The sequence below is a fragment of the Convolutriloba macropyga genome, chromosome 9 (genome assembly GCF_964194025.1).
Source record: "Convolutriloba macropyga chromosome 9, txConMacr16.3, whole genome shotgun sequence".
In the NCBI taxonomy this organism is placed as follows: Eukaryota; Metazoa; Xenacoelomorpha; order Acoela; family Convolutidae; genus Convolutriloba; species Convolutriloba macropyga.
Window position 1 is genome coordinate 14,714,689 of NC_134476.1, and position 144,179 is coordinate 14,858,867.

At 36.0% G+C, this 144,179-nt stretch overlaps 3 protein-coding genes across 11 annotated transcripts; 1 reads left to right on the forward strand and 2 right to left on the reverse strand.

The window, feature by feature from the left end:
- The first annotated feature begins 29,531 nt into the window (after window positions 1-29,531).
- LOC142345628 (phosphatidylinositol-binding clathrin assembly protein LAP-like) lies at window positions 29,532-92,903 on the forward strand. Of its 8 annotated transcripts, none has more exons than XM_075397777.1 (16): window positions 29,532-29,862; window positions 30,533-30,608; window positions 30,947-31,049; window positions 31,673-31,769; window positions 32,299-32,331; window positions 38,917-39,138; window positions 39,979-39,999; window positions 48,551-48,592; window positions 49,039-49,320; window positions 58,387-58,728; window positions 59,234-59,497; window positions 66,343-66,412; window positions 66,661-66,879; window positions 73,759-73,860; window positions 92,046-92,280; window positions 92,592-92,903. In XM_075397777.1, exons 1-16 carry the CDS (start codon window positions 29,590-29,592, stop codon window positions 92,638-92,640), a joined length of 2,430 nt encoding a protein of 809 aa, XP_075253892.1. In that variant the 5' UTR covers window positions 29,532-29,589; the 3' UTR covers window positions 92,641-92,903. The 8 variants fall into 8 exon arrangements, with proteins under 8 accessions (XP_075253892.1, XP_075253893.1, XP_075253897.1 ...); XM_075397778.1 differs by having other exon boundaries at window positions 66,661-66,867; XM_075397782.1 differs by lacking the exon at window positions 66,661-66,879 and having other exon boundaries at window positions 29,533-29,862.
- An 11,459-nt stretch (window positions 92,904-104,362) lies between these two features.
- Window positions 104,363-139,397, reverse strand: LOC142346064 (Kv channel-interacting protein 4-like). Of its 2 annotated transcripts, none has more exons than XM_075398557.1 (9): window positions 139,182-139,397; window positions 120,206-120,562; window positions 113,064-113,093; window positions 112,385-112,512; window positions 107,783-107,852; window positions 106,787-106,857; window positions 105,987-106,094; window positions 105,399-105,548; window positions 104,363-104,680 (listed from the first exon to the last, which is right to left on the reverse strand). In XM_075398557.1, the coding sequence occupies exons 1-9, from the start codon at window positions 139,222-139,224 to the stop codon at window positions 104,558-104,560; spliced, it is 1,080 nt and encodes a 359-aa protein (XP_075254672.1). In that variant the 5' UTR covers window positions 139,225-139,397; the 3' UTR covers window positions 104,363-104,557. The 2 variants fall into 2 exon arrangements, with proteins under 2 accessions (XP_075254672.1, XP_075254673.1); XM_075398558.1 differs by lacking the exon at window positions 139,182-139,397 and adding an exon at window positions 120,901-121,115 and having other exon boundaries at window positions 104,367-104,680.
- A 2,546-nt stretch (window positions 139,398-141,943) lies between these two features.
- Window positions 141,944-144,051, reverse strand: LOC142345629 (hepatocyte nuclear factor 4-gamma-like). The gene has a single exon (XM_075397785.1). It carries the CDS (start codon window positions 143,741-143,743, stop codon window positions 142,019-142,021), a length of 1,725 nt encoding a protein of 574 aa, XP_075253900.1. The 5' UTR covers window positions 143,744-144,051; the 3' UTR covers window positions 141,944-142,018.
- Between the last annotated feature and the right edge of the window lie 128 nt (window positions 144,052-144,179).

The window sequence follows — 144,179 nt, forward strand, 5'->3', positions numbered from 1 at the left end:
GGTTCATTAAAAAAGAGGAGGCCCGGTCACCAAAGCACCGAAGACTGCGTCATGTATTACTAAACTGCATCATTCAATTCAAGACATTGAGCACACCAATTGTTGAAACCTGGCTCGCAAAAAATTGTCTGTTTAAAAAGGGCGCTGGCTGTTTGTTTCAATGTTTATATTGCAGACATTTCACGAAGATTTTCGAGAAACTATTCAGTGGAAAACCTTTTAGATCCCTGCACTTCAAAATCTATAGGCCGGATTAAATAGAATTTATGCCGAGTTCTCTATGCTTTGTTGTTTTGAGTTTTTTAGCCTTTACAGCTGCTCTGCACCGAATGGTGACCGTTCCACTCTTCAGGCGAGCAGGTGCACGCTTGTCGAATAATGAAATCCCACAAAAGATTCTTACCAGTTTTCCAGGTTACAAACCCATTACGTTTTCGAAAGCATCGTGATCACCCGTGATGAAGACTTCTGAAAAATCAGGCGATGGAGTGTTTATTTTCAGCAGCACTGGGTGCTTTTCCAACAGCTGCTAGTGATTGCTTGTGTTGGTCGTCAGAGCACGCCCAGCGGATGCCGGTTCGTATGCTGACCTCCTCAAAAGTCAATGACATCAATTTCGCAAACTGTTCAATATTTTTAAATTTGTTGTTCGCGTTCAATTTTCTACAACCATACCCGGGGATTATGACCTTGCTAGCTCTTTTCCTCTGAGGTAAGATTGAGCTCAAGCCATCCGTAGCCCTGTCGGGATGGCTCACAAGACAAATAATTGTCGCAAAGAACAAAAACCAGTTCTGAGCAATGTAAAGCTCACTTATTACCTTGTAAATTCTGTTTATGCGATAAATCGCCAATTGAACATGTGCGTCTTTAGAAACCTGCTTAAGAAAACAGGCTTTGGATGATTTAACAATCTTATCGAGGCTGATTCTGTTATTTTAATAATTCTTATAACAAAAAGCTTTACATTTATGAATTTTGGACATATAAACCCTTCACATTTTTAAAGAATTGTTTTGAGTTAGGCCAACGCAAAAAATACGATACCAAAAATTACAACAATCATTTTGTATTCAGTACATGAGTTCTGAAAATTTTGATTAACCTTCTGCGTTAAGTAACATATTATAAATTTTGGGCGCCTAATTGTAAAATGAAATATTGCATTGGTGGAAAGTGTACCAGCGCAGAAAGTGTACCAGCCAGTACATTTAAACCCTTCACATTTTTAAAGAATTGTTTTGAGTTAGGCCAACGCAAAAAATACGATACCAAAAATTACAACAATCATTTTGTATTCAGTACATGAGTCCTGAAAATTTTGATTAACCTTCTGCGTTAAGTAACATATTATAAATTTTGGGCGCCTAATTGTAAAATGAAATATTGCATTGGTGGAAAGTGTACCAGCGCAGAAAGAATTGCATTAGAAATTCAACCTAAAATTCAACCTGGATGATAACTCAGCACAAAATTTCTAATGTGGATATAGAAACAGCAGGGGCAGCCATAATAAATGTAGCAAATTTTATCGAGAAAAGGAAATAAGAGCAATCATAATAAAATAGAGCAGCAGTAAACATTCTTTTCGAGGGCATTTATTAGGTCTCTGAAATGAATTAAGAATATTCCGCTAAAAGAATTTTAAAAAAGCCTCTGTTTTTGATCCAAACATAATTGAGCTCCTGAAGGTAATAACTAAGCGTTTGAGAGAAGAACAGTCTCGAGAAAAAAACAAACTATATTAACAGATTGAGAATTATCAAGATCGATTGATAAAATAGGTGGACTAAAACCATACCGCCTGACAGAAAATAATCGACATTGTTTGAAAATTGGAAGAGAGCAAAAACTATACATTATATAGAGATGTTGACATAAACCAGAGAAGAAAAATACATTTCCGGTTATGTTTGAACCTTTCCTTATTCTGTCGGAAAATTTATCAAGAACAAAATTGAAAACATAAGTGACTATGAAAACAGCGTTCTAATTGAATCTGTAATTTCTTTTTTGATAACAGTAATATTGATTACTAATTGCAAACAGATTTAGGGGGACTTCAATCTGTTAATATAGTTTGTTTTTTTCTTGAGACTGTTCTTTTCTCAAACGCTTAGTTATTACCTTCAGGAGCTCAATTATGTGTAGATCAAAAACAGAGGCTTTTTTAAAATTCTTTTGGCGGAATATTCTTAATTCATTTCAGCGAGTCCCCCTAAATCTGTTTGCAATTAGTAATCAATAGTACTGTTATCAAAAAAGAAATTAGAGATTCAATTAGAATGCTGTTTTCGTAGTCACTTATGTTTTCAGTTTTTTAAATTTTTCTGGCCTCTTTGTCATCGCTTAGAAATTAGCATAGTTTTCGCTTATTAAGCATTATTTTAGCCACTGCTCAAATATTCAATGCTTTCAAACTTTAGATGAATTTGTCCGATTACCAGTGTTATGATTTTAATAATACTTTTAAAACTGTGGCTGTTAGTTCCGATAGATAAAAAATGACTGGAACGCTCCTGTTTGTCTGTTTACGGTTATTTTTTGTGTGCTGAGGAACAAAAATTTGATTAAAAATTTCTAAAACAAGTTTTTGCTGCTTAGATTTTATTTTGAGGACGGCATTTTGTTCAACTTTTGAACGGTTTTTAGGATCTAAATTTTGTTACTCCACTTCGTTTTTTTAACATAGTATAATTTTTTTCTTATTATGTCTCAGTGTCATATACCTGTTTTATGTTTCTTTAACCTTGTTTTTGATATAGGCACAACGGCTGGCAAAACACGTTTTAAAAAATGAAGACCAGTATAGTTGTCAAAATTGTGATGAAAATAACAAATTTTGTTTCCTCAATTAATTTGTCTATTTATGCGTTTCTATTGGATTAACATTTTGACTGAAAAAGACATTAGAAAACTCAAGAGAACTGGAAAAAGGCACTTTCTAATTTTGAAGGAATTTTAGTTACAAATACGAAAAACAGATTACAGTAGCCATTTTATTCAAAACTGAGGTTGATATTTTCAAAGCGACCTACTGCTTAAATATTATAGGTTTCGGTTTCTAGATAAAGTTTTCCCTATTTATTTGAAATCATTTAAGTCACTCGTTTTTTCGTGAAAACTTCTATCAACAAGTTCTACTTACAGCAAAAACCGAATTGCAGTAGATTTGCCATAATATCCCCCCGGAATGCTTACGGTTTTTACCAAATCCCAAGAACAATTTGTCCCTTCTTGTCCTTCAATTTGACCTTCAAAAATATTGAGTCCCCGGTATCAGAGAATCTGTTGTTTTCAATAACGGAGTTCATTAATCCGTCCAACTACTGAGAGAGAGAGAAAGATAGGAAGAGAGAGAGAGAGAGAAAAAGTGAGAGGGAAAAAGAGATCTTCGTTCAATGCCACTGAACCTAGGAGGATTGAATACGTTGCTGCCCGATGAATATCTCCGTGCAACTCCTTGAGCAACTGAAAAGTGTCAGGTTAGTAATGACTTAGGTGCAATGGGAGACAGAACAAAACAGCTATTTCGACCAATCGCAGAAAGGTATCAACTAAACTGCTTGGCCTGGGTTATCGATTTTGTCAAGTTTTCTCCCCAGCATTACTTGTTTTTGTACAATTCCATCCAACTTCTCAGTCTGAAAGAAGAATTTTAGGATTAAGTCCTCATCTTGCTTCATTGCTCTTCTATTGGGAGCTTTGGATCCTCATTGGCTCTAAAGGTAATCACTTTTTTCCGCCTCTGCATTTCTTCCTGTTCTTCTCCTTTTTTTCTTCGTTTTCCTCAAGGGTAATTTCCTTGGGGGGTTTAACCTGAATTTTTCCACATCAGTCCATGTCAATTCACTCGACGTTGTCTCTCTTCCAGTTGGTTCATTAAAAAGAGGAGGTCTGGTCACCAAAGCACCGAAGACTGCGTCATGTACTACTAAACTGCATCATTCAATTCAAGACATTGAGCACACCAGTGTTTTCTAAATCTGTCACATTCCTTTAATTGGGGATTGGGACGAGCAAAAGACGTTTTGCACTGTTCACAGGTCCAACCTTCATCGCTGACTGACTGCAAGTTTTTCCTTTTCTGTCTCAGAATTTTAGAGTTCCCTATCTTTAGGTAGTAAGTTCGATCCGGCCGAGCGCTCTAAAATAATGAAGTCTCGAGGCTAGAATAAACTTTATTACCGACCACTGTTGGCACTTTTGCTTTATTTTGTTGGCTTCTTGTGCCTTTTCCTCGCTTGTTTGCTGCTCTTTTTGGTTCCGGGTCGTTTCCTGTTCAAAGATTTGCAAAATTGATGTCAATTCGTCTAAAGGGTTTTTTCAATTCGCTGTTCTGAGATTACTGTCGGGTGAATTTGGCGGAGTTTTTGATTTTATTGGGGTCTTTCTGAATTCTCTTGGAAATAAGCGTTTCTTTGACCTCATTGATGGTAATTTCAAGTCCTCTCAGCTAAATAAAGATGTCAGCGATACAATTCCTCTGACTAACAGGATAGCAGATAATCAGTGCTGGATTCTCCTAAGAAGCTTGAGCAGCTTCCACATGTGGTTTGAGTTCTTTATGCGTTCAAACGATAGTGTTGTGCCACAAGAAGATTTTTTTCAGGCCTTTCAAGCAGCCCTGGTTGATAAAAGTCCGAAGATTAATTTCTTCTTGTTTTTTGCTCATGGTTCAAGTTTAGCTCAACAAGAAGTAAAGAGTGCTTTTGTGCTTTCTCTATTCAATGTTAACAAATTCTGCCTCATATAGTAGCATGCAGACGATGAAAAACGTAGCATGCCCCAATAAACTTCAAAAAGCCTGTTAGCGAAAAAGATTAGGAGGCCATTAATAGTAGCCTACTCAGTAGTTGACCCTGCCTATAACAATTCGATTTTGTTGTTTCTTTTTATTTTACATGATCTATATTTGAACTAAAAGTAAGCTCATTTTTGTACGAAAAGTAATCGGACTGAAAAAATTCAATTTGTTTTGCATCTCAATTTAGTTAAGAACTTAAGAATTGAAAAAAATTTTCAATGCACAACCAAGTTTTTTGGTCATGCGATCAAGACCAAATTTTGATAGACAGATATATTTGATTTATGTTTTTAAGTTCGATCGGTTCCCTTTCCTTTGAGGATTTTTAAAAAACAAAAAAAAATAAGGGATTAAACACTGGTCCCGAAATTTTTTCATTCTAGCCCACAAAAAAAATTCACCAGTGACTAAAGAGATCAACTCAGACTGGCTGAAATTGACTGGCAATTTGTTTCCAAAAACGCTCCTCGTGTATTTCACACCAATATTTTTTCTGTAAGATACTGATTTGTTTGTCTACAGGATATAGGTTCCAGTCAGAGATCAGGCGAGCAATATTTACAATGATAAGGCAGCAATCTAAGCACTTTTTTAAACAACGATTTATAAGGGATGCAATACGGGTTGATAATTGAAATAATAAAAGTAATTTCCAGGCTTTAGAGTTGTGTAAGAAGACAGTAAAAAGTAGCCAACAAAATCAGGGTTGTCCACGATTGTCCTACTATCATTAACACTGCAAAGGTCACCTCAGTACCAAAATTGAAAAAGCTGCAAAAGACCATCTCGTCAAAAATTGTTTTGTCGTTCACACTACAGAAAACATACGAAATATTTGAAATCTGGCTCGCAAAAAAAGATAGTCTGTTTATGAAGGGCGCTGGCTGTGGGTTCGTTGTCTACATTGCAGAAGATTTTACAAAGATCTTCAGGAAACGATTCAGTGGAGAACCTTTTAGCTCCATGCACTTCAAAATCTCTAGGCTGGAAAAAATAGAATATACCGCGAGTTCTCTGAGATTTGTTTTTTAATTTTTTTAGCCTTTGCAGCTGCTCTGCACGGGATGGCGACCGTTCCACTCTTAAAGAGGTCAGGTGCAAGCTTGTCCAATACTAAAAGCCCACAAAATATTCATACCTGTTTTCCATTTTACAAACTCATTATGTTTTTGAAAGCATCGTGATTGCCAGTGATGAAAACTTCTGAAAAATCAGGCGAGGGAGTATTTATTTTCAGCCGCACTGGAAGCTCTTCCGACAGCTTCCAGTGATTGCCTGTGTTTTATGGGCAAACATGTCGTCAGAGCACGCCCAGAGGATGCTGGTTCGTATGTTGCCCTCCTCAAATGCCAATCACATCAATTTCGCAAACTGTTCAATATTTTTAAATTTGTTGTTTGCGTTACATTTTCTACAACCAAACCCGTGGATTAAGAACTTAATGGCTCTTTTCCTCTGATTTACGATTGAACTCTAGCTATCCGTATAAATCGTATCCCTCTCGGGATGGCTTAGAAGACACATAATTGTCGCAAAGAACAAAAACCAGTTCTGAGCAATGTAAAGCTCACTTAATATCTCGTAAATTTTGTTCATCAGACAGTTCGCTAATTGAAAACGTTCGTCTTTAAGAACGCGCTTGAGAAAACAGGTTTTCTATGATTTAACAATCTCATCGAGGCTGAAGATGTTATTTTAATGATAACCAAAAAGCTTTACATTTATGCATTTTGTCAAGCAAACCCTTCACATTTTTTAAGAAATGTTTTGGGTTAGGCCATCTCAATAAAAATAATACCAGAGTTTAAAATAATCACCTTGTATTCCGTAGGTGAGTCTTGGAGGTTTTGAACAATTTTTTGCGTTCAGTAACGTACTATAGGTATTGGGTGCATAATTGTTAAATTGAAAATTGCATTGGGAGAAGGTGTAACCGCGCAGAAACGGCACGTCGACGAAACCACTAAAAAATTAGAACTGGTGAAAACAAGTTAAATATGAGGAAACACTAAAAAAAACATGAATTAGAGAAACGAGCTAATTGGAAACAAACTGTTGACCCTATGGTCCTGAAGTCTCATTTGCAATCAAATCCTGGGTCGAAACTCAACATTTATCCACATTGTGCAGTAAAACATATGACATCGAATTAATGAGTTTATCCCAACAATAATTCTGAAAACAGATATTCGATTTATTAGAGGTAATATTTTTTGGATAGTTATTGCCCTAAAAACAGCCGCCAGTTACTTATGAAAGTAAAAATAATTTGTGAAGAGTCAGGCTAAATTGAACTTGAATTTGAATCCTTGGCAAAAAAATGCCATAAAGTTTTGAGATCAACAGCGTTGTTTGAAATTATTCTTTTTGTTGAAAGTCTAGACAGATAATTTTAATTGAAACCGCTTTTTTCAGATATAATAAGTCTTCAGTATATATACTTGGGCAACTGCTTCCGGTCCACGCATTGTTTTTCGCAACCATAACCATTTGGAAAAAAATTTTTCGTTTACTAATATGCTGCAACTGTCTACTGAAAACAATTACTTGGAATGAGCAAAGGAAGAAGGAACAAACGAGTGTGAAATTCTATGGTATTATAATTAAAAAATTTTTTCCAAAATAAGATAATTTGAATTTGGCATAACTGCAACCACTTTATTTCTGTATTCTTTCAACCTGGAAGATAACTCAGCACAAAAACGCTAATGTGGATATACAAACAGCAGGTACAACCACAATAAAAGTACCAATATATTTTATCGAGAGAAAAGCAAATAAGAGCAATCGTAATAAAAGAGTGCATCAGTAAACATTCTATTCGAGGATATTTATTAGGTCTCTCAAACAAATAAAAATTTTCCGTTACGTGAAATAAAAGCCTCCATCTTTAATCTACATATAATTGAGCTCCTAAAATTATTAACTAAACGTTTGTGAAAAGAACAGACTCAAGAATAAAAACTAACTATAAAAAGAGATAGAGAATTATCGAGATCGATTGATTATAAGAGGTGGACTAACGCCATACTCTCTGATAGGAAATAATCGATATTGTTTGAAAATTAAAGGCTAGCAAAAACTATACATTATATAGAGATGTTGATAAGAACCAGAGAAGAAAACTGCATTTCCGTTTATGTTTGAACGCTTCCTAACGCTTGCGGAAAATTTCTCATCAACAAAATTGAAAACATAAGTGACTGTGAAACCAGCATTCTAAATAAATTTTTATTTTCTTCTTTAATAACAGTACTATTGATTATCCTTTGCAAACAGTTTTAGGAGGACGCTTTCAAACTTCACATAAGTTTGTCACATTACCAGTGTTTTTATTTTAATAATACTTTTAAGACTGTGGATGTTAGTTCCGATAGATAAAAAAAGGACTCGAACGCTCCTATTGGTCTGTTTACGGTTGTTCTTTTGTGCTGGACGATCAAAAACGTGATAAAAACAAATTTTTAGTGCTGAGATTTTTTCTGAAGAAGGCATTTTGTTCAATTGTTGAACATTTTTTAGGGTCTGAGACTTACACCACTTCGTTTTTGTTTTTTTAAAATAGTATAGTTTTTCTCTTGTTATATCCCAGTGTCATATATCTGTTTGATTTTTTATTAAGCTAGCTTTTCAGATAGGCACATCGGCTGGGAAAACATGATTTAAAACCTGAAGATCAGTGGAGTTGTCAAAATTGTGGTGAAAATAACAAATTATTATTCATGAAGACAATAGAAAGAACAAGTGAATTGAAAATGCAATTCTTAAATGTGAAGCATCTTTAGTTACAAATACGAAAAACAGATTACAGTAGTCATTTTTATTATAACTGAGGTTAATTAATTTCAAAGCGACCTACTGCATAAATAATATAGGTTTCGGTTTCTAGATAAAGGTGTTCCTATATATTTGGAATCATTTAAGCCACTCGTTTTTTTTTGTGAAAACTTCTTTCAGCAATTTTGCTTATAGCAAATACCGACTTGCAGTGTTTGAAATTTACTAGTTTTTAAATGGTGCTGAAGCAGGCAATATAGCCCCTGGAGTCCATTCGGAACGGCACTAAAACACATAAAGACTCATAAACAACTGTCGTTGTCATAATCGTGCTAAAAACGCATTAATTATTATTATTAATTATTTTTTGTTTAACTTTTTTACTATTCATTGTCATTTTATATAAAGTTGATTATCTAAAAAACTTGGATCCTTGCTTGCAAAACACGTTATTTTCAAATTACTAGAAAATCACATCTAAAAAAGACAGCGCTGGAACTCTTCCGCTTAAGAATGAAATAACATATACACGCGTAATAGCTGCACTCATTGAATCACTTGAAGCCAGCTCTGATTATGACCATTAAAAATAGAGACTATACAGAAATAGACCAAATTTGCCATAATATTCTTCCGAAACACTCTTATACACTTTATACTTTCTTTGTCCTTCAAAATATTGAATCCACGATATTAGAGAATTTGTTGCCTTTAATAACGGAGTTCAATAATCCGACTACTGAGAAAGAGATAGGAAGAGAGAGTAAAAGAAAGAGAGAAAGAGAGAGAAAGAGAGGAATTCGGTCAATGCAACTAAACCTAGGAGGTTTGAATATGTTGCTGCACAAAAAATATCTCCGTGGACATCCTTGATCAACTGAAAAGTGTCAGCTTGCTTGAGAATTAATGACTTATGTGCAATGAAAGACAAAACAAAACAGCCCTTTGGACAAATCACAGTAAGGTATCAACTAAACAATCAGAAAGAACCTTTTTCAGGGAAAAACATCACTCCAAAAGTCAACCTTCAATGCTAACAACTGAAAAAATGTCATTTTTTACTGAAGACTGTGCACATGGCAAGCTGTTCACATGGTGCAATGAAAGACAAAACAAAACAGCCATTGAGTCAAATCACAGAAAGGTATCAACTAAACAATTAAAAGTACAACTTTACGGAAAAAACATCACTCCAAAAATCAACTTTCAATGCTAATTAATGAAAAAGTGTCATCTTTTTGGCTGAAAGCTGTCCACATGGCAAAATGTCTTCACAGTCTTTCCAAACAAAACTTTAGAGAACGCCTTGTCTACGATATTGCTGGAACATAAATAAATCAGCAGCAAATGAACCTTTTGCAAAAAAAAGTTTGGTTACGCATTCTCTGATTGTGGAAAAGGTGTTTATAATCATGCGCCAAGACCGCAAAGTGGACATTGTTGCCAAAATTTGTGAAGACTTTCTCCATGGAGATCAAATTAAGCCTCATTTACAGCTAATGGAAATTGAAACCTTGCCAAGTAATGCCACTGCTGCTGATGATAACGCTGGATTGAACATCTAGGCCACACGTCTGTGCAAACAATTTTCGCTTTTTGAGTGTCACACATATAGAAAAAATAGAACTGGAAAAACTTTGGGCTTCAAGGTCAAGGACAATGTTCAAATCTTAATTTTATGAATTCAAAACTGATTGCATAACTACTTATTAAATCAATTTATTTCCTTTTATTTCAAGCACGCTCAACTTAAAACACCATGCTCAGTTCAATAAGTAGCTAATGTAGTGTCCACTGGCCGCTACAATAGGTTCAATAGAGATTAAAAGCAATTAAAAATACATTCCCGCAAAACAATGAGCGTATTCGATTTAAAAGAAAAAAATTTACTGGATGAAATGTGATTTTTGGCTAGTGTCTGACGTCTCAAAAGTAAAACGAGAAACAAACAAACGTAAAATATTTTCAAAATTTGACCAGATAACGCTTGTTTTACGAAAGTTTTCCGAAAACAACTTATCCTTCTTTGCTGATCAAAAAAATTGAATCCACGATCTCAGAGAACCTGTTGCCTTCAATAACGGAGTTCATTAATCCAACTACAGAAGAGAGAGTGATACAAAGTGAGAGAGGGAGAAAGAGAGAGAGAGAGAGAGAGAGAGAGAGAGAGATAGAGAGAGAGATAAGGAGAGTGAGAGAGTGATCTTCGTTCACTGCCACTGGACCTAGGAGGTTTTGAATATTCTGCTGCCCGATTGATGGCTCCCTGAACCTCTTTGGTCCACTGAAAAGTTTCAAGTTGCTTGGTCAGTAATGACATAGGTGTAATGAAAGACAAAAAGTTCAGCTATTCAGACAAATCACAGAAATGTATCAGCAAAACAGTCGAAAGAACCGTTTACTTAAAAAACATCACTCCAAAAGTCAATTTTCAATGCTAGCTACTAAAAAATAGTCATCTTAATGGCTGAAAGCTGTGCATTTGGCAAAAAATCTTCACAGTGTTTCGAAACAAGAATTTGGAGAAGGCCATTGTCTACGATATTGCTGGAACATAAGTACGTCCACAGCAAATGTGCCTGTTGCAAAAGTTTTTGGTTACGCATGCTCTGCGTTGTTTAAAAGTTGCTTACAATCATGCGCCACGACCACATTGTGGACACTGTTGCCACACTTTGTAAAGACTTTCTCCATAAATTCAAATTGAGCCTCATTTACAGCCGCTGGAGATTTAAGCTTTCCCAAGTAATGCTACTACAGCTGATGATAACGTTGGATTTAACATCTAGGCCACACGTCTGTGCGAGAAAAGCTCCACCTTGTGAGTGTCACACATATAAAAAAATAGAACTGAAAAACCTTGGGTTTCAAGGTCAAAGATATGATTCAAATCCTATTTTTATTAATACATGACTAATTGCATAACTACTTATAAAACAATTTTTTTCCTTTTATTTCAACCACGCTAATTTTCAAGCATCATGCTCAATTCAATAAAGGTCTAATATATTGTCCACGAGCAGCTACAATAGTGTCAACCGAGATTAAAAGTTAATAAAATACAACCCCGCATTAATAATGACTATCCAAGAAAAATGTATTTTTTTTCTGGTTGAAAACTAACTTTTGATAGGTGTCTGACGTCTCAGATTAAGACGAAAAAAAATCTACGTCAAATATTTTCAGAATTTGAGCAGAAAGAGTGTATCAAACAAATGTTTAAAGGCAACTCCTTAAAAATTTGAAAAGAAAAAAGTGTGTCGTACATTTTTATTGGAAAATAAACTAGCGTTCAAAATCACCCGGTTTAAGTTTTAAGAAAAATTTTGACATATAAAAAACCTTAGAAAAGCAGTATTTTGTGCTTTTACTAAATAAAAAAAGTCGTTCAGACTAACAAACTCTTGAGTTTAATTATTTTAAAATAGTTCTGTTATCGAACTGATTAGGAGAAGTAATATAAAAAAAGATTTTCCCTTAAAAAAGCGGATAATGCGGCAATTCTTAAATTCGCTGTTGCTTAAAAACTACGGCTGCTTAAACAGTAAAAATTTTGAAAAACTTTATGTTCAATTTGAGTTCTTGTCACAAATGAGGTAACAAAATTCGGCTATGGATTTCAATTGTGTGCTTTTGAGGACAATTGAAAGTGCTATGATTAGACCTTTAAAGCTTTCAAACAACACTGAAAAGAAAACCACAATGTTTTTGGGTGAGATTCGCTTGGAGAATCCAACAGTCTTGTAAAAACATTTTGGGATCTTCTCGCCATTTTTTAATTTTTGGCCTGGACAGCGTACCCTCAAGAGTCTACATAATTAAGAGAAACGCTTATCTTAAGGGGATTCAGTGATTTTACAGATAACAGTCGAGTTGGACTTTACATGAGAAAGTAATTGAAGAAAGCTGATATGAGCTAAGAGAAAGCATTACAAGGATTACTACATATCGAAGCAGTCACGCGAATTTAAGAAGTTGGTCAATGTGCCGCAGATCTTTGCCATGCAGCCAAACACAAACTCCCAATTAGTTATTTCAATTATTGATGAACTGAGAACGGTGCAGACCAGTAAGCTTGTTAACAAGGTAAGTTTTGGTCAGGAAGTGAGGCCAATAAAATATCTGCGCTGTAGAGAGCGGGGCTCAAGAAAACAAATGGAAAAAAAATTATAGCAGCCATTTGGGATACAGCGCTGATAGTAGAAGAAACAATTCCGACAACAGAGCGCAAACGAAAAACACAAAGAGACATAAACAAACGCTAATATTGATCGCCCGAGAGTGTGGCGCAAAGCTATCGAAAGCGGCCATGAACTTTGAGAAAGAAACTGATCGCCGTTGCGGTCTATGATATTCTGCATCTAGACAATGCCGAAAATGTTTTGAATGGGAAAACCCCAAAACGGCAGACTTTCTGTTTAAGCAGGCTCTGTAAATTTTTTTGTGACAGAAACATCACAGCGGAGGCGCTGTTTAAATAAATATTAAAATAGGACGAACTGATAATTACCCCAAGTGACAGTGGAAGTAGTGCTTTTATTATAAATGGATCACTCCATTAGGAAACTGGGAGGGCCAGATCAGAGCGCGCAATAAAAATATAAAAATACAAGAGCAGCCCAAAACAGGAAAAAGCGCTAAAAAAGGTAAAAATCTATTCAAAACTACCTTGAAATATTTACATCTGAGTTACCCGTTGATATTCAAGTTACTAAACATGAGACAACACTTTGTTTGTTGAGCAAGATTTATTTATCGATTTTTGAATGTATTTTTAACCAAAAAAGTTGAAGATAAATTGCGTGAAAAATTAAGAAATTCGACAGTTATTCCCAAGTGTTGGAAGTCTTTTCTTTAATCGCAGCAGAAGTTCTCTTTAATTGCGGCTGAATGACTCATCGTTTATAATTTATCAGTAAATGTAATATTGTACATTAGGAAAAAAACGAAACAAAACAAGACGAAATGAGACTATGGTCAAACCCGGAAAGAAATTTCAAGAAAAATCACATTCAATGGTAGAGAGTGGCATAAATGATTGATGAATTCGTATGGTTTTCAGTCTCTAACAATACATTAGATCAGAGAAAAAACAAAAATGCCAGACACTTATGTGCAGAAAATAATGTAATGAATTCGAAAATTACAGTAAAAAAGGTAGATCAAGAAAAAAAAATCAAAAAAGGAAATCGCTTTCAAGAAAAAGGTACAAGCAATTTAATTGCTTTGTTCTGGGAGCAAAAAAGAGAAACTACAACACAAAGCGCACTTACTGAGATACATATTTTCCTAAATTCAAACAATTTAATGTTTTTGGATCAGATTTATCATAAATTACCAAAAAAAGGTGATGAGTCATTCAGACGGACGTATGACAGCATCGTTGTTGAGAAAAGAAAGCTCTTGAAAAAGATTGTTGAAGAATTGGAACGAGATGATTCAGTTGAAACAACACAATTGGATTGGGCATAACTTCTTATTCCAAAAACGACAGTAACTATCGTTTAAATTGAGACTACTTTCGTCTCAACAACAGATAGAGAATACATGCTAGCCCTTACAACAAAATAAAGATTCATTGACCTGCTGGAGAACTTCTCAAAAAAAGACTTCTTGTCGGGGTTTTGATAAATGGAGCTCGAAAGAGAACGTCACATTTCAGCAGATATAAAAAATCTATAGGCTTGAATTAATGAAAACTATTTCCTAATGGAATAGCATCTGCGCCCAGAGGATTTCAAACTTAAGGCTAATAAATGTAGCGGGCTTCTCTTAAAAAACTGCTCTAATTTTTGTACAAGACGTTATTGTTTTTAGAAAAAATTTCCTAGAATACCTGAAACAATTAGAATAAGATTTTCAATGTTAAGCACGGAGTGGACTTCGAGTCAAAGGTTCAGTATCCAATTTTTTTTTACAAAAGCATGAATTTTCTCAGCACACCTTATATCGTAATGTGGGGTCGAAGTTAGCCTAAAAGAAGCACGAACGGTAGAAACAACGGCAGGACTCTCCTCTCTGAACACTGTCTTATTGTTCCTTGGCCTTGTTAGCTATTATCAAATATAAAAGCCTGATTTCGAAAAAAACAGAGTCTCTTTAGAAACTACTAAACAAATGTAATAGATTCGAACGGGACCCGGAGTGCAATCGTGCTATAACCAAATCAAAGTAGAAGCATTTGAAAGCACTTATTTCAGCATTGCCAACTGATCAGGACACGTATACACTGACTACGGAGGCTTTGTGACAGGCATTGGATCAATTTTTAAACAGAAATAAGGATCCAAAAAGAAATTTTTTGGGTATGATAGCAAAACCCTACTTAAAAGACAAATGAATCACTGAGCACCTAAACGGGATTAATTTGCAATCGTTCATTCTACGCATCAAATTAAAAAACTATTTTTTTGTCAGCACCTCTTTATCATAACAGAAAACAGCTTTTATAGAGATCTACTCCTTTAAAAAACCAGACGGTTTGATAGCAAGATGGATATAAAAACTTGGGCAGTTTGTTTTTAATAGCAGAAAAGAAAGACTCACGCTCCAAATGTCTGTCAGGCATAAACACAGAAGATGAAAAACTTTACAACATTTCTTAAAAACGTTATTGCGATCAACCCAAAGGAAGGATATTTAGATGTTGCGCGTATGAGTTGGTACCTACACATACTACAGTGAGTAAAGCTGCGATGTTCGCAAACAAATGCGTAACTGCTACTGCCCAAAAAGGTATACAGTTGAGTCAAAAAACAAAAAATTACCTGAGCAAAGACAAGTTTAAAATGAGCTGCCGAGCTGCCGAGTAATGGAAATTATGAGTTCAAAATACAAATAAAACAAGTCTCATAAAACAAAACACCAAACAGCATCTGACATTGAACCTGTTTATCTAAAGTAAGTATCATGGGAAAGAATGTACAACGCGCTTGAACGGTTTCTAGACTCTCCTGGTGCAGACCACTTTTCAATAGAACGACTCTGCCAAAAGGGTTTGTGAACAATCTTATTGGCCGTGCATGGAAGAGGACGTAAGAATCTGAATAGAACGCAGTGATGTATGCCTGAAACGAAAAGTACTGAGAGGCACATCATATGCACTCACAAAATAGAAGAAAAATTTCCATTTTAGCAACTAATAGTTGATGTCATCTGTTCATTCCCCGAGTCTCAGACAAAAAAGTACATATTATTTATTGGAGATCATATCAGTAAGTGTTTAGAAGCCGTAGGTTCATCAACTCAAGAACCAAAAACATTGTCGTGGGCGTTTGTTGATCAGTGGATGGTAAGTTTTGTCGTCCAGTAAAATTACGCAGTGGCCAGGTGTCGAACGTCAAGTCCAAAGAACTATTACAGTCTTTATAGTACACAGGAAATACAGCACACAACAACATCAACCTACACACAAAGAATCACATTGATCAAGAGAACAAATCGAACAGAAATGGAAGATCTCTTCAAATTTCTAGGCCGACACAAACATTAGTAGACATATATTAGTTTTCTTTCTTAAGGTATGATGGCAAATCAATACCATGTAACATGATATTAGTTATGAAACAGAAAATACAATAGGAGTTTTAAGTTGACGAGAGAGTGCATTAATGTCAACGCCAGGAGATAAACTATGATCGAGTTAGGTATGCAAAACAGGTAATCAAGTGTTAGAAGTGTTACTTTTCAACACGACAGTAAAAAAGGCCAGACAACAGAGACGATAATAAAGGTATTTTGGATTTGAACCTAGGTAAAAGCTAAAAAAGACGATAAAATTTTTTTTTCCATTGGGACTGATATAAAATTATATAAAACAAGAGAAAAGCATTGTGCAAAACAAGTGACAACAACACTAAAAGAGGAATGAAAGCTCATACGTTATTGAAATAATGAGAAAAAATCCTTCACATAGTAAAAATGGTCTTAAGCCATAGAGCCAGCCAGTAGTTGAGAATGCCAACAATTCAGCAGATGACAGTTCTGAGAACGAAGCTGCTACAGAGTCCAAGCCAAGAATGAATAAGTGAAAGCTGCAAGAAAAAGTCAGAAGGAAAGTAGGAAAACAAACGTTATTGAGAAAAAGAAAAATTGATCTTTGACCACGGTGACAGACTATCCTAAGGCTTCCAGTCAATTACTGAGCACCAAGCCTACCATCTGAGTTAGGCACCCACTTGAATGGTGAAATTAACATTTCCATCTTCTGCATAACTACATATCAATTCAGTGTCTTTCCTTTTTCTTAATAAGTACCACACTCAGTTCATTAGAACAAAAATCTATTTTGCATGGATGGCTACTATTTTGAATGCAGAAAAAGAAACAAAAAGAAAAAACCAACCAAAACTATTAAGCACTGTGCAGAATTGGAAACAAAGAATTTTTTTTGTGGGTTGATAACTGATTTTTTAATTGCGTCCGACTCCTCATTTTTAAAACGAGGAAGACGAAAATTGATCTGGTCTAGATCAACGCTTGCAACTAGAGTCATATCGTTCTTCGATGTTACGATCTTCAAACCACTCTAGGTGTCCTACCAGAGAAGCTTGTCGGATGCATACAAAAAAGCAAATATATCGAAAAAAGACATATAAAGACATAAATTAATCAATCATAATCATTGCAACAGTGCAAATAGACTCATCCCAGAAAACCGGCAAGAAGCTGAGATTGCTAACAATTGCGAATTTGCTACAAATGGCAGTACTGAGAAAAAAACATCTACGGAATTCTAACATAAAACAATTAAAAATTCAGCGAAGGCAAACAAAGATGCTTCGAAAAAAAAGTGAATAGTTTTCGAAGCCTGAGAGGAAGCATTAGCTGAAACGCAATTACCGAAAGAAGCGAGCAAGACGCAAGATGCAATTTGAGAAAAAAGTGATCTGAGGGCACCAATGTTGGCTATCAGGTCAAGCAATCGAATAAAATAGATATCTGAGAAATTGAGTAATAAAACAGTGACTAAACTGAGGATGTTTTTATGTTTTTAAAAAGTAATGGATTCAAAACGGAGTACAGGTTTTGTTCCGTGATATAATTATCTATTTATATTATTAATAATTATAATTATTTCAATACGAATTCAACAATATCATTTCAACAAAGTTATTCTTTGGAGCAGAGTACAAAGTGTGATAACAGAATCCGAGCATCAATATTGAAGGAGCACTGTTATTAAATATATGTTGATGTTAGGTCAGAGGTAGAATTGAAGTTTTCAGGTAAAAACTGATATGTACCGGGACTGCACGTATATGACCAGGTCTTAAATGCCAAAACAGTGTTGCCTCTGTCACAAAAGTGTCAAGATTCCCAAAAAAATATACTTTTTGAATGAGGGAATTTGTGGAAACGTTTGGCAAAATTTGGCATCACAGCATTTTATTACTTCTGCAAAATCAAACGTTTATTACAGCAGAAAGTTTAGAACTGCCAGATGGCATAATTTATATCAAGGAGCAGGACCTAATTTTCTACAAAAAAACTCAAAGACAACTGTAAGTTTGCTGAGCTAATAGAGAAGGTTTTACCTGCAATAGCATAGCTTACTGCAAACGTAGTAGTCAAAGTCACAGAAAAAAATTTACTCTGGAACAATTGGGGCAAAACTGATACGAGGAAACCTATTAAAAATTATATTTGCTCTACATTTTTCAAAAAACGTTTTCAATAAAACTGATTTCACGTCTTAAAGATAAGTTAATAATATTAATTATCGAATTTCAAGGCAATCAAAGTTTTCAATATTTAATAAACACTTTAATATGAATGGTCCTGCAACGGTGTTCGAAAAAAAAAACAATACAAATCCGAACATTTTGGTAAATATAATTGGACAGCAGGTGGAAATATTCAAAGTCCAACGTAATTTGTACTTAAAAAATAGAATTTGGTGTTTTTAAAATTTCCATGAAATTGTTTTTTTCAAGCATTATACTGACGCTATGTATGCTAAGCTAATAAAAAGTGTTTTACCTACAGTAGACTAGCTTCCTGGAAGTTTGTTAATCACAGCAAAACAATTACGTTGGAACAATTAGGGCAAAACTGATAGAGCACCTTAATTTTTAAAGATCCTTAAGATTTATCAAAAAAATGTTTTCATCAAAACTGGTTTCACAATTTAAAGTTGATTTAGTAAGTTAAATTATCGAACATCAAGGCAATCAAAAATGACAAAATATTAAACACTTTACTAAGACTAACCCCGCAAAGTTGCTTGAAAAAAACGAGTGATTTTTTTGCAGGGAAAAATGCTTCCTTTGCTTTTTACTCAAAAAAACGTTCAAAAATAGAATTTGGTAGTTTTAGGGTTAGCGTGGAAATGTTTCATTCAAGTGTTTTTGTCGACTTTAACATCGAACTACTAAAGGGAGTTTTTTCCATGACTCGTAGAAATCTTCAATGTGAGATCCAGCGGTCTAAATGTCAAACATTGATTGAAATATTCAAAACATTGTTTTTAGTTCCGATGTGGTCTTGAAGCCAGGCATTCACGTTGAAGAAATGATCCATTTTATACGCTTGTACGATTGCCAAGATGGTAGCAACAACTATCAAAGTACCTTTTGCACAAATAATCCTTTATTAAAAAAGAATATTAATTTTTTTAAAACTTGTCTTTTAGTAGATATTTAGACCCGCTTACAAAAAATTTAGCTCATGACAACAGAAAACAGCATGTAATTCGCTTCACCCAATATGAAAGCTTTGATAAATTTAGAGAAACTGGGGCAATTCAATCAAGAAATGCACTAAAAGCCGATGAAAACTGACCTATCTTCTAGTGACCAAAAACAACATCGGTTTTTTTATCAACAAATTCCAGAGTAAAATTTCTCGGAAAATTGACAACAATTGAAACGACATTTTATCAGCCTAGAAAAATTCCAAAAATGAGGTAGATAAAGCAGTCATGAAAACTTTAAACCTTTAAACGTTGCAACAGCTGGTTTCAACGAAAAATATATATTGCAGAAGAATTAACGGCTTATACAAACTAAAAGACCGACAGCTTGGTAAAAACAAAGATATTGTTGTATCGGTCCAAACATTCTAACTCATAATTAAATTTTTGAAGGTTTGTTCAAGATTGATCATCTATATAAGATTGGTAGTTAATAATGCATCTTGACAACAACTGCTGCCGATTCTCATCTTCATAGCAAGAATGTTTTATCAATCAATCGAATTAATTAATGATTGTCAATTTCTAACGAAAACGATTAAGGACATGATGTCTTTGGAAGAGTCCGGGGTTTAAAACAATTGGAAGTCAAGACCCGAAAGAAATTAAGAGTTGGCAACTGTTTTTGAGTTCAAGAATAAAAAACAAAAACGTTTCAATTTTAAGACCAAAAAAGGAAAAAAAAACATCTTGGGTTCATGATCACGAAAAAAAGAAGATGGAAAACAAAGGAGGAAGAAATCGTCTTCAGTTCAAGATTAATTAAAAAACGAAAACGTCCTGAGTTTGAGATCAACGAATAAAAGAACGCCTTCATTTTTACGGAGAATTTTACAGAAGCAGATATGATTCTCCTTAACTCATCAAAGGAGGAAGCGACTGCCCAAAAGTTGGCCAATATGTTTATCAGTTCAAGAGTTGTAGAAAATCATTTTCAAGTTCAATAATGCATATCTAGGACTCGGAAAAAGTCCGCAGGAGGACTGATAGATCGATCAAGTCCTCACTGTCAAGCTTTACAAGTTGAACAGGAATAGCAAAGCCAGTGCCTGCGGCTAGAAACAATGAAGAGTGCACACTTTCATCATTTCAAAAAAATTAGTCGAGTTTCAACAAAAACCGGACGACTGTTTCGATCATTTTAAAAGGACAACAAAGGCAGCAAAAGACAAAATTAGCGCCAAGTTTGAGACACAAAAAGACATTGTAAAGATTTGAGCTGCCATAAAAGCCGAAAAAGAAAATTGAATCCTTGAAACTAGAGTTGTCCATTTTTTTAAACTCATTTTCTAATTGCATATAGAAAGAGCAATTTAGCCAAAAACATGAATAAGAGATTGTTCAATTAGGGTCGGAGCCTCTGCACCCAAACGAATTACAGCAATTAATTGACCAACGAATGCCGGAGGAAAAATACTGTTATTGATAGACATCAAAATTCACTAGAAAATTAAAAAGGCCGAAACTAAGGCCACCGAGAAAAGTTAATAAAGTTTTCCAAAGCGATGATATAATGAAAAGGAGCTTTACCCTGACGAAATCTTGTTGGTGAAGAGTTTGGCCTTTAAAGATCAAATCAAATGCATTCTCATAAAACGAAACTATTAACGCAACCTGATGCTGGTGGAGATGCACGGTTTTTCAAAACCATCAATTTTACATACCAGATTTTGATCATTGCTGCAGCATAATAAGTGAACAACATTTTGGGACTAGAAGAAGCAGAAATATTTCTCATTGATTAAAACTAACCTTTAAAGGTTCGTTAACAAGTGCTAATTCTCCATTTACAAAAACGTTCATTTGAAAAGAGTTTTGATCGAATAGTATTTTTGAATTTTGAATGAGTGTTACATTTTATTCTTCGTGAGCATAAAATTAGAACAGATAACTTCGGGATTCATTGCCAAATAAATAGTTGAAACAATAAATTTCACTTTATTTACAACTGACACACGGTTGATAGGTGCCGAGGAAGTGAAAAAATTTGAAATACAAAGACTGGGCTTCGAGCACATTAACTGATCTGACCTTTCGGTATTGAGTTCGTTAATTTACCACGGTGATAGACTATCATAAGGCTTCCAGTCATTTACTGAACACCAACCCTACCATCTGAGTTAGGCACTCACTTGAATCGTGAAACTAACATTTCCATCTTCTGCATTACTACATATCAATTCAGCGTCTTTCCTTTTTCTTAATAAGTAACCCACTCCGTTCATTAGAACAAAAATATATTTTGAATGCATGGCTACTATATTGAATGCAGAAAATAAACGCAGAAAGAAAACCACCCAAAACTATTAAGCGTTGTGCAGAATTGGAAAAAATGAACTTTTTTTGTGGGTTGATAACTGATTTTTTAATTGCGTCCGACACCTCAATTTTAAAACGAAGAAGACGAAAAATGATCTGGTCTAGAACAACGCTTGCTACTATAATCATATCGTTCTTCGATGTTACGATCTTCAAACCACTTTAGGTGTCCTATCAGAAGAGCTCTTCGGATGCATATAAAAAACAAAAATATCGAACAAAGACATACAAAGACGTAAATGAATCAATCAGACTCATTGCAACAGTGCAAATAGACTCAACCCAGAAAACCGGAAGCAGCTGAGATTGCTAACAATCGCGAATTTGCTACAATTGACAGTAATGAGAAAAACGCTTCTACGAAATTCTAACAAAAAACAATTAAAAATTGAGCGAAGGCAAACAAAGATGCATCGAAAAAAAGTGAATCCTTTTCAAGGCTTTATTGGAAACTTAGAAGGAAGCAGCAGCTGAAACACAATTACCGAAACCTGGGTCCAAAACACAAGACGCATTTTGAGAAGAAAAAGTGATCTTAGGGCACCAATGATGGCTATTAGTTCAATCAATCAAATGAAATAGGTATCTGAGAAATTGAGTTATAAAACAGTGACTAAACTGAAGATGTTTGTATGTCAAGAAAGTGCGGGAAAAAATTGGATTCAAAACGAAGTGCAGGTTAATTCCGATGCATCCTTTGGTGCAGTATCAATATTTCATTACGAATTTATCAAAATCATTTCAACAAATTTATTCTTTGGAGCAGAGTAAAAAGTGTGATAACAGAATCCGAGCATCAAAAAAGAAGGAGCAGAGTTATTAAATATATGTTGATGTTAGGCCAGAGATAGAATTGAAGTTTTCAGGTACAAACTGATATGGACACGGACTGCATGTATATGACCAGGTCTTATCTGACAAAACCATAACCTATATGACAGCGTTGCCTACGTAACAAAAGTGTCAAGACTCCCAAAAAACAGAACTCGAGCATCAAAAACGAAGAATGACAGTAGTTGGAAATCAGCCAGAGTTAAAAAAGAATTTTTCATGTACGAACTGATTTATACCCTGTCTGCACGTATATGACAATGTCTTGTATGACATAAGAGCAGCAACTTATATGAGAATGGTGCCTCTGTCACAAAACTCTCAAGATTCCTAAACAAAATGTGCCTTTGAATGACTTGTAGATGCGTTTGTCAAAACAAAAATCTGGCTTAACAGCTGTTTAATACAGCCTTTTAAATCGAAAGTATATTACGGCAGAAAACTTACAATTGGCAGGTGGGACAATTTATATCAATGAGCATACCCTAAGCTTCAAAAAAGATAAAACTAAAAACGCTATGTATGCTGAGCTATTAGAGAACGTTTTACCTACAGTAGACTAGCTAACTGGAATTTTGTCAGTCACAGCAAAAAATTTACGTTGGAACAATTTGGGCAAAACTGAGACGAGGAAATATCTTCATTTCAATGATCCTTCAGATTTGTCACTAAAATGTTTTTATCAAAACTGGTGTCACAATTTCACGTCCAGTTGTTCAGTTATTGAGTTAAATTATCGAACATCAAGGCAATCAAAAATGACAAACTATTGAATACTTTAATAAGACTAACCTTGCAAATGTGTTCAAAGTAACAAGTCAAATTTTTGCGAACCCTTCCGAATTTATTGGTAATTCAATAATTTTCAGCAGGGAAAAATGTATCACTTGCTTTTTACTAAGAAAAAATGGTCAAAAATTTAATTTGTTAGTTTTAAGGTTAGCATGGAATTGTTTCATTTAAGTGTTTTTGTCGACTTTAACTTCCATTTAGTTACCAAGAGTGAGTTTTTTCCGTGACTCTCAGAACGCTTCAATGTGAGATCGAGAGATCAAAAATTCCAAAAATTAGTGAAACATCCAAAAACGTTGTTTCTTGTCCTGAAACCCTCTTCAAGCCAGGTACTCACGTTGAAAGGGCAGGAACCGTTTTATATGTTCAAAATTTTGCCAAGATGGTAGCAACAACTACTAAGCTACCCTATGGCATAATTATTCATTTTTTAGAAAGGGGTCTAATAACATTTTTTAAAAAGTGTCTGCTATCAGATATTTGGGCACTTTTACCAAAAAGTTTTATCATAACTAGACAATTGCAGCATGTTATCCGCTCTCTCCAAAATAAATGCTTACAAAAATTTAGAGAACCTTGAGCAATTCAATCAGGAAATGCACTAAAGGCGATGAACAGTAACTTAATTACTAGCAATCAAAAATAACTATATCATAGTTTTTTCTGAACAACAGACTTCAGAGTCAAATTTCTCGGACAGTAGACAACAATAGTCAAGGAATTATCATTCAAGAAGCATTTCGAGACCTAGATGCAGAAAGCAGTCGTAAGAATTTTTATACATTGCAACAACCCAATTTAACATGAATTTTTTACTGCAAAGTAATTAACAAACTATCCTAATTATAAGACCGACAGCTTTCGTTTTGTCTAAAAGCCTAAAAGCGAAGATATTGCTGTAATGGTGAAAACATTCCATCTCATAATTATTTTTTTGAAAATTTGTGTAAGAGTGATCATCTAAATACTAATAGTAATTAATAGTGTATCCTGGTGACAAGTGTTGCCAATGCGAGAATGTTTTACCAATCACTCAAAATAATAAATGAATATCACGCTCCAAGGAAAACAATTGAGGACAAAAAAAGTCAAGGGTTTCAAACAAAAACTGTCTGGAAATCAAGACCAGAAAGAAATTTTTAGCTTATTAGGTTCGAGTCTCAAATCAAATTTAAGACTGGAACAAAAAAGCAACGCCAGTGCGTGAAGCTAGAGAAATTGAAGAGTGCACACTTTTATCACTTCAAATAAAAGTCGAGCTTAAACAAAAACTAGACGACAGTCCAGTTCCATATTTTTAAAGAGACAAAACAGGAAGTAATAGATAAAATGAGTGCCAAGTTTGTGGCACTAAGAGACATTGTAAATGATTCAGCCGACACAAACGACGAAAAAGTGAATTGATTCATCGAAACAAGAAACTTCCGTTTTTTAAAACTCAATCTATCCTTTCTGGAGCACAAAGAATGTACAAAAGTCTTGGGACTACAAAAAGCAGAAAAGTTTCTCAACAATAAAAATTTAAACTGAAAATTTTTGTTAACCAGTGCAACCTTTTCACTTACAAATACATTCAATCCAAAATAGTAAAGATCGAATAAGTTTTCTAATATTGAGTGAGTGGTGCACTCTCACCTTCATTTGAAAAAATATTAAAAAACCAGCGGCTTCAAGGTTAAATATATAGATCAAATCCTAATATATTATCTGATAGACAACTGACACACGGTTGATAGGGGTCAAGAAAATAAAAAAGAACTTTGACTTTGAAAAGCCAGGTGTTTGAGCAAGATTAACTGAACCTACAGTTCAGTATTGGCTTTGTCTATTTACCACGTTGATAGACGCAATGACGGTTACTTCCTTCTGAATACAAAGAGAAATTCTTTTGATTATTGATAACTGACTTTCAAATTGAGTATGATTCCTCAACGTAAAAACGAGAGAGACGAAACGTGATCTGAATTTGAAAAGCGTGGGCTATTATCGCGCTTTAATGTTGCGGTTTTTGATGAATCTGCCCTAGAACTCCTGCCAGAGGAGCTTGCCGGATGCTTACAAAAATCATAAATCAATAAAAAAAATAACGAAAGATAAAAACGAAGTGTGAAAAACGTAGAGGAGGGCATGTTGGACCCAATAATCTTTGAGTACATTGACGATTTGAGAGTACCAACTCTGCAGCAACGAACGCTCTCAATAATAAAGATTGGCAAAAAGCGCTGGGTAGTATACGCTGATGTTTTATCCCTCATACGAATCAAATTCGAAACTTTTTTTCTGCCTGCGAGGACGTAGGTTGATGCGAGGAAACGAATCTACCAACTGCAAAAAATCTTCGGCCATTTTTCATAAGGAACAGCTGAACGGCATCTAGTGATCTCTCCTTTTTTTCTTTCAAAACTAGGCGGTTTTTACAGATAACCATAGTTCATGTTTTTCAATACCGATTTTAGTATATTTTCCTTTTTGTTACTCTTGTGAAGCCGTCGCCTTGCGCAAAAACCAAAACCTTTAAATCATTTCATTGTGCAAAAATCTAAAAATGGACGTCTACCACTGGAATAATATTGACAGCGATATTTTCTCAGTTTTACATCCGTACATAGAGTAACACAAAGACCTTAAATAAAATATCTTTAAAAATTGCTTCGCCATTTATACAATAAACCTGTGCGGCCTCATTTTTGAAGCAAAAAAATTCCTTGAAAATTCCGTTTCAAACATTGTGGGTGTTTTGGGAATTTTAATCGACAAAAAAGAGTAGAGTTCGGTTCAATGTTGTTGAAATACTCGAACACTATGCAACAAATTTGCACCTTCAGGACTTCATGGTTCGCATAGTCACGACTTTTTTGCACTTAAAATTTTGTTGGGTTAAATATTTACAAATGTGCATAGCTACAGTAAATTGTCTTCATTGTATTTTTTACATTTGCGGTTTTTCCCAAAATTTGAATATTTGTTGCTGTACAGCTTCGTTTTTGAAAGAAATTTAATTAAGAACGTTTTCAGATGTATGCTTTGCGTTACCATAATAAGATCTTTATGAGCGATGTTTGTTTTGGTTATTGATATAAATTTGCTCAAAAGCTAATTCTAAACGTTTAAACAGAACACGCTGACACAAAGCGTGCGGCCCAGACAACATCGGAAATATAATCTTAAAAAACGCCCCAGCTTTGGCAAAATCTCTCAAACTTATCTTCCAAACCTGCCTTAATAAAGGAAAATTCCCAAAGAGCTGGAAAACAAGTGAGATCACCCTGATCTACAAGGAAAACGACAAAGCAGGCATCACACAGTATCGACCAATAAGTATACTGAAGAACATCTCAAAAGTCTTCGAAAAAGTCATCTTCGAACGGCTTTACCCACCAATAGAAAGAACTCTCTCTGACTCCCAACACGGTTTCAGAAAAAAACGACCAGCAGTCCTTCAACTCATCCTCTTCACAGACGAACTAAACCAGCAACTTGAATCGAAAAAATGCAATTACATTCGAACTATGTATGTTGACCTCAGAAAAGCCTTTGACAAAGTAGCGCACAAAAGACTCATCCAGAAGCTCGAGAACATTGGCCTCGGAGGAAAGCTACTCCAACTACTCGAAAGCTATCTCACAAACCCAACGCAACGCGTCAAAATTGGAACAAGCAAATCAAAGACCAGAAATGTAACCAGCGGAGTACCTCAGGGATCAATTTAGGGTCCTCTAATGTTCATCATCTACATTGACGATCTCCCCGAAGAAATCTCAGACATCCCGGCCTTCGGATACGCGGACGATTTCAAAGCAATTACCCACGGTGAACACGAATGCGAGACCACTCTAGGAGAAATACAGAAATAGAGCAAAGCAAACCATATGGACCTAAATGTTAGCAAAAGTAAAACTCTCCTCATCAGAGGGGATCTAGCCGAGCGTGACGAGGCAGGTCTGGAAACCGTTGCCACCCAAAAAGATCTCGGAGTCGTAATGTCTCGAAATCTTTCTTGGAGCGCAAACTGCCAACATAGAACAACCAGAGCGTGGAAAGCCTTCTACACATTCAAACGAAATGTTTCGAGAAGAAACTCAATAGAAACGAAACTGAACGCTTACATAGGATACGTAGTGCCCGTACTCACTTACGCCTCCCAAGTCTGGTACCCTTCGAAGGCTGACATGAAATCAATCGAGAAGATCCAGCAAAAGACAACAAAGTGGATATGCGGTGGAAACGACAAATACCATCAAAGACTCGAAACACTAAAAATACTCCCACTCTCCATGTACATGGAAATGCACGATGTCCTCTATCTCCTTTCAATCCTATAAGGCAATTACTGCGTCCCCGAAGACAAACTGCCAAAGCGAAAAGAGAACGAAACAAGACAAAAGCAGGAATTTGAACTCCCCAAACACCGACTACATAAATCAGACGAAAACTTCTTCAGAGCCGCAAAGCTGTTCAACATCATCAGTAGGACAACGGAGAAGCCAATGACGAAGAAACTTCTGACAGAGATGTACCAAAACTATTTCCACAGAAGCTACAACGAACTCGGCAGCTGCACTTGGAGACTTCTATGCAACTGTGGAATCTGCAATCCAATGAAAAAACTCGTGCCAAACGAAAACTGAAGGGTTCCACACCCGAGGGCTCCGACCCTATAGACTCTCCTACTGCTACTACTACTACTACACTTCATTATAGTTTTTTGGCTTTTTTACTCGTCCCACAAGCTCAATTGTGGCTTGCGCTTACTAATATTTAGAGTTTCTATGTTTAGATTTTGTTCTGAATTCTGGCACTATTATTTTACCCATAAAAGTTCACAGTGCGCCACAGCATTCAACAACAGATCGACCAACCGGAGAATCAACTTTCGGATTTTCCAAAATTCACGTGGTTAAATGTCAACAAGTTTGGTGGACATAGTTGGATATGCCTCCGGAGTAACTGGGTTCGTAGACCAGTAAGAGCTCAGTGAGATGTCGGAATTTATTTTCAGAGACTTTATTGATTGAGATATAATGTTTTATGGAATTGGTTTCTGATATTCATCCTATATGTTGTAATTTTGTGCCACCTTTCTTGAGTTTTGGTTTTGTCTATATCATTTTGTTGATCATTATTATTGATTCTAAAAAAAACTTTTTTTTGCAACTTGTTGCACTTATGTTCATTTCTAAAAATGCTTTAATCACCATTTTCGTTTGTCTTTTCCTTTGTGAAGTCTAATTTCCTTTGATGGTAATTAACTTTTCTAAGCAAATTATCTGGCTCGCCACTTACAGTGAAAAATATATCCTCCACATATTTTTCGACATATTGTTTTAAATGTTTCCGTTTCACTATCTATTTCGTTTTTTTCGAGCAGTTAATGCAAAACCGCACCTGGTCTTTCGTTTTTGGTGTAGAGATGATCATCAATTTTCTGGCATTTTGCGTGGAACCAATTCACGGTTTTTTCACGTTGGACTCCTTTTCCGAAATAAGTGACTTAACGTTTGTATTCAGGTCAGGCCTGATTGAGGGAGCTTATTGACAATCTCGTTTGTTGACTTGATCTGATTTACAAATGATTCACTCCAAATTTTTGACTGCAAGTGATAATCGCATTGCAAAGGCATCCAACTGACAAAACTACTTATCGCAATGAAAATGCATATGTCACGGCTAGCTTCAAGAGTGATTTCAAGGTCGATGTCATTAGAATGAAGGTCCTCATGTCTATTGCAATTGCTTCATCAATTGGGACGTTTGTATATAGGAAGATTTAAAAAAGGATTGCCAATTTAAAACTTTCTTACGAACGTTTTCGAACTCTGAGTTTGTATATAGGCTTTGCAGGTCCAAACGTAAATGACAAAACAACTTCTGACGAGATTCTGATTGAAGATTTTTAACTTTCTGTACTGAGTTGACCAATGCAGTGGTACCGTTAGTAGGCCAGTCTTGATTATGGTGGTTCCTTTTTATTTTACTTACTTTTTACAACGACTTTCAAGCCCAGTGATTACTCTTAATAACTTATTGAGCCACTATGTAGATTATCATCCCGAATTGTATCCCTTCTGAGTTTTTAATGAAAAAAATTCTTCAGTAGCTGCTTGAATCGTCCAATTCCAGACTCGTGCCCGAGCCAAATGATGATCGTACCTAATTCTTGACTGGAGTCTGCTCAAATTTTTATTCAAAATCGCCGCATTTTATATTTATTTCTATTTTTCATGTCCATGTGTTCATAATTCTGATGCGTTTCCTACTGCTTTTTTTTAGGGGAGGGGCTTTCTTTTAATTGACCTTTGAAGGATCTGTTTCTCACCTGTTGTTTGTCGGGTTTCAGATTTATTTACTTCGCAAATCACTGCCGTACAGGATGAGTGGGCAAAGTGTGATAGACCGCATGCAAGCGGCTAAACACTCAGTTTTAGGATCTCAAATTGGAAAGAAAGTTTGCAAAGCAACAACTGAAGAAATCTTAGCTCCAAAGCGAAAACATTTAGAGGACTTACTGCAATATACTCATGATCCGAATGTGAATGTTACGGATATAATTGACTTGCTACTTTCAAGGACTCACAATCAAAATTGGGTCGTTGTCTACAAGTCATTGATAACTCTTCATCATTTGATGTGTTATGGACATGAGGTTAGTGTTTATCTGGCAGGTATTATTAAACAATTTACATCTAAAATAAATCAGTAGATGATTTTATGGTAGGGGCTCCGCTCTAAATTTTTATTCCCTTTCATCAGATTGTTGACTTCAAAGTTACCGTGCAGCACTACTAGTAGCTAAGTGTTTGGTTCATCGAAGCTGCTGAGGAAGCAGAACTTGGATCTATTCTGTTTGTGCCCCCCCCCCCCCACCAATTTTCACGCCCCCCAGTTACAAATTCTTATATAGCACGTTACTATAATACGTTAAAATATCACGTGCGGCGTTGAAGATAGAAAGAAGCCCACTAAGCAGGGGGGGGGGGCAAAACAGAATTGATCCCAGAACTTCATGTGGGATGAGCAATTATAATTTCGGTCAGTTTAAACATCAACCCCCCCTTTGGCCCCCTCGCATGACCAGTTTGGTTGGCCTCCCTAAGGTAGCTTCATTAAAAGCCAACCCCTCGCCTGTCATTCGCGAGCAATTTGCCCCATCGTATTGGGTTATATTTCTATACGTAAAATTAATGTTTTGCTGATCAACAGGCCAGCAAACTCCCTCTGGGCCTAGTTGTCTCGAAAAATGTCTCAAAAACAGGCCCGAAAGACGGTTTATTGTCAAATGACTGTTACGTTATCTATGTCAATGTATTGTTTAGAAAGTAATCCAAAACATGGCCAGCAGAACAATGGAATTGAATTTGGCCAGCTACTACGATCGCAAAGACATGCAAGGTACGGTTATTCTTGACACATGACTACCCACGAAGTAATGGTTAAGTGACTCTGCTTGAAGTCACTGAGAACTTCTTGCGTTTATTGAGAACCGCGAAGCGGTTCAAGATATTAAGTCCGAATTTGAAAATGACTTCTGCAGAGTCACTTAACCATGCTTAAAACCCGAAACGCGCACATTTTAAAATGACGAAAGTCAACGAAATTCAACTTCTGACTAAGTAGCGACTTCTGGCATTTTAACTTCTGGCACTGCAGACTTTCGGCATTTTAAAATGTGCACGTGAGTGTTTTAAGATTTAGTTCCATTTGGAAGATACATAATGCGCTTTGTTTAGGTGCACAAATGTCGCCATTCATTCAAAGGTATTCGAAGTATCTGAGTGCAAAGGCGGGTTCCTACAGAGCCATCGCTTTTGACTTCTGCAATGCAAAAAGAGGGTAAGTGTGGTGATATTTCGGAGGGATGTTTCTCGTTATGTATTATAAAGCTTTTCCCATGTTACCCGAAGTGTGAAATCTAAATGAAAATTACGTGCCCTCTGATAATACGCGTGCGTAAGGTTGGGGAGATATGGTTGAAGAGATTACTCGGTATATGCTGTTTAATAGTCGCGAAGCAATAGCGAGGCTATTCGTGGTCTCATCGCGGTTTTAGGACTCGAGGAGTTATGGTGATCTTCTGTTTTTTTTACAACTCGAAGAGGGGTATTGTAGAAGTCTTTTTGAAATCAATTTTTAATGGATTTTTTGTTTATATTGCTGTTTTCGAGATACGAGAAGTTGAAGTGTAAAAAACGTCTGTAAGCGAGCTAATTTTTTGTTCCCAATATACCTTTTCAAGCACTCTTTTCTTTTAACTATTTTTTAGGCGAAGAGGTTTGAATTGTCTTTAGTAAGAATTGTAGGCTTCTTTTTATGTCATTTTGAAGTTCACTTTTATGTCATTTTTGTTGACATACGTTCATAATGTGGAGACTTCGGTTTTAGTCGGTTGATTATGTTACTTTATCTGATGGATTAGTCAAATGTGAAAAGATATCCATTGTTTGTCAATATTTCAGGAGAGAAGAGGGCAAATTAAGGAATATGGAAGCACACGAATTGTTAATGGCCCTGCCTACTTTGTCTGACCAATTAGAAGCACTGCTCGAGTTTCAGGTCTGCATTTATCAGTATTTTATAAAAGTTCTAATTTTTATGGTTATTTAAAAGATGCGCTAAAAAGGATTGAAAATATTCAGAATGTCAAGTTCAAATAAAATTGTTGGACTCTGTTAACATCTGTGAGATACATTTAAAATTATGTTATTTACGGAAGTAACTTTTCTCATTGTGTTCGCTGCGGCATCAGGACATTTTACCCAATTCCATTATACGCAACCTGCCATTTTACCCAATGCGAACTTTGTTACCCAAATGTTGAAATTACCAAAAACGTTTTCAGCTTAAAATAGGCCGGGGATTTGATATGAAACTATCACAACCAAACATGGGATTTATTGTCCGTATGAATATGTTAAAGCATCTTTGTAATTGCGGCGGCTAATTTTTAATCGGATTATTGAACGAAGAGATCAAAGGGCATTGGGTATAATGGCATTGGTAAGTTGTCATTTAACCGCTCGCTGCTATTAAAATCAAGGCTTCGAAGTTCAATAAATTGTAAAAGTGTTAACCTGTTGTTTAGAAAGCCCGAAAGGAAGCTAGAGAACAGAGCTTTGTACATACACTTTCACATTGATTTATATTCATGTTAACTGACTGGATAATCATTTTTTGACCATTCATGACAAATAAGGGTCATCATCTGATCAACAAAATTGCTAGTCCTGGAAAAAGGAGGTTAAACCTGAAAAGCTTGAGATAATTAATGTGCATTGGGAACAGTAATTGTGTTCATTATGTTTGTTAATCGTGGAATTATGGTTCTTGACAAGGAAGCTGGTTACAGTGCTTTCTCACTAGTTTCCACCGTGCATTAAACGGGCATTAAAACTTCAAACTGGAGTAGAACAATGTGTCCCGGTCACACACGGTAATGAAATTTGTAGAATAATTGGGAATTAAAATTGTGTAATTGTATTGCCAGAAGTCGATAAAAATGTTGCATTGATAAATTGACGAACAGAAAATTACTGCGTCACATATTATTTGTGATCAAACTCATCGAGAAGGCAATCCGTCATGATCAAATAATAGAACAGTCAAAACTCATCTGCTAAAAATACGCGTCCAAACGGTCGTTTAAGCTTATTTGACGACGACCCACTTTATTGGAGGAAGAACTATGTGCTCAACCGGATTTCTTTATCAGTCAATTTTGGCCGATCGATAAATTATGAGTGGTATATCGAGTTTTGAGTGGTATCATAAGCCCGTACAGCGTAGAATATATAATTAAAGAGAATTTTTTTCAGAACGATAATATGGTTCGGATTGTATTGGGACTTGGGACTAAAAAAGTTATTATTTAAAAGTTATCTTTAGCAATTTTGGTTTTTTTTCTATGTTAAATGCAAATCAGAATAGTTTCTTGGCAAAGGTCAGTTATTGATAGCTCCTATTTACGTAAAAATGAGGCCCAAATAATTACTTATTATGTTTTCAGAGAAAAACTCATGGTTTTTATGGCTTTGATAGTGTTTTCGCAAGTTTTAAATTTTTTTCTTTTTTCGCATTTTTTGTTCCTTTTAGTCTAACGACCTAGTATCACAACTAAGAGATCCAGTTGGTTTCGTTAAATATCATGAGCGAAATTATATAGTTGTTACCTGTTGGCTCTGATGAATTTTAATTATAGATTGAAAAAAATCTGAATTTTTGAACTCTGCCACACATTTTTTTATTTTCGTCAACTTAGTCTCAGTATACACAGGTTGCATATTCGTTCTGAAGACTGGAAATTAAATGTTTTCAGTGGTCGGTTTTTAATTTAACGGGGTCATGACTTTGATACCACAATTTTTTTTTAATTTGGACATTTGTGGTTCATTATTTTTGTAGTTTTTAATTGCTCTCAAACGAAGTTTGTAGCAATTATATTAGTCCTGTGGGTCTTTTTTATGCGATTTTCCGCTTGACCGATTTTTCGTCTGACTCTTTTGACTTTTCGTCCTCAAAAACGGGATAAACAGGTAGCGCCCAGCGGGAATTAAGCGCTCTTAGAGCTTTTCAGCTGTTTCAATTGTTTTGGAGACATACTTATGGTGTGAAGGGCGGTTCTTAGAGGTTGAAGACACCTCCACTGTTGATCCCCCCCTATTGCCCCATCCCCGCATGCGCTGTTGCCCCCACCCCAGTGTTGCCCCGCCCCAATCTGCCCCCGGTGCACCCCCCCCCCCCCCACAACAGCTGACTATAAACGCAAATTTTTACTTTTTTGCAAATTTTTCAAGCTTTTTGAAATTTTTTTGACGGTTTTTGATTTTTATCAGCCCTTGGTGTCAAAGAACCTCCTCTAGGGTTTGATAATAGGTTACTGTATTGTTTCTAGTGTTTCAACATTTTAACATCACGAATTTGAGCAGGTTTTTGACAAAATGTGCAATTTTTCTCAAATTTTTTGAATTTTTTTTCCTTATTCAGGTCTTTCCAGACCCAGGGGCCAGAAAACATCCTAAGGGGTTTGATAATAAGTTACTGATAAAATTTTACTGGTCATGGGATGGTTTTTCAACTTTTTAATGTCACAATTTTAATCAATTTTTTCGATAAAACCTGATTTTTTTCAAGTTTTTTTGAATTTTTTTTGTTGTTTAGATTTTGTCAGCGCCTTTTTAGATTTAAGAGCCAAGGAACCTCCTCTAGGGTTTGGAAATAGGTTTCTGAATAATTTTTAGATTAAATGGAATGTCTTGCAAGATTTTATAACATCACGAATTTTAGCATATTTTTGATATTTTTAGCCATTTTCCAATTTTTTTGATAATTATACTCATTGTTCAGATTTTTTGAACCATCACGAATTTTAGCATATTTTTGATATTTTTAGCCATTTTTTTCCAACTTTTTTATAATTATACTCATTATTCAGGTTTATTGAACCTCAAGGGTCAGAAGGCCTCCGTTAGGGTTTGATAATAAGCTACTGGAAAATTTTTGTTTGTCTTGGATTAATTTTCATCTTTTTGATATCACAAGTTATAGCAGTTTTTTAAAAACTTGCAAATTTTTTTAAAACTTTTTGTTATTTCTTAGATTTCTCTGGCTCAAGGGCCACAGAACTTCCTCTAGGGTTTGATAATATTTTACTGCATAGTTTAGAGATGTAATGGAATGTTCTTCAAGATTTTAATATCACGAATTTAAACAATTTTTTTAAAATATTTGCAATTTTTCATGTTTTTGATTTTTTCAGGCAACAGAGGCCCTCGAACCTTCTCCAAGGTTTGATAAGCTGCTGCAAAATTTCTAAAGTTAATAGGATGGTGATCAACATTTTTTATGACTCCAGTTTTACTAATTTTTAGATAAAATTTAAACTTTTCAAATTTTTGTAAAATTTGTATGTTCCAAGTTTATGGATCTTTATGAGCCTGTGAAACTATTTCTGTCTTGAAACAGGAATACCGGATAGTCATTTCAGACAATGAATTGGTTCTTAAGACATTAATGTCTTGCGTAATGTCATCATCTTTGAGTAATGTCATCATCTCTGATCCTCATTATTAATGAGTTATAGTTGAAATGTTTTTTGTCATAACTGATCTGACAGGTACTTTTTAGGAAACCATTATTAATTTCTCTCAAAATCAATTTTTAGCAAATATATTAATCCTCTTTGTCTTTTATGCAATTTTTCGCTTGGGCGATTTTTCGCCTGACCCATTTGACTTTCGTCTTCAGAAACGGGATAAAGATGTAGTGCCCTGAAGTCACTAAACCGTGGCTAGCTGTTCACAAAGCCAACCCCTCGCCGGCCGTTTGAGAGCAATTCGCCCAACGTTAGTCGGTTATGTTTCGAAAAAGCAGATCTGTTGAATAGTCTTATCAGAAATAGTGTGAAACTATTTCTGTCTTGAAACAGGAATACCGGATAGTCTTTTGAGACAATGAATTGGTTCTTAAGACATTAATGTCTTGCGTAATGTCAATACATTTCATTCAAACGGTATAATTGGGCCGTCAACTTTCTTAAGAGTTGATGAGAATTTATTCAAGAATTTAAGGCAATTAAGTGAATATCTTTCAGGTCAGAAGAGCAAAATTCAAAGAAATAGCATAACTTTCAACTTACATTAGGGTATCGCAGTTGAATAGAGAATTTTAATTGGTTTTAGTACTAATCTTATAAACTTCGTCCCAGACATCTTTAAAAATAAGAGGGAGAATATATGAGTTGGCCCCGTTTCTTCTACTTGGATTCAACTGAACTCGAGGGGATCACGGCTATTGACGAAGACAACCGCCCGCTGGTCGTTTGAGAGCAGTTCTCCCGACGATAGTCGGTTATGTTATTATCTCCTGGCCTCGATCAATGAAATGTATCAAAGGCTTTACAAGATGGCCTTTTACTTTTTGATAATAGGTTACTGCATTGTTTCTAGTGGTAATGAAATGGTTTCAACATTTTAACATCACGAATTTCAGCAATTTTTCGACAAAACGTGCAATTTTTTCAAATTTGTGACATTTTTTTCCTTATTCAGGTCTTTCCAGACCCAAGGGCCAGAAAACATCCTAAGGGTGTTGATAATTAGTTACTGACCAATTTTTAATTGCCATGGAATAGTTTTTCAACTTATTAATGTCACAAATTTTTGCAATTTTTTGATAAAACTTGCTTTTTTTTCAAGTTTTTGGAAAATTTGTATGCTCCAAATGTATGGATCTTTATGAGCCTGTAAAACTATTTCTGGCTTGAAACAGGGATACCGGATGGTCTCTTGAGACAATGAATTGTTTCTTAAGATATTAATGTCTTGCGTAATGTCATCATCTTCTTTGCGTAATTTCACCATCTCTGATCCTCATTATCAATGAGTTATAGATGAAATGTTTATTATCGTAACTGATCTAACAGGCACTTTTTAGGAAACCATTATTAATTTCTCTCAAAAGCAATTTGTAGCAAATTTATTAATCCTGTTTGTTTTTTATGCAATTTTTCGCTTGGCCAATTTTTCGTCGGACCCATTTGACTTTCGACTTCAGAAACTGGATAAAGATGTAGTGCCCTGATGTCACTAAACCGTGGCTAGCTGTTGACAAAGCCAACCGCTCGCCGGTCGTTTGAGAGCAATTCGCCCGACGTTAGTCGGTTATGTTTTGTTTTCATGTCAAGATTATCACATTAATAAGAGGTTCCTTTTTTGGCCTGAGTGCATTTATTTTGACAAAAGGCGTAATTGTGCATATATGTTTTCAGTGAATGAAGTATGGTTTAAGTGGCTCCAAAGCCGTTTTATTTAGGAAAATAATTGAGTTTTTGATCTTTTCATTTTTGTGATAATCTTCTTGTAGTCGTTTTAGATATTGTGGATGATGATAGTTCTCAATGGCTTCCCCTGGATTTGTAAATGAATTTGTGTGTTGATTTCAGTTGATAGCCAATGGTCTTCATGACATTGAGACAAATTGTTCTGCAAAATTTAAACTTCTTTTTGACAACTTTTAACTTTGTGTCCTCCACTTTTTGGTGAAGCAAGCAATAATCTTTCTTGTTTTTTTTTGCAATTGATGGTCTTATGGCTTTGACCCTGTGTTTGCATGAAAATTTTTTGATACACGGGATTGATTGTGGTTCACTGTTGTCTTTTTCAAGTGGTACCTCTAAAATGGAGGTACCTCTAAGAATGAGAGGTAAAACTGTCTGCCTAGAGGATCAAAATTTTTTTTAATTGATTTTTAGTTAAAAGTTTGTGGTTGTTATGAGTTTAAAAATATTTGGTTTTAAAAAATCTGAATTTTTGAACTTTGCCATTTTTAGCTTTATTCTGTCAATTATCAGCAGTCTCAGTGAAAACGGGTTCTAGAAAATAAAAATAATTTTTTTGGTGGTTGGTTTTTCTAACATAAAGTTTCATGGCTCTGTTACCTCGAGTTTTCATAAAGTTTTTGTTCACTGATATTTGCCCATTTTTGAGTTTTTTGTTTTCGTATCACAATACAACAGTAATGCAGTAATGGTGGTTCCCATTGGCTTTGATGAACAAAGATTTTTGTTGCCGTTAGTGAATTGCATATCGTTTCAAGTGCGTCAAAACTGTTCTTTCCCAAAGTTTATTGTTTTTCATATTTGAGTTTTTCATATTTGGTTGATTTTTTGTTTTTATTGCTTTTTGTCGTAGCTATTCTGGATCATGGTAGGTCGCAATGTATTCCGATAAAAGTATCAAAAATCTAATTAGTTTTTTTTCAGTTAGCGGATTCTAGTTGTATTATATTTAAATTTGTTATAAATGTAAACGTATTTTAAATGTAGGCCTGTTGCTCCTATTTTGTCGACTTGTTACCTGTTCTCATTAAAGTACATTCCTATATACTTTCTAGAGATGTAAAAGGTTTATATGCTATTTTGATTTTTATCTGAGGCTTTATGTTGCGCTAACTAAACTTTTGTCCGGTTTTATCTCATGATATTCCGAGTTTGTTATTGATTGTTGTTTATAAAGAATAATTGAGTTTGGTGGTAGCTAATGTTTGTTTGGGTTAACTCATTTTGTTGCTTATATTATCTCCTGGTCTCGATCAACGAAAAGTATCAACGGCTTTACAAGATGACTTTCTTTAATTCATTATCTCACTTGTGACCGATCCGATTGGCTTCCTAAGGAGTTACTTAAGAATCCATCTAGTAATTTTAGTTGAAAGCTGATGGTTGTTATGACTTTGCCCCTTTATTCTTTTTTGTCTACTTGTTGCCGATTCTTTTTAACGACAGCTCCCGTCTGCATTGAACCGAAGTACAACGATTAATTATTTAGTTTGGGTTTTATCTGACGCTATTTTAACTTTGTTAATCAATATTTTCTTTTTGAAAGTAATTAGGTTTTGAGTTTGACCATAATTTATGTTTTTTGTTGTTTTGTTTTGGTGTGTGTTATTTAGGGGGTTTGCGTTAAAAAATTTTTGAACATTTACCAATTATTTTCGAGCAGTAAGTGTATTTTTGAAAGTTTTGCTTCTCCTGTCTTGGTAGAAAATTAGGTAAATAACGTGGATGAGCGGGGTCGGAACATTATGTGCAAACGCACTTCACCGAGCCTCCTTGTATGATTGTGTACACGTCATCACAGCTGCCTTTGCCTAGAACCATATTCCATTATTTGCTTGAGCGGTTATATAAGTATATGCTGCTTATTAGGCACGACCATCGGATCTGACAAACGGAATCATTATAGCCAGTTTCATGCTGCTCTTCAAAGACTCGATTCGACTGTTCGCAAGCTACAATGAAGGCATCATCAACTTACTGGAGAAGTTTTTCGATATGACGAGTAAGAAACAGTGTGAACAGGCACTCAACTCCTACAAGAAGTTCCTGCAGCAGATGGAAAATGTGGGAAAGTTCCTTAAAGTTGCTGAAGTTAGTTTAATTAATATTTTGTCTTTTGTGCAAAAAATTGGTATTTTTCATTTCAGTTTTTATAGTGGAACCTGTGAATACTAAAATAATTAAGTTTCAATAATGGTATTAAGTTTCAATAATAGTATTAAGTTTTGCACGCCAAGTTTTTTCATTATATTGCAAACCATTTTGTTACTTTTATCATGTGGGGAGGGGGTAGTGCTCTCCAACGGAAACAATCTTTTTTTTATATATCTGAATGCGTACGTTAAATGAAATTTGTAGTTATACCTCTCCTGAAACTAAAACTGGCTAAATGATTGAGATTTATCTCTTAGAAATCTAGAATTTTGCTCTTTTATAATTTTCTCTATCTGTTTTTAAAGAGTTTCTTCTTTATAGACTAAATGCGACCATTGTCTACTTTTAGCTTCTATACACAGTTACACTATTACTTTCTCTTGCGAGATCGTCCAATTTTTTCATGCAATTATTTTGTCTATTAAATTGCATGATTATTCTTTCAAAGCACATGGGTTTTACGGATCCCATTTTATTTGTTCCATACGTTTTCGCCTGATAATCTCTGAAAATGTGTATGATTATGCAAGAAAAATTTCCCTAAAAATTATGAAGTCGAACCCGACGAATTCTTGGAAATTTACGTGAATATACCGTATTTTGCAAAGTTATCGCGTGTCACTGAAACCCCTTCCCCAACCAGCACCACAGAAACAAATCATGTGTTGATTCGTAATGTGTTTTATGCGATCTCTTACGACAAATTTAGAACGTAAATGAATTCCTAAAAGTACTACAATTCATCGCTGTGAATTAAGAACGTGTAGGTCATTTCAGAGATGCCTTCCGACACACAGTGTAAGTAGAGAACTTCGTTTCGTTAACTCTTTTTAGTTTCAATTTTGAAACTCTCTCGAAGTCAGTCTGTATTTTGGCTCTAACTCTTGATTAATATCGCGGGATGGTTACTGTGTTTTGAATCATTAATTGCTTGCGTTTAAATCATGCTTCAAAATGTGAGGTAATATTAACTGAAACGTAGCTAGATAATGTATGGAAACAATCAAGTGACTTTGAGAACTTGAGGCCATTTTTTTTATTTGGGCCACTTTCAAATGTTCTGTAAAATATGCATTTTTCAAAGAAATCAAATTTTTTTTTATTTATGAATATTTAATTTTTTGTATGGAGCTTTTTGTAAAAATAGGTTTTGTAGAAAGTGGCCAATAATTTCTGCAAGAATCAATGCGGAAGAGTAAGTAAATGTGTGTATAAAATTGGCAGTTGCTCAGTATTTACACTTTAAAAAAGAGTTTCTTGAGAAATAATGTCCCACCATCTACTTGCGTTTATATTGTCCGAGAGAGAGTTTATTATTGCCATATAGACAATTTCAAAATGTCAAAAGATTTTCTCTGCTAGTTTAATTTTTCGATATGCAATCACTAAAATTGAAGTTTTTTCCTTATGACAATTGTTGATGCTAGGTGAAAAGCTGCCGTCAGCCTGTCAAAGGCATTTGTTTAGGCTCTCTCCTTTTTTCGACTGGAAGAGGAGTATTGGTATTCTACAGGTTTTTGTGACTCTAGGAGTATTGGTATGACACAGGTTCTTTTTTTAACTGATGCAAGTCTCTTCATGTCTTGAACATAATTTCTTTTTTAGAACGCTGACTTATTTTGGTCTTAACTTTGAACTGTAAGTGTAGGGTAGTTTCTACTGTGTTGTAATCAGGAACTCTGGTAAAATTCAAGGCCAGAAGATTCTTTTGAAAAGTTTTCTTCCCTTATTTGCCCCCCCCCATTCAAACTGAGGCTTCCTTCTACATACCTACCACGACAAGAAATATCTACCCCCATATTGCTACGCCCAACTAGCTAACCCCTACCTTTGTTTCTTCTCAGACGTACCCACAACCCCCCCCCCCCCACCCACCCACCCCCTCAGACATAACCCTCGCCTGCAAACATTCCCTTGGTAGGGTATTAGTGATTATATTGCAGGTGATAATATTGCTATCTAGATTATTGATTATATTGTTTAGGTTAGTGACTTTTGTTTTCGAACATTGGACTTACGAACATTGAACTAAGTTACTTATTCATAGTCATGGGGAACTGCTGGTAATGTGTAAGGTCCAAAGTTTATTTAAAAAGGTTTCATCTCCTATTAGAAGTACAGAAATCGTCCAACATACAACGTATTTCCTCCAACTCCCACCTATACCCCCTCCAACTACCTGTCCACCTACCCCCCCCCCCCCCCCACCACCACCTATATAATCCCCTAGCTATCAACCCCAACCTACCCATCCCTCACCGATTTACCCCGGCATCACGCTGTTAGCCAAACACCCCCCCCCCCCCCAAAAAAAAACAGCCGTCCACCTAACTGTCCCCGCAAACTAAAAATTGTTCCTTCTTTTGCTGTGATATTTCTCATTTAAATAAGACTAGTTTCTGACTTTGTTGCGTGATTCTTTCAGTTGTTTCTGTTACTCTACTGGTTGCATTTTTAACTGGAGGATATTTGTTAATGACTTGAACTTTGACTTTTGTTTTCGAAGATTGACTCTGTCATCAAACGTTGACTCCTGTTTTTGAAGATTTCAGTTTTATAGTAGCCTAAATTCCATAAGGTACTTAGTCGGAACTGCTGGTAATATTCAAGGTGGAAAGATTGTTTTGAGAAATTTTATCGTATCAATCCCTCCTCTTCCAAGCTACAGACAACCCCCCTCCCAACTAGCTTCAACCGCCCCACTTCTTCACCTCGCCGCAACTATTTAGACTCATAAACTAAAGTGCATTTTTGTGATAAACTTATTAAATAGATTTAAAAAATGTGTGGGGCAGCCGTGGTGGCCCCCCAACTTCTGTGAACTTCCCGAACTTGTTATTGTTGCTGCCTCCTCTCTTCACAGAGCTTTAGCAAAGTGGGAGAGCATCAGACGACGATTACAGCCAGGAGTCAAATCAACCCCGGGTCTAAGCTTGAACCCTATAGCTGACCCCGAAAAAAGAGTTGTCAACTTTCTGAGATCGCGTGTCCACAGAAGAGAGTATTATTATCTTGCACGATGTTATAAGCAACTCGATTACTCATCATCCCCGTATTAGACGTGCCCCGCTCTTCAAGGAGGAACTCATCTTTGAATTATTGAAGATCCGCAACCTCTCTGGAATTGTTTACGTGCAAAGAAACGTACCTGATATTTACCAGTACCTAGCGACTAAATCTGGTTTCCATGTCATTCACCTTTCGAGAGATCTGTTGTCAAAAAGGAAACAGAGAGATACTACGATAGCACCGCGATTGCAAGTTCTCCATATTTGCCCATCACTAGAGTTGAAGTTCCTTGTTCTTGTTAAGAGGGTCAAAGACGATCTTCTTGGATTCAAGAGAAAAACAAAGGGCCGTCCTCAGCCCAGCGAGGACGCTTAGCAAGATCTGCTAACTAGGTACTCACATCTAGTCAGACCCCAGACTAAAAGTTGTCTGCATTTTTAAACACAGGTGCATTTTTAAGTACGAGCCTTTAAGTTTGGTCGTTATTTCTAATCTGTTTTAGGTTAGTAATTATTTTTATATTCGTGTGTTTTCCCTTATTTGCCCCCCCCATTCAAACTGAGGCTTCCTTCTACATACCTACCACGACAAGAAATATCTACCCCCATATTGCTACGCCCAACTAGCTAACCCCTACCTTTGTTTCTTCTCTGACGTACCCACAACCCCCCCCCCACCCACCCACCCACCCCCTCAGACATAACCCTCGCCTGCAAACATTCCCTTGGTAGGGTATTAGTGATTATATTGCAGGTGATAATATTGCTATCTAGATTATTGATTATATTGTTTAGGTTAGTGACTTTTGTTTTCGAACATTGGACTTACGAACATTGAACTAAGTTACTTATTCATAGTCTTGGGGAACTGCTGGTAATGTGTAAGGTCCAAAGTTTATTTAAAAAGGTTTCATCTCCTATTAGAAGTACAGAAATCGTCCAACATACAACGTATTTCCTCCAACTCCCACCTATACCCCTTCCAACTACCTGTCCACCTACCCCCCCCCCCCACCACCACCTATATAATCCCCTAGCTATCAACCCCAACCTACCCATCCCTCACCGATTTACCCCGGCATCACGCTGTTAGCCAAACACCCCCCCCCCCGCCCAAAAAAAAACAGCCTTCCACCTAACTGTCCCCGCAAACTAAAAATTGTTCCTTCTTTTGCTGTGATATTTCTCATTTAAATAAGACTAGTTTCTGACTTTGTTGCGTGATTCTTTCAGTTGTTTCTGTTACTCCACTGGTTGCATTTTTAACTGGAGGATATTTGTTAATGACTTGAACTTTGACTTTTGTTTTCGAAGATTGACTCTGTCATCAAACGTTGACTCCTCTTTTTGAAGATTTCAGTTTTATAGTAGCCTAAATTCCATAAGGTACTTAGACGGAACTGCTGGTAATATTCAAGGTGGAAAGATTGTTTTGAGAAATTTTATCGTATCAATCCCTCCTCTTCCAAGCTACAGACAACCCCCCTCCCAACTAGCTTCAACCGCCCCACTTCTTCACCTCGCCGCAACTATTTAGACTCATAAACTAAAGTGCATTTTTGTGATAAACTTATTAAATAGATTTAAAAAATGTGTGGGGCAGCCGTGGTGGCCCCCCAACTTCTGTGAACTTCCCGAACTTGTTATTGTTGCTGCCTCCTCTCTTCACAGAGCTTTAGCAAAGTGGGAGAGCATCAGACGACGATTACAGCCAGGAGTCAAATCAACCCCGGGTCTAAGCTTGAACCCTATAGCTGACCCCGAGAAAAGAGTTGTCAACTTTCTGAGATCGCGTGTCCACAGAAGAGAGTATTATTATCTTGCACGATGTTATAAGCAACTCGATTACTCATCATCCCCGTATTAGACGTGCCCCGCTCTTCAAGGAGGAACTCATCTTTGAATTATTGAAGATCCGCAACCTCTCTGGAATTGTTTACGTGCAAAGAAACGTACCTGATATTTACCAGTACCTAGCGACTAAATCTGGTTTCCATGTCTTTCACCTTTCGAGAGATCTGTTGTCAAAACGGAAACAGAGAGATACTACGATAGCACCGCGATTGCAAGTTCTCCATATTTGCCCATCACTAGAGTTGAAGTTCCTTGTTCTTGTTAAGAGGGTCAAAGACGATCTTCTTGGATTCAAGAGAAAAACAAACGGCCGTCCTCAGCCCAGCGAGGACGCTTAGCAAGATCTGCTAACTAGGTACTCACATCTAGTCAGACCCCTAAACTAAAAGTTGTCTGCATTTTTAAACACGCATTTTTAAGTACGAGCCTTTAAGTTTGGTCGTTATTTCTAATCTGTTTTAGGTTAGTAATTATTTTTATATTCGTGTGTTTTCCCTTATTTGCCCCCCATTCAAATTGAGGCTTCCTTCTACATACCTACCACGACAAGAAATATCTACCCCCATATTGCTACGCCCAACTAGCTAACCCCTACTTTTGTTTCTTCTCAGACGTACCCACAACCCCCCCCACCCACCCACCCCCTCAGACATAACCCTCGCCTGCAAACATTCCCTTGGTAGGGTATTAGTGATTATATTGCAGGTGATAATATTGCTATCTAGATTATTGATTATATTGTTTAGGTTAGTGACTTTTGTTTTCGAACATTGGACTTACGAACATTGAACTAAGTTACTTATTCATAGTCATGGGGAACTGCTGGTAATGTGTAAGGTCCAAAGTTTATTTTAAAAAGGTTTCATCTCCTATTAGAAGTACAGAAATCGTCCAACATACAACGTATTTCCTCCAACTCCCACCTATACCCCTCCAACTACCTGTCCACCTACCCCCCCCCCCCACCACCACCTATATATCCCCTAGCTATCAACCCCAACCTACCCATCCCTCACCGATTTACCCCGGCATCACGCTGTTAGCCAAACACCCCCCCCCCCCCAAAAAAAAAACAGCCGTCCACCTAACTGTCCCCGCAACTAAAATTGTTCCTTCTTTTGCTGTGATATTTCTCATTTAAATAAGACTAGTTTCTGACTCTGTTGCGTGATTCTTTCAGTTGTTTCTGTTACTCTACTGGTTGCATTTTTAACTGGAGGATATTTGTTAATGACTTGAACTTTGACTTTTGTTTTCGAAGATTGACTCTGTCATCAAACGTTGACTCCTGTTTTTGAAGATTTCAGTTTTTAGTAGCCTAAATTCCATAAGGTACTTATTCGGAACTGCTGGTAATATTCAAGGTGGAAAGATTGTTTTGAGAAAATTTTATCGTATCAATCCCTCTTCTTCCAAGCTACAGACAACCCCCCTCCCAACTAGCTTCAACCGCCCCACTTCTTCACCTCGCCGCAACTATTTAGACTCATAAACTAAGTGCATTTTTGTGATAAACTTATTAAATAGATTTAAAAAATGTGTGGGGTAGCCGTGGTGGCCCCCCAACTTCTGTGAACTTCCCGAACTTGTTATTGTTGCTGCCTCCTCTCTTCACAGAGCTTTAGCAAAGTGGGAGAGCATCAGACGACGATTACAGCCAGGAGTCAAATCAACCCCGGGTCTAAGCTTGAACCCTATAGCTGACCCCGAGAAAAGAGTTGTCAACTTTCTGAGATCGCGTGTCCACAGAAGAGAGTATTATTATCTTGCACGATGTTATAAGCAACTCGATTACTCATCATCCCCGTTTTAGACGTGCCCCGCTCTCCAAGGAGGAACTCATCTTTGGATTATTGAAGATCCGCAACCTCTCTGGAATTGTTTACGTGCAAAGAAACGTACCTGATATTTACCAGTACCTAGCGACTAAATCTGGTTTCCATGTCATTCACCTTTCGAGAGATCTGTTGTCAAAAAGGAAAAAGAGAGATACTACGATAGCACCGCGATTGCAAGTTCTCCATATTTGCCCATCACTAGTTTTGAAGTTCATTGTTCTTGTTAAGAGGGTCTAAGACGATCTTCTTGGATTCAAGAGAAAAACAAACGGCCGTCCTCAGCCCAGCGAGGACGCTTAGCAAGATCTGCTAACTAGGTACTCACATCTAGTCAGACCCCTAAACTAAAAGTTGTCTGCATTTTTAAACAGGTGCATTTTTAAGTACGAGCCTTTAAGTTTGGTCGTTATTTCTAATCTGTTTTAGGTTAGTAATTATTTTTATATTCGTGTGTTTTCCGGTATTCTACCGGCTATATTTTTTAAATTCACTTAAATTCTTTGATCCTTTCTTTCACTTCGATCACTTTGTTGTTCATTATCAGATTTAACAGCAATCCAATATATACATAGTGACGTTTTGGAGCTTCAATGATGTTTTAAAGGGGGTTTTCTGGTTTTCTTCAACAACAATTGAGTTTATAAAGGTGCCTAAATTAGAAATATTATAACTAAGGGTGTCTAAGTTTTAATAGAGTGTTAGTAGAGATCGATTGTTTGCTAAGAAAATTGTTATGAGCTTTTTTCGAGGAGATCTGTCAGACAATGGAAGTGAAGTTGTATAATTTAAAGGTTAAGCTGTTTAATTTCTCTTTCTCGAATTGTTCACGAAGAAGATTACCAAAGCTTTGGAATCTATTTTCCGCCCGTCTATGGCCTATTTTTGCTTGAAACGGGTGAAGGATTACCCTCTTTAATTTGAAGCCGCTTCATGAAAATTAACGCTGAGCATAACTAAAATCATGCTTAAGTGAGTGTGTTATTGGAAAAAAAAATTTAAATGCTTGCGTCGTATCGTATCAATGCTTTAGCACCTGTGGCATTCCTATGTTATTGCAGCTTCAGATATCATTGTGAAGCTTTGAGGTCGTTGTGCCTTATAACACATCCGAAAGCGTTGTGATAGCTACTGTGGACGTCGTCCTCTGAAAATTTGAACTCGTCAAGTGGAATCAAGTAGTTTGTGCCTCACAGGCTATGAAACAAACTCAAAAACAATGACTGAAAAATTGAGGTCTGAAATGTCAGTAAACAAACGTGAATAGACTGGATGTCTGAAAATATGTATCTAAAGATTACGTTTCGAAGTTTAATTACAAATAAGTTTAACAATGGAGTTTACAATAAAAGACTGTAAGCAAAGGAAGCTATCCGAACAAAAGTTAAACCGACATGAGCTGATTTTTAAGGAATATAGATACGTAACTATCATTGAACTAACTCGCTTTAATGCTTGTAAACGAGTGTCCACGCTAACAGTGACAATCGCCTTTTTGTTAAAGGTCAGAATAACGGTTTAAGGTTATGTCACATGAACTTTAGATATCAGACAATGATGCAATTTCTGATTTTAGAAAATTTTTCTTCCAATTTTCAGGGACCTCAAATTGAGCCCATTTTGCAATGCTTAAGCAAACTGGGAGGGCGTGTAAGTGTATGCTTAATATAATCCTAGCAGCTCAAATATAAATTGCTTTCAAATTAAACTTCCAGCGAATAAGTCCAGGTAATCCTTTTTTATTCAGGTAATTATTCTCGACTTGTCAAGTGATTTCTTAAAACAGTCTTACTTTTTGTGATTGGAGTCTACTATACTAAGGAGCAGAGAATTCTGAAACAAAATGCGATAAACTTTTGATAACTAGTTCAGATTGATCAATTGTAATAAATTCAATAATCAACCATTGAATGCTTTTTCGAGATACTTTTTTGCTAAATTCGGTTTATACAGTTATCGTCTTCTATGAGTTACACTTTCCTTTGAGAGCAATTTATCCGACGTTTGTCGCTTCAGAAAACTGTTCGAGCTAAGTCAAGATAATAGAGATGAATATGGTTGCGGTTAACAATTCTTGGGTGCAAATAATGGGCGTAGGTATAAAGTTGGATAAGGAACTGTAATGAAAATGTTATTGGTTGTAATAGGTTGCATTTTTACCCATCAAAAGTTGTTTTCGCGTTTAAACTGTGGTGAGTAGACCTTTCAATCCGATCTTATGTATTTACTGAAACCAAACCCCCTGGTTCACCACCTGTGAGCAGTGCAGTATACGTAAGAGTTGTATAATAGTACTGGGGGGGGGGGGGGGGGGGGGGGGTCACTTATAAAACTAAAATCTTGAGTATTAGTACCCAACTCTTATGTATACTACTCCTGTGTCGGCCCATCTTACATACCATACATACGATCATTCATGGCTCCATTCACGAAGGGCTAAATTTTCATGCGTGTTCTTACCATGGTACGAAAGATGCCATTAATAGTCTTATGAATGGTAACAAAGATTCCATATAAGAGGGTTGCATTTTTATCACCAGTTGAGTATTCGCTTGTGAGATTAAACCTCGAAGTGGTGAGCTAGAAAACGGAACCAATTCTGTTCCAACTCTTTTAGTTCCATTTATTTAATTAAAATTGGTTGTGTTTCAGGAGTATGGTATTGACAAGGGTGATATTCCAGATTTGACATCGGTAAGTTCGACTTTGAAAAAATGGCATCTTTTCCGTTCCGTTCGCGCCCACCCGCTGCTTAGTGGGTGCATATTATCTGCAACCCCCAGACGCACGTGTCATATTTTTTCATGATTTACTATCTAAAGACACAAGCTCTGTAACTGGGGGGGGGGGGGGGGGGGGGGGGGTCAACGGAAAAGATCCAAAAGTGAATACGAGCATTTATAAATCTGATTTAAAAAATTTAGAATGGCAAGTTGTTAAGTTGTAAATTGCAACTAGGTCTGAAAATGTATATATGTAAAATTCAAAATATAGTTTTTGTTTAAATCTGAGAGTAAGATGAATTGATGTTAAATGCACGTGTAAATCCATTTCACTGAATTTTGAACAATTTATCCTGACGATGAACCCAAAGGTCCAAAACGATTGTTTTAGAAGACATATTTCAAGTTTTTATATAGGCACCCAGCAGTCTTTTGGAAGCTCTAGAAAGTCACTATCAGGGTCTGGAGTCGGACAAAAAATCAGGTGTCGCAAAGGTTAACAAGGCCGCTTCAAAACCTCCGGGTATCCCAAAACAGTTGAGTGTAAACGCTGAGGCATTCGCGGCTGTGAGTCACAAGCCACAAAGCAACAATCCCTTTTTCTTCGAAGAGGCCAATGAGGCTGCGAGCGGGAGAATGGCAGGAATCAGTGAGGCTGATAAGCAGAAGGCTCTGGAAGAGGAACAAACTGAAATGAATGTTAGTTAATCGAAAGGTGGCGCAAATATCAGCTTTCAGTAGCTGCTATGGTGATAGCTGAGCGGAGCTATTGTTGGCCTTCTCTTGGTTGTTTTGCGTGTCGAAGAGGAGTATTGGTTTTCTCGACGTTTTTAAACCGGAAGTGCTATGTGTTAAGCGGCATATTGACATAAAAGATAACTGAGTATAATCGCCTAATTTCGGCTGAACGAAAGAATTTTTTCGTTCGGGGCTTAGGATTTAAGGCGAAAGTTCGATTGGGCGAAGCTAATGTTTGTAGCCATTAGTCGAAAATTTCCAAATTAGGCGAAAATTTCCAGCAAATGATAATAGCTTACAAAAACACAGAAAAAGGATTTTTAATTATTGCCGCGAAGCTGTAAGCTGAAAGAAGCTATATTGCGGTGCTCTTGGTTTTATGCAATCCAACAAATTTGGATTTTATTAAGGCGCTGTCTTTTTTACAATCCAAAGTATTTGATTTGTATTGGTGTGTTGTTTTTTCTTTTAGTGATTTTAGTTGATTTTATTAGATGATTTTAGTTGATTTTAGTTACGCTGAAGTAAAGGGACCAAAAAATCGAGTAGGTTTGAAGCTTGATTTTTTTCAAACTATCTTAAAAGTGGAGTAACAAGTTGATATGTGAACAATTTTTTGTTTTTGATAGGCATTTTTTCACATGCTTCATTATTTATATGGTCTTATTACTTAGTATAATTGATGGCAGGTCTGATTGATTGCTTATGAGACACAGAATACAATAATTCTTTGTTTGAGTTAACAGCTACTAGTTCTCATGAGTTCAACACTACTTCTGAAAAATTATTGTTCAATTTTTGGGTTTTTCTACTATTTTTTGTACCCTTTGTTGTCTTATCATTTAATCTCATTAGGGACTGGTCTCATGGGGTGCTAACTGGGATTATGTTAATTGAGTTAACTTTTTTCAACGCTAATGCTTTCCAGGACTTGGACAATATTTTTTGGCCCATTTGCTGACGTATCTCTGTCTCATTAATGACAGGTCTTATGGTTACTAATGGCGATTAATTTAATGGAAATAGTTGTTTAAGACCATAGCTGTTTATTCCCGTGATTTTTACAGTTAATTGTTTTCAAAATGTTTTAGCTTGATTTTGATACCAAAAAGAATAAAAGTCGATTCTTTAGTCTTGCATCTTTTGTTGTTTTTCGCATGGTCGCATCGCTTTGTTCAAAAAATACAGTTCTTGGACGTTTATTTTTTGTAAACCTATTAGCTTCAACTTTAAGTTGACATTTTCATTGACTGAGATACCGTTTTTTTCGAATTGATCAGGTGAGTTTGTGAATTATGCCTTCATTTTTTAATAGCCGCACAGCGATAGCTGGGGCTATTATTGGCCTTCTCTTGGTTTTTTTTTATTTCGTCATGATTTTTGTTACGACCATATGACGTCACAGCCACTTTTTGTTCATTCGTTCATGCAATTTCAACTGAATTGCATGTGTGACGTCATTTTTCGCTCTTAGTGGAGCGAGTTTTTTTGTTCATGCGCGTGATTAAATTTTTGGTCACACTTGACTTACCTCACTCTCAAAAATGACTTCCTCAATTTGAAATTGACTTTGATTTACTTTAATTCAAAGAGATAAGGTCAAATGGGTGTGTGTCACTCTAAATGAAGGTTATTTGAGATCAGCTAATAGAGGCAGCAATAACTTATACAGATTTTTAATCAAAATATAACAGATCAGCCTTCAATGAAAAGACGAATGTTTTTGGTCTGTCTTTTTACTGTTTTTTTTGAGACTGCAGATCTACGAAGCTATAGCGGCTATTTTCTGGCAATCTCCAAGATATGTATTGAAATCGTTGATTTCTAGATTTTTAGAAATTTTGTTTGTTCATTGTTATTGGCATCAGTTTTTCGATGTAATACCTATGGATCACAGAATAAAGAAGAATATTTTTTGTCCAACTTTTGGAATATAAATCAACATAAGCATTTTTACAGCGCATTCAATGCATAACTTATGGTACTATAACTACTTGCAAATTTACAATCAATTATACCAAGAAAGCTTGCATGATTCTGTGCGTAGAACACAAAGGTATCACATTCATGATCAGTGGCAAACAATGCATAATCTTTATAGATTTGGTAGGCTATCAGCATTGGTTCATATTTTCTTCATTTAGCAATGTGAAAAAGAAAGAGGCTAAGATATTGCAATGGAGTTTCCAAGTTTCCATTTTGTTTCATACATGGCATTGACAGCCTTTCGTCAGTTAATATTCACTGTTTAATAGCCGCACAGCGATAGCTGGGGCTATTATTGGCCTTCTCTTGGTTTTTTACAATTCAAAGAATTTGAATTGTATTGGGGCGCTGTCTTTTTCTTTTTAAGATCTGTTCACACATTTTCATGATTTTTGAAGTCAAATTGGAGTAGTGATTTTGGTCACGCCGAAACAGGAAATGGAGCGAAAAAGCGAGTGGTTTTGCGGCGTGAAATTTTTTCGCTCTAATTTTAAAGTAGAGTGAGAATATGGTGTTTGAACAAAAATTCGCTTTATCGGTAGTGATTTTTTGTTCACATGCGGCAATTTCACTTTGATTTTTACAGTTTTTTCAATTTTTTGGATAGGAGTTTTTTCTAAATGATTTTCCCAATCAATTCATAGTCCGTTCTTGGTCTAGTTTTCTGTTAGGTCAATGAAAATTCTTTGAATTGTGTGTCAGGACTTGTCCTGCTATGTTTTTAATAGCCGCACAGCGATAGCTGAGGCTATTATTGGCCTTCTCTTGGTTTTTTTTTTATTTCGTCGTCATGATTTTTGTTACGACCATATGACGTCACAGCCATTTTTTGTTCATTCGTTCATGCAATTTCAACCGAATTGCATGTGTGACGTCATTTTTCGCTCTTAGTGGAGCGAGTTTTTTTGTTCATGCGCGTGATTAAATTTTTGGTCACACTTGACTTACCTCACTCTCAAAAATGACTTCCTCACTTTGAAATTGACTTTTATTTACTTTAATTCAAAGAGATAAGGTCAAATGGGTGTGTATCACTCTAAATGAAGGTTATTTGAGATCCGCTAATAGAGGCAGCAATAACTTATACAGATTTTTAATCAAAATATAACAGATCAGCCTTCAATGAAAAGACGAATGTTTTTGGTCTGTCTTTTTACTGTTTTTTTTGAGACTGCCGATCTACGAATCTATTGCGGCTATTTTCTGGCAATCTGCCAGCTGTGTTAGTTGTATTGTTTCTTTTCAGCCTTTACAGCTGCTAAAGCATGTTGCTATGTGGTTTTCTTGCTTTGAACCACGACTTTCAAAAGTCTATTTCGCCAATTGAATTGTCATTTCTTTGGTTTTGTCTCATTTTGCTTTATTGATAGCCGCACTCATCTTCTCAGCTGGCTATTATAGCGCTCCTATTTTTTTTACTTCATAATTACGTCTTAATTGATGTGTGAAAAAATTTTCTCTAAGCGAGCGAAATTTTTTTGTTCACTTGCGGCTTTTAAAAGCAGTTTTTTTTGCAACTTTTGATGGTTATGAGGTTTTATTATGATATTGTATTAGTTTTAGGCTTGTTTTGATAGGAATTGAAGGTTTCAAGTAGTTAATTCTGAGTTTATTGCTAATTTGGAGGGTTTTGATCAGTTTTGCTGATTTTTAGACGAAATTTAACGATTTTTTTGCCTGTTTTTTTTTTATGAATTAATGCATTAAGTGGGATTTGAATAGAAGCTTGTTACTTAAGGAATATTCAGCTACCAATTGACTAAAGATTTGTTGGTGTAAATCATTGTTTTCCTCGGAAATTTTACAGAAAAATTGAGAAATTTTTAACCATTTTTCTTATTTTTGCGGTTTTTCTTTTTTCTTAGTCTTAGACAATTTTCTTAGCCCATTATGACTTGCCCATTGTTTTGCCATCTTTCCATTGCCCTAATTCAAAAGGAATTTTACTCGGCTTTATGTTTCCTTGTACTATTGAAAACAACTCATTAAGTTTTTCTAGTTTTTGTTATTCAATTTATTTTTGATTGCCGTTTCTATTCTTCCTTAAATTTTTTATGGAGCTTTTGGAGGTTCAGGGTTCACAATAGTTGTTTTAGTTGTGTAGTCAAAAGTATGGGAAATTTTCTCCTTCGAGTCGTTTCCGGAATTTTTCCGGCTATTTTTTTTTTACTTCGTCGAACTTTTTCTTCGCTTCACCCATTTGGCCGCTTTTTCGACATTTTGTGTGAAATCTTTTTGACTTCTCTAGGCTAGTTTCACTCTTCTGTCATTCTGCTCAAAGTCCTTTTAAACAGCAGCTGCTCAGCAAAGCAATTCAAAATGAATAGAGTCAGTATAAAAAATCAAAGTCAGAAATAGAAAGCCCATTTTTAGATGCCCGGTACTTGAACTTTGTTCTCATAAGTTTTAGTTTCTATCTATAATGCTTATTGGTATTGATACTAGACCCTGTAGCCTCTCACTGAGAGACAGGAGTATGTTCAATTACAAAATGACATCAAAATAAATCGTACTTAGAAATGTTTTTATACAAAAATCAATTTTTGTTGATATTTTTTTCTTTATTTTTTTCAATCCCAATAGAGTTATGGGAATCAACGGCGGCTGTTTTCCGGTAATCTACCGGGTATATTTTGTTATTAGTTACCAAATTTGTTGTATTTTCCTCCCAATCTAGGGATGAGTAGAGTCTATATTTTGAGTAGAGTCATAATTTGAAGTTGTGTTGTTATTTTGAAAACACTAGATCTTGGAAACAGATTTCTTCAATTGTTTTTACTTTTTGTGTGCTTCTGCGCATGTAGGGTCATGAGTTTTGTGGAATGTCTGAGTTTAACACTATTGTAAAACTTTAAAAATGTTATTTGTCAGGTCATTAGTTAATTCAATTCTTTGGATTGTAATTCAGGACATGTGTGGAATGTCTTAGTTGAACATTATTGTAAAAAATTGAATGTTTTACTTGTCGGGTCATTAGTTAATTCAACTCTTTTGACTGTAATTCAGGACATGTCATGCTTCGTTTTTTTGTAAGATGTTTTTCCACCTTGTTCCATGACAGAGATTTTGAAACGGGATAAACAGGTGAAGCTCTTTGGGCATTAAGTTACAATAGAGGAGCTCAGCTGGCTTCTTAGGTGCTCAATGTGTTGAAACTCCTCTGGGGCTTAAATTCGAAGTGCAAAGTTAAGTTTCTGCTGTTTTTGAGCCCTGAATGAAGCAATTTCCTTGTTTTTGTCCGTTTTTAATTTTTTTTTGTAATTTGGTTATTTTAAGGGTCGGTCATATTTTATAAAGCTATTATGCTATGCGAAATGTCTTTTTATGCTTATGGTTTTGGTTTCTTTTTGTTGTATATTCCATCTTTATCACCAGCGTCAAAGCATTTTAGCTCATTTTTTTTAAAACAAATTTTGTCACTTCTAATTTGTTTTCAATTTAATGGGATATTTTTTTTGGGTCTTGAAAATGGTATAATGGATTGATTTTATTTACACAGAAATGATTTTGACAATCTGGATAACAGAATTAACTTTTTGAATGAAAGTTTCTAAGGTGACCTCGCTAACTTTTTCCGACTTATATCCGTATCAGTTTCTATCTGTTTTTTACGGCATCCAATTCTATTTCGCAGCTATTCCGGTGATCTGCAGACTATGTTTTTAGGAATTGGCAGCATTTCAGTTTAATTCCATCTCACTATTATGCAAATTTTTTTCGAAGTTTCTTGCGCCTCGGCTAAACTAATTAGAATGAAGCACTTTTTGAAAAAATATTGCGCCCTTTCTGTTGTAACTTTTGACAAAATGTTTTTCTCGTATTTTAACGAGGGGTGTAAAACGGATGAAAATTATCACTTTTATTCTCATTTTCATATTAGGACAATTTTTACGGACACTTGCATTCTTCATAGCGTCAGGCCACCTTTGAACTGCCCTCTGTTTTTATTTGGTTTTCGACTATTTTCCACAAACTATTGGTTGAAAAGTTTCGCCAAATGACTAGAAATAATGGCTTCGTCTAATCCAGCTTTCGCCTAATACCCCATGCCTTTTTTGGTTCATGCGCAGTGTTGACTTAATGCCCTTTTGACTTTGATGCGAAACCTTTTTTTTAACTCTGTCTCATTCGCGTTTGCGACTATTTCTTTGTGAAGCATTTTTTTGTGTTTAAGACTTTTTGCATCGTTGGATAGTTAATTGCTCACAACGAAATTTGTAGAATTGATATTAGTCCTTTTGTCTTTTTAATGCGTTTTTTTCCATTTGACCAATTTTCTGATCCTTTTAACTTTTGGTCCTCAAAAACGGAATTAAGTGGCTGAACAGCTGTCACAGAGCCTTAGACCCTACTAGTCTCTTAAGTATGCGATTCTCCAAATGTTTTGAGGAGACGATGCCATGGTGTGAAGGGCGGTTCTTAATCTAAGAGTTTGACCCCCGCATGGAACCCCCACTCAAACCCCCCCCCCACTCCAATCATCCCCCCCCCCCCCCGATGCTAGCTTCCGTGAGCCCCAGCTGGTTACTACCGAAGTAAACCTCTCGCCGGTCGTTTGATTGCACTTCGCCCGATTTCAATCAGTTATTCATTGCTCTCAAGTGAAGTTTGTAGAAATTATATTAGACCTGTTGGTCTTTTTTATGCGAATTTTCGCTTGACCGATTTTTCGTCTGACCCATTTGACTTTTCGTCCTTAAAAACGGGATAAAAAGGTAGCGCCCAGCGGGTATTAAGTTTCACTAGAGGCCTTTAACCGATTTTAGTATTCTTTAAGTGCTTAGTTAAATTTTTTTCAGCCATAGGTGTCAAGGAATCTCTTCAAGGGTTTGACTATAGGTTACTGCATAGTTTCTTTTGGTAATGGAATGTTTTTGCAAGATTTTAGCGTCCCGAATTTTTGCTTTTTTTTGACAAAAGTTACTTTTCATTTTTCTTAACATTTGTTGTCATTGTTCAGGTTTTTTCAACGTCAGGGGTCAGAAAACCTCCGTTTGGGTTTGATAATAAGTTACTGAAAATTTTTTATAGGCCATGGTTTAGTTTTCAACTTTTTAATATCACCAGCTAGCAATTTTTTAAAATAATTTTTTTGTCATTTTGTCATTTTTTAGGTTTCTCCAGCCATAAGAGCCATGGAACCTCCTCTAGGGTTTGATAGTAGATTACTGCGTAGTTGCTAGATGTAATGGAATGTTCCTTATTTTAACATCACAAATTTTAACAATTTTTTGACATTTTTTTCCTTTTTTTAACTTTGTCATTATTCAGATTTTTCAGCCTCAGGGATTATAAATCCTCCTTTACGGTTTGAAAACAAGTTTTTGGACATGATAAATAAGTATTGGCCATGGATTAGTTTTATTTTTGTAATAACAAATTTTAGCAATTTTTTAGGGTTTCTGCAGCCTCAAGAGCGAATTAACCTCCACTCGGGTTTGATAGTGAGTTACTGCATAGGTGCTAGATGTAATGGAATGTTTTTTAATACACGAATATAAGCAATTTTTTAAAAATTACCTGCAATTTTTTCAAGTTTTTTGAATGTTCCTGAATTTTGATTTTTTTCCAGCACGATGGGCCCAGGGACTTCCTCTAATGTTTGATAATAGGCTGCTGCATAATTTCTAGAGTTAATGGAATGGTTATCAATATTTTAATGACTCGAGTTTTAGCAACTTTTTGTTTTTTAAATGTAAATTTTCGAAGAATCATTAATGTTCCAAGTTTATGGATCTTTTTTGAGCCAGTGAAACTATGTAAGGCTTGAAATAGGGATACTGGGTGGTTTCGTGATAATTTAATGATTGTGAAGATATTAATATCACGAATTTTTGCAAGATTTTGTTAAAATTAAAAAATTAAATATTTTTGATTGATTTCGCTCGTTTCGATCATTAGTGGTCAACGAAACTTTAAGTCTTGCAGATGGGCTACATGGCATAACTCCAGAGACAAAAAATCGTTTTAAACTTTTTTTCCACTGGAAACTCTTTTTAAATTTTGAACTTCTAAGTTTTTTTATATGATTTATTTACTAACTCAAGGCTAGAAAATTAAAAGTTGCAGAGTCGAATCTCATCTTAAAATATATTCCTAGCGTGCTTTCTCTGTCTGTCGGTTGGGGTTTCTTTCCTACTCTTTCTTGTTCACATTTTATCTCTCACACTATCTCTCAACTCTTTTATTGATGCCGCACTTCAGCTGCTGTTACGCGGCGTGATGTCATCTATTTTCATCATTAACGCTGAATTAAAGTAGAAATGTTTTATCATAAATGACTTAGCCAGCACGTTTTGGGAAATCATTTTTAATTGCTCTCAAACGAAGTTTGTAGCAATTATATTAATCCTGTTGGTCTTTTTTTGTGTGATTTTTCACTTGACCGATTTTTCGTCTGACCCATTTGACTTTTTGTTCTCAGAAACGGGACCTCAGAAGAGGTAGCGCCCAGTGGGCATTAAGTTTTCTTAGAGCCTTTCAGCTCACTAGTCTCCAAGCATGCGATTCTTAGAAACTGTTTTGGATACTTATACTTATGGTGTGAAGGGCAGTTCTTAGAAATTAACTCTACCTCCGGCAAAAGTTGTGGCCATAAAATCACTGAAGCCACTGGTTGTTCCTTAGGTAGTATTTCGAAATACGTCTCCAGCATTGCGTTAAAATACAACAGTTAAAGTTTTTTTAAAAAAAAATTCTGAAAGCTTACGCAATTTCAATCGGAAAACGTCTGAATTTCATGTTTGGTTGCTTATAATGAGTTAATTATCGAAAACTCGTTGGCGTTTGATAATCAATATGCCCCCTCCATGGCTTTTCACTGTGCTAATATTACTATACTCATGTCTTGTTTGCATAGACGCATTAAAGTGTGAACCCTTTAATGGCGAGTACAAACTGACTTTGGAGGGGAAGATGAAAGATCCGAATAAATATGTTATCTTTCATTCGTCTGAAAAGATATTTTATGAAGAAATTAAAGTAAGACTAGATGTCTTAGCAATAAAGAATTTATCCCGCATTGTTCATTTCATGTTTCAGAAATTCAGCAGTCAAGTCAAGAGTTTCAACCCGTTCGCACCTGACGCAGCAGACTCCGTGCCAGCTAGCAATTCCTCGACCACCAACACAACTGCCCCCAGCAAACCTTCTGTCATGGACCCTTTCGACGATTTGCTCGGACTGTCAACAGATACGTCTACGACATCTGCGCCCGCAACCCAAACTAGCCCTTTTGGCAACCCACCGAATGCCGCGAGCTCGGACCCGTTTGGAGGGTCTTCGGTCCAACCAACATCGGCGAATACGTTTGACCCTTTTGCGGCTTTTAATGCGACTCCTCAACAGCAAAACGTACAAAACTCCAATCCATTCCTGCAATCTGTAAGTAATAACAATGCGGTCTAAATTGCTTTGAGAAATTGGAATTTGATGCGATCTGTTAATATCGATTTTACAAAAGAAATTTCTAAAGTTTGCCGTGTATAAGTGCGCGTTTTGCATGCGTGGTAACTGTTGCATGTTCTTGTAGATAATGATGTTGTGACTAATGTTCATAGTTTTTAAAAAGTTGGGGACAAATTCTTTTTTTGCTCTGAAACAAATTTTTGGCATTAATTTTGGTCCTATCGGTCTTTTTATGCTGTTTTTGCTCGATCGTTTTTCCGCCGGGCCAAATTCCGCCGGGACTGTTCATCCTCAGAAACGGGATGAACTCCTTGAAGTTTAAGCTGGCTACAACCAAGAAAATCAACCATGTGCCGGTTGTTTGCGAGCATTTCGAGCGCTTTTAGTGGGTTGTATTTTGTGTAAACCATTTTATGCTTCTCAACAAACTTCGCCCCAATGTAAATTAACTGAAGAGACTTCCACCATTTATTATCAACAGGGTGCTACAGCGACAGGTAGTAGTAACAGTAGTAGGGCTATGAATAACAGCAGTGCCTACTACCAATACCCTACTGCTCCGACTAACAAGAATAACACCAATTACAGTTACTCTTACCAATACAATTACAGTGGCAACAATGCCAACAATGTTCCTGTTCGATATCATGTCAATCACATTCCACAGCCTTCCAGTCCACTGAGGTCACTGACCGCTTCCGTAGCGCCACCTCAGAGCATAGGCATGCAGTTTAGATACTTGCCTGTGAGTTCAAGTGGAGTTTCTCCCAGTTGGTCCTAACACTTACTAATGAAATTTGTAAAAATGCTAACAGGGCTAAAGTAATAAAGCTGTTTTCATAACCCTCCGCATATATCTAATATTTTTCTGACACCTGCGAAGCGATATCAAGGCTACAATTGGTCATGTCCTGGTTTTTACGAATCTAAGATGGGTATTGGTTTTTGTATCGGTCTTTTGCAGTAGAAGCAAGGTTGTCCGTGACTTGAAATTGACTTTTTAACAAGGAGTTTTGTTATCAACCATTGGGCATTCAGATTTAGAATATATAGATTGTTTAATTGCTCTCAAACGAAGTTTGTAGCAATCATTTTTAATAGCCGCACAGCGATAGCTGGGGCTATTATTGGCCTCTCTTCGTTCTTTACAATTCAAAGAATTTGAATTGTATTGGGGCGCTGAAGATCTGTGCACACATTTTCATGATTTTCGAAGTCAAATTTGAGTAGTGATTTTGGTCACGCTGAAACAGGAAATGGAGCGAAAAAGCGAGTGGTTTTGCGGCGTGAAATTTTTTCGCTCTAATTTTAAAGTAGAGAGAAAACGGTGTTTGAGCAAAAATTCGCTTTCTCGCTAGTGCTTTTTTGTTCACATGCGACAATTTCAATTTGATTTTTACTGTTTTTTCGATTTTTTGGATCGAATTTTTTCTAAAATGTTTTCCCAATCCGTTCATAGTTCATACTATGCCTTGTTTTTTGTTTGAACCAAACTTCCATTTCTCGCTAGTGGTTTTTTGTTCACTTGCGACAATTTCACTTTGATTTTTACTGTTTTTTCGATTTTTTGGATCGAATTTTTTCTAAATGGTTTTCCCAATCCATTCATAGTTCATGTTGTGCCTAGTTTTATGTTTGAACCAAACTTCCATTTCTCGCTAGTGGTTTTTTGTTTACATGCCGCATTTTGACATCAATTTTGTTTTTTTTTTAAATTTTTTGGATCTGTTTTTTTTTAGAAATGGTTTTCCCAATTCACTCGTTGTCCGTTCTAGTTCTAGTTTTTTGTTTAGTCAATGAAAATTCTTTGAATTGTACGTCAGGACTTGTCCTGTTATGTTTTTTTTTATTTCGTCAAGATTTTTGTGCCGACCATATGACGTCACAGCGACTTTTTGTTCATTCGTTCATGCAATTTCAACTGAATTGTGTGCTTAACGTCATTTTTCACTCTTATTGGAGCTGTTTTTTTGTTCATTCGCGTGATTAAATTTTTGTTCATGCGTGACTTAACTCACTCTCAAAAATGACGTCCTCACTCTGAAATTGACTTTTATTTACTTTAATTCAAAGAGATAAGGTCAAGTGAGTGTGTGTAACTCTAATTGAAGGTTATTTAGGAGCAGCTGATAGAAGCAGCCTTAAATTATACATATTCGTAATCAAAATGTAACATCTCACCATTTAATGAAAAATTAATTTTTGTCTTTCTTTTACTATCTTTTGAGATTGCAGATCTACGAAGTTATTGCGGCTCTTTTCTGGCAATCTGTCAGGTATGTTTTCGCTTGACCAATTTTTCGTCTGACGCATCTGACTTTTCGTCCTCAAACTGTTTTGAAGTCCTCAAACAATTTCATGATTTGAAGGCCGCTTCTCAATTTTAAAAGTTTAAGCACCCCGCCCAACCCGCACCACTCCCCGTCCACCCTCCTCTCCATCTGGCGATTTGGACCCGATCTTGTCTAACCATCCGAAACCTACCCCCATCGCTTGATCCAGGCATCACTTGAACACCCTCATCGGAGTTCTACTTTTGCTGTATATGAGAATTTTAGGCATTAATTTAGCTTGCTCAGCCGCTGCTATAAAAGTTCAAGAATTTTTAATGTATTTTGGTCACAGAGACTAAATGTCAGCTTCGAAATGAAAGCAGCTTCTATAAAGAACAAATATAAAATACAAAATAATGTATTTCAAGTTCTAGATTAATCTTTTCGTTTTAGTAAATACCCATTGATAGAAAAATTGAAATATCAGAAAAATAGTTTTCGGTTGTTTTGTTCAAGAACCACTGCCAACACATTTGGAACAATTGTTGTCAACTTGGTTTAGACTTTGAGTTTTTATAGAGCAATTTTTAACGATAGTTAAAAATTTCCAGCGCGGATGCAAAAAGCGGTCGTATCGATAAGGATTCACATGACTGAATGTTGGAAAGAATTAGTTTTGGAAAACTGTCCATTTGCAAATGTTTTGTCTAAACTCTGCTTTAAATTCTTACTGGATCTCAAATTTCTTTCCGATTCTCAAAGTTGTGTATAGAGCTTTCATGAGCCTTTACTAGTCGCGGAGCGTCTGTTTCGTTATAAATACTGAGACTTATTTCATGGTCAAAAATTGCAATTTTAGTTTTGGACCCCCACATTTTTTTTCTCGTTTCACTACGAGGCTAGCATCACCAATGATATATATTCAACAAAGGCCAGCGCCAAAACAGCCGTGTGATTTTGACCCTCAGGTCAATAAGCAAAAGCATATTGGGCCACGCCGTCTAATGAAAATACGTGTAGTGGGGTTGAGCCTATCTGAAGAGTCGCTTTTGAAATAAAATTGGAATACTGTTGAAGCTTATCCGGGTATTTTGCTTATTAACGATTTTGGTTGAAGTTGGTTCTAGGGTGTTGCGCATACTTTCATTACTCACGCTTATCAAGATCGATGTTTTGGTAATCTGCTTCACTATTTAACGTGTCTGCTTCACTATTTATTTTATACTAATCCATGCATGTTCTCCCTCTTTCATAACATAATCGTATCCTAATTGAATTTGTTTTTCCTTACACGATACTCCTCAAACTTGAAGTGCATGACGATATCTCGATTGATCAGATATAATCAGTTTGTTCGACGGAATATGTAGGTAACATGATTTTTCAGGATGCACGTCGTCATCATTTATTAAAAACTTGAAATCTGTGAAAATAGAGAATGTACAAAAGTCCATATATCAATTATAAACTCTATAGGGTTTGTTCTATAGACTTCGATTGCCCAAGGACTTTACTGTTTTTCTATCTTGTTGTTAGTCTTTATGGCATGATAAACGTGTCAGAATTTTGAACCTATTTCAACAGTTCATTATTCAACAGACCGAGCTTGCTTCAAAATCCTTTCACGAACTTTCAATTAAATCAGTAATTTAAAGTATGCTCTGGTGCTTCTGTGACCATGCGGCAAAATAATATTGTAGTATTTCCATGCTCTAGTGAAATCAATTCCAAATTATTTTGGCTGTGTTCAGGTTTGCAATTGATATACGTTTAAAATTAAATGCGTTCTTGTCTGTCAATTAACACGTTCAGAACACAACTAACCTTTGAGGTCTTGCGCTTGAGAGCCTGATTTCCAAACATTGTCTTTGCATGACTTGCTTTATGTTAGACCACCTACTATTTACATGAGTTCTCAGTACTGCTGTATTTCAAGGCATGACTCTAATGGTAATCAAAAGAATTAGACATCGTTTGTGAAGAGTGCTAAAAAAAGACAAATTTCAGCATAAACTTTTTTGCTGCTTTTAGTTGAGGCTAAATTTTTATAGCTTGTTTGTATTTCCACTGTCTCGATTAACGTTATTGCAAGTTGTTTTGGTCTTTTCATGTGATATTTTTCGTCCGTTCGATTTCAACCAGAACGAATTGATTTTAATAGCCACCTAGTAGCCGCTCGCCTGTTTTACAATTCAAAGAATTTGAATTGTATTGGGGCCCTGTCTTTCTACGACTCGAAGAGGAGTATTGGAGAATTCCCTTTTACGACTGAAAGATTTTTTGATAAGTGAGAGAGCAACGAAACCGGAAGTTCAGTGAGTGAATAAATTTTGAAAAAGTTATTTCAATGATCAAATTCAAAGAGCGGAGAAAAGAAGGAGTGGTTATTTTCAAACCTTCTTTTGAAAGAGAGCAAGAAGTGTAGGCGTAAAAAATTTTTGCTAAGCGAGTGTTTTTTTGTTCACGTGCTTCTTTTTGAAGCTGTTTTTCGAGGTTTTTATGTTGTCTTACAGGTTATTGGTGACAAAATAAATCATATTCAGCCTGTTTTTATATCTTTTTTGTGTAGATAACATGAATTTAACGCTAGTTTGAAGGTTTTTCAACTATTTTGCTGATTTGTAGTTCATTTTTTTTGCCATTTTTGGCGTATTCTATCATTTAAGTGAATTTATTGGTAAATTAATTAATGCTTCTTGTCTGTAGGCTCTGTTTTCTACAAAAGATGCGAGTTTCTTTTGCTACAAAGTTGTTTCTTCCTATGAAATTTTCCTAAAAATTTCAGAAATTTTACGCAGTGTCTTTTTTCCTTTTCGTCGAAAATAGGGCTTGGCTGATATTTTTTCTTTAGATCATTGGCCTCCATCACAAAAACAACGTTCTATGTGCTCTATGTGACCTTATGCTATATGAAAAATAGATTGAGTTCTCCTAAATTTTCATGTTAACTTATTTAGGTGAAGTTTTCTTTGTTGTTTGACGTAAGATTGTTTTCGTCGCATTGATGCGTTCTGCAAGGAGATATTAGCTATTTGAACAGCTAGTTTTTCGGGAATAAGACTGTGAGTAGTTTCTGGAATTCTTTCGGTCATGTTTTTAAGAGCTTATTTTAGCAATTTTTTGCTATCGTTTTGTTTTCCTTTTTAAATGGGATTCGTTGTATAAAACATTGTTTTGTTGAGAAACATAGAGAAAATAGAGAAAACATCTTAGTCTTTAGAAGTTTTTTGTTTAGTTTTGCAATCATAGACAAGTTTTTCAGCCTATTACAGCCTGCCAATTGATAAGCGAGTTTTTCCATAGTTATTTGTTTGAAGGAAGATATCCTGGACTTTGTGTGCCCTTGTAATTTTGTAAAACTTATTTTGTTAATTTTTAATGGATTTTTAATTTAAGTTCTTGTTAATAGTGCTTTTATCTTGAGTTGACTTCAAGGGAATTCTTGCGGCTATTATTCTAAGATCTGTTCAAACATTTTCATGATTTTTTTGTTAACTTGAAGTGATGATTTTGGTCACGCCGAAACAGGAAGTGGAGCGAAAAAGCGAGGTTTTGCGGCGACCATTTTTTTGCTCTAACTTAAAAGTGGAGTGAAAAACAGGTGTTTGAACAAAAATTCGTTTCCCCGCTGATGGTTTTCGTTCACATGCGTCATTTTCACGTTGGTTTTTTTTTGCTTTCTTAAAAAAAATTTTTCGATCTGATTATTTTCTAAATGGTTTTCCGAATCCATTCATAGTGCATTATGGGTCAGTTTTTTCGTTTAGTCAATGAAAAGGTTTGAATTGTGTCAGGATTTGTCCTGATGTGTTTTTTAATTCGCTTTACCTTTTGATCACGTTTTTCGTTTTACTTGAGGCACGATTTTCACTTACCTCACTAACTGTTTCAACTGAGTGGATTTCAAATTCTTTCATGAAGAGAAAACTCAAAAGAAACCGGTCATTAAGTCAGGTGCATTAGGTTATCATAGTCCCTTAGAGCGATTGCTAGCTTACATTAGTTTTAAGTTTGAGTTATTCAGTTTAGAAGCTGATTTAAGTATAGTTTTAGAATATTACTGAAACTGCACACCAAATTCGAGCTCTTTTTGAAAGTTAGGAAATAATTCTGTCAATTTCTCTCCTTTTTTTCTGTTTCAATCCCGATGTGTTTCATGTTTTCGACTCCTGTGACACCTAAATTGCCTTGAACTTGAGACTTTTACGCCTCTGAACTCGATAGGCAGCAGCTTAACGCTTAAAGTCACTTGAAAATGGTAAGGAAATGGTCACATTTTTCGCTTTAAGTTTATTAATTGCTCTCGAACAAAATTGAACGCAGTTGCTGGAGCTGTTTTCAGTACTTGAGCTGCTGGAGCTGTTTTTTTAGTACTTTGAATTGCGCGTTTTGAGAAATTAAATCTTTTGCTAACCTAAAACCGATTATGAGCAAAGACTGCATGGCCCATGTAGCGTAGTTGCTAATGCAACGCAAGCTAAACAGTGTTCACGGGTTCGAAACCCTCCCTAGTCAGTTTTAGCTCAACCCCCCCCCCCCTCTTGTTTATTCAGAACAGTTCCTATAGTGTTCGCCAATTACCCATCTGTTTCGAAAAAGCAGATCTGTTGAATAGTCTTATCGGCTAGTCAAACGGTATAATTGGGCTGTCAACTTTCTTAAGAGTTGATGAGAATTTATTCAAGAATTTAACGCAATTTAGTGAATTTCGTTCAGGTCAGAAGAGCAAAATCCAAAGAAATAGCATAAACAGCTAGATACCGGTCATTCAACTTACATTAGGGTATCGGAGTTGAATAGAGAATTTTAATTGGTTTTAGCGCTAAGCTTATTAACTTCGTCCCAGTTATCTTTAAAAAGAAGACGGAGCATATACGACTCGGCCACGTTTGTTCTATTTGGATCCCAAACGAACTCTAGGGGATCACGGCTATTTTTCGGGAATCTGTCGGCTAGGTTTTCCGTTTTTTGTTATCTTTGGATTGTAAACAAATATGTGCTTTTGCACAAGTCATCACTTGCAATCTAAAAAAATGGTGGCAGCTGTCATATTTTTTTTTCAAACGAATCTACAAAATTCAATTTTGTGGGGTTATAATATGACTGTGGGATTATTATGTATCAAGTCAGTGGTGTTACAGATTGCCGATTTCTCTATTTTTCTTCCAGGGCGACAACGAATTAAGTGCCTTTTAAATTTGATCGGTAATCGTTTACGAAGCCCAATTTGTATGTTCAAAAAGCAATGAACGCACGGATGCATTGCTTTTAAAATTGGAATCAGCAGATTTTTTTGATAGTGTTTGTTTCATTTCAGGGCGCTACTCCCTCGATGAATCCTCATAGTATGTTCGGAGGAACAGTCAGTGGAAATATGTGGGCTAATGGTTAGTCAACCTGGAATTAGTTATCGTTTTTCTTAAAAACAACAATGTTTTTTTTACCGAAAAAGTTTATTGGTGACTTGAAAAGATGTTTATACAAGCAAACAATGTAATGCTTTATAAATTTCAAAAGCGACTCAAACAAAAATATTGAGTTAGGCAAATGAAAAATAGATCGGATTCATTAGCGTATAAGTATCTGATACAAGTTGCATTGTTTGATATAAAAGTGAACATTTGCGCGGCATTAGACGACGGAGGATCGAATCCGGCTGGGGCCAAAAACGCACAAGCGTCTTCCAATAACGCATTCGCGCCCAATTACTCGATAGATTTGGAGACTGAGTTGTCTTCGCTAGATATGACTGCAGGCTCTGCTGTTGGGATTTCGCCCCAGCCCGCTAGTTCGCCTTTTGCGGATATTGGGAAACAGGATAACGTGTCTAAAGATGAAAACGGTAAAGATAAAGGTCTGGAATTGTTTCCCTAACGCTCCCCACTCCCTCGATTATGTAGAATGATCATGTGCGTAGTTGAAAAGCTCACAACGATATGGGAATTTTTTTGCTTTAAGCGTATAAAGTCAAATTTTGTACCGATAGGTACAATGAACGTAAAGAATTCCGGGACGAGAATCTCACAAAACATCGCATATTATAATTAATCTCCACTCCGATAGTATTGTAGTGAGAAAAAACTGATTGTAAAGAGCACGCATGTACTTGAAAGTTGTAGTTGAAATTGCACGGTTTCAATGTTGAAGTGGTGATGAAGTTTTTAGGTGATATGACATGGGTGAAATGGATATTTTGGGTGAAACGGTCATAAGACAGAATTAAAGACAGAACAAATGTGTAAATGGACAGTACGGAATTTTGATGTCGTATGATAATTCAGTAGAATGTAATGTGGTATTAATCATGGGAGTTAAAATGCAGTGAATAATTTTTAGTGATTTTAGCACGTTCGAAATTTTTAGCACGTCCGAAAACTTTTTACGGCTCGAAATAGAATTGGATTTCAGCCTATTTTCTAGTTGGCATATTTTTAGTGGAAAAATTAATTCACTTCAAATGTATTCTAAAAATCATACGAATAATTGGAATCACTGTTTGATGAACTTGAAAGTGAATATTGTGTACAAACAATTTTTCTTGAAACGATGTAAAGATCTTGCATTCATTGGCTTTTCCCTACGAATGAGTAGGGTCAAGAAGTAACGTTTTTGAGCTTTGGAGGTATTAATAACCACAAAGCGATAGATGGGGCCATTATTGGCCTTCTCTTGGTTTTTTATTTTGTCGCCAAAATTTTTGTTACAACCATATGACGTCACAATCACTTCAAATTTGTTTTCCATTAATTCGTTAAAGCTGTTTCTAATGAATTGCATGCGTCACGTCATTTTTTACTCTTATTGGAGGGAATTTTTTAGTTCTTTCGCGTGATTAATTTTTTGGTCACCTGTGACTTACCTCACTCAAAAATGACTTCCTCACTCAAATTATCTTTCCTTTGCTTTAATTCAAGGAGATGAGGTCAAGTGAGTGTGTGTCACTCTAATTGAAGGTTATTTAAGAGATAATTCTCTACGCTCCTTTTTGTCAATTCAATTCCTGTCTTTGACCTGTTTAGAAGAGTTGGAAGTTTTATCGGATTCTGATTTTAAGAGCTTCGAGCTTCTTTTCGGATTCTGAGTTTAAGAGCTGAGATTTTCTATCAGAAATGGTAACTAAAACAACTGGAATTTATCTCAGTGTTTTTTGCGGTGCTTGTTTGTAACCATGATTTTTCATGTTTTTTAGTAATAGCCGCCGTCAGGCTGTCAAAGACTCCTTTTTCAAATCTATAGATTTTGGATTGTATTGTGCTGTCTTTTTTGTATGATGTGTTCACACATTTTTTAAATTACTTTTCTTTTAAAACGAGATAAACAGATAAAGTCCAGCAGGCACTAGGGTTCATGAGCTTCCTATACTAGCTAAGTCTTTCAAGTACCTAATGTCCTGAAGTTGCTTGGCAGACCCAATTTCAAAGTGAAGATTCTTTTTTGTGTTAGCCAGTCCATAATGGTCTTGCGCAAGCTAGACTTTTTTCGTTTGTTTTTTCAGGTATATGTTTTGGTGATGCCCTACCGAAAATTTAAAAAAGTTATTTTTTGGTTTTCACGCTTTTTAGAAAATTTTTGGTATTTCGAGTTTGTGTCTTTTAGGGCGCAGTGAAACGTTTGTGTGTCTGCGCTTGTGATTTTGGGTAGATTTAGCGCGAAATTTTTGTGTTTTGAAGATAGCGGCAAAATTTTTCCAACTTATCGATTTTTGCTGCAGACATTGGGTCGTTTGCCTATAATATGGCCAACCAGTTGTCTGCTAATTATTATGTAGTTCTTTTTTGTGGATTTTTTTCATGAATGAATTGGTTTTGTGGTCTTCAGTAACAAAAAATTTGACAAATTTGTAATGATTAATTTTTTTTTGCAATTGTAATTTTTGTCTTTCGAGTTCAAATTTCAAACTTCTTTTGAGCTTGGCGATGGACTTTGGCGTCAATTTTTGCATTACAGAGTTGGTTCTGAAGATTTAAACACCACAAATTGAAGCGAATCGTTAGTATATTTTGCATGTTTTAATTTAAACATTAATGTTTTTGCCTGTCTCTGCTCGCCTCTTATATACCAGTCATGATTTTTCTTAGATTGCAAGTTTTCTGTTCTAGTTTATTTTGCTCTGCTAATTTGGAATCTTGGGATTCATCACGCTGATACAAAAAATGCCAGTTGTTTAAATGCCAATAGTTTTCATTTTCCTCAATTAATAGCCGCCCCAGCTTCTCAGCCGGCTACTATAGCGCTCCTATTTTTTTTACTTCGTCGAATAAAAAATTTTTCGCTTTACCTTAGTTCACAGCTTGTTCAACATTTTGCCTGAAATATTTTTGACTTCTCTAGGCTAGCTTCACTCTTCTCTCATTCTGCTTAAAGTGTTTTTAGACAGCAGCTGCTCAGCAAAGAAATTCAAATAGAACAGAGTCAGTATCAAACGAATTAACAAATAGAAACGGGATAAACCCATAAAGCCCAATTTTAGATGCCCGTTACTCGAACTTTGTGCTTAGCTATCATCTAATGCTTATTGGTATTGGTACTAGCCCCATTGTCGTCTCACTACGAAACAGGAATATGTTCAGCTCCAAAGTGACATCAAAATAGTTCGCACTTCAAAATTGTTATTTTTTTTCATTAATTTTTCTCTTCTTTCAATCCCAATTTTGGTTATGGAAATTAACGGCGGCGTTTTCGGCAATCTGTTTGGTATGTTTTTTTGTTAAACTGCTTATTTTCACTTTGGCTCCGTTGAAGTAAATGATTTTCTAGCTCTTATTAATAGCCGCCCTCAGCCTCTCAAACGGCTATTATTTAGGCGCTCTCCTTTTAATTCGCTTTACCTTTTGATCACGTTTTTCGTTTTACTTAAGTCACCGTGTTTACGTTTGACTTCTGACTTACCTCACTCACTGTTTCAACTAAGTGGATACTAAAATCTTTCACGCATTTAATTACGCAATATAGTGAATACTGTCAATATCAAAAGAGCAAAATCAAAAGAAACGGGATAAACCGATAAAGCCCGGTCATTAAGTCATAGTGCATTAGTTTATCAAAGTTCAATAGAGGGATTGCTAGCTGATATTAGTATTAAGCTTAATACCCTTCAGTTTAGAAGCTGTATTAAGTATAGGTTTAGAATCTAACTGAAACTGCACACTGAATTAGAACAATTTTTGGATACTTAGGAATTTCAATTTTTTTTCTGTTTCAATCCCGATGTGGGTCTAGCGCGGCAACGTTGGCTATTTTTCGGCAATCTGCTGGCTATATTTCATTTTTTTGGATGTTAATTCTGGACTTGTCCTTCTATTTTTTTCGTTTTTTTTTTCGGTTTTACATAAATCACAACGTCTGAGTTCTGACTGACCTCACTCACTGTTTCAACTGAATGAAATTTAGAATTTGTTCAACAGTTTCACGCGAATACGTTCATGATCAGTAAGCAAAATCAAAAGAAATGGGATAAACCAACAATGCCTGGACATGTCCTTTAAGATATCAAAGTTTAGAGTATACTGCTAACTTGTATTAGATTTAAGCTTATTGTCCTGATTTGAAATTCATTCAAGTAAAGTCACTAAATAGATATTGTAGTAACTGAAGGCACTTATTGTCCATGGGCAAAATCAAACTCGATAGACCGCCGAAGCCCGGTCATTAAGTCATATTTCGTTAAGTTATTTAAGTTTATTAGAGCGATTGCTAGCGGGCATCCGTATTTAGCTTAATGCCCTTCAGTTTGGAATTTGAATTATGTAAACTTGTGTAATCTAACTTAAACTGCACACTAAATTTGAACACTTTTTGGCACTTAAGAAAAAAGCCTGTCAATTTGTTTCTGCTTTTGTTTCAATCTCGATAGGCCTGGATGGGGTCAACGGTGGCTCTTTTGTAGCAATATGCTAGCTAAGCTATCAAATTTAAACTCAACTCAGTGCTTTGGGAAACTTTTAATAAAAATTTATGAGAATCGGGGGCAATTGATGTGTTTATCTTTTTAATAGCCGCCCTCATCTTCTCAGCCGGCTATTATTGCGCTCGTATTTTTTTTTTACTTCGTCAAACTTTTTTTCGCTTTACCATTTTGCCGCTTTTTCGACATTTTGCGTGAAATCTTTTTGACTTCTCTAGGCTAGTTTCTCTCTTCTCTCATTCTGCTAAAAGTGAATTTGAACATCAGTTGCTAAGCAAAGCAATTCAAAATGAACAGAGTCGGTATAAAAAATTGAAGTCAGAAATAGAAACGGGATAAAACCATAAAGCCCAATTTTAGATGCCCGCTATTTGAACGTCGTTCCTATAAGTCTTAGTTACCACCTCTAATGCTTATTGGTGTTGATAGTAGCCCCTGTAGCCTCTCTCTAAGAAACAGAAGTATGTTCAACTACGAAATGACTTCAAAATAAATCGGACTTAAAAAATATTTTTGTACAAAAATCTTTTTTTTTCAATACAGTCTATTCGTTCATTCCCAATCATGCTTTTTGGAATCAACGGCGGCTATATTCCGGCAATCTGCCGGGTATGTTTTATTATTATTTTTGAAATAGGGGGAAATAGGCTGGAAACTGACTGTTCAGCACGAAGTGCGGTGAGTTTATTTTTGCTGAATTTTTAAAGTTTCTTGATTCAAAAAATAATTTGCGGAGTTTGCTCATTGTTTCCCTCTTGAACCCTTTTTTCCTGGCATTGAACTGGAATGTTTAACGAAAAGGAGCTGGTCTTTTTACGATGTTCGTTAGAGGACGAATGATTTAGCCTGGACTAGATTTGAGTCCTTGCCCATGTTTTAGTAATTCACCCACGCATCGGGGTGGTTTTTTTCACTGGTGTAGTACTTAGCCTGGCCAGAAACAGTGAAAAATTGAGTCTGTAGAACGCGCATTTTTTGTAACACTCAAGTTTCGGTACTGAGCCAAAAAGTATATTTGCACGAATTGTTGTAATTCGCGGCATGTTTGCCCAATGTTTCATGGTTAATGTTGTTGATTTCTTAGCAACTGATTGTGCTTCAATTTTTAATTACTCTCGAACGAAGCAATTTGAAGCAATTATTGTAAACGTTTTTAAGCTTAATTTTTGCTTTACCATTTTCGCAATTTTCAAGTGACTTTCACTCTTGTCTCTCAATTGCTCTAACTCCGAAGTAAAGTTTGTTGCTATAATAAAAGCAATTGTAAGATAGGAAAGCGCAAGGGTGAGATAGAAGAGTTAATGCGTCTCTCAAGTATTCCGGATGTCGAGGGTTCGAATCTCCTTTGGTAGGTCGGAATTTTTTTGCACCCTAAAGCAATGAAATTGCCCAGCCTGTCGTTCGAGAGCAGGTTGTCCGACGTTAGTCGGTTTTATGTTTATTAACTGGAGCTTGTTCACGTCTTTTGTTTTTGAACTTGAGGCATTAACATATCAAAAAAGACTAATTTGCGTAAGCCGTAATTGATTACCGTGCTTGTTATATGAAGTTAGATGGACACTTTCAGGGGTCTCTCGAGGGGGTCAATCGCAGCTATCCTCTGAAATCAACCAGCTTCCCAACCGTTAATGCGTCTATCGCTTTAAATTTGTCAACTGCACCGTGAACATTTTTCAACCGTATTGGTTATTAATTGCTCTCAAACGATAGATTAGTTGCAATTATATTAGTCCTGCGGGTCAATTCAATTTTCCGTACTACCGACTTTTTGTCGTCTATTTGACTTTTCGTCTGTAAAAACTGGATAAACAGGTAAAGCTGGTAGGGCATTAAGTTCTTACGTCTCACTATTAGTTTCTAAGTATGCTATTCACCGAAACTGGTTAAGAGACATGAATTCATAGTGTGAAAGGCGGTTCTTAGAATTTGATCTCACCATATTTTACCTCACCCCCTTGCCTTTTTCACCCCCCCCCCCAAGCCGCAGCTAGCTAGTGACGAAGCCAAGCGCTCTCGCCAGTTGTTTTATGAGAACAGTTGGCACGACGTTAGTCGGTTATATTCTTTAGTTTTCATGAAATTAAATTGGATTGTTCCGAATGTCTGTTGACCATGAACGCGATATTATTATTATTATTATTATTATGAATTCGTGGATATGCCACTGGGGAATCACACCCCGCGTTTACAATCTAGGATTGGCACGACAGTTTGTACATAAACAAATAAAAATCCAAGTACAGGGATTGTTTTCAGTCCAATGTCTATTAAAATAACTCCACATGTATTCAATAAGTTTGTTCTTCAGATTCTCCGGGTTAAAGAAATCAAGAGCTCTTTGCACGACGTTTATTCTGAATCCAGTCCTATACCAAAAATTTTGCCTCTGTATTTCAAATCTAGTGTCTGGAAGCACAACACGTCTCCTTCTACCGCTGTTGGTGATGTACTCACATGACTGGAAACTTTTGCACGTTCTCAGATACAGACATGTAGAATTCTGATATTGCATTTGAATTTTTCTACAAAGTCGTGCCATAGATTAGCTTTGGTAGGTCGGGTCATCCCTGCTAATGAAATTGTGTGCAAAGATTCAATTTAGTAAAGCGCGCCAGACGATGCACTTTTTGGATGATTTGCACCTATAGAACCACAGTTGTGTAGTAACTTCACGCTCTGATGAGACCAATCAAGGTTCACGTTAGCTGTGCATGTATACGTCGTATTGTTGATGACAAAAGCAGCAAATGAGACTGCTATTAGTCTTATTGAATGTATGGATGTTTTGGAATGGAGTTATCGCATCATAACTGTCGATGTGCTATTTAGGTGGCAATCCTTATCAGCAACCTGGCTATCCCAGTATGAACTCCAACACACAACAGGCCGTCAATTTTGAAGCTGCGTTTGGAACCACGCCTACTACGTACGGTAAGTGTTCTCATAATCGAGATATATGGACGGTTCAACTAGAACTATATAATCAGCGAATAGTGTAATTTTTAATGTAATTATTTCATTTGTCGTTAATTTGATACAAAATTAATGGTCCAGTTGAATTGTCCTGTTGTAACACCCCGAGTGACACACAGTTGATCAAAGACCCTAGAATGAGGCGTAGTAATTGTCGCTCAGATATGAATATCCAGAACTGTCTGGTCATTCACAAAGGTAGCTGGAAAACTAACAAGGCTCGTGCGAAGCACAGATTTTTCCAACATTACTCTCAAGGAGGTTGAAATAGCTTTAAGGTCTGTCAGAGAACTGGTTGGGAGTATCCGAAAACAACTTGTATGAATTACTTATGTTTGAATTACTATGTTTGAACCTACATATGCAGTCTTTCTTCAGCTAGACAAAACCTAACAGACAAAGCATACAAATACGCACAACACACATTACACACACATACGCATGCGCGCACAAACACATGTATAAACCCCGACACCTTTTTTTGTGATTTGTCGTAACTCAAGTTTCGTCAGCATCCATTTAGGTTCTTCGTGTTCTTTTAAGAGAAAGTGATGTGGACTTTTTGAGGCACTTGTATCGGTAATTATATATTTTTGAGACTAAACTTTGAAATGATCTTTTCGAAAGTTTTTCGAAAAATTGTGTCTTTTTTGAAGGATCATGAAATTAAGGTACCATTAATTTTTCAAAACTTTGTAGATTATCAGCTTGATTTAGTGAAAACAATTTTGTTTTCGAAAAGATTTTAAAACCACAATTCAGCAAATAATAGGAAACTTTTCTAATTTTCTAACTGTTTGTAACAGTTAAGATTTCCAACAGTTTCTAAATTCTGGCTCTATTTGTCTAACATGTAAAGGAACGACTCTGTTTGTCTAAAAGGCGATCATTTGGTAGTACTGAGAAAAATTGTTTTAAGCGTTTTGGGCCCTTTCACTCTTTGCATCATTTTATTTTTACAAGAAATGAAAACTGAAAAAATTCTTCAGCTTTTCAAAACAATTAGTTTTTTGTGGTGTTTCAAAATCGATAAATTTTTCAAAAAATCAGGTCGAAGAAGAATTTCGAATAAAAGAAAGCTAAAACTTTTATTTTCACTAGTTCTATTTATTAAGTTGCTGAACATGGCGATCCGCTTACTCTCTGATTCTTAAATTCTTCGGTATTGCTTTATACTACAGCAGATTAGTCTGAACAATCTTCTCCGATGAAATAAAGAATACAAAAAACTTTCGCATTTTCTTTTCTATAAAAAAATTTTGTTGTTTTTAATCGTTTCATGAAATCTGTACTTTTCGTCTGTGTGCTTTTGAAATTGAATAAATGATTAATTCTTATGAAAAATGAAGATCTCAAAAAGAACTCTAGGATGTAGAAATGAAAATTTTGTTGGTTTTATTTTGACATTTTCAGAGTTGGTTTTTAGTATATTAAGAGCTCTGAATTCCCAGAATGTTTTCTGCTCTCCTAAAAACATTTCGATAAAGAAACACATTGGTTCGTACACTAGTTGTTAGTCAACAAAAAACAGAAAGACGTCTTAAAATATTCTTTAACGAAATTTTGTTTTTCAAAGAAAAAAGCGCAAAAAATTGTTTTTTTTTCGAAATTTTTGGTCAAGTGGTTTAAATCCCTAATTTTTTTCTTGAATTTGAAAAGAATAACTCTGTGAAAATCTAAACTCGTTTTAACCAACTGAATTTTCTCAATTTGTTTTTAGTTTTCCTACGCGATCTTTCACGGATCTTTCTGTGAAAATTTGACAGAAGAGAAAAAAGGCGGCTGGCCACCCTAAGCCTAGCTACAATCAAAGCCAACCCCCATTCGGTCGTTCGGGAGCAATTTTTGTCGCTTTGACGGCAGTCGGTTTTTTCAACAGCGGCTTCTTTCAACAAGGGCTGTGACACATTCTCGATCTCGTTTGCAAGCATTTACTACTATTTTTTTACCGCAAGCTTTTTTAATCCGACAATTTATCAAACTGGGAGGCGAAGCTGACGTGCTGAAAACATTGAGTTAATAACTGTGTGGTGAGATTTCGTATCAACTCTTGTTGCAATGACAAAAGTTGCATAACTTAGGAAGTTTACAGCAATTTTATTAATCATGTGGTCTTTTTAATGCGATTTTCGCCTGACAGATTTTTCCTGTGACCCATTTGACTTTCGTACTGAAAAATGGGATAACGCTCGGAGGGCATTAAGTACTCTTAGAGCCAGTGTCTAAGAATGCGATTCACCAAAACTTTTGAGGAGACGTTTTTATGTGCAAAGAGCGGTTTTTTATCTTGAAATTTTGATGACCCCCCCCCCCCCCTCGTCACCACCCACTCACCACCAACACGCCCTTTGTCCTCCCTTCTCTACCTGGTGTAATAGACACCATCTCGTCTGGCCCTCCCAACATTACCCCCACCCGCTAATCGCTTCACTACCCCCCCCCCCCCATCGTTGGATCGCCGACCCCTACTCAACTACCCCCAATGCAAGGATCTGTGAGCCCCAGCTGGGTACTACCTATGCCAACTGTTCGCCGGTCGTGTGAGAGGAATTCGTCCGACGTTAGTCGGTTTTGTTTGATTCCCTTGCGGGCTTTGTAAACTTGAACATGAGTTTTAATTTTGAAATGAAATTGGTGCAGTATAGAAAATACAATGGGATGAACCTGTAAATTCCTAGAACTAGCAATCGTAGTGTTTTTATAAGCTGTTTGACAAAAACAGAATGAACAGGTAGCGCTGGGAGTGCATTAAGTGTCTGAGTGGCTCTCAGGGTCTTGTTTTAGTAGTCTCTAAGTATGCGATTCACTGAAACTGTTTTGAGTACACAATTTCTTGGTGTGAAGGGCGGTTCTTAATCTTAAAAATTTGAACACCTGTTACCGCACTCCCGCAATCAGCCCCCCAACGCTCCCGGACCACCCTACTCCACCTACCTCAAGCCCCCCCCCCCCCCAACGCTCCCCCCCCCCCTCTAATGCTAGCATCCCTATGCTTCAGCTGGTAACTTACGAAGCCGGCCGCTCACGGGCATCTTGAGAGCAATTCCCCGTCGTTGAACAGCTGAACTCCCCTGTTAACATTTTGTTAGAAAAACTCAAATTTAAAAATATGCCAAAATTGGTTGCTTTTGTTAACTATTTGTTGCTATTTTTTTGTGTTCTAATAAATGCAATGAATATACCCTGCATATTACTCCTTGTCCAATCAGGTTATAATAAAGTTGAGCCTTCTGTTGGACTAGAACAATTTGGCGTGACATTATTCGTCAACTTGGTATCACTAAAGAACAAGCAGCTTTTCAAAGTGATTGTTCCGAAACTCAAAATTTTGTTTGAATGATAAAACAGAATAAGGTTAGCAGGAGATTTTGTACAACAGTCAAGAATGAGTGGATGAAGTTATTTTTAATATTTACGTAAAACTACGCGTAAATGTCAAGTTTCTCAAATATATTGTTAAAAAATTGTTAAAGTTAATTTGCCGAAAGATGGAAGTTTTTTTTACAAAAAATGTCCTTGTTTTCCTTTTATGTAAACAAGAGACCTTTAAAAATAGCTTGCTATAATGGTTTCCTAACAATCAGCATTTCTGCTACTCTACAGGGGAAAAAGTTTGTCTGTTTTCCACCAAACTGCAACACATGGAAGTTATTCAAAAATTTTAAAACTCTGTTTATGCTCTTCTGTGTCAAGAAGAGCCAATCAATTTGTTAACTACAAGCATAATATTTTTGTAGTTACTTCGATATAAAAAAGGTGGGTAATTGCTTAAGAAAAATGAGGAAATTTTGAATATTTTTAAAAATATTGTGCAAAATATAAGTTTTGTTCAACACTGACTAGGTTGATAATTCTCAGAGATGTTTGTTAATCTACGGGATAATTGCAGATAAGAACCAGACCAGCGGAAAGGGTGAGAGTGGTCAGTAGAAGGTTCTGTTTCGGCTGAAGTTTGTGGGCAGCCGCAAGGTTAAAAAATTTCAAAACAAAATAATGCATTGCCGCCAGAATGACCGCCAACGATATTGATAAATGTAGTTTTTATTTGATGATGTGCTAATATCGAGCATGAAGACTCAGACTCAAATAAAGCTTATAAAATATTCACTATATATTAATAGGATGAACTCAATTCTGATTGGACAAAAATGTAAATAAAAAGTAAACAAGAAATGCATAACACGAATTCATTCATTCTTCAATTGATTCTTGTGAAACTTAGTTCTATTTTCCATCCTCAGAACTTGTGAAATTTTCTCATCTTAGCAGAATACCGGACGCTTGCAAACCTAAACACTTAAGAAAATATTTGAAAAGGAAACATAAAAACTGCACACGGAACCTAAACATTAGTAGGAAACTCCTATGAGAATAGCTCTGCAGAGAGTTACCATATGGCGACAGAGATCAAGAGCGTCATTCTGCAACACTAAAGAAACGGAATCAGAGAAAAATTATCACAGCTGAAGCTTCATAAAAAACAATTGTCTCAAAATTCATGTTTATCTCAAACTAATGTTTATTCTTTTGGGAAACTTATCACTCAAAAACAAGCAAATTCTGGATGCCGTTTTACAACTCCCCAATGTCAAATTGTTCCACCGATCTCCAAGAGGTATGGAATAATCATCATTAAAAATAAATCAAACTCAACAAAAGTTAAACTCCCAGAAGGTGATATACACGAACTCATAAAAGCTAATACAGGAAAAACCAACTTAATCACCTCACATAAACCAATACGCCAGACCTGCCCACTTTGTCGATTGAAAACAAACGGACAAGATCAACAGGAGAATTGTTCTTTTCACTCATAAAATACAACAACAGATATGGCCGCGCCGCACCCACCACACTTCGGCTCAAACGTTTTGCCGGGCTACCCAACGAAAACTGGGACCAATTTGAAGGTCTTTTGAGAGCAAGCATAGCAGTTGCCAGAATTCCGGCGGATCATAACCAACAAGCCCGATAACTACATTTACACCTCGACGGAAACGCATTAAACTATTATCTACGCTTACCAGAAAACACACGAAACGCCCTTGATGACGTATTAGAACAGTTACGCAACCGCTACTTAGGTCCAGACCAACGGCGTAATTTTGAATTAGATTTACAGAGCAGAAAATTTGATCCCGTGAAGGAACAACCAGACGATTTTCTAACTGACTTACAGTGGCTTGCCAACTTAGCAATCGTCGATGACGTTGGTGCCGGAATTGACCGCAATGACGAGCGGACAAGAAGAATCCGAGAACAATTTATACAGGGGATGCCCTTCAAATACAAAAAAGTTCTTCTCAGAGAATTGGACAATGTCGGAGTAAACGACTTATGCTCTATAGTCAAAAGACGACTTCGAATAGACCAATTAAACCCAGAGCCAGCACACACCACAGCCTTCAACTCACTAACAAGCTCCCAAAACTCTGCTTTTAACTAAGCGGTCGAAAATATAATGGTAGCAGGAATAACTTCAATTCAGGCATTAGTCTCACAAATAACACCACCAAGATGGCCGAACACCACCCAGAATAAATTTAAACCTTTCACAAACTACAACAGAAATAACACAGCATACAGAACGCCAAACCAAAATAGAAGCTTCTGAGGTTATCAAAACCGCCCTTTCTATCGAGGTAGAGGAAGAGGTACAAACGCGATAAGCAGATATAACAACCAAAGTCAACAATACAACCAGCGACAACGATCTCCCACGCCAATGCGAACTTTTTGCAGGATATGCGCAAGCAACGAGCATACCGCACGTGATTGCACTCAGAGGCAACCACCTTATCGCGACGCAACAATGCCATTCAACCAACAGCCAAAAAACTGAATAACCTGCTTGCTTTTCTACAAAAAATTTCTTACTGTACAACTAGCTATAACGAAAACGTCTTTCTAATTCCTATTCAATTAGGCTCAATTACAATGAAAGCCATAGCTGACACTGGAGCATTTGGTAGCGCTATGTCACAAAAACATTTTGATAAAATCTACAATCTAACGAAAAAACCCATAAAAAAGGCACCACCGGAAATTACCGTCTCCACAGCGTTTATGCATCAGTCTCAAATCTTATTCACGACAAATTAAACATTCAAAATTGGCCATTTAGAACTCACAGAGGACTTTATGGTTTTTGAGAAACTCTCCGGCATATTACTTGGGTTCCCCTTTTTCGACAAAAATGAAATAACAATCGACGCCCACAACCGCTATCTACATATCCCTGAATTCACATTTCAGCTGAATTTGATGCAGACGGCAGGCTCAAAAACATCGAAACGATTCAATAATAAACGTAAAATTTATCTTAAAACAACCACTCGAGTTACAATTAACCCCGGCGAACAGAAAATGATTGAACTCATGCCCTATCAACCATTAGAAGCAGATCACCAAATTTGAATAGTAGAGCCTACAACAAAACTCGAAAAGATAGGAGTCTGCCTTTCGAGTACGATAAACAAAATGCTAAAGGACAAACCAATTCAACTAATGGCTATCAACACAACGGAAGTACCGATCACAATCGAAAGAAACACACTACCTGCAACCTTCACGATAATCAAACCCGAACAAGCTCGCTATCTTATCCCATTAGAGCCCAAGTTGCTGGAAACAGATAATTTCTCACAAAAACCATATCGAAACATATTGAGAAAGTAGCGAAGGGCCAGCTAAATCACATCACAATTAACCACAACGCAAAATATTGGTTTCCAACCCCAGAGACAACTGAAGATCCATCCAAACTCACAGGACTAGAAAAACGGATTTACGAAGAACTCATTCGCTTCAAGAAGAGAGAGTCCATTCGACCACTGGATAATGTAGAGGACCGAAAAACATTCTCGGAATCCTTTAACTGGCACGGAAGTGTCCTAACAGACGACGAAAAGAAGAAGACAGAGGATCTCTTATTGGATTTCAACGATATATTTACAAGACATAGCCTTGACATTGGCTACACCTCAAAATTCTCAGTAAAACTGACGCCTGATACTGATAGAGCAGTATATTCAAAAAACCAAAGAGGTTCCATCCACCTCAAAGACGATCTCCTAGTAGAACTCCCCTTATTACAATACTACGGCGTGATTACAACGTTGCTATTCAGTAGATTTTCATCACCAATCTTCGCAAAAAGAAAACCGAATGGAAAACTACGAATATTAATAGATCTGCGTAAAATCAACCACCTGATTCGAAATGACTAACAACAACAATTTCCCAATAGCAACACTGGCTGACGCAGGAAGCCATCTTGCAGGCAAAAAGCTCTTTTGCAAAATCAACGGAAGCCACGGATACTACGCCGTGCCAATGGCCGACGAACAATATATTCAACTGCTCGCTTTCAATTTTGCTTCGCGAACTTACGCATTTAAAAGATTAGCACAAGGACTGAGCAGAAGTGTCAGCGCATTCAGCTCCTTCATGCGACAGAATCTTGACCCCGTAATTACCGCTGACAAATGTTTTCAATATGTAGACGATATTGGAGTAGGTGCCCATGATCTCCCAGATATGCTGGAAAAACTATCAGCAGTCTTTACGTGCATCAGAGAATCAGGAATAAAGCTAGCTACAGATAAATGCGCCTTTGGTTTGAAGGAAATTCAGTTCTTGGGGAACACGATAACTTCATAGGCTTTGACCCCCATCAAACAGAAAATCGCGACGTTCCTCAGAACATTCAAGATGCCGAAAAATGTTAAGCAAACAAAAAGAATGATCGGTTTCTTCAATTTTTACAAAGCTTTCATACCAGAGCTCGGAGAAAAGCTGCTTCCTTTTTATAGATTAATTAAGAAAGAAACAGACTTTGAAATAAACGAGGAGCACAACATAATGTCAAAGAAACTGACACAAGATCTACAATCAGCCTGTGAAATATCACTAAGGCTACCGATGACCAATAGACAATATGCCATTATGGCCGATGCATCATTCTATGCTGCCGGATTTGTATTAATGATCGAGGATTACACCAAACGACAAACGGAGCGTCTGAACACAAAATTTATGCACCTGTAAGTTTTGGTTCACGTATATTCAAACCGAATCAACTCAAGATGTCAACCTACGCGAAAGAATTTCCTGCCGTTCATTTTGCCCTTGATATGTTTGCAAACATCCTTTGGGGATGCGAGAAACCCGTACTAGTCCTGACAGACAACAGAGCTGTCACCAGATTCTTTCAAACAAAGAGCAACCCACCAACGCTGTGGAACGCATTAGATCACGTATTGAGTTTTGACATAATACTAGGACATATCCCCGGAAAAGCCAACCTCGCGGGAGATTACCTCTCAAGGATACACATTAGCCCGAAGGAAAAACTCACACTTCGCATCAACTCGAAGATACCAATCAGTGAAGTCCAAATTGACACTACCACCGAAGTCCCGAACAACTCAATTAATGCACTCCTGCACGAAACATACAAGGAAAATACTAGGAAACACTATCTTTTTCAGACCGCCAACGAAACAGATCAAACAGAAATCATTGAGGAGGTTCATATTCAACAAATAAAACCGGTGCAGCTCCAGGCAATACACGAACACAATCCAACGGACGACTTTGATACAACCGGTCACTCGCCATTGAATCTAAGAGCCGAACAACAAAGAGACTCCGACATCAAAAGAGTTATCCTTTGGTTCGAAAGAGGCCCACCAACAACCGCCCAATATCTCTCAGCAGACTTGAAAAAGTACCTGAAACAATACCCAAGACTCGCTATGTTTGACGGAGTGCTACACAGCAAGTTCTACAATCATACAGGCAACAGCTTCATCAAACAATACTGTGTTCCAATTCACTTGCAAAAAGAAGTACTCTTCCGCATCCACAACAGTGTCTGGAGCGGACATAAAGGTGTGTCGCGTACCATAGCCGAATTTCGGAAGCGGTTCTATTTCCCCAATTTCACCGAAACACTAACTGACTACATCAGAAACTGCGTGACTTGTTTACAAACGAAACCTAGTCCCACAGCAGCTCTGAGACCACCTCTACAACCAATGTCTTCCTTACAAAATTTTCCAGCAGATGTACTCCTCATCGACCTTTGTCGGAAAAATGCACCCTTCACCGTACACCTTCATATTATCCGGGATAGATGTCTTCTCGAAATACTTATTCGCAATACCTATGATGAAAGGTGACGCCGATATTGTAGCCCGAATGCTTATTTCTATCTTCCTGAAACATTCATACATTCCATCACAGATAATCTGCGACCTAGGGACAGCTTTTAAGTCACATTTAATGAGCGAACTCGCCACAATTCTTGAGATCAAACTCAAACACTGCACACTGAAACACGCACAAACAATTGGATTACTCGAAAGAAACCACGCCCCACTCAATCAAATTCTGCGAATCAATGAAAACCAAACGTCTTCCGACTGGCATAGATACGTTGATATTGCAGTATTCATACACAACACTACCTACGCTCCAGCATTAGGGTGTACGCCATCAGACGTCTTTCACGGACGCACACCAGTCAACCCACTCGACCTACGCTTTCAAAACACGTCTTTGGCAACACAAGCCAAAAGCGGATTGCATAAAGGAAATCCAGGATAAAACAACTGAGCTATTCGCTTCCGTATAAGAAAATCTTATTCATTCATACCTCAAATACAAGAAATATTACGACAGGAAAGCCAATGCATCTCCTCTGAAAGAACAAACTTATTGCCTCATTTTGGACCCAAAATGTACAACACAAATCGCAACTATGAACAAACAACAGAGCAGATGGATTCCTATGTACCAAGTGGAAAAGAGACTCACAAATGCCAACTATATTGTGCGGAAAATTAACACAAATTATACACAATGTGTACACAGAATGCGATTGCGACCAATAAAACCACAATATGAAATCCAAGACTTAGAATCAATCGACCCTCGAAATTTTGAGGCCGATCACTCAATCCCTGAAGAGAAACGAGAACCCCAGTTCTTTGATAACCAGATCGAGAACCACATCAACCAAGAAGCAATGACTCTACCCAGAGCAGTGCCAGAAACCAGATCAATCAGTTTCAATCAAAATGTACAAACGGCGAGCTTCTCAGCACAAGAACCGCCAACAAACCATCAACAAATTCAACAGGAAACTATATACGACGAAAATACATTCTTTGTGGAAGGCTCAGTGCCGTCTGAAGCAAGAGAAACACCAGAAAAAATAGATGTGGTAGACTACGTCTTTTCTGCAAACAGTAATTTCCCTCAAACAGATGCCCGATTTGGCTCACAAAGGCCCTACAACCTGAGACGAAGCGACCACCTTGCATTGGTATATAACAGCCTACAAGTATATAACAGCCTACAGAGCACTGTATATAACAGCCTACAAGTTTCCCAAGAAGATCCGCAAGTGAAAGTGATCACTTACTTCCCACTCAGTCATTACCCTGACCCTGACCTCTCCATTGTTTTCAGTGATGCAGACAATAGCGATATAGAAACTAGCACCAGTGACCCCGAGTCCTCGCTTGAGTTTTATTTTTCAATAGCCTCGGGAAACATCGATGATACCTTCAATTCTGCGGAAACCAACACTTCAATACCCCAAAACAATGATGCAACTGAACAAACATCAGAAACTGAAAATGGAAACAACTTGCCTGCGACAGATTCTCTACGAAATTCAGCAAACGAATCAGCAGTAACCAACTCCCAAGAATATAACGACGGAGTATCGTACGACGATCCAGTATTCGAAACAACAGAAACTGACTCAGACCTTAATTTCCAAGGTCCTAGGCACTCATCGCCATTAAGGCATAGGGTACCTCCCAGAGAATTGATAGACCTAGGTCCCATTTTACCAAACAGAAGGCGGGTCATTCCACTAACTCTCCATAGGCAACAAATTGACGGTAATCTTCATCAAACTCTGGACTACGCAACGGATACAGAAGATTCTTTACTATGACGTCATTACTTTACTGCTCCATTCTTATTGGCTTTTATCTTCCCCAATGACAATCGTTTGTATTCACTATATATACCACAAAAATAACTAGTAAAATCATTCTTCAACTTTACTAACTTCGAAATCAGCAGCATTCTCAACTAAAAAAAAACAACTCCATTCACTAACCATGTTCAATTACCTTCCAGAACAAGCTATAGCCTGCTTCCTACTTCACTTACTGACAAATATTCAAACCACCTCAAGTAAGCAGCCAGCAGTGGCAACTAAAGTGTACTTTTTAACTTACATCAGAAAATTCTCTTAACAGAAAAATTTGTAAAGACAGAAATCCTAGTCCCTTACCCAGTCTACAAAAAAACAGTAGAGTCGAAACTTACAAATCTCACTCGAGAACTGGCAAGTATGTGGACTTCAAAGAATTATGGTTGCCCACTCAATTATACCAACATGACTGAATCAACATGTGGTTTACAATGGATCGCAAAACAAGCTATCATGGAAAACGAACTCGCACAGCAGGATATCGAATCCTTAAAAATAGAAATGTCACAACTCCTCCGCTCACACGCCGCAACGGACACAACTTTTTCTCGAAAACCAAGGGCCGCAGCCGCTGCAGTTCTGGGAATTGGAATTGGCGCAGGAGACAAACTCCTGTGCTTTATCAAATCAGTATTTGGTGGATGCGACAAACGGGTAAAACGAAACCAAGAAAACATCAGACAAGCCATGGCTTGCCTCCAATACCTGACAGAACATGTCGAACAAATAACAACTTCACAGAACGAAAAATTCTTTGTGGTCTCGGGAGAACTTAAAGCAATAAAAGAGGCGCTGGACGAGATAATTAAAACCCAAAACAGGAACTGGGAGCTAGCAGAGGGGCAGTTCACTGCGCTCCGTGTGAATGTCCACCATATGAGAAACTGCCTACAATACCTTTATGTACGCGAACAAATAAACCAACACAGTCTTTTCTTAAGCAATATCTTTCAGACAACTCTGGCGAACATTAAAACTTACAGAGCAGCTCTGTACACCTTTAGAAATCATGTTCTGAATTCACTAACACCACTCATGAACCAGCTATTACCTATGCCGCTGGTACCTCGTCAGCAGCTCCATGAAATTCTTACAATGGTACACTTACAACAAAATGGGATACAGGACCGATTGCCACTTGCCGTACCAATTCAAGACATTCTCTCGTACTATGAGACAAAATTGGTCACACAAGTTGAGGCAATTGAATCAGGTCTGATCCTGACACTGGCCATACCGATAGCATCAAAGTGCACAGTTATCAATGTGCTGCATGCCATTCCCATCCCCATGCCCTTCGGGGATACAGGCAAAGCATTAGTTTTGCGTCTAGAAGCCAAATACATGGCCGTCTTGGATGACGGAGAACTCGCGTTAATCGATGACAAAGAGCTCGAAAATTGTATTGGGTCTCAAAAATATGCAATATGCACAAAAGCCATACCTACAGAGCAGACTTATCAGTCTTGCATGGCTACACTTTTATACCACGACGACGAGCTACTAGCATTGCAACGCTGTCAATTGGATGTTATAGAATTACCATTGACTGAAAAGGCTCGCAATCTTGGCTTCGGTCGTTGGTTAATTAAGTCGGCAAGCGACGACTACACACTCATCGAGAGCGCAGGGAATGGCAGCAATCCCTTAGCAAGGATTGAGCATCCTGGATGCAGAGTTTGCATCATTACACTGGGATGTTGAAAACAACTACGTGGACCAACGAGAGCGCAGGGAATGGCAGCAATCCCTTAGCAAGGATTGAGCATCCTGGATGCAGAGTTTGCATCATTACACTGGGATGTTGAAAACAACTACGTGGACCAAACATTCATTTACAATCAGATCTTCACCTTCGATTCGGTACCGGCAATACGACTTGACTTCCAATTACCTGACCCAATAAGTACCATCTTTAACCTCCTACCGCCACTTGAAGAATTACCAAGTTTCTCATCAAGATCAGAAGCACAAATTCAAATTCTACATCAAATACAGCCACAATTCCAACAAATTGATTCAAGAAGAACCAGCAAACAAACGATCGAAAAAATTGCACAACCAATACTGGAGAAGTTTCAAGCACTGAAACTAAAGCTTGAGAACATTCCATGGCAGATGTCATTATTTTTTGGATTCCTTTCATTCCTGATAAGTGTTTTTCTGCATCTCACATACTCACATTTATTACATAAATGGGTAAAACTACACCACAGGTGTCCTTTCCGAATAACACACGAAGGGAGAAAGATCAAAACGAAGCCAGTGCAAGTAGTTGCAATCAATGACTATGAATATCTACAAGAGCATCCTGAACATCCACTACATAAATGTTCACTTGTTCTGCCTTTGGAAATTAAAAACGAATTTGACACCCGGCAGGACAACGATAGCACACGAGTACGTACACCGTACACCTTTTTGAGGGACTACATCAAACGACTGATAAGATCGGAAGAGCCCACACTAACGATTGAACATATTAACAGACCTCCGCCAGTCACTTCTCAACCAATTTACACTCATATACCAGAGCATGCACAACCAAAACTACCAACCCATTACGGGGCGTAACCAATCAGAACCATGAACACCGGAAGTGTTTAATAAGGATTAAAAAAATTTTTATAAAAAAATAAAACCAAATTTTTTTTTTCGCAACAAAAAAATTCGAAGAAAAAACGCACAAGTCCAGAAATTTTCCCTTGGGAAGACTAATTTTCCCTTGAAAAAAATTACAAGTGTCGGAAAAAATTTCAACTTTAAAGTGCGATATCTCGAAAACTAAAAGGGCTACGACCCTCAAACTTTCAGCCCAAAATTTGGACTCAAAAAAAAGAATAACGGTTCCTCGGGCTCCTCGTGGAACCCGGATTAAAATTTTCCTAAGATTAATTTCCCACAGATATGCATCAATTCGAAACTTGGAAAACAAGGAATCTGAAATTTACAAATTTTAGACAACACAAAGAAAAAGTTACCTTACCATTCTCAAGAACCTCCAGAGCGCGGCTTCGTTATCAGCTGAAGCATTGAAGAAGTTGCGCCTAACTAGTCTCAGTTCAGCTTAGTGCAAAAACAAAATGAAGGAATAACAGGCAAAACCGAACCAATCAGAATTCAGTGGAAAAATAGAACAGAAAAAGAAAAGGAACGGACAAATGAACACACTTTTTTCCCGCGTTATACCACTCCGAAAAAGCTCGCTACAATTTCAATTATTCTTTCGCAATCTTACCAAACAAAATTTATGCACACTTAGAACAAACTATGAGCGAACCAATTTTCGAATATTTTATAGAAATAGAGCAACCGATTTTTACCCATTACAATTTTTTGCCAGCTTACATAGATAGCTACAGAATAGCTTTTTTCTAAACCAAGAACCTTCAGTACAGCTGCAAGTAAGACAGGAAACTATCATTAACAATACTGTCCACCTTTCAACTTTCCCCATAAACATTCTTTACGACTCCGCCGCGTGGCACGAAATTCAAACTTGTATCCAAACAGCATCCCAAAACTCCCACTTAAATTTTATAACTCAATACCCCGCAACAGCACAAGCAGTAAAGCCGACACCTAACGATGACAAAATGACCGAAGCCAGCATCCCTGATAATCCTGAATCCCCCGACATCGAAATCATTTCAGACTATTCTTCCTCCACTTCTCCGGTCCCGCCTGAAGTTTACAATACCCCGTCACCAACAGTCTCTAACTAAACAACTGAAGACTTGCCAATGTCCCGATCGTCAACGCCCGATTTTTTTATCTATCGATCACTTCGGGGAGACAATTCCATATTTTGAGAAAACATCCACCCGCTACCCTCTCTTCATTTATTTTTGGATTGAGTTCGACCTGAAGCTGTGCTTCTTTACCGATTACACCATATTACCAGACAAAACAATTTTGTTTTATGCATCCACAGTAACAGAAACCTCCCAGGAAAAAGTAATATTTGAAAAAAACCATCCAGCATACAACATAATTTTAAATTTCATAGAAAACTCCACTGACGAATTCCTAGACGGAGAATTTGAGCTGATCAACACGAACATTTAACAACCATGCCCAACTTTCCACACGCTGCGAGACAAGGCCACAACGCGGCCTTCATCAACTGGTTCCAACTTAGCAATCCAGACAGACACTATCTCCCGACAGTCCTCCCCTTTTCCCTACAAATAAAACTCTGGATTCGAAATAACGGAAGTTGTCGGAGTATTCGACGATTACATTGTCCGCAACAACGGCACAATTTTGCTATTTGTAGAACTGTATGACACAGACCACTCGTGCCATACAGTAACGTTCAGTCCCGAGTTTAACAGATATCATCATGTCCTAAACTCACTTGAAAACCCAACAACAAATCCCCTTGACGGCATATATGATCTACACAACGATGCCGATTTATTCGAAGAATGATCATTGAAACGACCTCCATCACCTTCACACCTTTATAATGTAACTCAAAATCAAATACCGCATATATATATATATATATATATATATATATATATATACCAGAAAACTTAAAATTTTAAGTTAATACCAACACTAGCCCTATAACCTCTTTCATTTGTGCAAGTTTGTATTATATATTGTTTCACGAATGCTTTAAATTTATTTTTATTATCACGGAAACAAAAACACTTCGGGCAACTAATTGATCAAACTAAGTAAATTGAGACCGTGAGAAAAAAATTGAAAAAAAGAAAAAAAACTATACCTGTTCCAATTTTACATCAAACTAGTATTACCTAACTATATTATTATCTAAACAGCACTACAGTGACTTCGAAGCAAAAGTACTATGACATCGGGCAACCACTTATACATTAGAAAAGTGAGCAAAAATGCGATATAGAAATAATCACAACTCACCTTAAAGGAGACTTGAATCCTTTGGCGGGAGGAAAGAATAGACGAATTTGCTCTCGTCGTCCACGAGGTCGTCACTTTTGGTTGTTTTTCGTTTACCCCCCACTTAGACTTACGCTTATATGATTTAGTCCTAATTATCAAATCATTTCTCACTAATGATTGAACGTGCTCTGTCACATCAGTGGAGCCGCCTACTTTTATATCCCTCTCCAAAGCCCATTCGAGTAAACCTCTTTTCCCTTTATCATTTAAAATTTTCTTAACAGCCCCTTTACGTACTCCAATTCCAAAGCAATTGAAAATTCTCCGACCCACATCAACATTTTGCAAATCTTGCGCCTCCCAACCAGTTACTAGAGAAACACCCTCGGACAAAGTCAAAACAGCGTGGCTACAAAGGGAGGGTTGACAGAGCACGCTTGAATTATTTGATAAATAAAACCAGATATCAGTCCCTAAGTCACTAGCGTTAGGCCCTCGCTTAATCAAATCCATAAAATACTGAGGTGTCCCCATTACATTGTCAAACCCTATCGATGTTCTGTAACTACCGCAAATCAAGAACAGTTTCTCTCCCACTACTGTTTTGGAAATGCTATCATCACCGCTTATTTCAATATGGGCGCGGGTCCACCATGGACCAAACTGTACCATAGCATCTCTTCTAGTACAGTGCAAATTTTCGGGCACGCTTCCATTTAAAATTCCCTTAACAATAAAAGTCCAGCCCGCTGAATCGTCTAAACCTTGATAGGGATACACCTCAGTATAAATACGCGAGGCCTGTTCATAGTTTGACAAGTTCGACAGAAAATCTCTTACTTCGTACAGGCTATTTATTTTATCAATACTTCTACAGAAATCATTACTTAGGCCCACTATCTCGTTCCTTATTTCAAGTGGCACCTTAGGCCAGCCATTTGCCCCAACTAAGCCCCCCCGCCCTTCACTTACTAATTTCGATTTCAGATCCTCCCAATTATTAATACCAGTGCCATCTACCCAAGGCACTTCCTTCCACCCAATGCTTATTAGTTTTTCCCGATTACAATACTCCCCCTTAAAACTCTTAATAGATGCCAACAATTCCGTTCTCTGTCGTGTTGATTCAAACGACCAAATCTCTTACAGAAAATAATCATACTCAAACCCATACTGATATTGCTTTTAATCATACCTTTCTGATGACTGACTTGATAACACATTCGATTACTTTATTCCCAATAACTGTCTCGCCATACCAAATTTAGTCTGAAATATAACAGTCCAACAGTTGATACAATAATGAGGCTTCAGAATGATGAAAACAAACGTTTCATATAAAAGTTAATGAAAAACTGGTTCAATTTATGCCCCCTACCCCAACTCTTGAAAGAAATCTCGTGATCGATAGCAAATAGAATACATTAGCTATTCAAATGCAATTCCAATCTTTGATTAATAACCCTCCCTTCCATCAATCTACCTCAATTTCTGTCAAATTATATCCCCTGAGACCACAAATCCAATCACGAAAGGACACTATGGCACCACATCCATCAATTCCATTCACCATAAAACTTCCATCAATTTTATGCAAACCTGACTTCTAATCACCTGCGTCACACTGCAACTAATGGACTCTATTCTACTACTGACGCCAACATTGAAAAATCCACAAACCAAACTTGTACAATTAAATCGATAGAAGAAAATGACTACCTTGAGCAATTCTACACTGAAAAATTTGATGAAAACTGAAACAGAGACTCAAAACTCATTACTTAATGGGTTTTCCAACCCATGATAAACGCTTTTCTAGATGGCCGCAGTATCAAGCATGAAGACTCGGACTCAAATAAAACTTATAAAATATTCACTATCTATTAATAGAATGAACTCAATTCTGATTGGACAAAAATGTAAATAAAAAGTATAAATAAGAAATGCATAACACGAATTCATTCATTCATTCTTCAATTGATTCTTGTGAAACTTAGTGCTATTTTCCATCCTCAGAACTTGTGAAATTTTCTCATCTTAGCAGAATACCGGACGCTTGCGAACCTAAACACTTAAGAAAATATTTGAAAAGGAAACATAAAAACTGCACACGGAACCTAAACATTAGTAGGAAACTCCTATTAGAATAGCTCTGCAGTGAGTTACCATAGCTAATTTTTTGGCTTCGAGCGCCATAGCGTGCTGAAACGGATTATTTTCTTGGCTGTGAAAATGGAGTTGATTGTAGGTACCTCAAATGTATTTGGAGACGTTTTACAACCAACACCAATCGGTGGACAGCAACCGTCTCCCATGTTTAACAACAGTGGCAGCCCCATGATGATGGGAGGACCTCAGCAGGGTTCAATGAACTCCATGGGCATGATGGCCGGGACAGGCAATAAACCCACTGGAGATACGAGTGGTCTAGGGAAAGATTTAGACTCCGCCCTGGCCAACCTAGCTACTAACCTCAGTACCAAGTAAGTGCACCTGTGAAGCTAGAAGTTAATATATCTTACTCATTTCTATAAAGCACTGAAATATTGATTGAGGGGAGATAAATTGGAGCCATTTTCCAGGACTTAGGAAAAATTGGAAAGCGCATAGACGTTGAACAGTGTATTTTTTTGCTATTTTGAGGCATAAGTTTGTTCTGCCGTCAGTTCTGCGTTAGATTTTAATGATTAAATTCAACATGAATAGTGAATCAATTTTTAGAACGTAAAGTAGATAACGAACGTAGATCACTAGTGATGGTTGAATAGTTTAGTAGTCGTAAACTTTTCCTCAGATCGCCTAGCCATCGACCCAACACACAACCTCAGCAAACGGCGTGGTGAAACTACCCACATCAACATACGGAGCAGAACCCTTTTGTTGAGCTGGAGGTGTTGATCAACCGTGTCCAATCTCACGATGGAATGAAGAGCCGAACCCTACTTTACCTGTACCGTCTGTCCGGACCACATAAAAACACGAATGACAATTGTTGGCCTAATTTGACACCACTCTTAGTTTTCAGATTTTTTGTCTGTATTTGGCATGCTTTAAGTCTGTTCAACGTTCACAATCTCTGTTTCGTTTTCTCCCGTGAAAACATTTGCAAAAAATGTCTTGTGAATTCTATTTGAATATGTCTTGTGTTAAAAAAGCACATTGAGAAAAAAAAATAGAAAAATTAGTTCAAGCAAATTGGAGGTCAAAATTACACCGTACCTATTGACTTTGTTAATTATGCATCTGCATCATTCGAATTAGTTAACTAGATCCGAAAAGAGAACTGAATCATGTTTTCTAGTGGGAGAAATGGAAAGTGCGGAAATCTATCTATTGCAATAAATTAATAATTTGGCACAAACTTAGAAAAGTATCCCGTTCTATAAAGTGTACGTTCACATTTATACCGAGAGCCTATAATCATTCTGTGGTAACAATTGTATTAAATTTGTATTTCTCAACACAGTTGACCATTTAATAGCAGAAATTTCAAATTTTGACAATTATTTCAAAATTTTTAATTTTGATTGCAAAAAATCGAGCTGTTCTGTTCTATCTGCGCGTAGAGTAACCAGTGAAACAAATCTCGTTAGAATTGATTATCAACTTTGAAAGATAGGAAACTTGCCGAGACTTTGATGAAATAATGTCAAGGTAAATACGTGCGCGTAATATCTTTCATAATAATTTCCTGGATATGTATGTCGCCCTGAGTCTTTCGGGGCGTAAAACTTTTATGCCCTATGCACTGTTGCGTCCAATTTTTCAACATAGTAACAAGCCGTATACTCAAAACAAACAAAAATCAATTGAGGTCATAAACAACATTGCGGCAATCGATGAGTTCAGACAAAATAGGAGAATTTCTAAAGAGTTTAAGATTTCCATGGAAACATATCCGAAAGGTGTATCAAGTTAAGTTTCACTGAGTATTGATACTATCGATGTCAATGTTATTGTTTGCTTTATCACGAGTCAAACAAGTTTAGATAGATTAATTTTGTTTCTGCTGTTGTATATTCCAATCAGAATTACGTTTATAGTGAACAGTTATCCTTATCCCGAAATTCGTGGATGTCAATGACAGACGAATTGAATTGTCGAATGCCATCAGTGATTAAATTGTCCACACATGTGCTTGGTAACGTGTCAATAAAGGTATTAACTTAAAGATATAACGGAACTGTTTCATTGTGCCACGTGAACGAAGAATACTTTTTACATGCTAAGGTACAACTATTGCCTTAGTCTTTTATTAATGGTGTAAGCCTTGAGCGGTTTTTTCCTAATTAATATGAATTAATATGGGTGTTCTTAACGTGCCGCGTTTTGACCTTTGTCAGATGTTTTTATGGAAAATGACATAGGGCATAGTTTTCCAGGTAGTTGAGGTTGTAACGAAAATTTTGATGACATGGGTGGGTATGCTCAAAGGACAAATAGACTCCTAAACTTGCATGAAGAAACAGTTCTTAAATTAAATTTCAAGACTGAAAATCCTGTTAGATGTAGATAGAAAATATACTCCCGTAGTTTCTCATTCAGAGATAGATATGCTGCTATAAATTGCGTATGATACAATTTGTAAATGAATTAATTATTCTGATAGACTACCAAATTGCATATAAATGTCGCTCTCAAATCCATTTTGCCCATGTTGGCTTATCGTGTCTTTTGGGCTGCAATCTATAATTATAAGTTTATGCTTTACTATTTTTTGGACAGAAAATAAGACTGCCAGTGCTTGATACTCAATGGAAAATCGTTTTCTGAGATTGGAATTTGGTTTATTAGGAAATAATGAAAGTCAGTTATCGAGCACTGCTGTGACTAGGCGGCAGTTCCTTTAGGATAAAATTTGACGCAAAATTTATTTGATAACCCAGGGTAAAAACACAGCCGTACACGTAAAAATAACCAGAAGCCAGTGCAACGTAGCCCAATTAGCTTGGAATTACTTTACAGATGTGCGTGATTTTTTTATCCATTAATACAGAATTACAAAGCGAACCTGGTCATTAGCACCGATTATTAATTGCTCTCGTAGAGAAGCAATTATTGAACGTGTCTTTTATGCGAAATTTTCGCCTGACAGTTTTGACTTTTCGAGTGACTTTTACGCGCTTGACTTTGCGTTTCGCGTGATCTAAAACTCCCTCTCAATCACAATTTCAAGCAGCTGAACTTAATTCGCGGCAATTTAATACTAAAAGTCAAATGAAAAGTCCGCCTAAACTAGTGCCATTTTTCACTTTATAGCGTAATAGTGGTACATATTAAACTCTAATGTGGTTATATGAAGCCCACTATTGAACTTCGTAGTCCCATCCCCCCCTCCCCCGATTGAAGCAGGCTGCAATTGATTAGAGCTCCCACTAGTCGTTCCCATTAGTCGGTTATATTTAAGTCAACAATCCAACAACACTGCTGCAGGCTACTTTAACTGTCCAATAACGCTGACGACCACTAACGTCAGCTGACCACTAACAGGTGTTATTATTGGGCAAGTAACAAGTTATTTAGTGTCATTGATGTTCTGTTCGTAGGATAGCTATATTAAATCAGGCACAAAACAGCGTAAATTAAGGACATTTGGTCACTGTTTCCGACACTCGTTAAATGATCATTCGGCGTCTTTTCAAGCCACAAGGAATTCGATGTGACAAGAGCTCTAGCTTAATAAAATCTCAATTTACAGATCTGCCCAATTTTTGAGTCCTTTAATACAGCAGTAATACGAGCAACTACCCATAAATGCTGGCGATTAAATCAACTGTTCAGTAATAGGTAATATAAATGAACCGAATCATTGAACCGTTTTTTCTGTGGGGCAGGTATATTAACGCTTTCAAAAAACGCATTCAAGCGGCATTTGGCCTCGTTTCAATCCATTGATGACTTAAAACCTTGCAAAGCAGTAGTCTAATATACACTTATTTCATAGCAACTAATTTTGAAAAGTAGGTACTTTAATAGTACAACGCTGCAGGCATAGCTTCTTTAAACAATTAATAGTTTGTTGATGGCTCTCAAACAAATTTTGTAGTCCTGTTGGTCTTTTTTATGCTATTTTTCGTCTGACCCATTTGACTTTTCGTCCTCAAAAACGGGATTAACAGGTAGCGCCCAGCGGGCATTAAGTTCGCTTAGAGCCTTTCAGCTCACTAGTCTCCAATTATGCTATTCACTAACTGTTTTGTAGACTTATACTAATGGTGCAAAGGCGTTTCTTTGAAGTTGACGCTTCACCCCCGCCCACACACGCACACACACACTTCTTCACCCCCTCCTAACCAATCCCTACCTCTGAACATCGTTCAGGCCGTTAGGGCCCCGTGCAGCCAAAGACCCCCTCCAACCGTTGCCCCCACCCCCCATCAGCCCACCCCCCGCTGCGCTCACCTCACGCCCCTTCAATTAAGCTAAGCTATCCTCACTAAACCGTGGCTAGCTACTGTCGAAGCCAATCGGTCGTTTGAGAGCAGTTCGCCCGACGTTTGTCGGTTTTGTTAGCAACCATTGTACATAACGTCTTTGCGTGAAATGTGTTTCCGTTTCTTGTGAACTGTATCTTTTTCCTGTCACGAAATTTGAATATATCACTATAAAGATAAAGAAGTTGTAACGACGTCAGAATCCACCGAATAAAATGGAACATCCTATTTTTCCGCTCACTGCGAAGGAGCAATTTTAAATTACGGGCTATATCATTCTCAATTCTTAACATCTCAGAAACGGCACTGCGGGCGGAAACTAGATCCTGCAACAGATCAGCCGTGTTGGGCGAAAGTTGAATAACCTACAACCAAATAAAGTTTAAAACGTTCTCTAGCAATTTACACAGAATACGCACGTTTATTTATTCTGAAGCTGCGTCGGGGTATTCCAGAACGCTTCTTCAGCTGAGAAATACCGAAAGGTATGCAGCTAAGCAAAAAAAAAGTCCCAGTGACTGCAATCCGCTGAGATAAAGGTCCGTTGATTGTATTCATATACTGCGATGGGATTTTTTGACTTATTAAAACTCAGCTGTCGGCAAACTTTTTTGTCTACCATACCCCGTCAGCCAGTATTCCTAGCATCTCGCAAATATTGAAATCTTAATCTGAAAATGGTGATATAAAATGGTCTCCATAATTTTGATATGGATTAGAATTGCAGTGGTTTCCTACAGGAAATTGTAATATTTCGGCCCGAAATCCTAGAACAATACTGTTCTTTGTGCATTTTTCCTTATAACTTTTTGTCTGTGTGAATTCTTGAAGTCTTTAAATAATGAAAAGTACTATTGAAGTCTTATCTGCCCGAAGAAAACTATGTGCTCCTGATAAATTTTTGTAAATTTTTGCCCACCAGTAATGTTTTTCCGTTAAAATAGAACACTTAGGATTGCCGTGTTAATAACGCTGATGAGCCCAAAATTTGGAATGTCAGCGATCAGCTTCTAAAGACTGATTTTTTTGTTAGATATAGTGGTAGCTCTGTTAACAGAAGAAAGATTGTTTCAGCCTTGTACTATTTCTAAGCAGTGTAACAGCAAATATGTTGAGTTATCTCCAAAAAACCTTGCAATTGAGTTCAAACTACTTCTTGTTGGAGGTGACTACAGATAAATAAAAAATTTGCACTCAATTGGAGTCCATGGGCGCAGTTTACATTTTTTCACGTTTTCTGGCAATCAACTTCGCTTTTTCATTATCATTTTCTCATATGCCGCCAGTAGTGCGACAAAAATAGTCGTCCACATTATTTTGCACTAATTCGGGCTCTGGATTTTCTTTACTGAGATTTGAGTTTGTTAGGTCTTCGATCATCCTATGTGAATGTCGATCATCCAACCCGCTTGCTTATTGGTTGCTTGGTTGGTATTACTTGAGGTTGTTTCAAAATAAAATAACAAAATTTGATCAATTGAGGCATTATCTGTTATTTGAGTTGATGGCAGATAACATGGTGGGCCGCAGTCAATAGATTTTACTAAACTGCAAAATTTAATGAAATTCAGCAAATGTTAAGTTCGTTTTTTTCGCTCAAATTTGCTCGAGAGTTGTAGACTGAAATTGTGGAAACTGGAACATTTTAAAGTTTTACTAAATTAGAAGAGTTGGATAGTTCTTTAAAATTCAGTTTTCTTGTGAGGTGCTTTTCAACTTATTTACTTTTCTTACAACGGTTTCTATCTGACATTGAACGGATATTAATAAAGGGGAGCAGTTTTATAATAATGTGAGCGCAGATTTTGGTAAAACTCAATCGGAGTTCATGGGCGCAGTTTACATTTGTCACGTTTACTGGCAATCAACTTCGCTTTTTCATTATCATTTATTCCTTTGCCACCAGTAGGGTGACAAAAATTAGTCGTCCACATTATTTTGCAGTAATTCGGGTTCTGGATTTTCTTTACTGAGATTTGAGTTTGTTAGGTCTTTGATCATCCTATGTGAATTGAATGTCGATCATCCAACCCGCTTGCTTATTGGTTGCTTGGTTGGTATTACTTGAGGTTGTTTCAATTCCTCAATTGATCAAACTTTGTTATGTTATCTGCTATTGGAGTTGATGTTCGGTTTCGATTTTCTGCAAATAAGACGTAGCAGAAACCTTTGTGTCCGTGCATATTCGTACGCACTGGGGTGCTTGTTTGGTTGCCTTGATTGCTTTTGCGGGAAGCCTTTACTGATAGTTTTGCTTTCGATTTCTCGCGAACAAAGTTTTATTTTTCGTTTTATGAATTTTTTTTTGCTTGACCATTATGTTCTTCAACGCTCTTTCAACTTCACTTCTCGAGTGACTTTTTCTCGCTTGACTAATATATTTTTAAGTGACCTAAACTGATTTTTTCCAGATAATAGGTCTCTCGCTAAAACAAAATTGATTGTAAGATTTCACCAAGGAGTGATAGCTGAGTGGTCAATGCGTAAGTACTGAACACAAATGAGCGGGGCTTCGAACCAGCCCTTGGTGGGATTATATTTTACAACCATGAGAAGGTATCTTTACAACAGCCTCCTCTGAATTAAATTGTCCCATATGTCGCTCCAGATCAATTGTTCCGAAATAAGTCAGTTTATGTTTCAAGCTTTGAAAATTCAGCAGTTTTTTGAGAAAGTTCTAATAGCTTTCGAAACAAAGCTTGAAGTTACTTCTGCTGCTTTATCTGTTCGATATGGAAAATGTGCCAGACATTCTTGGGCAGCAGTCAATAGATTAGACCAAACTGCAAAATTTAAAGAAATTGAGCAAATGTTATTAAGTTCCGATTTTTCGCTTAAATTTGTCCGAGACTTGTAAACTAACATTGTGGAAACTGGAACATCTTGAAGTTATATTGAATTAAAAGAGTTGGGTAATTCTTCAAAATTCAATTTTCATCTTAGGCACTTAACAACTTATTTGATGTACTTTTCTTACAACGGTTTCCATCTGACATTGAACAGATATGAAATAAGAGGAGCAGTTTAATAATTATGTGAACACACATTTTGGTCAAACTTGTCCCAAATATGATTTAAAACTAAGAAATGATGTAAAACTTTATGTCTTTTATTTTGCAATTGTTGCTTACTCAACATTAAAAATCAAACTACTAATGTGACCGTAGATGAATACTTTTCTACGGTCTGAAGAAGCTGACAAACAATGGGCTTGGCTTGTACTCGTTCATTCTGTTAATTCAACAATTTTTGACTGACCTAATCTTTCAATTCTTGAGGTCAATGAAAGTTAAGCTAAATTAATCAGATTCTTCCCCTTTGGCTTTTTGTGCTGAATGATGCGTTACATTTTTATGAGAGCTTCATACCTCAGTTTCTGAAGTCCTTCATTGAACGTCGGTAACGTTCAAGAAATTGATATGCAAGGAAGCTGAATTTTGAAAAATGGGTCAAGTGAGAAAATTTTCGAGATATTCGTATTCCAGTTTGTCTCAGTCCCTAACCGGCCGGTGATTTTTAGATTACATTCAACCACATGAGAGGCTTCGCCATGAACAGTGGCTTGATATGACTCGCATTCACTTGGTCTCTAGGACCTTATTTTAAATATCAACTACCATACGATGTTTTGGTGGGCCGATCAACACGACAAAAAATCAAATGAATGGCTGTGTTTTGTTTCGACTGGACGACAATTGCATCCACTTCCATTGTAAAGTAATACCTAAACATTGCTAGTTGACAGAACAGCGAAACAAAGCGAAACAAAGCAGTTGCTCTTTCTTGCTCTTTTTATGCCATTCAAAATCTCTGAAATTCACGTTGCTTTATTATCAAAATGGCCAACCAAGAGAACTTTACTACAGGAAATATTTCCGAACTGAAACAAATTATTGAAAAACTTACAAATACTGTAACAAAGCAAAACCTAGTCATACAAAATCTTACGGATCGTCTCGAAAAACTTGAGAATAACCAAATTACTTCAGAAAACAACATTTATCAGTTAGAAAAACGATTAACAGCAGTAGAAAGATATCAAAACAGACCGTTTCTTATTTTTACTATCATCGACATCCCAGCTGATGGTAATGTACTCGCACCAATTTTACAAATAGTAAACAACATCTTACAGGTTAGTTTGAATCCCGACGAAATCTCGATTGCCCACCCACTAAAAAATGGAAACATTGCGCCTATTATTGTTCAATTTTTGTATTTGCAACAAAGGGACATAATTCTGAAACGTGCTTCATGGGTAAGAGGTCTGAGAAATTCGATGGGGAATCCTATTTTCATTCATGAACGACTGGCGAAAAAGGATGTTATCATTGAAAAAAAAGCTCGAGAACTGGACATTCACTATAAGATTAAGAAATCACACTTATGGGCTTTTGATGGTGAAAGATATCAACCAGTTGATGACATCAGCGAGCTACCGGATTATCAAAGGAGACAACAAAAGAGTTTGCAAACTGTACAAAATGGTACTCCATTCATGAATAACAAAAGAACCTATGCTTTTTCGCCTGATATGGACGCAACAAACAATGGAAATGATATACCAATGAACAAAAAACAAAATATGTACGGTGTTTCATTTCAGCAAAACAAAAGTTATGCATCAAAAAACTAACATTCACAGTCTTGCTTGTTAATATCCGGTCTCTAAACAAACACCTTGAGGAACTTCAGGTTTTTTTGCAAACATTTGAGTCCCTACCAACTGTGATTTGCCTTGTTGAAACTTGGATACAAGAGGGTTCCCATGAAGAACACTTCAATATATCAGGTTATCAGAAAATAATTGCTAAAAACAGGGTGGGAATTGGTGGAGGAGTAGCCATGTTTTGCAGGGAGGATATTCTTCTGTTAGATAGCTTTCCAACGAACTATGATGAGAGCCTAGGTATAAAAATTAGAACAAACAACGAAAACTATACTTTGATTACATACTATGTTCCCCCTGGGTTCAATAAAAATCAGTTCTTGACTGAATTTGACAGCGATCTTGAGACTATGGTGGATGCGAACCAAAATCTTATTATATGTGGAGACTTCAATATAGATCAGCTATCTCTGACTCCAATAAAAAAGCGATTTGAAGATGTTATCTCTAGTAACGGTATAAACCTAATGGATTCGGGTATAACTAGAGAAACGTCGACAACAAAATCATCCCTCGATTTATTTCTGACAAATATCAACAAAAATCTATGCATAGTAAATTCTATCAGTTACGACATCACAGATCATTATCCAGTATTTTTCAGTTTAACAAAAAGTATGATTAAACCCAAGATAAAAGCAGCTAAACGTCGCAGTATGTCTGCCTTCAACAACAAAATACTGTTTGAAAAATACAAAAAGGAACTGGAAAACAATTTAATCATATTTCAGAATAACAATACGGATCAATCTTTCAACGCATTTTGTAACTGTTTACATTTTGTAGTCGACAAACATCAGCCTTTGGTTGAAATAAAACAAAAGAAAAATAGGAATCAATGGGTCACAAATCGAATAAAAAATCTTTTTGCGAAGAGAAACAATGCAAGAACAAAATGGTTGAGAACACAAAACAACATCGATAAAAATAGATATCTTCAACTGAAAAGCAAGAGCACTCAAATCATGAACGACACAAAAAAACTTTTCATACAAAACAAAATTCAAAATTGTGGTAGGGACTCAAGAAAAATGTACAAAATCATAAACAAATTGATAGGCAGGAACAAAAGAAGTGATGTGAGTTATAACCTTGTTTTCAATAATATTGGAACTGATGACCCCAGTAGCATAGCTGATTATTTCAATGAACATTTTGTAAATGTTGCAGATGAAATAGTAAGCAAATTACCTCAAATAAGCTTTCCTTCATCTAATTATGCTGAAGAAAAATCTATGATGCTACATGAAACAAATTTAGTAGAAGTGCTTTCACAAATAGCCAGCCTACAAAATTCTTTTGCGCATGGTGTGGATCTGATCACTAACACCTTCATTAAGAGATTTGATAGAACTTTAGCCCCATTTTTAGTTAATTACATCAACGAATCTTTTTTGAGCGGAGTTTTCCCAAATAGCCTAAAACGAGCAACTATCCAACCGCATTTCAAAACGGGATCAAAAACTGATGCCAATAACTATCGACCAATTTCGATTTTGCCGTCTTTTGGAAAAGTATTTGAAAAAATTATGAAAATAAAAATTCTCAACTACATAGAGAAATTCAAATTCTTGGTGAAAATCAGTTTGGTTTCCGTAATCGGAGATCAACAGTTGATGCACTCGTAAATGTAGTGGAAAACATAAGGTTGGAAAAAGAAAAAGGGAACAATAGCACCACGGTCTTCCTAGATTTGAAAAAGGCATTCGACACTGTTAATCACTCGCTGCTGTTGAAAAAATTAGAAAACTTTGGAATTAGGGGTCAGGTTTTAAGCTGGTTTTCTTCATATCTCAAATCAAGAACACAGTGTGTTAAATGGAAAAATAGAATATCGAAAGAACTAATAGTAAAAAATGGAGTTCCTCAAGGTTCTGTTCTGGGTCCTGTATTATTTATACTGTACTTTAATGACTTTGTGGACGCTTGTAAATTATCCACTCCGTATTTTTTTGCCGATGATACCAGCCTCCTTTTCAAAAACAGACCAACCTATGAAGAATTAATTACTGAAATTCATTCAGTTTCACATTGGCTACATCAAAATAAATTGGATTTAAACGAGTCAAAAACTTTTCTAATGAATTTTTTTGAAACTAAAGCAAACACAAACATTCAAAACTGCCCAGTTCAGAAGTGCAATACCTACAAATATCTAGGAGTAATTTTAGACGCGAATTTAACTTTCGAAAAACATGTGGAATCCATTTGTTTAAAATTAAAGAAGTGGATCGGAATAATTGCAAGGCTAAGGAGAACTTGCAGTCGCAACACCGTTTTGATGTTCTACAAAACTACAGTGGTACCAATTTTTGAGTATGGACTTCTTATTTATGGTGGGACAACGTTGAATAAGCTTCAAAAAATTGAACGGTTACAAAAGAAAATTTTGAGAATTGTCTTCAGAAAGAAACCAAGTGACTCCATCTTTGATACTTTATTCGAGTTCAAAATTTTGACAATTTGTGAATTGTACATAAAACATCTGCTTTCATTCAGCCTTAAATCATACTTTGGGTTACATTCAAACAAAATGATGAATAAGATTTTGACCGCAAATCAAAATTTTTCGTACAATACTCGCTCGAAAACCACTCGCATTATACAAACAAAAACGTCAAAAAGAGTTTCAACTCGGACATCTCTGGGTTATCGCGGTAGAATTTTGATAAATTTCCTACTGAAACAAAAAATACTACCTCAGCTTGAACAAGAGACCATGTCCTGTATAAAAGTTAAAAAACTAGTCAATGCACTTCAATATAGCTTGATCATTCAAAACGATACGTTAAAAAAACTTGTTTTTAAATAAAATCTGGGCGCTTAATTAAGATACGTTAGTATTTGCAAGCGTCCACTCCTGATGAAATTTTGGATTTATGGATTTTTCATAGTGGATTCTGCTGTGTCCACAACTTCTGCGTGCTTTATAAATTAACAGGAGAAATTCAAATTCAATTCAGTTTGGTATTATACACCGGTAATGTATTTACAGGTATGCACGTTGATTCGAAGTAATTAGAAATGCCACTCACGCGTGTGCTATGCAATCCGGAAGCAAGGGCCGTCAACTAGACTACTTTATCATCGCATTTTTGAAAGTTTGCGTGTATTAACTATTTTTGCCTTCCATGCGATACAAAATCCACCTTCTTGAAACGTCGTTCATTTGAAATGACCCGACGTCTTGATTGTATGTATTATTTCTGAGAGATTACTTAACTATTATCTATCATTCGGCTAGCTGTTACATCGGCTCACTTGGCGTTCACCTGTTGCTTCAACTTCTCTTATCCTGCGTTCATGTCTGATATACAAAGTTGTCATAATCTAAACAATTTACTCAATAGGCGTCTTAAGAAATCAAGTAACTCAACTAATGACTGCCATAGTTGAGAGGTCAACTTTGCTTAAAACGGGTTTCGATTCAAATAGCATTTAGTAGGCCGACTTAGTAAGAGGCCATTAGCTGAACACAACTAGGGTCCTCTGCCATGTAATTTGAATATGGAAAATCTACCCAACGAAACCCGACAGTATAGGCGTCATTTCAGCTAGTTGACCTCTCAGCTAGTCCAGTTTTTTAAACAATTGTTTGGATTGTTTTTTTTGGTATTGATTGTGAACAGTTATAAAGAATGGTTGCTTGTCATGTCTCTAAACTACAACAGTGAGTGCTGATATCTGTTTCATGATGGACTCGTCTCCCAGGCAGATTTCTTTGAAGCCACTCAAGGTCACGTATCCTTCGTTTTTCGTAGGCGAGCCCAGGATGAACTTCTGAAAACATCATTTCACTTAATTTTTCCGCCCCAAAATAAAGTGCCCGAAAGATTTTGATTGGTGGCTTGCATGCTTTTCTTTATTTCAAAAATATGCCCAAAATTTCTCTTTCTGGAGCTAATATGACCAAATTTTGTCAAGCTATTTTCGTTTGTGAAAAGATAGAAAAAGTGTACCATCGGAAAAAACTCGGAGAACTGTACTGATCCGTGGAGGCAACTCGCCAATTTTTTTGATTCTCGTGAAAGAGGCTCAAAATTTTAGATATTTTTTTATATTTTAGCTCTTTTCACGCCGTTAACTTGCTCCACAAATAAAAAATTTAGTTTGCTTTTTGTCCAATTTTGCAAAAAAAATATTAGACAATTTTCTTCGGTTCTGAGCAAACAGAAAAAGTTCGAGATTTTTTATATCAAAAAATTGAGTAAAGTTTACCCGAATCGAAACCTTAATTTCTTGTGTTATTTTCATTCAAATTTTAGGACCAATATTGTGGGGTTGAAATTTCCCTAACTGATCAGAAACATTTAGACTCTCCACTTTCGGCTTTCGGCTATTGAAATTCATAGACGTTGTTCGATATAACATCTAAGCAAAATATTTAGGTTAAAAATGCCGATTGTTACCTTTCAATATATAATCGAAACCAGAAAGATATTTCGACAAGTTGAATCGAGATATCGGCTTAAATATCGGTTTTTAGATATCGGTTTACCGTGTATAGGCGAGCTAAGTGGTCAGAAATTAGGCTGTCTGTAGTGGGGGGACATTCCCCAGTGGGCGATGGGTTGTTACTGGCGGTCATTGCACTGTTTCTACTGCTACTCGACATACTGTAGAGAGCACGCAACACTAACAGTAATTCCTAAAAACATCAAAGAAACAAAAAGTTGGGTGCGCTTAATTCTCGAATTGTAATTGAATTTGCTCTTATTCATAAAGAAAAATTGTATACTTTGTGGAAATTACAGTCAATTTTTTGTACTCTTAGTAAAAACAAAATCATCTTGTTGAAAAAAAATATTCTTTCGGATTTCAGCAACCATAAGTTCTGATTCCGAATAGGAAACTGGGGTCGAAGTAAACTGATCACCGAAATCTACGAATAATCGTAAATTTATCTTGAGGTGAATGGCAGTTTTTATTCCGACTTGCCGTAATTGGAGAGACAGTAAGTGGAAAGGTCAAAAGCGGTATTTTATTAAAGAATAAAGGTAGATAAAGATCGAAAATGGGGTAATTTAATTCAAGAATCACACCGTTTTTGTTCTATTATCTTCTCTAGTGGGGTATGGACATTAACCTGTTCGTTAATAGTGCCATCTTGGTCTATATCGTACAATTTGAATATCCACTCTAGCTTCTCTTCTAACCCTCTTCTTGTCAACACTGACAACACTCTGATGAACTCCTGGAATATTAAAAGTATAAGAACAGGCATTTAGGTATTGGACAGACCAAAAACAGACTCAATTCAGGTATGGGCCAGACAGCCGCGCGACCGAAATTTTGTCCGGACCATTAGCTCGATCACAACGGACACCCTTTCCTCGACCCGAGTTCGTCTGGCCCATGCCTGTCTTGGGACGCAGACCTCATACTGGGGCGTCATTCTGTCCTGCAGAAATGGGTTCCATTCTGGAAACTATACCCCTCCCCCGTGAACAAAGTTTTTTTCAATATCGTATGTGATCAAACTTATGCTCGTTCTTGCATTGATAATGGTTCAACAGCCTAATACGTAATTGAATTATATATTACAATTTATATACACCATTGATTAAAAAGATGTAAAACTATAAAATTTGGAGTGTCATAGTCTAAGACGGAAAATGTAACAGTACTGTTTCGGCTTTGAGTGGGCATATAACTTCTGTTATCCACCCCCCACCTAACCCCTCCAGGTGTTGACGTTATATTTTAACACCATGAAACGTTGAAACTTACTGGAACTATATATTAGTCTAATTTGCAAAATACAAGATAAGCTATCCGGTATTGATAGTTATCGGTAGTAAATTTTGCTGTTTATGAAAACGAAACTTGCTCATGGGAAATGAAATTATTCGGTGCGACCAAAGTGTGGTGCAATTTATGACTGACCTCAAAGATGACTTCTCCGTCATTGTCATGGTCAAGTGTGGCAAATACAAGTTGGGAGAATTCGGCAGAGTCTGAAATATTTTTGAAAGAATTTTCGGATCTATTCTGTCCCCCCCCCCCCCCCCCCCCCCCCCCCAGCTTAGTGAGCATAAATCTTTTATGACGCCCAGACGCACGTGTTATTTTCTTACATAGTCATGTGCTATATAACAACATATAATTTGTAACTGGGGGTCATAAAAAACTGGGGGGGGGGGGGGAATAGATCCGAATTTTCGGATATATTCTGTTTTGTCCCCCAGTGTTTTTTACGCCCCCCCCCCCCCCCAGTTATAAATTATATGTTGTTATATAGCACGTTACTATGTAAGAAAATAGCACGTGCTCCTGGGGGCGTAAAGGCGTAAAAAATATAAGGTCACTAAGGTGGGGGGGGGGGGGGGGGGGCAACAAAACAGAATATATCCGAATTTTCTTCATAGCGTCGATCCGAAGTTTGTTTAATTAAATTAGTTAATGTGATTTGATCTCATTCTTAGAAAAAGATTAATAAATTTTTAATATTTAACCTTTTGGTTATTATTTCAATTTTATCTCAAAAAATGAGTAAAAACACCTAAGCAGAAATTGAAACTGAACATTTTACAGCGATACTGAACTAAATAGCACTGCAACTTCATATAATTTTCAAGAAACTTTTGAATTCCAATATTGTCTGTTTATGCTTTATCATAATGGCTACTAATTTGTTTACAATCAGGTAAACTAGTCATAAATGTATAAAATTTACAGAAGAAAATTCTATGTGAAGATTTCATGCGTAATAACCTCTATTCGACTACGCATGAAGAGATTAAATGGATAAAAAGAAACGAGTATACACAAAATTGTTTGTATAAGTAACCCGGACAAGCTATTAAAAAGCTTGTTTCGTGTTAAATATTAGTTTCGCTGCTTGAATTCTTTATATACAATAACAAAACATTACTAATTTACCTCCGATCTGAAAAATTTGACCGAATATCTCCTGAAGCGCTTCTTCTGTCAGCACCCCAGTTGAGCAAGACTAAAACAAACGGAATTCTTCACAGCAAGTGGTTCATAATAATCCCACATTTTTTAAAAAGGACAAGAACTTTATACCAGCCTCGCTTTTACTTACCCAGACAGTTTTTTATTTTTTTAGGGTATCCCAGACTACCTTACGTAGTATCATTTTAGAACACATTGCCCGTGCATTTCGTTACAAAAAGAACATTAAGAAATTCGAATTTTTTTCTCCCCCTTTGCCCAGGCTTTTTATAAGTTTTGGAAATTTTTCCTTTTGTTGGTATAACTGGCTGCTTTTAGGACCACTTCTGAGAGAAATGAACAGTCAAACTCGAAATTTTGTGGTTACACATTTTACGGAAAATAAACTTGCGAAGTATATGTTGCTCCCAATTTATTGTTCTTCACAATGTTTGACTATTTTTGCATCATAACTCGAAAATTATGACGCGGTCTCATTCCAGAGCTTATCTAAGCCTTTTTCTTCGTAGAAAAAGTTTGTAACGTGTACACTTCCGTCGCATTTGGAGCCCCTTTTTGCTAAAATAACTGTTTTTGCCAGTTTTCAACAACTTTGCGTCCTACTGTCTTTTTGCTATTTTCAAAGCTGTGAAATCATTAAAATTTAAAACATTATCATCAGTTTGCTTATTATATAATCATACTTTTTGAGAAGTGTCGAAGGAACAAAAAATAGTAGATCTGTGCTGCATTTTCATTATTTAATGAAGAAGTCACTAGAAGTCAAAAAATTTGTTGTAGTGAATATGATCACAAACCACCTGATCCACCTCTTTTTCAATTTTTTCATAAGATGTAAAAATGCCATCTTGATTAATGCCTATTGATTAAGTTCATTTGGCTAAAATTCAGAAAAAGTAAAAACAAATTATGAATGTCAGTCTTCCAGCTTTTGCGTGGAATTAATTTAGGGAAGATGTAACATTTCAACATTTTCGTTCCTACTCCTACTATATCGCAGTTTCAATATCGCAGTTGCTGCTCGTCACATTGTTTCAAAATGGTCATTCAATTATATACAGCCTTACAAGGTGAAACAAATTCCCCTACTTTTCTACTACTATTCCTCTTGGATAAAAAATTGCTGAGATTTCTAGATTCACTTTGGGCTCAATCAGTACCAAATTTTTTAAAAAAAGATTTTGGATAAAAAAACATATTGATGAGATTCTGAGATTCATTTTGGGTTCAATCAATACCGCTTACGACATTGGAAACTGAAAAATATATGGTTGTTGCAATATCATATCGAATGTTGATACGCTGACGACAACGGGAAAAACTTACTCAAATGCTAACTTTAATACAATTTTTGTCAAATTTAACATTTTAAGCTGTCATTTGTCATTAGTGGCAACTTTCAATTGATCACAAAATTTTTAAATTTTGAATAAAAATCTATTTTTTATCAAATTTAAACGTTTATCAAAAAGATACAACGCTTAGTTGAAGCCTGGGAATAGCAATCCAGATAGAATAAGATTTCAGAAAACAATTACGAAGTGTTTTTCCAGTCAGGCTGTGTTTTCGGCTCTCGCGAAACTTAGCTCGCCACCACATGCTCTTCAACAAAGTAAGGCAGCTGCCATCAGTCTGACACTGAGTCTTCTGTCTTTTTCACTATAACTTGTTTGGGAAAGAACTCACCAGACGTCCTTATTAAGATTCACATCAGAAAGATAACAAAATTTAAATGCAGATGAGTCAATGCAGATTAACTGTCAATGCAGTTGAGTCCAAGGCCATTGTGATGAAGAATAGTACTTAATACATTTGGTGGATTCAGAATAATGCGCTGACACCATTTTTATTCGGTGCGTGTTTTATAGCGCAAATTTTATGCAATTTTTAAAATAGTTTCGCTTCATTGCAACGTGGCTATTTTTACTTTTTTTTCCTTTCTGCATTTTTAAAACATTTTTTAGTTTATTTTGGTAATTTTTAAAAAGTTTTTGGTTTGTATTGAGCTGTTCTGTGTATGATAACCGAATAGATTTCGTCCAGCTCACATGGATACCCTAATCAAAATTCTATGAAGTTTTGTATGTCTTTCAGAACTTACATGTAAAGATTTTGGACCAAATTCTGCTTTTTTGGGTACTCAAAGTTTATCGGCTGAGAATAGTACTTCTCAACAGACAAACTAAAAGTGATTTTTTGCATTTTTTGTACAAATAAAAATCAGTTTGCCTTCCTTTCAAACGAAAGGAAAAATGAAAAAAATTCTGCTTTTTTGGGTACTCAAAGTTTATCGGCTGAGAATAGTACTTCAACACACAAACTAAAAGTGATTTTTTGCATTTTTTTGTACAAATAAAAATCAGTTTGCCTTCCTTTCAAACGAAAGGAAAAATGAAAAAAAAACATAGCTGGCAGATTGCCAGAAAATAGCCGCAAAAGATTCGCAGATCGGCAGTCTACAAAAACAGTAAAAAAGACAAAAAAATTCGTTTTTTTTCATTGAAGGCTGATCTGTTATATTTTGATTAAAAATTGATATAAGTTATTGCTGCCTCTATTAGCTGATCTCAAATAACCTTCATTTAGGATGACACAAACCCATTTGACCTGAACTCTTTGAATTAAAGTAAATAAAAGTCAATTTCAAAGTGAGGAAGTCATTTTTGAGGTAAGTCAAGTATGACCAAAAATTTAATCACGCGCATGAACAGAAAACTTGCTCCACTAAGAGTGAAAAATGACGTCACACATGCAATTCAGTTGAAATTGCATGAACAAATGAACAAAAAGTGGCTGTGACGTCATATGGTCGTAACAAAAATCATGACGACGAAATAAAAAAACATAGCAGGACAAGTCCTGACGTACAATTCAAAGAATTTTCATTGATTAAACAGAAAACTAGACCTAGAACGGACTATGAATGGATTGGAAAAATCATTTAGAAAAAACTCCTATCCAAAAAATTGAAAAAACTGTAAAAATCAAAGTGAAATTGCCGCATGTGAACAAAAAATCACTACCGATAAAGCGAATTTTTGTTCAAACACCATATTCTCACTCTACTTTAAAATTAGAGCGAAAAAATTTCACGCCGCAAAACCACTCGCTTTTTCGCTCCATTTCCTGTTTCGGCGTGACCAAAATCACTACTCCAATTTGACTTCAAAAATCATGAAAATGTGTGAACAGATCTTAAAAAGAAAAAGACAGCGCCCCAATACAATTCAAATTCTTTGAATTGTAAAAAACCAAGAGAAGGCCAATAATAGCCCCAGCTATCGCTGTGCGGCTATTAAACAGTGAATATTAACTGACGAAAGGCTGTCAATGCCATGTATGAAACAAAATGGAAACTTGGAAACTCCATTGCAATATCTTAGCCTCTTTCTTTTTCACATTGCTAAATGGAGAAAATATGAACCAATGCTGATAGCCTACCAAATCTATAAAGATTATGCATTGTTTGCCACTGATCATGAATGTGATACCTTTGTGTTCTACGCACAGAATCATGCAAGCTTTCTTGGTATAATTGATTGTAAATTTGCAAGTAGTTATAGTACCATAAGTTATGCATTGAATGCGCTGTAAAAATGCTTATGTTGATTTATATTCCAAAAGTTGGACAAAAAATATTGTTACCATATCATTTCGCAATAATTGTCCACGTTCGATTTATAGTAGAAACCTTTTTATCTAAAATTATTAATATTTATATAACTGCGGCAATTTGCATGAAATTCTTTTTTATAACTTTTTTAAGATGTAAATTAGAAACCAATTTTTCGAAGAGCCATGATTTTGGTCAGCGCTAACCTACAATGTGTCTCCGTAACCAGCAAATTGAAACTGCCGAGATCTTTTATGCATTTATTTGGCAATTAGTAGTTCTTTTGTTGCTTCACTAGCTGATCCAATGTTAACAACTATGTTAACAACCAATGTTATCGCGAAAAAGAATTCTTGATAAACTCACTGTAGGAATGCACGATTTCTGGCGTTAAAATCTTAAATTGCGAACAAATAATTTGCAAGACAAAAAGTTGCCATGAGTTGGTAGGTAATGAGAATGCAAAATTTGTTCTTCAAATAGACGTTTTTTTTCCAACGTTTTACTCGGTCCAGTAAGTTTTGAGGTCACCAAAGGTTTGTGCTACATTGACTAGGCCTCAGTTTTTGAGTAATTTTGAGAGAGCAAAAGCAGTTTTTTAGTCCTTTAAAATTAAAGTTCGCTTCCGCAACTCATTTCTCGTCATTCTACGTATAACGAAAGTGGCCAGGAAAATTGGACGAATAAAAACAGTTGAATCTAAAAACAGTTTCGCCAACGTTTCAGATGGTCGTTGTATTCTGCGGGCGTTATAATAAGTTATTTGATGGACACGTTATGCAACTGTTGGTATAGCAGCGAGAGTTTGTTTAATTTTGTTTTTTTAAAATCTCTGATTCGACTTGCAACTAAAACGAGGAGGACCATATATGGATCCTGTATCTAAAATTGTCTGGAACAAGAGAACGAAATTGGTTTTATGTACTAACTGTATATTACTAGTAATATCTAGCCTGTTTGAATCCTCTATAAAGTGTCTTCATCTCCTCTTTTGTGAACTCTGGGTGTAGTTGCAGAAGGTGGTTGAGGCTGGGGGGACGACTGCGTGTGAACTGCATCTCCAACTCGTCAAACTCTTCACCTGAACAAAAAAGGTCGGGTTTAACTTATCTGATAGGTTAACTGTTAATGGTCTGAGCAGGAGCAACTACTGTGAAAATGGACCAGTACTACATTCGAACCAGCATCTGTTATTTGCTAGCCTAGTATGTTAACAGTTACACCAACTGGTCTTAGTCGCTCGAAATTGAACATCTCTTATATCCCATTCTCTCAAAAGGAGGGGTTATAAGAGATGCCGAAATTCGAGACAGCACGTTATGTAGCATGTTACTATGTAAAAAATAGCACGTGCGCCTGGGAGGCGTATAAAACATGAGCCCACTAAGCTGGGGGGGGGGGGGGGTCAAAACAGAATAGATCCACACAAAAAATAACTAATCTCAATAGAGAAAGTTTACGTTACATTAGATATTTAAGGAGAACTTAAAGTCACAGCAAGAAAAATTTCCATAATTAATTAAATTATGGTTCGCAATGAACTCCTTAGCAAAAAAAATGATTTTCTTGTAAAATGATTTAAATCAAAAAATGTAAATCAAAAATAATAGAGCTGGAGAACATTGTACTTACAAAGTTTGAAGGTGCTACTGCTCGTTTGGTCTGAAACACATACAAAGGATAAATAGTACAAATCAAAAACCGATGCCAAAAATAAAACATAATTGTGTTAAATCGAACTGTAGAAGTCATTTCAAGTTCGACACTCTCATTCTTTTATTTTTCATTCGTTCATTTCAGGCAAATACAGCATTGCTAGTCAAACTGACCTTCCAACCCAGAAAACTACGAAAACGTTCCCAGTTTTAAAAGCAGGACTTATGATTTGGGTTGTCAGTGAGTAGTTTTAGGTTGTAACAATGTAGAAGAAAGATTGCCAAATTAAACTTTCATTTTCCGCTCATTTTAAAAAAATATGCACTTTATTTACTACTTTACATTTCCCCGTTTCCATTTATGAATGACAAAAATCTATTTAACAGAACCACTGGCATCTAATTCATAAATTGGTAGCATGAAAATGATGAAAAGAATGGAAATTTGTGTTGACGAGATAGCTGCCCTTCTGAGCTGCATGGCAAAAAAATCAACCGTGGAGGTGATCACAAAGTAATTGAAATTAGCTTCCACTATTGTTCAGGTTGAACAATTTCAGAAACAACTATCTTATAAGGAGATAAAAACAATTACTAAAAAGGGGGCAACTTTTCCAGCTCAACAGAATAATTGCGTAAACAGATTTGAAAAATGTGAAAAGTTGTCATCTTTTTGTTTCTCTCCCCAAATTAGGTCGATTCGCCAAAATTGATTGAACAAACAAGAAAAATCCGTGCGTGAAATAAAGCTAATGCTCGAAATAACTGGGTTCAAAAGAGAAATCTTTCAATGACCTGAAAAAACTGCACATTACCATATTACTTCATAATGTATGCTAAATTTTTCTTTTACTTCAGAAAATGGAGGGCAAGCAAGCAACGAAACCAAAAATTAAATAACTAATTATTTTCCATCAAAACAAAATTGGATCATCTACCTCAATCGCGTACAGATTATTTAATTTGCTAACAGATAAACTCTATCGGAGTTGATAGAACGGAATTAATGCAATTTGCAACCAAATAAAATAAACCGAAATTTCAACTTTCGTTTTGGCAGAAATTAGTCAAACACGGGTTGAAAATATACTATCAAAAGATTTTTCGTCAAAAAAATATTAGAATATGAATCTTCATTTGAATTCCTATTCCTTTTCTTTGTTTTTTTTAATTGATAATTATTACAAACAATGTAACCAATGCAGGACAAGATAACCGTTCTAACTATCAGCGTGTTACAAGTAAATTTTGTTGTTCCGTTTTAAGTTATAATTTGTGCTTAAACAATTAAAAATGCAACCAATATCAGTTTGACCTTGTGGTCTTATCTTTGAGAAGCTGCTAGAACAATTTGATACTTCAGAAAATGTTCTATAAACAAGAATAAACAAAATTTCTATAAACAAGAATGTAACAAAAATGTTGATCCTTGAAAACACAAAAATATTGGTTGTCCGAAAAAATGGAGTTAGATCTTTCAAACTTGCTTTCTGAATAATCGTGATCATTTTTTTTGCGATGAGTTAAAAAATTGAAGCCGATAAATATGTATTGTAGTGTTGTCTCCTACAACGTCTTTGATGTTGTTAATTTAGACACTTTTCTGATAATTTTTTGGGGACCTTTAACGCATTATAGAAGTTTTGTGATATCAAAATTTTATCTCTGGTATTATAACTTCTACGTTACCTTCAAGGTTCGAAAATTCTAAAAATCATTCATTCCAAAACTGGCAAATTATAATTTAGATAGAAAAGTGATGCAGAGTGGTCTGGTGGTGTGAACGAGAAAAATCAACGACTGGCTACTGCTTCACTCAACACTCAGCTGTGGTGTCAAGCATCAGGCCACAGTAACTTTTTTCCTCAGAAGCAGAATATCAGGAAATGGAAGCAGCAGTTCAAGGAGCACTGTACTTGAAGCAACTTCTAAAAAATTTTAGCATTCAGCAGAAGCGTCCAATAGCACTTATAGAGGATAACCAGAGTTGTATCATACTTTGTCGAAATCTAGAAACTGCACAGGAGCAAGCACGTCAAGGCAAAATTTTACTTCATTTGGGACAAGACGGAGAATGGGGCTATCAATTCAGTACGTTTCGATTGACAAAAGGGAAATGGACATCTTTACAAAGTCCTCAGCCGTATCGGAGATAGAAACTTTCAGAACAGATTAGATGGGGACAGACTCTACGCACTCAGCTCAATACTGGGTGCGTGTGTTAGTTTGCCAATTAAAGTTATAGTCCTAATCCTTGTTGGAAGTCTTAGGAAATTTAACTTAATAGTTTAGTCAAGACAGTTGCAAATTCTATCAAATCACTAAATTTATATAGCTGAATATTAAAGAAATAGTGCTTTGAATCAATACTCTGTTCAAACTGATGATTCTAGATAGCTATTATTAGTGTTCAATTACAGGGTGTAAAATCTTTCCAGCATGTAATGAATTATGTTACCAACGGAAGTGTTTATGAATTCATTGATAAGTGCAATTGCTTGCTGTACATGTTATCCCTTGCGACTGATTCCTAAGAACTAAGAATTATACACAGGCAAAACATTTTGGATAATCCTTGCGACCCCCTATAAATCTTGCAGCAAGATTAGTTTTATATTGACATTTTTGCAATGAAAATGGGTATGTTTACAGCTGTTTTTTTTGTCTTTTTCCAGCCTTAAAATAAATCACCATCTTGATATGTTATTCAGATCTCTCATGTAGATCTAAATTATATTCTAATATATTCGTTTGTTATCTAGTTTTTTAAAAATTATTTTTAGTTAAAAAGGCTTTTCATTCCGCATGCAAAAGTCCACAGCGAAAGCCATTGTATGTCGCTAGTCATGGTAATGATATCAGTTTTCTGAATTATTGTGATCATTTTGTTACGATGAATTGAAAATTGAAGCGGAAAATTATATGTTGTCGTGCCTTCTCCTATAAAATCTTTTTTGTTATTTTAAACCTTTGTGATAATTTTTTGAGACTTTTGACAGATTGTAGGAGTTTTTGAGACATCAAATTTTTATATCCGGAGTTTAGAACTACGTTACATTCAATGTTCAAAAATTTCAAAATTCATTTGTTCAAAAGTGGATTTTTGATGCATTAAAAATGTGTATGTGTGCAGCTGTTTTTTGTCCTTTTCCAGCCTTAAAATCAAATCACTATCTTGATATATTATTCAGATCTCTCCTGTAACTCTCTTAAATTATATTCTTTTTACGTTTTTTATACTTAAAATATTACTTATTAGTTAAAATATTATTAAAATATTGGTTATTATATTACGTTTTTTATACTTAGTTAAAAACGCTTTTCATTCCGTATGCGAAAGTCCACAACCAAACCTATTGTATTTTGTCACTTAGGGTAATGATATCGAGGTTCAGATTAATTTTTTTGTTTGGTTACAGAAAACTTAGCTATATATATTTCTTAATTAGCAGTATGAGCTCGTGTATTACCCATGTTTAGATCTCAGACTATTGTTATTTCTGAGCAGGCTAAGTTATTGGTTAAATTCGATCAGTGATCTTTTTCTGAAGAGGTTTATCAATTAAAGTTTTGGTTGTCAACTCACTTTCAGATTCCACTCATCTTCAAAATATTTTTTGGAGAACCACGGGCATCTAATTCGTAATTTGGTAACATGTGATGAACAGAATAAAAATTTGTGTTGAGGAGATAGCTGTCCTTCAGAGCTGTATGGCAAAATATCAACTGTGGAGCTGGTCACAGCAATTGAAATTAGCTTCCATCATTTTTCAAATTGAACAATTTCTCGAATCGAAAACACTTCTCTAATGGGGAGTTAAAAATAAGTACTAAAAGAGCGTTTCGCTGTTTCTTTTTATGACTGACAAAAATATATTTTGGAGAACCACGGGCATCTAATTCGTAATTTGGTAACGAATGTGATGATCAGAATGAACAGAATGAACAGTATGAACAGAATGAAGTTTGTGTTGAGGAAAAAGCTGTCGTGCAAAGCTGTACGGCAAAATATCCACTGGGGCGCTGATCACAGCAATTCAAATTAGCTTCTATTATTTTTCAAATTCAAAATTTCTTGAATCGAAAACACTTCTCTAATGGTGAGCTAAAAATAACTATTAAAAGAGGTCCAGTTAAACAACATGTTCCAGCAGAACAGAGAACTAATATTTAAAATTTTTGAATTGTTCTCATTCCTAAGTTCTTTTGTCCCTCTCCTCAAACTAAGTCGGTTCGCGAAAATTCTTTAAACAGCAAAAATCCATGCGTGAAGAAAGTTACTGCCCGGAATAACTGGGCTAAAAATGGAAATCTTTCAATGAACCGAAAAAAAAACTGCATGTTACTTCAATGTATTCAAAATTAATCTTGCTTCAGAAAATGGAGGGTTATTAAGCAACAAAACAAAAAAATAACTAATTACTTTCCATCAAAACAAAACAATAGATCATGTACCTAAATATTGTACAGATTATTAAGTTTGCTAACAGGAAAACTTCACTGCAAATGCTGAAGCAGAATTAATGCCATTTGTAATAAAACTTGAACCAAATTTTCATTTTTCTTTTGGCAGATCCTTGCTGAAATCTACTATCAAACTGTTAGCTTTTTAGTAGCCCTTTATGCAGCAGCAATCCGTGAATAAAATAATAAAAAAGCCGATGTTTACAAAAAATTGTGCTGGGCAAAAATTGTTCTAATTATCAGCGCGCTTTAAGTAAATTTTGCTGTTCCTCATTAAATTAAAGACTGTATTCAAACAAACAACCGCTTGATTTAGTGATTTTATCTTTGAGAAGCTGCTAGAACAATTTGATTGCTGAGAAACCGTTCAATTTTTCTTAACAAGAATATTGCCAAGATGTTGACCTCTGAAAACCCAATTGTCAGTTGTCCGATAAAATGGAGTTAGATCTTTCAGCTTTGTTTTCTAAAAAATAGTAATCATTTTTTGTGCTGAGTTGAAAATTGAAGAGGCTAATTATATGCTGACCAAAAAACCTTTGATTTTATTTTAAGCAGTTTTGTGATAATTTTTAGGAATTTAGCTGCTTTGCAGAAAGTTTTGAGACATCCAAATTTTCATCTCCAAAGATTAGAACTTCTACGTTACCTTGAAGGTTCAAAATTTTTAAAAATCATTGAAAAGCTGCAAATTATGGTTTATCTGGGAAAGCTATGCAGAGTGGTCTGGTGATGTGAATGAGAAATCAGTGACGGGCTACTGCTTCAAAGTCAACGGACGTAGCGCAGCATTAGGCTGGGTTGTCACAAACCAGGCCGCAGTAGGTTTTTCTTTATCAGAAGTAGAATATCAGGGCATGGCAGCTGCATTTCAAGAAGCACTGTACTTAAAGCAACTTCTAAAGCATTTTAGCGTCCAACGGCAATTGGAGAGGACAACCAGAGTTGTATCAGACTTTGTCAAAAACTAGTAACTGCACAACCGGAGCAAGCTCGTCAAGAAAAAATTTAATTTCATTAGGGACAAGATGGAATACGGGGCTATTAAATCATTTACTTCCTACTGCCAAAAGGGCAGCGGACATCTTCAAAAAATCCTCAGCTGTATCGAAGGTGGAACTTTCAGAACAGTTTTGTTGTGGGCAGACTCTACGCAACCAGCTTAAGTCTGAGGGGGGTGTTTAGTCTTAAGTCAAAGTTATAGTCTTGAACTTTGTTAGAAGTCTTAGAGAACTTAACTTTATAGCTTAATCAGACAGGTGCAAATTCATTCAAGTTGCTAAATTGAAATAACTGAATCTTCGAGAAATGGTACTGTGAATCAATACTCGTTTCAAACCGATGATTCCAGACAGCTATTGTTAGTGTTAGATGATTTGATGTACAATCTTTCTAGCACGTATTCAATTTTGATACCAACGGAAGTGTTTATGAATTCTGCGAAAAATGCCAATTCTTTCTGTATATGGTAACCTTTGTGACTGAATTTTTAAAGTTTTTCAGAGGCCAAACATTTTGGGTAACCCTAGCGACCCCCATGAATCTTGGTGCTAAAATTAGTTTTGTATCTTGACATTTTTGCAATGATAATGGGTTTGTATAGAGCTGATTTTTGAGTCCTTTTCCATCCCTAAAATCAAATTACCATCTTTATTTATTATTCAGAAGTCTTCTGTATATCTCTAAGTTCTACTCTTAAATATCATTTTGCTTTTCTCATTTTTTAGATAATAATTTGTACTTAGTTGAAAACGCTTTTCATTCTGCCTGCAAATGCCCACAACCAAACATACTGTATTTCATCCGTCAGTTAATGATATCGAGGTTCTGTTTAATTTTTTTCGTTAAGTGACAGAAAAGTTTTAGTTAACTATGTTTCCTAATTAGGAGTATGAGCACAGACAATTGCTGTTTCTGAGCATGCCTTTTAAGAGAGCAAAAGGTGCGCATTTGGGCTACGAATTACAGAGTCTGGATCCCTTTCTGATACATAGAATTTTCGACAGATGCGTTTCGACAGGTGCAACGCATAGAACTTCCAGACAGATGCGTTCGATCTGTTAGATTTTTAGATGAGTTCGATCAGTGATCATTTCCTAAATAGGGGTAGGTAGCAATAAAAGTTTTCTTGGTTAACTAATATTAATTGTGGTTTGATTTAAGTCCATTATCTGCTCACTGATTTGAACATCATTTCCCATTTGAGTTGTTCTGGCCTGTTTGCCAGCTCCAATACTTCCTTTTCGTGATTTTTATAAATTCCTCATTGGGTGAGTTGTTAGCAATCTGCTGTTGAATTATTTTTCTCTTTGTGCGTAAATTATCAAGGAATCTATAATTCTGTCGTCAGAGATTAATTTGGTTAGGAATGGGTGATGTTGATATAACTTGGATAAAAAATTGGAAACAAATCACTTAAGCTTGTAAATAAATGTCTTCCCAAGTAGAACTTAACCAGCACTCGTTATCAATGATTTCTATCCCTGTGCATTAGTCTTAATTCAATCAAGTAAGAACCCAACTCATCGAGAAAACACTCTACTGAATGTTTTTTTTTGGTGGGGGGGGGGGGGGGGGGGGGAGGGGGAGGGGGAGGGGGAGGGGGAGGGGCGCGTATTAGAATTTATATGAATCTATATTAAAACTCACTCTAACCGTAACCCGCAGATATAAGTTTGTTGAACCAATACGATATGAATCCCACTGGTGACTTTCGCAATGAAGGGCATCCAAGGGGCTTCCCCTCCTGAAATTCGGCATTGGGTTCTTCATCATTCGTCGTTTTCTTATCTGACTTGGGACTATTCTGGTTGGTCTCAAAATTCTCGGCAAAAACGTCGTCAATTAACTCGGGAGATCTCTGGACGCCTGGCGACGAGCAAGAGCCATGTCTGGACGTTGATCCGAAGTCTTTGGAATCACGGGTTAATCCCGCGGTTGATTTCAGCGCCTTAATCTGACTGACTCCTGCTCGATTCTGCGCGTTTTTGATTCCGCGCACTGATTTAGTGCCTGAAATGCGCATTTTGAGTTTTTTCTCGGTGTCAAGAAAAATAAAGCTATGTAAAAGATGAAAAATACGAAATTTGTTTGTTTGTGAAATCAATTGAAAACAGCGATCAATAATTCAATAGTTGAGATTGTTTTTGCTGGGAAAACAAGGAAATATAACCTTTAAAAGTGAAAAGCCGCGCAAACAAACAAATATTGACTGATGTAAAATAGCTGCATTGAAATTACTTCAAAAACTGATTTTGTTCTGATTTATTTAAAAGGTCAATTTTGCTAGTTATAATTTAAGGAGAGTGTCGGATTCGAACTCTGAACCTTTAGGTTGCAAAGTCATGTACCTGCAGTTCCTCGGACAGATGAATTCACCGATACCGAAGACGCCATTAGCTCTTCAGATTTAATAACTAGTCAATAACAAATTTAGTTATCAATAAAAAATCAGGCCTGGTTATAGTTTTTCTGTTATAGCGTGTCCCATAAAGTTGAAATAAGCGAACGTTTCAAAAGCCACAGGTTAGAGTTCAAAGGTCGAGATGCAATTTTTTCTGCATCTGTCAAATTCAGAGATGCAGAAAAAATTGATAAATGAAAGCTTAATGGAGAAAACGTTGACATTGAAATGAGCACATTGCTGTTCAATTGCACGTTTTTGGCGTTTTTCGAACGTTCACTTATTTCAACTTTATGGGACAGACTATATTTTGATATTTGTTCTGAATTTTTGTCTGTCCCATAAAGTTGAAGTAAGCGAACGTTCGAAAAACGCGAAAAACGTGCAACTGAGCATCAATGTTGTCATTTGAATGTCAGCGTTTTTTCCATTAAGCTTTCAGCTTTCATTCATTAATTTTTTCTAAGTGTTGTAAAATTGAACTTTAAACTTTGAACTCTAACCTGTGGATTTTGAAACGTTCGCCTATTGCAACTTTATGGGACACGATATATAGCGCGTCCCATAAAGTTGAAATAAGCGAACGTTTCAAACGCCACATGTTTGAGTTCAAAGTTCAAAGTTCAATTTTTAAAACATGTAGAAAAATTTGATGAATGAAAGCTTAATGGACAAAACGTTGACATTCAAATGACCACATTGATGCTCAATTGCATGTTTTCGTTGTTTTCGAACGTTCGATTATTTCAACTTTATGGGACAGACTATAGTTAGTCTCATAAAACTGTAACACTATCGAACGTTTCAAAGGTCAAAGATCAACTTTAAAACTTGCAGAGGCCAGCACCTTGTTTGTTCATTTGCATGCCAGGATTTTTCGAACGTTCCACTGAGTTGCGACTTCATGGGACTAACTAGCGTCGAACGTTTCAAAAGCCACAGGTTAGAGTTCAAAGTTCAAAGTTTAATTTTAAAACATTTAGAAAAAATTGATGAATGAAAGCTTAATGTGTAAAAAACGTTGGCATTCAAATGACAACATTGATGCTCAGTTGCACGTTTTTGGCGTTTTTCGAACGTTCGCTTATTTCAACTTTATGGGACACACTATATAAAATTTATGGCAGAACAATGACCAATTGAATCAATTTTTTGAAAATCTACTTCGAAACAGCAATTCACAACTAGTAATAGTCAGCTGTAACTTAGGTAAGAAGCAAACTTATAAATTGAATCTGGTAACACTTTGAGAAGGCCGGTTCTTGTTAGTTATAATAGTTATAAATGGAACAGGGTTGAGATAACTAGTTATTACCTCTGTTGAGAGGCTTAACCGTTACGCGTTTGCCACATTTTGGTAAAGACCCGTGAAAACCCAGCAAAGGGTATAAATATTTGAAGGAATGAATAAAATTACCTGAACTGAAAGTGAATATGCGTGTCAGTGTGTTAGAAAACCCAACAAAACAAAGTTTGTTCAGGTTCCTTTGTTAATTCTAAAACACTTCCCGCTGCGGGACCCCCGTGACAATCCAATAACATTACCCCCCCCCCCCCCAGTACGGACTCAACCGCCACCCACCCCGAAAGTAACCCCCCCCCCCCCCCTCGCTCCTCTCCCTAATTCCCAATCTACAAATTTCAACATTGCAAAGGGGTTATATTCCTCTGTTTTTTGAGAACGGCGGGTTTGGGGGGGGGCTTTAAATTTTAAAGGTAATGTGGTCTCTAACCATTCATGTTTTCGTTTTAACGAAATTAAAGGAATTGATAGCCGCCTAATGGCATTTTCTAGAATTGTTTGTTTGTATTGACTGACCCTGTTGCCTGGTTTTAGATTCAAATCCCGATCCATAGAGAAGTAGGATTGAGGGCGCGTGAGGGAGGGGGAAGCTTCAAAAAGGAAAATGATGAAAATAAACCCAATTTAGTAAATTATCAGACGAGATCGGTATATTACGATCGGTTAAACTATTGTAAAATGGGGGGGGGGGGGGGTCGCATTCAACTATTATTTTTTGCTATAAAATTGTTCAATGTATTAAAATCGTGTAAAACCTGTTTTAAGGCGGATAACAATCCTGAATCAGAAAGAAGTTGACAAATATCAAAATGGCCCAATATTAAATTTGTAAAAAGACAAATATCTAACAAACGTGGAAATTGAAAGATGATTTATTACTGCGCATTAATTACAGATTCTTCAAATAAACACTTATTCCATTTTTCTCGAGAAAACTTTCAATGAGCTTCTGAATGGTTCAATTTGAAAAATTATGAAAATATGTGTTAAATTATGCAACGCAAGTATCAGCACAAAACTGAACAATAAGCTCATATTTGTCAAAAAAGTGTGAAACAAAAAAGATTTGTTCAAATCGCTGTATAAGTAGCTTTTATGTGCATATCAACATAAGCAATAATACGTAATCTTCTCATTTTTTAGTCAGTTTGTGACAACAATACTCCAAATCTCATTTCATTTCATTGCGTTTTGAAACAATCAATTGACCTGTCGAATACAAAAGAGAAGAAAGGCTCAATTTGAAAACTCAAATTAAATTGTTTCCGTTTCTGTATGAAGCAATCAAGCTAAATGTTTTGACAGTTGCTCGTTAACTAATGATCCCTATACACCATAATTAGGTCCCGGAGGTAGGTGGCAGAGAAAATCAGCACTGAATCAGTCTAGAGACATTCTGTTTTTTTTTGGATGGCCAGTACTCTGTTCATGCCACAATTTACATTGGCCAGTGCTAATTTTTGAGTCAAATTTATTTCATGAAAAATATTATGTTCAGCTTAACTCCTCAAAAAGGTTTGCATTATATGCGATTTGAACTTCCGCGAGGGCACTTGTAACATTTAATTTGCGTAACATGTCGTAGCCACTAAGCTAAATGGGTTTTGTGGTAATTTCCTACGAACTAGCTGACGTATAAATAGTGTGCATACAATTATAGTAATTACCAGTTAAAAGTTACAAAAATAGGACATTATTCTGCTCAGACTTAACTTGGGGGAATGAGTAATTTTCAGACTATACAGGATAAGTCTAGCCTGGATAAACTCTATGACCTCAAAGTAATCATAATAAAGAAAAACTGCACATTATGTTGATGCATTGTTTCAGAACTTAAATAAGTTTCTACTATAGAAATGTGCTGGTTCAGCGCTGAATTGCCCTGAGACGCAAGTCCAGATGAAAATTAGCAAAAACTACAAATATGTCATGAAATGAAAATTTTTCACGCATCTGACTCGTTTTTTCTTCAAAAAATATCAGTTGAATAGATATGCAAATGCATTGTCAAAATATTATTATTGTGTTACTAATTTAAAGTACGGAAACTTAAATACAGCTGAATTAAATCTCCCGGAAAAAGTTGGAAATAAAGTTTTAACTATAGTGATTGCCAACTATAGTGACTGCAATGCCAGACAGTAATGTAGTTCAAGATTTTTCCAAACGACCAAACTATTCATATCCACGCGAACCGTAATTTGATACACATTGATACGAAGCGTACTTAAACATGATAAATCTTGCCAAGATCTTGAGATTGTACCTACTATGAAAATATCAAGATTTTTACGAACTTGCAAGTTCTTTGCATTGGAGCAAGAACCGAGATCTTCAAGAAACCGAGAAAGCAAAATCATGACTTAGCAAGATATACTAAGTTGTAAAAAACAAAAAACACCTTGAAACAAAACAAGAGTTAACATGAATTCATATTATTATGCTCCAGTTATCAAGATTTATCAAAAATTGTCAAGAATTATCAAATATCATTAAGAATTCTTGGAAACCTCAGCTCCCGTTAGTAAATCAACCATCAATGAAGTCTAATTTTTACCCAGAATATTTAAATTTATACGTGGATGCAAGCTCGGTATGTACACAGGACACACCATAAACAGAACAGCCACCGGGAAGCCCCCACTAAGTTCCCAAAGTCCTAAATATCAAACATTAATTAACATCACAGTTGGACAATACTGAAAGAAAAATTAATTATTTTTTTCGAGCAACAACTAAGCTTTTTTAGTAAATACAGTACACTAGACACAGCAGAAGTTGAGTTTTTCTATTATTAAATTTTTAAAAATCTTTTTCAACTCCGTTTTCGCGGAAATTTACTAAAAAGCACAATTCACACAGCATGTATCAAAACAGTGGAACATACAAAAACCAACAAAATAAAAATGTATCTCTCACTTTCTTTCTACTAGCGAAAAAAGAATTTGAGAGCAACTTGAAGTAAAATGATATGATGACGAAGCAAAAAAGAAGTTATTAAAATTGAGACATTTCCTGCTCTCTATTTTTGGGGTTATGGTTTGGATTATGGTTCGGCTTAAAATTGTCACTGTTTCAGTTTAAACTTGCTTTGTACTTCGAGTTCACAAGACTTTGTTTTTTTTTCTTGAGACGGTATACATCGATCAGCAATTGGACATAACCAATAGTATTACCACGATTTGCCGGGATTTTGTATAGAGCTATCAAGATGTCATCAGCAGAAGATTACACCAAGATTTAATCAAGATTTACAGTGAAATGTTGGTATTTAAAGCTCTTGCAAGATGTTTCCAGTTTTGCAAGAAAGGTCAAGATCATGCATGTCTTTTCAAGGTGTATCAAGTTTCGGTTAACTATAGTGATTCTTAAAATGTAAAATTTGAGTTTTTTGTTAGGATTATGAATTTTGAACTTACATTTTATGTATTAAAGAAGTTATTACGAAACAGACTGGCTGTCCTAGTCTTCAATGACCACTGATAACACCAGCCCAGACCAAAAAATGTAGACCGTAGTTTCGCTAGCTCCTTGCTCATTTGTAATTATCTGATATTCAGAAATTCGTCAAAAAATCACGATCAAAATTTTGCGCTACAAAGTCTCAGAGCTTCACAGGGTGACAACACCAAATTAGAAATATTGAGATATACTAATTATAAATTTTTATCAGGGTACGTCTTTTAGTCAATCATCAAACCAACCAAAAAGACTACTCAAAAATTTTTGTCACGATAAACATTGCAGTCGTCATCGTCTTAGCCATGCTCGAAACCACCACCAATTTGGAGGAATTGCGTTCACTGCAAAGGAAACAAAGAACAGTGAACCCGGAAGTCTATCCGGAAGTTTAGCTCAAAAAACGAAAAACTCAAAAAATTAGAAATTTATGTATTATCGCTGAAGAAGACAAAGTTCGATGCAGCAAGAGGAGAAAAATCGCAAGATACAGAGACCCAAATCGCTTCGCATTAAAAAGAATTTGTTACTAGGGTTTAAATAAGATCGCGGTTTCTGATATTGACATCGATAAATTTTTGACCTCAAATTTATATTCTACCACGCAAATTTTGTAAACCTTGATTATTTTCCAAAATTGAGATAGTCGTGAGATAAAAATCATGCAATCAAAAAGGCACGTAAACTCAGTAACAAGTTGAAATCTTACTCCGTTTCCAGAGAAACTCATGAAAACGATAACCACAGAGCAGCTCCACTGACCAGACACCGGATCTCGCCTTTCTTTTTTGTTGCTACTCAAAAAAACAGGAGTAACCTTGCTAATGGGAGTTATCTAACCGCGGTGATCCTGGGACATCACAAAGAGAATTAGGACGCTACAATAAGAAATGACGCTACTGCAAAAAGGGATTGGAGTCACCTAAACTATTACGAGCGCACAGCATCAAAGAGAGGTCATAGCAGAGGTCACAAATACAGGCAGCAACCAGAGACGGGGAGAAGTGTTTGGACGCTTTTGGTTATGGAAAACTTGGGGCATGTCTTGCAGGTCTCCCATATAAGCAACATTTCTTGCAGGAAAACGTAATTAACATGGGACCGCTACCGCATGTCAGAAGCAACATTGAAGACAAATATTCTCTCACCTCTACCATTTTTTTTTATTTTTAGAGACTTTTACAAAGTTCAGGTTTGTATGTTGAGAGCTAATGCCACTCTCCAGACTAAGAATGGGACACAAAGAAGACGACGACTTCAAGCAATTAGGAAAAGGCTTCTGAGAGATTGAACACCACATAGAAGTGGAAGAAAAACAAAGACGAATTGGAAATCAAAGATTTCGTTTGGAAATTTGACGAGTGGACTCCACAAGGAACATGGACGTTCACTATCTCTCTCGACCAGCACATGTTTTTTCCGAAACCAAACAACAAAAATTAGTTAAGCTTTTAAAATGTTTTCGACATCAACAATTAGTTGCGCCTATAAGTTGTATATCTTGATTGCTTCCACTTATCGGTAAAAAAAGTAAAACTCAAATCAGTTGTAACATAAAAATCAAGAAGACAAAAATGCAGATTAAGTCAGAAATAAAATTGAATTCTGGCTAAGTTTCCAGAGATACTCAGCACACCAGAAAAGGACAGGCAAAAAGCAGATTCTCCAACCAGACTGAAGATTCGTTGAATTTTCGCACAATGCTGTGCATCTGCTGCGTGGAAACGTACTTCCGTTAAACTTTGAGAAAATTGTGTTCAATTGCGATAGTTCGCTGCAAGCGTTTTGGAGCGTTCAGTGCTATTGTCTCACATTGACTTTTTTGCCGAGAGTTACTTCTCTGACCAGAAGCAATCAAAGCTCTACTAAACTTAATTTTAGTTAGTCCAGCCTGATCACCTCAATTAAACTTGAGCTAGTGAGTATAGAAGTTTTTATGAGTCAGAAAAGACGCCCGACATAGAAATCTCATCGACCTAGAAATCTCACCGACATAGAAATCTTGACTGAACGGCGAGAAATTTGAGCAATAAAGATAAAAAATATAACCTGTAGGGTACCAAAAATGCTCCAAGAGTTGTTCAAAATTGAGTTTTTAACTATTATCACCTAAATTATAACAATAAGGCAGGTAAGTAGGTGTGGTGTAAGTAGTTTGGATGGCTAGGGTGAATTATTTTGTAATCAACATCTCTCGAAATGAGCTTTTGACTTTGAATATTACCAAAAATTCCAAATTACTATAGATTAAAACTAAGTTGCTCTTAGGTTCATATAATCAAAAATCGAAATGTCTCTTGTTGTGAATATTGTTTTTTTAGAACGTTGAGTTTCAAAAAGGTCAATGTTCGAAATAAGAGAAATCAAAATTCAGGTCATGAAAAAACTTGCCAAAAAATATTATGGGTAAAATAAGGGAAACGACTCAAGGAATTGTGCAATTAAAACGCTTAACTAATGTCACCCTAATCAAATAAATTTAAGAAAGAGAAAACAACAAAAAAACGAATTTTAACTGTCTAATATAGCAACACTAGATGTTTTTTTTATTTTTTTTTTGTTTTTTGGTATATTGGTGTAGGTAGGTGTCAATGGGGCAGGAGAAGGAATGGTGTTAGGTGGGGGTGGGTTGGAGTTAAATGTCCAAAATGGTAGGTGGTTGGGTGCGATAGATAGATTGTTGCATTACGATGCAGAGGTATACTCCAAAAATTCAGCCTTAGTAAAATTGGCTCAAAATTTAGTTACATACAATAAACAAATTTAGATGACATCCTTTGTATCTTACTTTTCGCAAAAGGGGTTCCGCCAATTTTGCGAAATAAAAGAATATTCGGTGCGAAAAGTAGGTAACAAATCTTGTTGAATGTTTCCGCTCAATTTTGGTATCTATTATTCGCATTCAAAGTATCTCTAATCCGCAATTGAGCCTAATTAAATGTGCTCATTTTGAGCATGCACAAGTGGTTTAATACTTTGTAATAAACAATGAAGATTTTATTGAAGCTTTTAATTGAATCTTTTAATTGAAACTTTTAATTTAAGGCTTTAAATTGATTTAAATACCAACTTTAAAGACAAAGTAATTCCCCGGACCGTTTCAGCCTCTGATCATCTGGTCACTTAATTGCTGAGCATAACATCAAACGATCACACAAATCCAATCCAACTTCATTGACTCTATTAACAGGGAATGACAATTCTGTAATCAGTATTTCTGTATCAAAAAACTACCAATATTGCTTAATGGCTTAATGTCTTAATGTTATAAACTGCCATAGATTGTGTATATATGAATTTATTATTTGTGTGATTTATTTATAGAGAGTAGAGAGAGAGAGAGATAGGGAGCGAGAGGGATAGGGAGGGAGAGAGAGAGAGTGCGCGCAGAATGGAGGGATTTTTCGAAAAAAAACCGACAAACTCCAACTTCAACGGAGGAAATTCTCACTTTTTACGCGGATGCAGTGTGTCTAAACTAATAGTAAATATAGCTCAGTAAATTTTTCAGAGGAAAATAATTTTAGAGAAAGAGAGATAGCGCGTCAAAATGGAGGGATTTTTCGGAAAAAAAAACAAAATTCGACAAACTCCAACTTCAACGGAGAAATTTTTCACTTTTCACACGGATGCAGTGTGTCTTAATTAATAGTAAAGATAGCTCAGTAAATTCTTCAGAGGATAATAATTTTAGAGCAAGAGAGAGAGAGAGAGAGAGAGAGAGAGAGAGACAGAGAGAGAGAGAGAGAGCGAACAAAATGGTGGAATTTTTCCGAAAAAAAAATAAAATTCGACACTCCAACTTCAACGGAGAAATTTTTTACTTTTCACACGGAATCAGTGTGTCTAAACTAATAGTAAAAATAGAAGAAAATAATTTTAGAGGAATAGAGAGAAAGAGAGAGGGAGAACAAAATGGAGGGATTTTTCAGAAAAAAATAAATAGGCCTGTAAACTTGTAAATGGACCCAAATACGAAATTGTCTTTTTGCCATTACTTTCTTAAAGATCAAGTTTGAGGCATATTTTGGCAGTAATTTAAGAGAGGGTCTGCACGGGTACCTTGTTTTTTATGGACCTTGTGTTTAATCGTCTCCCTCTCCCACCTACTCAACCACCCGCACCTACAAACCTGTAAAGTGGGAGTGGCCGAATCTATTTTCACTGGTCAAATCTATTTTAATTGGCCAAATTTATTTTCACTGGTCGAATCTATTTTGTAACATTTATGGTGTACGTCCCAGTGCCACAAAAATTGATTTTTTTCCGAATAATCCCTCTCTGAAAAAAAGGCTTTATTTGTCAATGTGGGAGTGGCCGAAATTTTTTTCACTGATCAAATCTATTTTCAATGGCCAGAAAAGGCTTTGTTTGTCAATGTGGGAGTAACCAAATCGATTTTCACTGGTGAAATCTCAAAACCGAAAATGGTGTCTTCCGAAGTGCAAGCAGCTTTAATTCTTTTTGAATTAAGGTAAAAGATTCGATGCGCTACTTTCTATTCTTACTTTTTTTACTTCTCAGTATAATCAGCATTTAGATAATTTCTCATTTTTCTTCACAGACTAGTCATAAACACGCAAGCTCAATTAATGGTTCCTTTTAACAAAAGTAGTAATTAAGCTTTAATAATCACTTTTATGCTCAAAGCGCATTAAATTAGGCTTAATTGCGGATTATATGCGAAATCTAGCTACATTGCGTGCGAAAAATTGATACGTAAATTGAGCGGATGCTTGATACAACTCGCGCGAAAAATAGTTTATTATGTTTGTACTTGTATTTTGCGGCTAAAATTCGGACAATTTTGCGAACACGGGATACGATATTTCCTTCCATTTTGCCGGTTTCTGCTAAAGTAGCTATTTTCCGCAATATTGTACCACTTACAATGTATTAACATAGTAAAAACGAACACGAGATACACACATCGGGCATATCTGCCCGTGATGATTTGGGTATACCTCTGCATCGTAATGTGGTCAACAGGTTTGGCGGACAACAGGTTTGGCGGACAACAGGTTTGGCGGACAACAGGTTTGGCGGCAGTGATAGGTAGATGGGGTATTGGTATGTTGTAGAGGGGTAGATAGATGTGGTGCAGTTCCGTTGAGGGAATGGGGAATGAGTAGCGGGGGTGTATTTTTTGGAGGTGAGAAGGAACAATTATGAATTCAGAACTTTAAAAATGAGCTTTGACCATGAAAAATAGCAACAGCACTCAAGAACTATGCACTAAAAACTAAGATACTGCTAAAGCAAATGATTGAAAACAAAAGTCCACAATCTAGACTGAGAGAGAGAATGCGTGATCGCCTGAGAGAGGAGATGAGATCGAGATAGAAGGTGAAAGCGATTGAGATAGATAGGGAGAGAGCCAGAAAAAAGAAATTGCTTGTCAAAAATTACAGGGTTGATGGTCGATTGCAGACAATATCCTTACACATTATAAGCAGTTTCATCGCTTTTGATTTCATAATTATGAGGCACTCTTTTATCAATTTTGGTTCTTTTCAACACTTGATATCAATTTTCAACAAAAAACAACAGTGAATTGTGTAGGAAAAAATTGGACATTTTGGCCTGACCACAGAACTGTAAAAACTTGCGGTCATACATACATGTCTCGGAAAAACATTTTTGACCCGTCTGTGTAGAAAAAAACCATAGTATCTTTTTCGTTACATCTGATAGACAGCGCAGTGGTCAGCGCGAAAATTCTCCTGTATTTAATAATAAAAAATCTGATTAGAATTGCGTTGTCTTTAAACAAGCGTCAGTTATTATTAGACTGTATAGACATCAAATCCAACATTTTTTTGATAACCAATCAACTGTCGGTCTTTAAAATATCTTCAGCTAAAAATCAGATTCAAACTCTATGGCCGCAATTAAGAGAAACCCACGGTAGTTTAATTTGAGAAGGAATGTTGTCGGGTTTTCCCTATTCTCGGGGTTTGTGTTTTCATTCAATAACAGAATATCTTTGATATCTAATGCTTTTTCATCCAAATACTAGGCATAGTTTTTAATGGAACCAGTTTTGAAAGCATTTGAAATCTGTTTTATCGGCGTCTTTATGATACACGTGAAAAGCTGGTGTATGCAGTTTGCTCATAGAAGACACTTTAAAGGTAGGAAATTCTTTAAAGGTAGGAAGAAAAGTGAACGAATTCTAACGGCTATAACGAAAATTTTTTTAGGCTGCAATGCAGCGTCAAATATGGTCCATTTATGGTAGAAATTTATTTGCAAAACTTCTCATTATCTTCATTTGTTTAAATAAACAAACACATTGCAAGATTGACACCCAATTCAATTTCTGTGTTTAAACTTAAATTTATCCAATAATTATGTTGCAAAAAGTCTCTTGAAATCTTATTGGGAAAGTGACTGAACTATTGTAGAGCTGAAACTAAAATGAGAACATTTTCACGTTCAAGATGTTTAAGGGCATCAAAAAACTGATTTGATGCTGAGCTTAAAGAAAAACTTTGAAACAAAAACATCATCAATTGTTTTAGAAATGGCTCTGATAATCGATTCTTTTTGTTTGTCTCAGACGGTTTGCTTCTGTAACTTTTGCTGTAGAAGCTTTTAATATCAAAAATTTATATGTTCAACATCATTTGATCACACTTGTTTCGATAATTCAGAACATTTTTGATGTTATAATATAGGCAATTAACGTTACGTTACCAGAGCCGAGTTTCCACATTAAAGAAATGCGTAAAATTTTAAACAAATGTTTACAAACGAGTAATTGAGTTGCACTTTGAAATGTAAAAACAAGGGACAGGGCATTTCAAATCGGATTTCGCGTACCTTCTTATATCTTCCGCCTTTGGGCATTTATTGTTCCGGATCCGTTTAGTGGGTGCAAGAACTATGTGTTAAATTTTGCTTCCTTTTTGTTTAGGCAGTTTGAGTGATCGATCTTTTATTATAGAAAGATTTTAGTGGATATTGGAAAACGAACTAGGCGTACAATTGAAAAATCAAAAGAATTTTTTAATTGCGGCTTTTTCGACAAGTTATAGCTTCAACATTTTTTGAACATTTGAGATTCAAAAATAGTTTTGATCATTTTTCCGGTACAGTTCAACCGGGTAACCGTTTGACCAATCGCAAGGCCTTTGCAGATTTTTAATTATAAAGTGGTTAGATTAATTTGGAGCCATCTATTTTTTCGGTTTTTGCGACCTTTTAACATCAATGATGAGAGTTGGAGAAGTGATTATGAATAGCAAGCGGACTAAAAGAATGAGTACTTCAAAAGGCCAAAATTTTCTTCAATTTGCTTTTGACGCTGAGAGTGAAAATTTGCTCAAAATAGTTTTCGATCAATATTATTTTTTCAAGAGCGGCAGTTTGGCTGTTTGGCTGTTGTTTAAGCAGGTTTTCGCTTGGTTTTTTGCACACACTTTGAAGACTAAAACATGTCTTCTTTTGGTTTATGCATGCCATTCTGTGAGTCGTTCGGTTGTTTTCATGCCAACAGCAAAATTTCTTCATGACACTGACTCTATATGTTTTCAGATAACATTGGTTGTTTTTTTTTAAAGTTATACTGGTATTTGTTGTAATTCTTTGGTTGTCTTGTCTCGTATTTTTATGTAAGAAAAATCACATCGATAGTTTAGAAAGCATAGCTATCCGTATATAAAGTTTGCTTTGTACAGCTTAATTTCTTTTATGATTTATGGTCTTGTAAAAAATTAACAGTCTTTAAGCTCTTCCTGTATTTCTTTATACGTTTTGAGGTCTGATTAATAAAATTGGTCAGCGTGACGAGAAATGGTTTTTTATGGAAACATAATTGAAATTTTATAGGCGTTGGATTCCAAAGTTTTTTATGACATCATAACTCTGTTTCTGTTAAATTTAGTAAAATTTTGAGTTTTGCCTCTATTTTTTATTATTTTTGTCTTCTTATTTATAAATCGTTACAATGAGGGATGCCAACGGGCTTTCTATTGAAGCAAAAGTGACATTATTTAATATTTTGAGACAATAAATTTTGATACTGTGGCCTCGAAATAATGTAGTGTGGTCTTTCCTGTGTGTACTTTTTTCTCCTTTTTCTTTTTCTGGTGTTCTTACTACTGGTGCATGTAAATGAAAAGGTTTTTGCGCTCTTTAGAGAGCCAATATTTCACTCTCATTTTGTCTCAAAGCAATCCTTTTTGCACTTCCGATCTTTAAAATCGTTAACGATTGAAAAATGTAAGTACTTTTTGAGTATAACCTTTTCGTGGAGACATTAGTCTCTTCAATATCATCTTCCAGATACTTTCCAGTTGATGGAAATGAATTTCTGGATGTCTGGATTTGATTTTCATCTCAAGATATTCATCTCGATACTGGCTTAAGCACACCCTTGAGTTTTAAAATTTGTCCGTTTCCTTTCCAGCTCTTTATTCGAAAAAGTAAAAGTTGTCATTAGATTTCTTCTGCTGTTTTCGTGCCTGAGAGATTTCATCTGTACCTGGTTTTTTTCTGACTAGAACTTTATGGTTTATTGAGACCCTTTAATTTATAAAAACTTGCTTTCTTTTGTTACCATTTAGTTGCGCTGTTGTCATTTTCATCCAAAAAATACTTGAGAGCTGAGAGGATGTTTGCTATTTCAAAGTTTTAAATACCGTGAAATGGTAGTTGATTTTTTACTCCCGCTGTGTTTTATTACGAAGATCCGTTTTCTTTAATTTTGACGGCACTAGTTTTCAAAAAACTTCTCTTTTAGTTGTTTTTTTGTTGTTTTCTTTAATTTTTCTTTACAAAATACTATTGTCTCTATTTTTTTGGATAAATTTAAGATTTTCTGTCAGATTTTTTCTGTTCATTTTCTTGTTTTTTCCTATCTATTGTGCTTTGCTCCATTTCAACAATTTGAAAATCGACGTTGCAATAGATGGAAAATGGAATAACATTTTTTTTCGGACATTGTCCTTTTCCCTATTCAAATTGTACCATAAGTTGCTTTCCATGATTTTGTTTTGGCCATCGGTCATTCGTTTACAAATGCATTCGCTAATTTTTTGTTATATTCTTACGCTTTGTGGCCAAAATTGTGTTCTTCTCTCATTTGTAGCTGCAATTTGTATTGGTTCTCAGCCAAGCATTTGTTAAATTTTTTGAGCAAACTTGAAGAATCTTATTTGAGAATGCAAAAACCTAAATATATTAAATTGGAGTGAAGCGAGCTGGATAATCATGGCGCTTTGTTTTTTGCATGACGTTAGTCTTTCTTGTGCGGTTTGAAAAATGAATGGATATTGAAATCGGGAATCAGGATTCTTGTTGTTTGAGGAAACAAAGTAAAAACTTGAATCGTTGAATAAACAACCAATGAAATACAAAATTGCCACGCCAGAGCGCCGATGAAAGTTGTTGATAATATGACTACTAAAAAGAATGAAAACAAAAGTCAAGCCACCAACATTATCTATGACCGAAACTATAATAAAATCAATAAAAAAATATAATGACCAAATCTATAATAAAAAAATCATAACAAAATCAAACTCGCATCAATAACTTATCATCTACACTAGAAAAGATATGCGACCTGTCCCCAATGCGACAGGTTAACAGTTAGATAAAAAGAGCAAATAGGTACGAAGATCAAAATACTTTTCCATTTTTGAAAACAATTTATTTCAGTTATTATTGTGAGCAGATATCAACTGAAACCACTAAAATGTTCATTTTATCTACATAGCAAGCAATTGAGACATGTCGTTATCCAATGTTCGATAGCGGAAACTTTAAGCCAATAGGACCAACGACTATTGTTATGATTGAAAAATAAACCAAAAACTCTTTCAAATTTGCTAAAATCTAACATTTTATGAAATCTTGTAGTAACAATAGTAACAAAGCCGAGAAACAAATGTTTGAAGTTAAAACCTTTATAAATTATAACTCACTGGAAACGAGTTGTAACCTGTTTTTACAGAGTCTGAGCTACAATTCGACCGAAAAACTTTTTAAAAAAAGATTTGAACCAACCAAAGTAAAAAAGACTTCTAATGAGTGAGATTGAGTTACATGGTGACAAAAACAAAAGCAAAAATAGAAAGATGAAAAAAAACCATTTTTTAAAAATTTAATTTGAAAGTCGTTAAAACAAACAGCTACAAACGGAAATCTTCAACTCGGTTGGTTTCTACGTCTTGGGGAAGCAATTAAGTACTATCGTTATTGGGTATGTGGCGTAAAACATCGAAAAGAAAGAGAAACTTAGGCAAAAGTTTTGCGAGATAACTGTAACACAGCGCAAAAAGCATAAACTATTCAACAAAAACAATTAATATATCCAGATGCAATCTTTTCCATCGTTGCCTTCCTATAATTGGAGTTGTCAATAGTGTGATAGTTTGACAAGGAAACAAAATGAACTCATAAAAATGCAATAATGATAAATAAAAGAAAAATGAAAATTGCGTAGTACCAAAATAAAGAAACCATTAGTTGAATAAAAAATTGTTACCGACATTAATTTACACATCACAGGAAGTCGATTTTTGTTTATTTTTACTGAGACGGCGCCCAAAGTTGAGAGAAATAAGAAAAAAGATATTGGCAAAGTTCATAATTTCACCGACATTTTCTTAAAAAGAATATATTCAAAGTCTTAACAGACATTAGATAACAACTGAAAAAATATCCAGGTTCTTTTATACCTTCTAAAGATTAACCGGATCTTTGATTGGTGAAGCTAAGACATTGAACTACAAAAACCATAAGAAGTGAAAAAAAAACGCAAGAAGTCCATAAAATTTTTACGAAAACAATTGGTCAGAGCAATAAAAACCATGAGTTAAATCTGAAACCATAATATAACCTCGATGGGTCTCGTTCATTGTAAACAGTATCTGTCATTAACTGCGCTCTGATTTGAAATTCTTGTCCGTTATTTACATAAAAAATGTTTACACAGCGGAAATGTTATGAAAAAATAGGTCGCACCCCATTAAAATCTAAGAAATTTTTATTATAAGGATTTATGGTTAGATCAAGATCAGCCCAGATAATTCTGAGCGTCTAACAAAACACTCCATTGTTGAAATGGTGCGAAATAGATCAATTCAATACAAAATTTTTCAGTTACAAAACTAATTAATGCATTTTGTATTATTATCGACTTTAAATATGAAAAAATTGGCAAAATTATAATTCCAGAAGACTGTTAAAGCCAACGGGAGTACAAATATTTCTTTTTTGAGATTAGGAAGAATACGGTGGCAGCTTAAAGGTGTCTCCATCCAGCGAATTTAAAGCAAATGGGCTAAAAAGCCATTTTTCCGATGAAAAAAGTCTGAATTTTGAAAAATTTGGCATAAATTCTAGCCAACAAAACTCGAATCCAACTATTCAACAACCCTCTTCTATCTTTAGAGAAATAATCATTTACACGACAATAAACAATCGCATTATACTGTAGCAATATTGACGACAATTTGGTCAAAAATATAAAAAAAAACAGCTAAATTACGTCTAATATTCAGAAAATTTTAAATCTCAATAACTCCCTATAAAAAGCAAAAATTTAAAAATCTTTTGAACTCCATATTCTACGCTGGACGGGCTTTCTAATGATTTCACTAACAACTCTCTACGATTATTATATCGATCGGCCAAAATTGTCTGATAAAAAAACCCTTTTGAGTATATAGTTCCTCCCCCCTCAGAGAGGGGTCGGAACAATTTTTCAATTTCTGTTCAATCTATTGAAAGAAAAACTAATGAGACTGGCATTGACTTACTTGGTGTATATGTCGATCTTTATTTGAGAATATGCCAAAGTTTTAAATCACAAACGCATGGTCTGCACATTTTTATATGGAAATTTTTGAGACTCTGCTTAATTTGGTTGATTGTTTAACCAGAAATAGATATTGAAGAGATTTTGAAGTCATAAACAAGATTGAAATCATTTGATTTTAGGCGTTTGACTTTAATTTTTAATTCGAGCATTGGATTTTAATTTTGGAATACATTAAAAGCATTCGGTTTTAATTTTAGTTTTACTGTATATATTCACGCTGTATAAATTTGTGTAAAACAATTTCAAGTGTGTTTTTAATAATGTAAGGACCAATTCTTTAAATAACTAATTTAATTTATTTTTAACTGTACATTTTAGCTGTACCAATTCCATTATATTTTTATGTGTATTACAGGAATTGGCAATGTTTTTTTTAGATTTGAAGTCAAATTGGGTAAGAAAAGTCAAACCACTGGCTTAAAACAACAAAAAAGTTGAGAAAACCTTTAGAAAGACTAAGTGACAAGACAGCAAATAACAGGCATTCAAAACATAACACAAAAGTGGTTTCATTTGCAAATGAATAGTGCCAAGTCGGTAAAACGGTTTGATGAAAGCTTAAGCAATTGAATAAACTCACTCATGCCTAATTACAGAGCCATTGTGACCTGTAAATTACGAAAACTATGTGGAAGAAAACAATTTATAAAAACTACATGGAAGCATAAAGTATTCATTAGTTTTTCGTGAAGTAGGCCTGATTAGAGATCTAAGGAGAACGGCCATTAACGATGCTGATGGTCCTGACAAAAAGCGCTTCAAAAAGGGGGTAAAGATCATAAAAGCACTGAAGGTTGAAAAAAAAGTACTTGGTTTCAAAAAAAAGTTAAAAACGTTAGATATGAAATGAAACCATTCATAAGCTTGATTTAACCTCATTAAAAGGTGCTGAGAGCTGTATTTATGGACATTAAATGACAGGGTGACAAAAAACTACCCAATGAAAAAATTACTTAAAAAATAATTTAAAAAAAAAAAACGCTTTCAAATTCATCAAAAACATAAGTCGTTGTTTTCAAATATTCAACTATGAAACAATGCTGTATACATATGACCTATTAAAAGCACTAGAGTTTATGAAAAATTTTTGCGAAAAGAAAGGGTACGAGGACTTGAAAAAACATTATCTTAAAACTGAGAAATTATTCAAATGCTGTTTTCTCCCTCTTGACCTCAAAAAAAAAACGTTTTCGCCTGTAGATTTTGCTTGTAGAAAAAGATTACTTCATTGTGACAGAAATCCGTTCTCCATTTTGATTTTCCATTGACAACAAAAAGTGAAAAAAAAATCGAATTGATCAGCGCCCCAATGTAACTTAAATACATTGAATTGTACAAATAACCAAGAGAAGCCAATACTAGTTATTATTTGAATTATGTATGTAACTGACACGAACAAAAAGGAAAAAATAACCGATTGGGAAAAAATAAGCTTCTAAAATAATCGATTGGGAATTAATTTTGTTAATCGAAACCACTTTTTTTGCTATGTAAAATTAAAATAAAGAGTAAAATTAAGAAATCGATCAGGCCAGAGACTTCTTAGCTAAAAAATTCCCCTGATGTAACCCCCCCCCCCCCCCCCTCACGGAAATTCGGGGCTAGAACAAAAAAGTGAAACAATTAATCTTACCTTGGCTATCAGTTTCGATATTTCCACTTTCAGATTTGCTCATGGCTTCAACAAAACTGGATAAAATTTAAACAGATACTAGCTGGGTGTTCTAATTAAATCGATAAATATGCTGAACTAGAAATATACCCCGAAACTTGATCTAATAAAATGTGGTTCAGCTTATGGTTACAATTTGTTGCAGAAATCCGTTCTCAGAAATTTAGTTTGCTTTCAGAAATGCATGTACGTTTTCTTTACTTTCCATTCATTGTTATCACGAACGGGTTTTGCTTGGTTTTGTTTCTCTGAAATTTGCCCACCTATTTTGTTCACGCAGCTTGACGGTTAGCGTGCTGTTAGAACCAAATTTTGCTTCCGTTTTGTTTTTGTTTACTTAATCCCTACGAGGGGTTATTTGATCAGTCATGCGTCGTAGTCTAAACAAAGACAGATATCAAAAGCTTGGAAACTAAATTTTCACACAGGCTACAATCTCGAAAGATTTGAACTGAAATGGAAACATGTAGTTTTCATGTCTCCAATAAAGTAATCAAATGTCGAACAAAATCGTATCATAAAATTCCGAACACGAAACTAGGTTGAGGAGTTAAATGCTTCGAAAGATAAACCCCGACCAAAATTTTATTGTCGTTTTCAACTTGAATTTCAGCACTTGAATTGGAACACATAAAATATTTCATAATGCTGTTGATCCGAACCAACAAAAATCAAGGGAGAAATTTTGAGCCAACATGAACGAGCTGTTGTGCGAGGTCCAAAACAACGATCGAATTCGCAACGATCAAAGTACCTGCTTTCTAGCTTCCCTTTAAGTATTCGAGGATCTATCGTGTTTTTCTAATTTGTGAAACTTGATGTCATTTAGCCAAACTTACAGGTTTACAATTTCGTCTTCTCGTGGACAAAATTTCAGCACGCTGGAGACTGAATGCATTGTCAAAATTATGGATTTTAAAAATCACAAAAAGATAAGCCTACTGCATTTTTTGAGAGTTAACGACTCAGAAAAATGCAGTAGATATCTCCGTTTGTAATTTTGAAAATAAAGAGTTTTGACAATGCATTTTTGTTTTAGGTTGCTAAAATTCTGACAATGAGTAGACGAAATTGTTACTCTGAACTGCGGGGTAAATAAACTCAATTTTCATGAAACCGAAAAATACGGTATCTCGTCTCAGTAGAAAAAGTATGGGAAAATTACATGGTGTAGATAAAAAGCACTCAGCTTGCAACTCTTTTCATCAAAAAATTGCTATATTTAGGACCAAAACAACAAAAATATGAACGCTCTGACGCTACTACACAACATTATCACTTTTCTAACTCTTGGGAAGTAAGAATTTGCTGTATATTACTTCTTTATTGCTGGGAGAGAGAAAAGAGAAATCAATATACTGTATGTATGTGATCTCATTTCATGCTTGGAGCGATGTGTTTATCAAGAAATTCACTTAACCTTTTAGTTGATTTTATCTCTTTTAGTTGAAACACTCATTGATACGACAAAAATTAACGTTATTATGTTCATTAAAAAAGTTCTATGCTGAATTACTATAAGGGGGAATACAAATTGAGAGGCTTCACGAAAGAAAAACTGGTTGAATTTTTGTCTTTTGAGCTACTGCTTGTTTTGACATACTTACACAAAAAATTGAATAAGATTACTTTGTTTTAAAATTGATTCAAAGATTGCATAACTTGGCTTTGATTTTGAAATTGTTTAGAGCGAGGGTTCCAGTCGTAAAATTTTTCAATCTGATGCTAATTATTTGCTTTGAAGCCAACTCGGGCTTAGTGAAGCTAGCATTAGGGGCGGTGGGGGGGGGGGGGGTGGTTGAAGCAGGGTCAGGGGTTGGGCATGTAAAGTTAGGGTTGGAGTGAGATTACGAGGTGGATTAGAGGAGGGGTTGTGACTGGGCTAGGAAGAACGGGGGTTGAAGGGGGGACAAGTGGGTAGGGGCCATGGAATGAGATAGAGGGGGCCGAACCACTGAAACTGCAATTTATACCATGATTTTGTCATCTGAGCCGCTTCTATGAACTGTTCACCCAGAGAGACCAGTAGATCTATAGGAGAACAGCTCAGCAACATTGCTCTCTGGGTTTTACCTGTTTATCCTGTTTATGGAGACAAAAACTTAAAAGCACTAGACGACCGAAGCATTGAAAAAACCACAGGACAAATATAACTGCTGCAAAAATCGTCTGAGAGCAATTAAACAAAATACTTACTATTGAAACACATTCAAAATTTATACAAATTAGAATCATTTGAGATCATTTCTGAATCTCTGCTGTACAATATTTTTCAGAAGCAAATTAAAAGAAACAAGTTTTACCAAAACTTTTACCTGCATAAATGAATTGAAATAGCTAGATTTTTCAATTTACCTTAAGTTCAATTTCAAAAGCGTTTTTCTCAATAAAACTTGAACCAACTGATGCGCTTGTCCAATTTGAATCTGAAATGTAGAATCAAAAACTTATTATAATGACAAAGTTATGAAGTGCTTTTTACTGACTCGTGGTCTTCCCCGACCAGCTGATTTTTTCAAATTTGTTAAAATTAAGAAATATGAAATATTGATTCCGAAAGTTGAATTTCCTGTTTCATCTCAATCCTTTTCGGATAAGTACTCACGTTGGTGATTTTGGACAAAAAGGACTGATTGTTGTTTCAATTAGTTATCATTTAAGAGAACTTTGTACTCAAAATAGTGTGGTAGGAGAAAGTTTCCTTAAAACTTAATGAAGTTGAATATTCCATAAATAATTGTAAACTCAAATTGTAATAATGACCAGTGCATGATATAAAAAATCGAAAGACAAAAATGTCAAGAATATTTGGCACAACCATTTTGTCCATTACTCATTTCAGAACTGGCATTAGCTGACGAATCGGGGGGCAAAGGAAACTGATTACCCCACAAGTTAGCGTTGAAAGAATTCCCGGAACTCGATGGCAGAGAACTCACCGAAGGTTCCAAAGCCGACATTGGTCGAAGTGGATTGCCGCCAAAATTATTAGGTTGATTTGCGGATTGAACATCCAAAGGATTCCTGGTCGTTCCAATGTAGTTCGCCAAGTAGTCGATATCTTTCATGTTCCAGGCCAGAGGCCCAGGTTCGGATCCCGCATTGAGCGAAAAATACGAATTGTTTTCGAACGGGGCAGAGCCCGGGTATGGCTCGCCCATATCGTCATTGGGTCCAAAAAAGACGTTTTCAGTTTTGGTGGTTGTTCCATTAGGTACCATTGTAACATTAGGAGTGTCAATGGACGAATAAGCATACTCTTCTTGAAGCAACATTTCGCTCAAAAGTTTATCGATTTTTACCGACCCGCTCATTATAGAATGTTTAAGTTGATCTTTCATTTTGAACGCCAATTTTGACAAAGGCGCTTGAAGTGCGAGAATTTCAGCAAATCGCGTAGTTGAGCTACAGCCCTGAAACTTGTCAGAAATCGTGCGCTCAAGTTGTTCGTACAAGTCGCATCTTACAGCTTTGATTCGTTTCGCGTCTGTCAAGTTTCTCGCGAGAGGGTCAAAAAATATGATCGCTTTTATCAGAACAAATTCAGCGGGTTCCAATTTCATATCACGCATGGGTTCCACAATATCCGACATCACAGCTGAGACAATAGAAACCATTTCCGGGTATAAGGTTCCAGTGTCGGCGCTGAGTAAGTAATTATTTCCCAAAACCAAGCTGTTGTTTCTGGTCGAGTAAACTGATCGCTTTGCGACTCCTAAGATCAGTTGCTCGCCAGCACTCGCTCTTAAGAGCGAAACTTGATCGTCCAAGTTGCCCACCATAAAAACTTGTAGTGTTTTTGCCCATTCGACCAGAGCCTTTAATTGTTGGTTCATCGACTCACACAATTCTGTTAACGAACTCAGATTACGTAAGCTTGATTCGGCAACCAATGGAATCAAAGGACTTTTTTCCGAGTTTATCAGCTCGGTTACTGTAACTCTTATCGGTGGCGGAGGGGGTGGTGGTGGCAACATCCTTACACTATTGGGTTGTCCAATTGAGGTTAAAGGTGTCGGCGGAGGGGGTATCCAAATATCGTTTCCAAAAGCATCGGTTGGTCGGTTTTGGTAAGAAATCCGATCGCGTTCGTTCTGGACCGCTTCCTTTTTCATGCCATATTGGTAACATTTATTCAAACGACAGTATCGGCACTGATTTCGCTTGTCTTTATCAATAACGCATTTTCTATCCCACCGACAAACATAATTATTCGCTTTCCGGATACTCCGACGAAAAAACCCTTTGCAACCGTCGCAGCTCGACGCCCCGTAATGCTTTCCCGTTGATTTATCCCCGCAAATTAAACACAAAGAGTTTGCATGAGATTTGAACCCGATCAATTGACTCGACCCGGGATCGAACCGGTCCATGGGCACCAACTCCTCGGCGTGAACAGTTTCGTCAAGTGATGGCAAATTCTGATTGGTTGAGGTATGAATGCTTGGTTCAACTGTATTTCCCGGCATGGTCAAACTCGAACGGAATTCGAATTTTTGCCGATCGCCAAATTGCTCAGACATGTTTAAAATTTCTTAGATTTCTGTAAATTGATTAAACAAGTTGCGAAGTTTACATAAGTCAAAATTTTGAAGTTTAAGAAGTTGATGTTAGACGTTATGTGACGTCAGATATTTCGATCAGAATTTTGGTTAATTTTTCCTAGAATTTAAGGGTCAAAGGTGCGTGTATATATAACAAATTAAAAGTTCAAATTTCACCCCGTTAGAATGTAAAGTAGAAATTAGCCATCAGAATTATTGCTCTGATATATATTTGATGTGTTATTAAATGTGACTTTATACATCAAGTAATGAATCTAAAACTATAACCTAGCCCAGATTTTGTAAATGTGAAAGGTTATATCTGATTCTAAGTTTGTCTTTCAGAATAGATCAAATATTTGCATCCTATCAAAGTTATGAAAAGATACACAGCCCCGGCCATAGCTCGAATTCC

Bases quoted from the DNA above. Each gene is read 5' to 3' on its own strand.
- LOC142345628 (XM_075397777.1), top strand. From the start codon at position 29,590: ATGAGTGGGCAAAGTGTGATAGACCGCATGCAAGCGGCTAAACACTCA. The intron at 29,863-30,532 runs GTTAGTGTTTAT...TGTATTGTTTAG, and splicing joins TGATGTGTTATGGACATGAG to AAAGTAATCCAAAACATGGC. The intron at 39,139-39,978 runs GTTAGTTTAATT...AGGTCATTTCAG, and splicing joins AGTTCCTTAAAGTTGCTGAA to AGATGCCTTCCGACACACAG.
- LOC142346064 (XM_075398558.1), bottom strand. From the start codon at position 120,946: ATGGCGTCTTCGGTATCGGTGAATTCATCTGTCCGAGGAACTGCAG. The intron at 106,858-107,782 runs GTAAATTAGTAA...AAAATATTTCAG, and splicing joins TCAAATTTTTCAGATCGGAG to ACTCTGCCGAATTCTCCCAA. The intron at 106,095-106,786 runs GTCAGTCATAAA...TTAATATTCCAG, and splicing joins ACGGAGAAGTCATCTTTGAG to GAGTTCATCAGAGTGTTGTC.
- LOC142345629 (XM_075397785.1), bottom strand. From the start codon at position 143,743: ATGTCTGAGCAATTTGGCGATCGGCAAAAATTCGAATTCCGTTCGAGT.